The 142,483-nt window shown below is 40.3% G+C and overlaps 8 protein-coding genes and 1 pseudogene across 18 annotated transcripts; 3 read left to right on the top strand and 6 right to left on the bottom strand.

Moving 5' to 3' along the window:
• Positions 1-61,764: 61,764 nt before the first annotated feature.
• Positions 61,765-79,550, bottom strand: mylk4a (myosin light chain kinase family, member 4a). 4 transcript variants are annotated; one of them, XM_086270718.1, is made up of 15 exons: positions 79,235-79,550; positions 68,471-68,608; positions 68,146-68,242; positions 67,406-67,838; positions 66,742-67,064; positions 65,882-65,987; positions 65,282-65,375; positions 64,908-65,017; positions 64,571-64,712; positions 64,391-64,461; positions 64,154-64,282; positions 63,927-64,079; positions 63,746-63,824; positions 63,508-63,562; positions 61,765-63,173 (listed from the first exon to the last, which is right to left on the bottom strand). In XM_086270718.1, exons 1-14 carry the CDS (start codon positions 79,382-79,384, stop codon positions 63,509-63,511), a joined length of 2,079 nt encoding a protein of 692 aa, XP_086126844.1. In that variant the 5' UTR covers positions 79,385-79,550; the 3' UTR covers positions 61,765-63,173; position 63,508. The 4 variants fall into 4 exon arrangements, with proteins under 4 accessions (XP_086126844.1, XP_086126841.1, XP_086126842.1 ...); XM_086270715.1 differs by lacking the exon at positions 79,235-79,550 and adding an exon at positions 70,877-75,740; XM_086270716.1 differs by lacking the exon at positions 79,235-79,550 and adding an exon at positions 70,877-75,739 and having other exon boundaries at positions 66,742-67,061.
• Positions 79,551-81,212: 1,662 nt separating this feature from the next.
• Positions 81,213-88,636, top strand: wrnip1 (WRN helicase interacting protein 1). Its single transcript, XM_086270719.1, has 7 exons — positions 81,213-81,983; positions 83,364-83,558; positions 84,358-84,596; positions 85,090-85,307; positions 86,536-86,691; positions 87,646-87,725; positions 87,831-88,636. Exons 1-7 carry the CDS (start codon positions 81,339-81,341, stop codon positions 88,110-88,112), a joined length of 1,815 nt encoding a protein of 604 aa, XP_086126845.1. The 5' UTR covers positions 81,213-81,338; the 3' UTR covers positions 88,113-88,636.
• Positions 88,637-89,479: 843 nt separating this feature from the next.
• On the bottom strand, positions 89,480-90,283 carry LOC147308350 (chymotrypsin-like elastase family member 3B; annotated as a pseudogene).
• Positions 90,284-91,118: 835 nt separating this feature from the next.
• Positions 91,119-97,230, top strand: dhx30 (DEAH (Asp-Glu-Ala-His) box helicase 30). Its single transcript, XM_086273569.1, has 19 exons — positions 91,119-91,290; positions 91,486-91,622; positions 91,723-91,833; positions 91,921-92,175; positions 92,266-92,415; positions 92,495-92,647; positions 92,735-93,202; positions 93,786-94,169; positions 94,272-94,341; positions 94,442-94,546; positions 94,646-94,821; positions 94,895-95,101; positions 95,201-95,282; positions 95,359-95,552; positions 95,634-95,793; positions 95,899-96,056; positions 96,266-96,369; positions 96,452-96,591; positions 96,895-97,230. The coding sequence occupies exons 1-19, from the start codon at positions 91,119-91,121 to the stop codon at positions 97,140-97,142; spliced, it is 3,474 nt and encodes a 1,157-aa protein (XP_086129695.1). The 3' UTR covers positions 97,143-97,230.
• Positions 97,231-97,246: 16 nt separating this feature from the next.
• LOC147308348 (alanine aminotransferase 1) lies at positions 97,247-109,761 on the bottom strand. 3 transcript variants are annotated; one of them, XM_086273562.1, is made up of 11 exons: positions 107,143-107,291; positions 106,940-107,029; positions 106,750-106,858; positions 102,356-102,489; positions 100,441-100,684; positions 100,255-100,334; positions 100,025-100,161; positions 98,376-98,547; positions 98,107-98,262; positions 97,882-97,994; positions 97,247-97,687 (listed from the first exon to the last, which is right to left on the bottom strand). In XM_086273562.1, exons 1-11 carry the CDS (start codon positions 107,215-107,217, stop codon positions 97,597-97,599), a joined length of 1,401 nt encoding a protein of 466 aa, XP_086129688.1. In that variant the 5' UTR covers positions 107,218-107,291; the 3' UTR covers positions 97,247-97,596. The 3 variants fall into 3 exon arrangements, with proteins under 3 accessions (XP_086129688.1, XP_086129689.1, XP_086129687.1); XM_086273563.1 differs by lacking the exon at positions 107,143-107,291 and adding an exon at positions 109,522-109,761 and having other exon boundaries at positions 100,025-100,334; XM_086273561.1 differs by having other exon boundaries at positions 100,025-100,334.
• sharpin (SHANK-associated RH domain interacting protein) lies at positions 109,340-119,488 on the top strand. 4 transcript variants are annotated; one of them, XM_086273567.1, is made up of 9 exons: positions 109,340-109,805; positions 113,325-113,499; positions 115,783-115,875; positions 115,986-116,127; positions 116,231-116,321; positions 116,416-116,701; positions 117,790-117,884; positions 118,395-118,499; positions 118,594-119,488. In XM_086273567.1, exons 1-9 carry the CDS (start codon positions 109,542-109,544, stop codon positions 118,642-118,644), a joined length of 1,302 nt encoding a protein of 433 aa, XP_086129693.1. In that variant the 5' UTR covers positions 109,340-109,541; the 3' UTR covers positions 118,645-119,488. The 4 variants fall into 4 exon arrangements, with proteins under 4 accessions (XP_086129693.1, XP_086129692.1, XP_086129691.1 ...); XM_086273566.1 differs by having other exon boundaries at positions 118,392-118,499; XM_086273565.1 differs by having other exon boundaries at positions 117,784-117,884.
• A 959-nt stretch (positions 119,489-120,447) lies between these two features.
• Positions 120,448-125,091, bottom strand: gpaa1 (glycosylphosphatidylinositol anchor attachment 1). 3 transcript variants are annotated; one of them, XM_086273558.1, is made up of 13 exons: positions 125,005-125,091; positions 124,599-124,719; positions 124,331-124,510; positions 124,086-124,197; positions 123,823-123,970; positions 123,628-123,729; positions 123,338-123,534; positions 123,033-123,229; positions 122,773-122,926; positions 122,592-122,663; positions 122,304-122,500; positions 121,448-121,618; positions 120,448-121,359 (listed from the first exon to the last, which is right to left on the bottom strand). In XM_086273558.1, exons 2-13 carry the CDS (start codon positions 124,670-124,672, stop codon positions 121,116-121,118), a joined length of 1,848 nt encoding a protein of 615 aa, XP_086129684.1. In that variant the 5' UTR covers positions 124,673-124,719; positions 125,005-125,091; the 3' UTR covers positions 120,448-121,115. The 3 variants fall into 3 exon arrangements, with proteins under 3 accessions (XP_086129684.1, XP_086129686.1, XP_086129685.1); XM_086273560.1 differs by having other exon boundaries at positions 122,304-122,497; XM_086273559.1 differs by having other exon boundaries at positions 124,599-124,759; positions 125,005-125,060.
• A 708-nt stretch (positions 125,092-125,799) lies between these two features.
• exosc4 (exosome component 4) lies at positions 125,800-127,681 on the bottom strand. The gene is made up of 3 exons (XM_086272129.1): positions 127,429-127,681; positions 126,414-126,620; positions 125,800-126,314 (listed from the first exon to the last, which is right to left on the bottom strand). The coding sequence occupies exons 1-3, from the start codon at positions 127,597-127,599 to the stop codon at positions 125,955-125,957; spliced, it is 738 nt and encodes a 245-aa protein (XP_086128255.1). The 5' UTR covers positions 127,600-127,681; the 3' UTR covers positions 125,800-125,954.
• Positions 127,682-129,202: 1,521 nt separating this feature from the next.
• prkacbb (protein kinase, cAMP-dependent, catalytic, beta b) lies at positions 129,203-140,205 on the bottom strand. Its single transcript, XM_086271104.1, has 10 exons — positions 139,790-140,205; positions 135,708-135,769; positions 135,501-135,629; positions 135,120-135,218; positions 134,940-135,022; positions 134,699-134,825; positions 134,514-134,609; positions 132,807-132,929; positions 132,502-132,666; positions 129,203-129,461 (listed from the first exon to the last, which is right to left on the bottom strand). Exons 1-10 carry the CDS (start codon positions 139,833-139,835, stop codon positions 129,336-129,338), a joined length of 1,056 nt encoding a protein of 351 aa, XP_086127230.1. The 5' UTR covers positions 139,836-140,205; the 3' UTR covers positions 129,203-129,335.
• Between the last annotated feature and the right edge of the window lie 2,278 nt (positions 140,206-142,483).

Raw genomic sequence — 142,483 nt, 5'->3', positions numbered from 1 at the left:
CGCATACTATTATTGGTTTGGTTATTGTCGCATTTTTATAAGAAATATTTTGAACATTTCTCTTCATATTTATAGTCAGAAGACATTTATTTTAATGACATTTTTAATGTAAAGCAATTCCATGTTATTTCTACATATTTACATTTTATTAGCTCCTGTGTATATATACTGCTCTTTATTTTATTAAAACACATGCAGTAATATGTTAAAAATGCATTACAAGATCCATTAGAATACATCTGCAGTATTAATATATTCATGTATTCCTGTGTATTCAGTATTACCTCCACATAAATGTAATCCAGTAAAAACTAAAACCTCTTAGATCTTCAAAACATACATATAGTATGTTTTTTTTTAATATGGGGTAAGCATTAATATTTACATTTTGAGGTACACAAAAATACATAAATAACATTCCTTCAGATAGAGAAGAGAAAAATAGAGTTATCCTTGAATGCTTTTTATTTTAAGTCCTCTCAGCTGTGTGATAATATTTGTTTTATAGTGCATACTCATCAAAATGGTCTTGCTTTTGCTTATAAAACTGAATTTACTGCATGCATATGTGTGTATATACTGTGTATATCAATTTTGATGTGGGTACTTGAATTTGGGTGCACCTCAACAGTGAGCCCTGTTGGAATAAAGTTTATGCTATGCTTGGTCATTCTGATCATAGATATTACAGATATTGCTTTTCTTACACTGGAGTAGCCCACGCTTTCTTTAATATGAGCCACACATAAACATATTTAATCTCTCGTGATTCTCATGTAAATGTATGCTGGAAAAACACACATAAGATTACACATAAAATACTCATAAAATGTCATATTGAAGCGCTCTTTCTTTGAAAAGTGTAAGTCGAGCAATAATCAATCACTAATAATTGTTTGTGAACATACAACCAGGGTGGTTCAGATTATTTTAGTAGGTTGTTATTGAATGCAACTTACCTAAATGTAAATGTAAATAAAAAGTAGGGGATTCTACAAAAATCACATCATATAGTTATGAATTATTCAAGCACCAAATATATTTCCTTAATGGTCAGAAAATTAAATATGAATAAACAAACATACACACAGTGCTAATGGTGGGTCAAATCAAATCAGATTAGTAATATATTTTAAAAATTAGATGCACTATAGCAACAATGTTTCTTATAATGAATTCAAGACATACTTTCTAATGTAATCTGGGTAGTTGTTGTTTCTGTTTTTTATAATCCATTTATAATATATCACTGCACATCTTTATATACAGCTAATATAAGGCTAATGTAAGTGATTCCGTGATAAGTGAAATGTTTTGCTCTTTGCTGGCTGATGATGGTGTTAATTTGTTTGCCTCAGCTGGCGGCAATTATCATGGCCTTATGAACAAAGCAATTAACACATAAAAATACAACCTGCCTCAACAGTTGGCCTTTATGTTATGTTCTAGTTTTGCATCGCTTTCTCGAAGAACGTTCGGATTCATGTACAAACATAGAGCAAAAACTCATATTTTGCTAACCCAAAGCTCCTATAGTGTCCAGGTGCGGCAATAAAAACACAGGTGAGAAGAACTGGGGGAGCTCAGTAAATTCCTGTGTTATATTATGTTAAACCTCTTGAGTTGTGATTGAATGTGCCAGCCCCTTGCTGACCGCCTCCCATGGGCAAAAGTGGTAAACAGGCCCTGTGCAAAAACTGAGAGGATGAAGTAATTTCCTACTCATGTGGGCTATAAAATCTGGCAACTGTGTGGCACTATACCTCCCCAGCATTTCTGGAGACAATGATGTCATAGCTGTTACCTCAGCCCTACAGACTAAGTGCTGTAAAGTACTGGTGAGGCCACAAGCAGGTGACTCTTAGCATCAGTAGTGGCCCCAGCTGGGCTGTAATAATATCCTGATTTTTCATGAATACTGTCCCTCAAGACTTATATTTCACAAATTTGAGACAATTATGTGCTTAAAGTTAAAGTTGAGCAGTACTGAGACTCTTAATCATGGTGTCACACATTCTGTTTGTCTATTCATAGCTCATAAGAAACTTTAGTAAATGTTTAATGCGTGAATTAATATGCTCATATTAATCTGGATAAAACTGAATCTAACATTTTTGCTGGAAAATGTTTCCACCCGTACAGGAAAAAAATCACCAAAATGAGATTAGTCAAAATCAGTTTACAAATATGTCATCACCAGGCGTTTTTCTACATTCTCACATTTTATTCTACAAGCACTCACATTTTGCAACATATTTACCTTCATAAATTTAATCATCTTTATTTATTAATTAATTGTAACTTAAAAAAATATGGTAACAAATTGCCCGGTAACAATGAAAACACACAAGTTGTTCTAGCTAACTTTTATACATAAGAACATTTTTAATATTTCTGAAAAAAAAAAAATAATAACAATGTTATAGTTAATACTATTATTTTACTCTCTGTCTGTCTTTATGTTTGTGTAAGAAATTATCATGAACCCAAGAATTGAAGATTACCCAGCAAGAGGCTAAAAAGACCTATTTTAACATTTATGCACCTTATAACACCTTAAGAACGCTCCATATCAATTTTGCAGCATGTAAACAGAAAAATGTCAGTTATGTATAATCTATTAAAAATCAATCACGTTGCCCGGCAACCATTTAGTAGCAAGTTAAAAGTGGCTTTGGTTTGTTTTGTCTTTAGCCACCTATACCTACAAGCATCATATTATTTTAATGTCATATACAACAGCACAAAAAGGCCAAATAATTCTGTAATAGTAATAACAGTAGAAACAATAAAATTGCATATATACCTGTTAATTATATATAATTATATATATTATAATTATTGTCTTTATCTCATTATTATTCTCACTTTCTCATGCCTAGTGGTTCCGCTGACTATTTAAAGGGCTAGTTCACCCAAATTATCAAGTGACAGACAGTATCTATCAAGCTGCAGAAACATTTCTTTTACCTATCACTTCTAGTTCACCTAAATAGTGTAATTCATAAAATTTTGGCTGCAATGTTTTTGGGTTTTTTTTTTCATTTTCCATTTTTCCATTTTTTCTAATTATATTAGTGAATTACATTAGTAAACTTGCAAACAATCAAGATGATGCCTCAAGTTCTGATAAAATAAAATTGTTGATAAAAGTCTATTGAGTTAGAGAAACAAGTTGTGTATCAGTCAAACTGGAGTTTGATTACTTTAACCAATCTTCATTTCTATGTAGTGATGTTAGTAATGCTCTACTCTGTCATGCATGCACAGGCATGACATCTTTCCAAATCCCTTACTGAGCTGAGTTATCAGGTTGTGCCCGATCCAGAATGGTCTGTTACAGTCATTATTTACAATGGCTCCACTCTGCTTGAAGGGTGCAAAGTGCTTCTAATAAACGGTTTAGGGTTTCCTCATCTCCCCGCTGCTGCCAGCCCCTTTTCAAAAGACCATCACACTACTGACAGTAAATGGGAGAGCTGAACCCTTTCCAAAGCAAAAGCTGTGGAGTAGGTGATGGTGGTGGTGGTGGGGAGGCAAGTAAGTAACTGCCCTATGAAGCAGATGCATGTTAGTCAAATGAAACAGACAGATTGACATAGAGTATAAATAACATGCAAGCCATAGCATCCATAACTGAAACCAGAGAACTGCTAGGCCTTGTTGAAAGAGCTCTTATGTGGAGACAAGCCAGGCGATAATATTTCACAGGTAAAAAGATGTCCACCTCATGATAACACCTTCTAGCAGAGAGGATGAGAAGGGGTTGAGTGAGAGGTCCCAGACCCTTAAACATCCCCCACCTCGCCACTCACGGCTGAGAGGAGATACCACAGAAGTAGGGAGTCTGTTATTCCCATGGCTGCCTGGTTCATCAGCAGATTCTTACTTACGCCCAGAAATTCCTCAAAATGCTTAAACTGTGACCGTAATGTCACTTGAGGTCAGATTTAATTAGTAAGGTTATCACTGATGCAAATAAAGTCAAAGGGAGATTACTGACTTTTAAAGTGGAAATTTTATCTTCACCAGGCTCATCACTATACTGTAGCTTGACACGCCTCTTGTCACAGCACTGTTAGTGCTGCATTTAGCCAACAAAGAGTATGAAACTTAATCACTCCTCCAGGTTATCTCCTCAAAACATTAGCAGGTTATGGAATGAGAGAATTTAATATTTGATAGCACTGTCTTTTCCTGTCTTTTCTGGGCTTATTTTCCTACACAATGGCCAGTATTTCCATTTTTGTGATTCCCTAGACCAATGCCATGGTTTCTCTCTATGCACACTATAAATTAAAAAAAAATTAAAGCTTATCTAAAGCAATATATTCATCTTAAAAAATGGCTTGCTTGGATATTACAAATTAAATCCAATTTTAATGCTTTAGCTTTAATGCTTTAGCTTACTGCTAGTAGGTCAATATTTAAAAAAGATCAAATCCAGTCCAAACACAGAAAGAAGATAAATGCTAGCATTCCCCCAAAATCAAATTATGCCTCCGGGATGATAAACATTGTGCTTCTTGATATTTACAGGCAGAGTTAATGTTAAACTATGTGTTCAAGTTGTGCAAGTCTAAAAGTAATTGTGAGTATTTTTTACCTGCACTGTTTGTAAGATAAAAATGTTGTTTTCATTAGTATACCACATTTCTAATGTCACCCTGTTTCTAACTCAGTACAAGAAAAAAGAAATGTTTTCTTCTCTGTAAATGGATGTGAGGTTAGTAGTTTCTTAAAGCTGTAGATTTGTGATTTAGTGCTGTCTTAAACAAAGCAATGAAATTATCTGGTAGATCTGGTAGGGGAGGTAACATGTGGGGTGGAAAGTTTCAGCTTAAATGAGTGAGATTTCCAGCCGTCCTCCCTACTGCCCTCTGAGAAATGGAGAGGGACAAAGATGCCTATCTGGCACTAATCTTCTGCATCTCTCTGGTCAGTGAACTGTAGTCCACTGGCTTAGAAGAAATGAGTGAACACAGAAAGAAGACAACGAGGTAGGGAACGTGATAATAATGAGGTAATGGTTATTCATGGTCTCTCTTTCACTGCTATTATATTTTTATGTAGGTTTGAAAATTAAGCCAAATGAACATGTAGTGTAAAAACAGCAGGGATTAAGGTTATTCATCAGATAGTCGTACATGCTTTCCAAAAAGGAGAGGTTAAGATAAGAAAATAAAAACGTGGTATGATTTTGCTTAAAAGTGGATACAGACACTTTTGCAGGTGAAACATCTAACGCTATAGCAGATGCACGTTTTCTGTTAGAAAATTGGAGCAAAAAAAGTGCAACCTAAATCAATCACGATAAAGTTATTAGTGTTTACTCACCAAGATGACAGAGAAAGTCAAAGTAACTGAAACATTTCTCAAAAAAATCTGAAATTTGTAGAATCTTCTTCCCTAAAAAGAAACCGCAGAAGAAGTTTTTCAGGTATGAGCTGATCTGTGACAACTGGTTAAAAATGATAAAACAATAAAGACCAAAACAAAAATGATGTAGATTAACCAAAAGAGCGGTTCTTTTCCCATCACTTCCTGAATTCACTCCTTCACTGCACATGTAAAATTGCAAAATGGTCATTTTTGCATCCCTAAAGGTTGACACTGCTGTAGGATTGAGGCTACGGCCGTGTATATCTCACTATTTCACTTTAATTCTCTCACCGCTGTGCTGCTGTTTATATTCATGTATCTTTTGTTATTATTGTTGTTTTATTAAAAGCTGTCTAATCATTGCTAGGTATGTAAAACCATGGAAACAAGGTCATCTGACCGAGAAAACTCATACTTTAAAATAAATTATGCTTTGTGATATATTCAAGTGCTTTCATGCTGCATGTGGATTCTTCATAACGCTAAAAAGTTACTTATTTCTGGGTAATATTGTATGAAAATACAAAAAAAACAAAACCCAAGTGACTTGAAGTAAAATTCTTGCATGTTAATTAAATGTTAGCAAAACATCATTAGGAAAATACAAAGCTGCTTTTTAAATTTAGCGTGCGCTGATATTGTAAAAGAGGATGTGCTGAAATACTACTAAAAAGAAAAAACAAAATCACTCATCAACCTCTGTACAGATAATAAAGTACAGCGCTGTTCTTTCTATTTTACGCTTTACTGCCACCCCGTTTGCCGAGTTCACCTCTCCATCTTGCACCTCTCAGTCCTTAAAGGAATGTGTAAATATGACTGATAAAGGAGAAGGTGAGTTGAGCAAGCAGAGGAGGGAGAGCTTAAACTGCTCCTTGTAATAAGCAGAGCTGTAAAACTGTGTCAGAGAAATGTTGCCTCGTCGTTCTTCTTCTCTCCCCTCCCTTTATTCTTTATGGGTCTGTAACCGCATTTGTTACTCGTTTGATGGGCTGGGGGAGCCGTCCGGGCCCTGGAGTACAAGATATTATTCTTCACTCGCCCCCTCGCCCCTCAGCCCTCCCGAAATAACAGCCTTCAGCCTACTGTTTAAAGTCTCTCACCAGAGGGAGCGAGGGGGAGGAAAACAGGAGAAGTGAGAGGAGGGGTATGAGGAGAGGAGCAGAGAGAGGCTGAAAGATGTCTCCATAGCTCTCCTCTGAGGAGATCAAAGTGGACTATTCCTTCAACCCTGTGGCACCATAATGGTTTCGTGGAGTCAGAGTGAGAGCCCTCGCTGCTCAAGATGTTGTAACATGGATGATTAGTGACAGTGTAATACTTTGAACATTCTCTGTACAAAGGGAGAACCCAGCTGAGAAAGAGGCTTTAAACTTTTCTGGCTGGGGGAGGGGGTGGATATGGGGGTTCCTTGGCCACCGGAGAGCATTAAGGACTGAGATGTAAAAAGATATCACATTCATTTTTCCCCCCTTTTTTTTATATGCGTCATGGGAATAAAGGACAACAAATAGAATGTGGGAGGCAGCGTGCATGCCTGTCATACTTTCCCTTATTAGAAAAGGGAAGTCTGGGACATGTTTTTCAATGTCTCACTGACACATTTAAACAGAAAAGTGTAGTTATTTGATACACACACTTTATCCATTTAACATAATATTCAAGGGGATGTTGTTGATGGACATTCAGCCAGCTAATCTGTAATTTGAATAGTTTACTGAGAGTAAGTCTTCAGCGACAGTGTAGAGGTTTCTGGATGCCTAAATTGAGCTGCTTTTACACATATATAGATCATGTGCAAGGTTGGTTAAGGTAATGCGGGACTCTAGTGAAAGCTGCTTTGTAACAAAAAAGTGACAAATGTGTGGGAAAAATTATTTTCAAAAAGTCAGGTAATTAGATCCTCTTGTTTTGAGTGTCAGCTAGTCATAAAAAAGGGTAAAAAATAATACTGTTTAAGAAGAAGAAAGTTTGCATTCCAGCAAAACAAATAAATACTAAAGCTGAATAAATTGTTATATAGTGACAACAAATACAGTGGAAGACATGTTTACATGCAAAAAAAGATGCAATGCTTGCACACAGAAATTTGTAGGTTTTTCTGCTCCATATGAAAAGTTGGTACCTTAAAACTTAATGAATCTGATGTACAAGAACAGAGCAAAGCAACACCGAGAGCTCCTCAGTTAACCCGAATGTCAGTCAGACTGGTGCCTGCCTCGTGACTTTGTGCAGAGTCTTGTCAAAATCTCCAAATACCCAAGATGTGACTAAGAGAACATGCTTCTTTTTTTAATGATTACTCGCTGAGAGCCTTATATAGCAAAAACATCACAAGCTGCTCTTTTTAATTTATGAAGAAACAGTGTTGCTGTATATTGAACAGACAGTTCCAGAGAATTCAGTCATTTTTGGATTGTTTAAATACAGACCATCAAGCTCAGTTTGTTTTGTGAGCTCCAATTGTTTGATTTCTCTAAGTGGAAAAAGTTGGAAGCCAGTGGCCCAATTGTAAAAAACCACTTGATTGCGCTGTAATATCTGTGTAAGACTACAGCTCCATTTCCTCTGTCAGTTCAGAGACGTGGAAGTGATCGTTTGTCTTTATTCCCTCTGTACTTTCTGTGCATGCTTCACTCAACAAACCCCTTACTTTCTACACTCTATCACCTACTGACAGAATAACTCCAACACTACTTAAAGAAACTAAAGAAAGAAATTCAACAGATATTTGCATTCCGCATAATTGTGCAGCTACTCTTGTGGCAGGAAAAGTGATTGTTCTGGACAGGGGGTTGTAAAGAGGTCGCTTACTGTATGTATTCCCAAAACAAACTGCACTAGTTGTCCCATTCTCACGCCTTGCTCTGTATCTTTTGGTTCTGAGAGATGATTCCAGTTGTGCTCTTATCGTGCAAGAACACGTGGATCTTCATTAAAGCTGCTGTAGTTCATTATATTAAAAATGAATTGGGAGGCAAAAAGGGGGATTTGTAGTAATGAAACCACGCACAAGGGTGTCAACACAGATTTAAACCTTAAATAAATAAATATTAAAGACAACAAATTGTAATCTTAGGGGAGGGCTTAACCTTATATTGTTATCAGAAATCAGTATTTATGTATGCAGAAGTTTCAGTAAAAGTAAAGGTGAAAGTTTTTGGTGCATACTCACGCACCAAGAAAACAACACAATAATGAGAAAGACAATATAGCCTCGTGTATTACGTAATGCTGTGGGAAATCTCTCGATAACATAAAAATGCTCTGATGGGTCCCATACAAAAACACAACCAGTGTGTCGGCGCTGGAGACCGATACGGTCACTGCAATGCTTAACATACAGGCTATGTAATCCACTTATCTTAAGTGGGCTTTGCCTGCTTCACCTGCCCAGCTTTTAAGAAGAACAGGAAAGAGGGAGGAAAGGGATCGTTCACCTGGCCTCAGGCAGCCATGACAGAATGAACCACTGCGCTCTCAGATCTATTATCACATGCTGGATCGCTTGACAGGTGGAGGTGTTTTGGTGGTCGTTTTATGGTTGCAAAGTTCAAAGCCGGATGTTGTGATATAGTCTTTTGCATGTTCCACAGTCACGTGTAATGCCTTGCGTATGGTGTGTGTGTCTGTGTATACATGTGTAAGTGTGTGCATGTGCATGTTTAAAACCAATGTCTGTCTTTTTTTTAAGTCTGTGACCCTCCTCATTTAGTCTAAAAATACCACAAATATTCCTCTCATAAATAAACAGGTTTAAAAAAAGACAAAAAAATGAGCCTTTTATGGCTCAGAATAGTCGCGTCTGTTTCCGTGCGTCTTTCATGTTAGAGGAAGTGCAAAACAATCATATTGTTACATTGTTACATTTCCTTCTCTGGCTGTGAAAGCCTCACATTGATCTTTATGAGGTCGCAGACAGTCCTTTGGGCTCCTTGTGGGTTCTCTTAACGCCATATTTAGAAATAAGAATACCTCTTTATAATAGTTCATTAGAAAATCATAATAATAATACATCAGTAATCACAGTCACAGTTTCAAAAGCTATTTGTAATTCAAACTGAATAATCGAGGCACATTCAGATATTTTTCCTTCTTCTATTCAGAGTAACACTGAATTTCTAGACTAACTGCCTGATTAGAGCCTAAATTCTTGAGACTCTTGAGATAAAAATCATTTAAGAGAAAGTAAAAATACATTTATACTAATTCAGTGCACATTTTTAACAGAATTACAGAGCTTATTGAAACGGGATACTTTACATGTAAAAATGTTTAGGAGTCATTTTTAGGATGAAGTTTCTTTTTCAATCAGATGTTCAAATGATAATAATTGCAATAAATTATATAATAATGTTAATAATTTAGCTTTTGTTTGTTTGTTTGTTTGTTTGTTTGTTTGTTTTTTGTAAAGAATACATTTTGCAAAAGATCACTTCTATAGTTAAAAAATAATCATCTCAAACACACTTAAAATGCATAATAATGCAGCGCGAAAGAAACGAAACACGGAGAAAAGGCTGAAGTATGGAAAGTTACACAAGACCTGGACTGAAAATGTCTGCAATGGCTTGGGGCTGCATTTCACCCAGCGATGTTGAGAATCTTGTCAAATTGATGGACTTATGAATACTTAAAAGTACAGAACGAACCATCTGGAAAGCATGTGATTGGCAGCAGCTTCATTTTTCAGCATGACAATGATCCCAAACACCCTGACAATGCAGAAAAAGCATACCTGGATTTGATCACGTACAGCAGAACACTATTAGTCATGGACTGGTCTCCCCAGAGCTCAAACTTCAACATTATTAAAGCAGTGTGGGATGGTCTTGTCAGAGAGCAGAACAAAAGGCATCCAACATCCAAAGAGGAGCTTTGACTGTCCTTTAGGAAACTTGTGAAACTATTCCTGAAGACCAACTAGATCTAAACAACAGTTAATGTATTAATATAAGACCAGCATTGCGTCTCGTTTGGAGTTTATGTTGGTCTTACATTAATAGGATGATCAGAAATCAATACAAGTAAATGCTAATGTAATCTTTATGAGTTAAAAATACAGCCACACCATGCTTGGGTAATAGAAATCAAAGTTGGCTGCCTATAGCTGTTATTACAGCAACTTCTGAGAAAAGACCTTATTCAAACAGCCAACTTTTTCAGGGCAATCTATGGGAATTTATTGTTTGATAAAACCAATCATTTGTCTTTTCAGGACATAAAAGCTATAATGCACCTCAGCCACTCAGTCAGGTGACTAAAGACACACACGAGAAACCAAATAGAACATGTTTTCCTTTTTTTTATTGTCTCGTAAAAATCACTGGCCTTTAAATGGCCGTGTGGCAGGACTGTGTAAAAACATATCTGAAAACCAGAGGGAGGAAGACTGACAAGAGCGAAAGAGACAGACAAAATATGAGAGTGAGCTATTGAGAAAGAGCCATAATTCATCAGAGTCAAAATGTTAAGTCATGTACTTAAACATGGCAACAGAAGGTGAGTGATGTGCTGAGCTCAGATGGGGATAAGACAGAGGGCGGGGGGAATCCAAAATTATCTCTTAGCAGTCACCGGCTCACTCTCACTGTCAGGGTCAATCATCCTGGGGGAGAAAAACAGCATTCTTGTCCTGCAGCTGGGATTAATGAACTGACAAACTCTGTTAGAGGCACCTGCCAGGGGCAACCGTAGATAACGGCACAAGAGAAATGAAGGTTAAATAATTCCCATCAGTGCAATTAGCAACTGCCCTTTTTGCCTTGAACACATTATACGTCACAGAGATGATAAAGGCGCAAATGAAATTCCTCAGAACCATCTCACTAAATCCCAAATCTGAGATACCGTGAAGAGTCCCACCTTTTTGTCCTGTAATCCTGTGTGTGGTGTCTTCAGATGATTACCTTCAACCTCCTACCCCCACACTGTTGTAGAACCCAGCTGTTGCTGCTTCTGCTGGCCCATTTGGAGGTAATCAGGTACAGGCCAGAAGGCACACATCCTCTCCCTGATTAACACTTCTCAAATTCTAACACAGCTCTCAACCCCTCCTCTTTTTACATATTGAGTCACAGACCGAAGATCTGCGCACCTTCTGAGAGATGAATAACCCCGTTGTTGACATGTAAAGCAGCTCCACATCTTTGCGACCCAGCTGTAGACTCTCTTTTTACTTTGCTCCTTTGGAGAAAGAAAATAATGTGCCCTCCAAGCCGATCCCAGAACCCTATTACAACTGATGGGTTTCCATGCCATATTTGTTTATTTTACCAAGCCAGCGGTGGAAGTGTTCCCCTTTTTTGTAATCAGCTGAGTTTCTGAAAGGTTCCTGGCCTCAGGTTCTCTGTACCTGCACGGGAATCTGGACCATTCATACGCTCCATTACCCGGGCTGTCAGGCCCAACAAAGTCAAGGCACAACACACAGATTAAACTCCGACTGCCTGTTACAGGACATTTGGTGGAGACATTTTTTCTGGCAAGAATAGTTTCGTGAGATGGGGGTAGAAGTCCCTCGAAGGGAATGTTGTCCTGTCGAGTTTCCCCCTCTGATCTCAGAGTAAATGTGCCAAAATCTACAATGTTTCAAAATTCGAAGGTGCCGCGTAGACCTTGTGACATTAACGATGCTCTCTGAAGGAATGTGTGATCAAGTGTTTATCAGTTTGTTTGCATGCTGCGATCTGCACTTCTATTGTACAGATGGACATTTAAACAATAAGAATTGATTATTGCAAACCGATAAATGTTCAAGCTGTAGGTTTTAGCAAACTTTATAAATCCAGTTTTGCATCTGGTTTAAGAGTCTTTTAAAAAAAAATTAAGCTACTTTTGCCAAGAAAATTGAATTATATCATCAAATTTGGGTCTCTTGTTTGTGGGAATAAGCTATAAAATTGACATTATGTTACTTCAAGAGCATTAAAGCCAATAAACTGCAGGTTACTCTACTGGCTTCCTAATTTGAGATAGCAAAGAAAAGCAAGTTTGTTGATAAATTTGTATGTATGTATAAATATTTATGAAGTAAATGTTAAATAAATTTATTTTATTGATTTCTAATAGTAAAAGCTATTGTAAACATTATCCTATTAATGTTTTTAAAAAGTCATACATTTCAATATATGGCAGCGCCTTCTTATCAAAGCCTTGTATGTCTTGTGTGATATCTTTATTACTCACAGTCTGAGTCGGATGTGATTTATTTTTCGGGCCTGCGATGATCGCTCAGTGTTTCTGTATTAGTGCATGTTTGTGTTATTCGGATGCAGCCAACAGAAACTGGAGCTGGCTTTGTGGTTAAATAATCAGAGACTGCAGGGGTCTCTTCCCTCCTCGGCACAGGCTGTGAAGTTTACAACCTTTCCATCCTCCTTTTATTTATCAGTTATTTTCCTTTGATACATTGAACATGCCTGACCACATTTCCCTCCGGTGACACGCTTCTTTTCATTCAATCCCAAACATGGTCTTTTGTGGCATGGCACCCCACTGTCAAATCTACTTAGAAGTGTCTTTGAAGTTCCCCCCTCCTTTTTCTTTGCTTTAGTAACCCTGGATCAAGGGTGGTGACATTTTTTACTTCGTAGGTGTCTCACAAACGTACGGAGCAACTAATCTCCATGTGTCATTTTCATAGGTAGAGACCACAGACAATGAATACCTTGCCTTCCTAATTTGAATATTTGTTCTGACTGTGTGGGACACATGCAAACGGCCAAATTAAACAGTAATGAACAGCCTTTTCTGCAATCCTATCAGTGGTATTTGATTACAGAAGGATTGTTTGGCCGTGGGTCTATTTCTAGTTTGGCATGGCATGAAAAGGAAGAGACCTAAATTCATCCCGGGCTGATTGGCAGATGCATCTGTTTGGCACGGTTCATTCTGGACAAAGTGACAGTCACTCTATCTGTCTTTTGTGTCTAACTGTCTCTCAGATAAGGATTTTGTTTCATTGTTTATTTAGAGGGATTGATTTTTATTGATACGTATCGTGTAAAAAAAGTGTTTGTGTACACAAGGTTTAGGTGTACAGTAAACGTTATTTTCTAGGCAAAAAAACATGCTTTTTCAGTTTTAAACATCACCTGAACTACTCTTGTCTCTTTTCTCAAAGACAGCACCAGCCACTGGACACCAGGGGAGTTATTTCACAGGATGGTGACAGCATGCAGTAGAGGTTACTTACCAGCTCCAAAAGTGTAGCCACCTGGCAGAGATGAGCCCTCCTGAGAACATTTACAATCCCCACAGTCACAAGTACCAAAACAATCTGTCTCTCTTCCTCTCTCTCTCTGTCGCTCTCCTTCTAAACCACCACAATCACTTCAAGTCATTGCCTCAGCTTTTATGAAATAAAAAAAAAGTTAAGGGTAAAACTGACAGACTAGAGTAAGATTAACATTATTTATCTAATTCAGGATTAAATGTTCCAGTATCTTTCAAAGCTGGACGTTTCCTGTTCCTCTTCTCCCAGTTGTCCTCGGCATTCTTGCTGAAGCCGGAATTATGAGGAAAATCTGCATCATTTTCCGGCAGTTGGCGGAGTGGCTAGTGATCTAGTTTCACTACATTTGCATTCAATCTAAATTACGACTTAACACCAGCGTTAATGGTTTATTATCGTGTTAGAGAATTGTAGGGCTCATAATCTGGCAGAGCGTGGAGATGCAGTTTCACTGGACAAAACTAATTCAATCACATGAGTGCGATCTTCTTTCCAACGAACAATCTGACTTTTAAACAGTTTAGCGAGGCTCTCGTTTGCGTAGGGGTTCTATTATCATATGTTGATTTTATTGTTTGTTCCCAAATCTCCTTTTTCTTAACTTGCCCCTCGAGGGTTAAATATGAGTAATTAGAAGCGAACTTGAAAACAAGGAGTCTTTCTTTGTGTGAAGTGAGCCACAGAGACGCAGGGAACGAGAGGAGAGACTGATTTTTTTACACTTTCTGCACAATTTCCTCTCTATTTCCTCCCTGAAGACCCTTGTCTGCAGAATGTGCAGAGTATGCTTTCCGTGGACAGGCTATGAAACCTGCCAGAACAAAAAAAAAAATGAAAAAAGAAGAGAGAGAGAGAGTAACACTCCTCCCTCCCTCGTGTGCTGTGTTACAGAATGATGGAATTATTATACAAAAAACCTACTGCCTTATTTTTTTCACTTTTTTATCCCGGAGTTCCCGGAACAGTGAGCTACTATTATAACCAGAATACTTGGACCGCACACACCGGTTACCCGCTCTGACGTCGGGAGAGAAGAAAACACAAATGCTCTTTTTGCAAAGTGCATCTGACTTTACTTCTGTCCTGAATCATGCTTAATTGGTGTTCATGTGAGAAAGTCCATGGTAGACTGTGGCTGAGGTTCAGCGACGAGTAGTGTTAGAACACCGGGATTTCCCAGCCTGCACCTTCTCAAACATATGTCGGGACTTTAGCTAATGATAGTGACAAGGCTGTTATTAGACCACACACTGCAAAAACGCCCTTGTGAATTTAATGCTGTGCTACAGTAGCAAGAGTAACATTGAAATCCTCACTAACTCTGACGCTCATACAGGTAAAATTGACCATTTGTATTTGCTGAGTGATCGTGTTTTAGAATTTTGGTGTAACTCTCACTCATGACTTTTTTGTAATGTGCATTTTGCATATTTATTTATTTATATATATTATTTATCCTATCAAAAATAGGATACCAGTACATGCTAATGCTCTCTTTTTTAACCAACCCTTTAAGAACCAACACTTTTGACTGTTGTATCTTTTTCGGTGGTGTATGTTGATTTAGTGCAACATGCACAAAGTCCTTGCTATTACCATGTTCTACAATATGTTTACCCTTGCTGCAATCAGTCAACCAGTATTTATTTTCTGCAAAAAGTCCACATTTAACAGCCTTGCTCTTCTATCAGCGACACATCCATTTTGGTCGTTTTAGAAGGAAAACAAAAGTAAACATCAACAAACCACCTCGACAAGGGCACAAGTTTTCATTCTTTTTTTAGAGCCATGGTCAATGACAACTGTCAGACAACTTTTCACTCTAATAGGTGAGAATTGCTACGCTCGGTGAACATTTGTCAGCGAGTTAAAGCAAAGGTCAGAACAGCCACATGAAGGCACCTTCTACCGAGAGAACCTGTGAAGACGCCCATTGTGCACACTGGTGTTAGAGCAAAGGAAGTTGGAGAAAAAGAAGGAAGGATGCCCTCTTAAAAATCAGGAAATGAGACTCCAGGATGCCAACTGCTCACCCTGCAGTGTCTTTTTAACCTCCTATAGTAGCAGCACACCTAGTGTTAACACGGGTCCGACATAGTGATGAGGCACATTGGCAAGAAAAGGTGTTAAAGGTAATTAATGCTCTTAGTCAACAGTGTTGCAAGTTTCAGTTCCCAACATATGCTTCAGGTTATGACAGGTGTGTTTTTGTTTGTATCGTATTTGTTTCTCAGACAACATGACATAACCGTTGTTTTCCACCTACTCTGTCGTGAGTCATCAGCAACTGCTGTTGCTGGCTGTCAATAAAAGATCATTTTATAAGCTCCTAAATTACGCTTCACTGCAAACTGTGAGGCAGCGCGGCAATAACCTCCTCCCTCCAGTTTAGCGCGCACACACACACACACAGACATACACACTTAATGGCAAAAATCAGCTCTGGATATTTTAACAGTGGGAGGATGGAGGACCAAGGCCAAGGGCTGGGAAAGGGAGAGGAAGGAAAGGGGAGATGGGTAGATAGAGGGAGTCATTAAGATAGCTTGGGTGTCAGCGTAATCCGTCAAGCCTGATAAGGCCATGGCCTGCTGCCAAAGAGCAAGGTGTGGCAGTTTCCCTCACCAATCACTGTCACTGGTAGCATCCCTCATAACAAATTTGTTGTACTTACTTTTGGTATTAGTACCAAAACTGATTAAACAGAAATGAGGGAAAACATCTGGCATATGAGGGTTATTTAATGTTGTGTAGTAATAAAATCATTTCAATTGGCCTCTTTACACTTGTCCCCTAGATTAAATCTGTTTTTCCGGCAAAGCCACATTAAGCCACTGGTCCACGCTGATTTTGAGTTTTAATGCGTTTAAATGATTTAAACACACTTTAAATTGTCCTTTTGCCAAATCACTGCTTGTTTTGTCAACACAAACGCGGAATTTTTAAGTATAAGTATTTATGAAACTACCAAGAACACAGAATACAAAATTTCCGAGCAAGAATGTTTATTAAATATGTTATTTACAAAAGTGTTTTAAAGTAAATAAATAAATAATTACATTAAAAAAACTATTTCTTCCAGCAGGATAAAGTCAGAATTAAACTGCAATGCAGCGACATACACGCACAAGATAGTACATTCACAGTACAGTCATTTTAATTGACATTTTTTTCATTGCAAGTTTGCAGCAAATATGACTAAAACAGTGGTAAAACAATTATTTCAAAAGCGTTTTGACTGTATGCAGACATGACAAGATGCTTTGTGAAAGGAAAGATATGTAGATAAACTTTTTTAATGACAGATTAAGAGGGAGAGCTTTGAGTAAAACACAAAAATATACCAATAAATGTAATAACTAAGTACAAAAAAACTGTATAGATTGATTTGTTCATCAATGTCATGGCAGGGTTTTTTGTTTTTTTGCACTTCCCCACTTCTTGCAGTTCTTAGGTGATGACACAAAACCTGTGCAAAGAATGAACTTTGCCTTTGCATGTTAACTCTCCACCCATGACTGCAATTTATGGAAACCAACTACACCTGAAGCAAGATTTTCACTTGCACAATCGATCAGGTTCACACACACGCACACTCTCCCAAGCAGAAACAATTCAAACATACTTTTAAGTACTTTAAGCATCTAAAAAGACGTGGCTAAACCAGAGGAGTGATCGTGTGTGTTTTTCCTCTTTAAATGACCCAGAAAATGGTGTGCATCACTATAAGTGCTGTCTCCCCGAGGGCGATGATGGATGGCTTCATCAGCCCTGTTGTCTCCTGATTAAGTGGCTCTTACTAAACTCCAATTTGCCAGTTTGGTGCAGTAGCAAACCACACTGACTGACTGGACCCCTCCAGAGCATTTCACTTTCACACTTCATTCTCTCTCATCAGCTTGCTCCGCCCGTCGAGCGCTACCGTGACCAAGGTGCACTGCTTCTCGAGTGGCTTGCCTCGCAACAAGCCGTGCACAGTGAAAAGTCGCACAAATGTTCATTCATACATTCGGTCACTAAACATCATCAAAGAGAGTTTCTGTTTTCATTGGCACTGAGGCAAACACACCCAGTCCTGTTCTGCAATGAAAAGTTGCCTGTGCCTGAAATTCAAGGTGCCAAGGAAGTGTTTCAGTAACGGTGAGGTTCTCTCAAAAGTTTTTAATCAGCAGCGTGCAGGTGAACCTTGGGAATGTTTCAACATTTCAACACTTGTGACAGAAGCTTGCAAGATATTTGATATTATTTACTATGCACTGATGAAAGAGAGAACTATGCTGATCTACAAAAGGAGGTGAAGAGAGGAGGGAAGGGGGAGAACAGAGGTTTGAAAGATGACGCATAGGAGAAAGCTGAAGCCTCCTACTTGCACTTAAGGAGGTGTGAAGAGCTGTTCAGGTCCCTCTTGTTCTGGATTTGTCCCCCGAGCAATAAGAGGTAACGTGTGGGGACGAGCTTACCTTGTTGCACAAAGGATATCCTGTGTTTTTCACACAGACTCACACACTGACCCACACACTGAAATACAAAACCCCTTAAGCTTTTCCCTCTGTCAGAAGGCACACGTTTCTGAGCCCCAGCTTACAAATATTTGTTTGCTGACAGCCTGCTGGTTTTCTGAGCCACAGAGGAGAGAGAAGAGCTTTAACCCACATCTCTTTCCCTCAGGCTGATAAAGTGCTCTGATAAGCTGTGAGGTGCTGGTGAAAAGTGGCTAGCCCTCAGCCCCCAGGGTTACAATATAAAAGAGTGGCTTGTTTGGAGAGAAGCAGAACAGAAGAGATGATGAAGCCAGGGAGAGAAAAAAATGTAGAGAGGAAAAAAAAAAAGTCCAGAAGAAAAGAGCTGGATTAATGATGAAGTGGTCTGGGTGCAGCTAGTGTGTGTGTGTATGAGAGAGAGCTAGAGACTGAGTGTGTGTGTTTGCGTGTGCTGGTGAGAACTTACTTTTGCCACCAGCTGTGGGCAGTTGTGGGGGTGGTGGGTAGAAATGGGGGAGCCATGCCATGTGTTTATGTTGACTAATGAGCTAATTACCCAACCCCTAATCTACTTCAACTTGTGTCATTTCACAGGAATGCTGCAGCAGTCAAACGCTTGCAGATTATGGGTCATTTCCTGACAGTTAAAGGCAAACTACTACAGCAGTAATTCCTCCACACCCCAGGCATTAAACCACAAGTGCTACAGCCGCTCCATTTGCCTCTTTATGACTTTATTGTCGTGAAATTTGACTACAGGATTAGAAAGTGACAAAGTTGATTCAAGCAGGGGTTTTTTGTTTTTTGTTTTTTGAATATCATTTTTGCTCTAGAAGACTCAACTCTCGGTGAGCACTTTTCAAAAGCATCCCTTCCTTTTTTTATTGTTTTGTGGAAACCGGTTAAGGTCTGTGCACCATACGTTTATGTAGCATTGTGCCTAAATGTATCTGCGTGAATTTGTATTTAAGTTTAGTCTGTACTGTTTATTAAAAAATAATGAAAAACTTGTCACCTGTTGTAAAATGACCAAACATAGTCATTTTATAATTTATCAATCAGTAGATAAACATATATCTTCTTTTTTTTTTTTAAGTTAAATCTCATCTGAGAAATGCAAAAAGAAAGTATGGCTGTATGTTTGGCTAAGCTAAGCTAGCTAACTGCATGTCTTTGAGTTTTACGAGTTGACCTGACATCCTGGATAAAAATGATGATGCATGTGAAATGGCTACAAATGCTTGGACCACATGAGCACTGACTGATTTGATCATCAACACATATCTCTTGAAGAATTTCTTCCTTTCATCTAAGAATATAACGCATAACTAGAATTGCTGCGGCTCCATAATTTATTTATTTTTTAAAAGTCATATTTTTTAATGGAAGTGATGGACATTTTAGGATAAACAGGCAAAAGTTTTTCTGAGAATGAAGTCTAATTTCAAGTCAGCATGGGAGGTCTCCACCCGCTCCACCCCAGAGCAAGAGGTGTGAGTTTGGATTTGGTGAACTCTCCCCTGCTCTCCCACCCCCTGTTCATCATCCTCCCCTCCCCTGAGGTGTATGCTGGCTGCTCTACTCCCCCTCAACAGCCTCCCATCCATCACTCCTACAATTTCACTTTAATAGGTGGTCCTCTTCCTCCTTTCACACAGCCTTATGGGAAAATTCGGCCAAAGAGAACAGCAAAGACAGCAGGGGGTGAAAAGTATAGGATTAGATGCTGATGAAGATATTTACCAATAACTTTCTACGACACGTGAACTTCATTATTCATGCAAAAATAAATAGCTTTATGCGCTATTTATTTTGGACTAAAGCTATCATTTGTGTCATTAAATGCTCAATCACAAACAAGTCAACAAATGCAATAAATTTACCTTTGAATGCCATCTTTTACCATTAAGCCCTCTGGATTTGTGTGGTTTTCTGTTTCTGGGATAAGCTGCCTTATATTAGATACTATACTATAATAATTTTATACTATAGCCTTGCTTTGTTGTTGCTTCTCAGTTTGCTTTCCAACCATGAACCCAAAGCCTGAACACGTTTGCACCACAGCATACCGGACGAGCTGAAGCCGAGCTGCCGCAGTAGCCCCTCCATTCAAACAGAAGGCAGGTTTGGTTGATATTTAAATTGCCTCTGTTTATTTTTCTTCTGGTCCCGTGTGTGCATGTGAGCCCAGTATAAAGGACATGTCCTTTTGAAGGGGATAGCACCAGGAAAGTGAGGGGGAAGGAAACCTTGCTTTGGTGTTTTATATATCAGCGGAATGACTTCCCTCAAATAAAGACGTGTTCCATTCTGCCGGTGGGTCTGGAACAAGCTGCTCGTTTCCTGTCCTGAAAACTCTCAGTGTGCTCGAACAATGCTCCGGGCCAGAATAGAGGAGATGTCACGTCTCGAAGAGCCGGTGTGCTGCTTTTGTTTGACCGAAGGTTCAGCTTGAATCTCGTGTTTACAGTATTTGTGACATTTGAATGAACCGACACAATTGTGGCATTTGAATTAATATAAATGCTGAAACAATAGAGAAAGCGGCTTTTGAACTGTCATGTGGAACAAAAGGCAAACATAAACGTACCTGCCCCAGAGGGTTAAAAGTCTCTTTAAACTGGCTTTTCAGCCTAATATAGTAGCAGTGTTATAAATCTGATAATGGGGATTTTTTTTAAAAGGTCTCCTGCAAGTAATTTATCTCAGATTCATCAGATTCATCTAAACAGTTACATTTCTACCAAAAGGCTTGGTCGCGCCACGGACAAAGGCTTCTCTTTGCCTCCCGTCTGCCAGGAGCTTGCCATGCAGAGTTTCTCACTCGCGCAGCCCCCTCATCAAATTACAGCCCTGCTCCCTCCTGTCATGTTGGCAAACAAAGGTCTTGAAGCGCACTCCCAGTGTAATTGCCTCTAATCTCAGACATAATGTGGTCTTTCATGTCAACTGGTTGCAGAGAAAAGGGAGCTGTTGTTCTCTCTCAGGCGTTTTTTTTCTCTGCCCCTTGAGTTGCTCCACTTTCACTTTGAGAGAAGTCTTAAAGCTCTTTCACTTTGTTTTGTGGAATGAGAATTTTATTGTGATGTTGTGCAATTATTTTTTTTTTAAAGAAAAAGAAAAACAGCCTCAGATTCTACAGGCAAATGCTTGGTGCTGCAATTAAAATAAACACGATATGGACTCAAACCCAGAGAAATAGTTGAGCTCCACTTCTCCACCTTTGGCCTGAATTCTCTCTGTGGTGAGCATCAGGCAGCCTGCAGCTGGAAGTGTTTCTGTAGTTTGGCCAGGTGTCTCTTTGCGCTGCCCATGACAAGGCCTCAGCGGGGCCTGGGACTCGAGTCTAGGAGCAGGCTGAAGGCATTGAGAGAGCTGGCTGCCCCTCCGTGATCTAAAATCTCCCGCAGACCCACCTGACTGGTGGTCAGCTGTAACTGATACAACACGATAGCAGAGCTGGAGGGGGGAAGAGAGAAAATTAAGATGTGTGTGAGCATGTGGGGAAGAGGCAGGGAAATGTAGACATGTGGAGAAAAATGTGGGAAAAGAAAAGGAGAAAGGGGTTGATGGAAATTTTGGACAAATTCTTCGACTTAAAGAGGCCCATTGGTTGAAAATATGGAACACAGACTTTAATACGGTTTCCAGGGGCTTTGGCAAGCAAAGATGAACATATCAAGTAAAAAACACAGTATCTGATATCGGCGCTGTTCTCGATGGAGAGTGAGTGTGGGGTAAGAGGAGCTGCAGTGTTTCTAAAACCATTCAGCTGGGCTTTTTTAAGGGACCCAGCTGTGCGCCCTGGAGGTCCTGAGCTCTAACTGGGGAAAAATCAGCACAGTGAGGCCAGGCTGCCGCTTCAGAGCCTGGTTAGCCATGACCTGATGTTCCAGGAGGCTCGGCGAATTGATGGGCCCCAGGAGGGTTGTCACAAGGGCCAAAGAACAATCATCCATTCATCCCTGCAGCCACAGCGAGAGGGCAAACACTCTGCAGTCTCACAAAACTTGCAAAAAGGCTTCAAGTGCAAACTAGCAACACGTGATCGTTTTTGGTACTTGAAGTGGCACAGAAGTTTTGGTGAAAAATTAAATATTATAAATATTTTTAAATATTTTTATTGGGTATCATTTTGTTTCCACCGACATGGAAATTCTCAGGCAAGCAAACTTGGTTTTCAGTTTTGAAATTTTAAGAACTCCAAATACGCTTATATTATCCCATAAATACGGCTGGTATATTTTTGGATTATGTGGCTGAACTGGCTTGAGCCCATCACGCCTCATCTGTCACGACTACAAACTGCTGTTACATAAGACAGCTGAGCCGGTCCAGACATCAAGACCGGTCTTTATGTGGACAAAATGGGTGTGCTCACTGTGTCCCTTAGCCCAAATCCATTTACCATGTCTGCATCAGCCAACTTTTCTAATGCTTTAGTTGCTTCTTTTCAAAGTGTCTTTCACTCCCAAAGATGAGGGGCTCAGAGGTCAGCGGCGCATCGGTTACATTTTTCTGTGACTTATACCGGCCAGTTATTTATAGAGCAAGAACAAATATACAATGGAAGGCGAGTGGTGGGTAGGTTGGGTAGGAGGCAGGCTAAGCCCAGGAACATCTGTCCTTTCAAAGGCATCTCCTCCTTGGTATGCTCAGAATCCACTCCAGGGGTGTCGGCACTTCACTCTTAGTCAGAGAGCTGGCATGCTAGTCAAAACATAGATGAAAAGGAGGGGGAATGAACATCCTCATCCGAGCCTAATCTTCCATATCAAGAAGTGCAATGTATGTTTCCAAAGTCACCCAACTCTTAACAATACTAGGTTGGTCTTATGTAACAGACAACATTGTCCCCTTTTGTCAGTGCCGGGAAGAAACTTACAACAAAAGCAAAACACAAGGTGCAAAAAGAGAAACCACAGTGAGGGGTTGCAGGATGGGGATGGGTGGGTGAGTCTGAGGACTGTTTCACTATAAACATGACTTTACCAGTTACGTTTTCTGCTGACACCAGTATAATTTTCCTTTTAAGAGCTGCAGCCACGCAGCAGCCACACGGCCTTACAGTTCGACTGGTCAATGGATAAAATAGAACTCATCTTTATGATTAATTCCACAGTTTGGCTTTGTGCTGTTTTTCATGTCCCGTGATGTCTTCTCTGATGAGGGCAGGATGTATGTATGTGTTTACGTGTACGCACAGACTCTGTTTAGTCTGCCTGCGTCAGAGATACTTCACGACACACTCATAAATTCAACAGCGATGGCAGTCCCACCCCGACCTCCCACTCTCTATTTCTTTGTGACAAGCATGAAAACAAGCAAACACACACAAACATTAGAATACACGCAAATGGCATGACGATGTCAACACCTTTATTGACCACAGAGAAAGGTGACTTCTGGGGAACTGAAGAAATAATTCATATAACATTCCTGTTTGACACAAACATAACAATATACTTACAGGACGGTTTAGTCAAAGTGCAGCACAGTAAGAAAGATCATCCAAAAATGATTCAGCTCGTAATGTTTATATATTTCATCCTCAAACTTGTTTCAGTCCAAGCTTTTATAAATTCATACATGTTGACTAATAGTGTTTTTATATAGCAAATAGCAAATAATAAAATAAAACAAAGCAAAACTGGTTAAAAAAAAAGAATTTGTTGTGAGATTTCTTCTTTTTCTTCTCGTCTTCTTCTTCCTATGGCCCTGGTGTGTTTTACTTTCTCAGCCATGCTCTGCAGAACAAGTGAGGGCACTTTGAGGATGAATAGCAGACTAAATAAACTTGCTGAAAGCAGCAATGTCACATACTTGAACTGAAGGAGAGATGTAATATTCATGAATCTGTAAACCTCTATAATGTCTGCTCACGGAAAATTTCCAAACCTATTATGTAAATTCCATCACAAAATTAATAATTCATTCATTTTAAGTATTTAAGATTTGTGACAGAGTTATCGTTATTATCATAATCCTGAAAGTAAAGCCAACAAATATCTGTTCGAGGCCCTATTTTTCGGGGCTGCTTTGATGTTTTAAAACACGTGTAAATCTTTAACATAACAAAACATATTTTTCGGGTTTTTTTTTTTTTTTTTTTTTTTTTTTTTACTGTGAATAAAATGTAACCTGCCAGCTTTAAGGCAGATTGTGGATTGATCCAAATTTGAACATGTTTAATTTCACATGTAAATTAGCCATGACGTCTGTTAAATAGAAGTAGTGTAAAAATAGCTCACTCATTACTTTAAAATCGTCATAAAAACAAGTGATTCGCCTTTCCGCTCCGGTTATCCGACAATCCTTAAGTTTAAAAAGTTACTTTACAATCATAGCAGCTGAACCTCGACTCACCTCATTATGTTTTTAATCCACTGTAGGCTCTGAAGGCGGTCTACGCCACCTCTTCAGGTCGCGCTAAATTCCGTGACCTGATCCTGGTTTGTGCGTAACTGTCAGCGACGAGGGGAGAGGCATCAATTAGAGATCTAATACAGTCCCGATGGGGTGGACTGCGCCGCGCTGGATCTGCGCCATCTCTAAACATCAACACACACTCAACATTAAGGTCTGGCCTTAAGGGAATACATGCTTTTAGAAAAAAGCATATACTAGATAAACCCCACAGGCCTAATCTTTATTTTATTTTATTAAAATCCCTTAATTAGAGGGGGAAAATAGGACTTGTCTCTTTTACATAAAAAATGGGCTGTATTTATTTAAAATTGAACACGGAAATTGTTAACCTTTTAGCATACTTTTAAAGAGGAAATTTTTATTCTAAATCCTATTTATAGGGAAATCATATTTATATTTTTGTTTTAGTTCAGTTGTGTTTTGTTTGAAATTTGTCCATAATGTGTGTACTAAGCTGGGTTATATCTTGTAATAATTGAGAGTAAAATTTCAGTGCACTTTGAGTAGTCCAACATAACATCCATATTTGGCCTAGTTCGTTGTTTTCATTATTTTTCTTTTACATCATTGTAAAAGCCAAAACACAATCACACACTTCCACACTAAAATACTTTTATTCCTACTGTAAGATATTTATTTATATAACAAAATAAATGTTTGTAGGTTTTACGTTTATCTAAAATAAATAAATTGAAATAATGCCCCTCCTTTTTTTTCTTCTTTCTTTACAAAAATCAGAAATTATGTTAAATAACAACTTGTGAATATTAACAAATCATCTTGGCTCAATATATTACGCAAATGGAAAATTTAAACAGAGTTGTCAAATGCCTGTGTCAAAAAAAAAAAAAAAAAAATTCACCCTATAATTACATTTTAAGAATGGTGGAAGGGGCCTGCAGTGAACTTGGGCCTCACCAGAGACTCAGATGTACTCTCACACAGTTGCACTGCTGTAAATAATAAATGTCATATCCACGAGCACCAAAATCAGGGGTCAGGATCAGGGTGCGTGACTGCTCAGTCATGTTATTGAAAGCATGTATACTGAATGTGGGTTACTTTTTAAATTGCACAAAAAATATGGAGCATATTATCACTCTAGTATATCATCCAGTCGCCTATTGTTAAATTATAAAAAACTGCTTCTGAAGTGTAACACAATCAACAGAATCTGCCAGTTTTTCAGGATGGGGAAAGATCAGTAAGCAGCATGTTGTCACTTGTCTAGTAGCGTAGTGCCACACAATATCAGCAGACTGTAAACAATAGCAGCAGCATTCTTATAACAACCGCTGAGGTGACCTATGGAGTAAAATATTTTTGGCTGAGTGAAAACAACAGGTTTAATTAGAGAGAGAGTGAATGCGTTGAAACGCACAGAGACGTTTGCAGGATTTCCACTTGAACTGAAATGTGATATCCAACACATGCCATGGAACTTCTATTCTTCATCTGCCCATGCTTGTCTTTGATGCTGTTGCCAAAGCTGTCAGTGCAATAAACTTCTATGAACCTGTGGAGATATGCATTACTGAGATATTACACTTCAATTCATTTCAGTGACAAACAATTATTGTGAGTGGTTTTAAGATCAAAAGCAAAAACTTGTTTGACACTGAAATAACAGGGTCATACTAGCATCTAGTGCTCTTTGTAGGTATTATTTTTATTTTATTTTACCATTTATTTATTTATGGATCCACTTTTTTTTTTCTTTAATTTGCATTGAAAAAAATTAAAGCTGGAAGTTTAAATCATATTTTTACGCTTTTTTCTAAAGGTATTTGATTAAAAAGTGGTCAATATCTCTTTTCAAAGAGATTAACCATCAATTAAATCTCAACTGCTCAGACCTAAGAGACGTCTATGAGCTTTGTCCCGAGCTTTTGAGCTGTAGCTCGGTGATTTAGGTTGAACTTTGTAATCTTCAGGTCAACATCAACATTGTTTCAAGGTGGCACAGCGAAGCGGTGTTGATGACACATTTTGAAACATTGGATCTGAGCACTAATTGAGGTTATAACCTTAAAAAAACCCTTCTACTTGCCTTATCAAGTACTATTGTTTTGTCTATGAAGATGCCAAATGAAACAAAACAAGTAGACTGTCAACTATAGGAAAAACAGAAACAAACCTACTACTCATCCATATCCCACGCTTATGGTCTGAACTATGCAACGCACCAAATATTTAGAGTAATAGCTAGTTACTGTGCTATCACCAACACCCAGAGCTGTCAATCTGTACCCTGGAGCTAATTAAAAGGGCTGTGGCATTTTAATTGTTTGCATACACTTTGAAGGCAGACTGGAACAGTCAAGTGAAGGGCATGGCAAGCATGCCATGCCTCCTTAAATCACTCCCCTGTGCCAAAATGCTGACACCAGACCAAAAATGCTTTTAAAAAAAGGCCCTCTGTGTGGCCATAAAAGACATAGGGAGAAAGAATCATGATGAACATATTTTAAATATGTGATTTAATTAAATGGCAAATCATCAGCTTGTTCAGTTTTTTCATTAATGATATCACCTGTGTGCTAAAGCCCATTTGCCTTCCATGAAATGCCATTCAGACACTCCAAATGACATAAAACATGTTCAAGAAATGTCATTACTTACAGTGTTATCCAGGGCTTGCGTCCCATCACCAGCATGTGTGTGGCTTCATCTTCTGCTCACTACATTTCTTTGGCTTTGTCACTTCTGCCGTTGTTCCCTTGCTTTTCTACCTTCTGAATGTCCTGACACTAAGATGGAGCTGGCATGGAATAAAAGACACATTCTAATTGTGTTGCATGGGACCCCAGGGCATTAGCTGCTCTGGCCTCATGGCTCTCTGCTGCCACCTGTCTGTTCCTAAAAGATCACATGAAGAGCTTGCATGAAGACCTGCAGAATTTGCTGAGTAATGCAAAGAGATCACATTAAAGTCGTTTGCTGTTGTAATTTTTTTTATTGCAATCAAATGTCAAAATTTGACTTTGTCAGTATGATGAGGGGAAATTCAATTTCCTTTATTCTACACTTTTATGGGCCCCAAAACTGATACACGGCTTTGTTACTTTAAAAGTACTGTATGTTTTACCTTGAAAGATTTCTACAAATAATCACATGATCTCGCTCTATGTCTAAAGACCTCATGTGAAAAAATGGGAATGTTAAGTGACCGGACTTGCATGAAACATAAAAACAAAACAATTTCATTAACTCTAAAGAGCGGCAGAAAATGTATCTGTAAAAGAGCGTTTGCAGATTAAACCCCTGCTTTGTATGATGTGATAGCCCAACAGGAAGCCATTGAAACTCCAACATAAATAGTAATCAGGCCATGGGTAAACCAATCAGCAGCGCTGTTTCAAAATATGCACCAATCAATTAGCAAATGTATTTTCTTTCAAATGTGCAGACCAAATCAAAGCATTTCAGGAAACAAGTTACGGCTAATCTACGTTTTGTTTTTTGTATCTAAGGCTCTCGTTGCAGTTTGCACTCTCAACCTCCTAGATTTAAAATCTCAAAAATGTGTTTACATTGCAGAGATTTTAATCATTTGTTCAATCATATGTGTATAAAGAGGATTTGCAGTGAGTGCCTTTATATTTTTTGCAGTTACCACCAACTGTGCTCATTTTCTTCTCACACTTTCTCTGTTGGCAATGTCTTCTCATAAGCTCTGCAGACACTGAGCAGTTAATCAAAGGCTGATTATCTCTTGTTCATTACTGCTGTTTAAATTTAAAACGCTTTCGTTACCGAGTTTCTTTACAGGTTTTGGAAGCCAGCCTCTTGGCTTCATATGTACTCCAGTCCCACTCACACACAGCTGTCTTCCAGGCTCCATCACCTGCATCCAGCTGCAAACCACAAACAGATTGCAGTATTCCCCCGGAGGGAGATTTTGTGCAGTCGGGTCATCATCGGCACGAAAGATGAAGGGGCAATATATTAAGTAAAACCTCACTGCTCATCAACCAAGGACATTTTGCACAACACTAAGCCCCTGTGCCAGTAAGGACTGACACAGTAGTAGCTAACAATGTTGTCAGAGCATGTGACAACATTTCCCAGACCACTAAACATTGAAAACAGACCAACGAGGCAACATACTGCTTTGATTTACTTATTTGAAAAATAGCTTTGGAATGAATATCCTCGTCCAGTTGTTCCTATGTGGCTGCCATACAAGTAGGGGATAAAAGGAAACATGATTTCTTATTTTAAGCGCAGGAAATGAGACAATGACAGGAGACAAATTTATCACATATTGATGTGATTGCGTTCTGGATGGTGATTTTATTGTCTCTCAGTGGACACATCTTCTCGTAGTTATCCCATTCATAAAAAATCTCTCATGCTTGTGTTTTAATGTGTCATCTCACGTCTGCGTGACAACAGGACGGGATCAGATCAGCTTCCATGTCTTTCACTACATGCATTGTTTGGCTGAGTCTGTGTTGCCCTTTTACCACAGCTATTTTTATTTAGTAGGATAGCCATTTGACTTGTTTTAAGAAGAAACAGGCTCAGTCCTTTGTGGTGACAAATATCTGAAGTATAGCTTTAACTTACAGTAATAATCATTTGAACTAATGTGTAGCCAAGCCCCTACTCCGATTTCTCTGAAAACGGGCAGCAGCAGGAGAAAATCCTCGTGTGAATCACTGCAGAGTTCTAATTTAATCTCATACGAAATGTAAATACAGCTGCTGGATTCAAAATTATTTGACTACAATCGTCCCAAATTTTCTTTTAAAATTTATCAACTCAGCCAAAATCCATATTACACATAGCACACCTGCCCTATGTGCGAACAAATATTTTAATCAGCCGCATCTGGGAAATCTGCACCAAGCACTCATCAAGGCTAGCAGAGTTTTGCCTTGTCAAAACAGACTGATTGCCCTCCATTTGATTTTCCTAAACCCTGCAAACACCAATGTGGAACTTCTGTTGAGAGCGAGAGGAGGGCAGTTGAATAAACAGGATTACTTGCTATGGCAACACCTGCAAGCAGCACGTGCGAGCAGGAGAGGGAAAAGGATCCTGGTTAACTGCTGCAGATAATGACGCTGCTATATTTATATTTGTCTTTGGCAAGGGATCCTCAGCCATTCTACTCCAAACCACAGCCAGCGTTTTTTGGTTTTTTTTAGTCTGAACAGTGCCAGTACGTCTCTTAGCTCAGTGTTAGAGTGAAACACAACAGAGGAGTTTCAAAATACTCACACAGCCAGTGTTGAAGCTGAGTCTGCAGCGTGCCAGTGAATCAAAGCGTGGCAAACAAAGAGTGAACACACGTGAACACAGTAGAATGTCTTTAATTATGATAATGACGCGGTGATTAGTCCATACATTCATGTGATTACGATGTACCACCTTCCAACGTTGTGTATGCTCATTTGTATATTGGGGAAAGAAGCGTGCATTTTCCAGAATCCCAGCTAAAGAAAAGCTTAAAGACCAGGAGGGAGCTGCCAAATGTGTGGTTTCAGAAAGGGAGACCTGATGGACCACCAAATGCAGGAAGGGTATGCTATCGGATTTCCTCAGAGCCCAAACAAAAACACTGTTTTTAACGCAAATTGAGTTATTAATTGTGGAAGGAAATCATCGGCGCTTAAAGAAAACCACACAATACACAAACAAACATATTTATGGTGTAGAAACACATAGTGTGAAAGTGGTCACTGATGATGACGAGCCCACAGGCTCCATTTGTTGACAAATCTTTTGGGGCTTTCTGTGGCCTTTTAGCTCAGTGTTTCAGTTTTTACACAACAGTTGAACTGATTAATTTCACTCATTAACATTCCTTTCAATGGGAAGCTATGGTTGGAAAAAAAAGACCAGTGAAGTTATATTAACAAACTTAGTTAGTTCCCTGGAAAATACCCAAAGGATGATCCCAATTTATCCATCAGTCAGGACAGCAGATAATACCTACCCTCCCAGGTTCAAGGTCAAATTCAGGTGGAGCTCCCGTTTGACGCCATAGAACTAAAATCCCACTAAACAGGCCCCTTTTTCTAAATAACTCTGTGACCCAGAGGTCCCAGACAGTACGCCAGGCTGTGTTCTGGGCCCGTTTATCAAGGCTTTTCCGCTCCATCGGTGCAAGCATTGTGCCAAAAAAGATGGCCACTATCAAACAAGATGGAGAATATGAGGTGAGAAAGGGCAAAGTGATGTGAAAACAAAGAGAGTGGACAAGAGATAAGGTGTCAGACAAAGAGATAGCGAGAGCAGCAAAGTGAAAAATGTGTTATCACCATGCCTGTTCATCACAAGCTCAGGTCAGAGGGGCGTGAACCGCGAGTTGGCAGAGCTAAGAGCAGGGGCTAGTTGGAATATGTGTGGGGCCATAGGAAGTGCTGTGTGGAGAAGATAACAGAGTGCAAATGTGTATGGGTGTGTGTGCGTGTGTGTGATGGAGAGGAGGCATGGGAGGTGGAGTGGGGGAGTAGAGTGAGTAACAGTGTCCATAGCTCTGCCCCGCTTTCCTCTATTCACTGCCCGCATCCTGTCTGCGTGCTGCTCCTTAATGGCTTTTAATGAGCCACCGGTGAATCGTGCTCCTTCCTGCTTTCGCACATACCAGGCAAGAGCAAGCGAAGGGAAGAGAAAGAGTGAGAGAGAGTTGATCAGTCAACATCACAGGCTCCTGTGGTGGTCACTCGCTCCCCTCCACAAGTCTGCGAAACCATCCATTAAAGGACCATGGCGACTAAAATGATACACTAAGGTCATGATGAGAGGGTCCCACCCTGGGTGTACACAGTGCACTGTAAAAAAGGCAAGACGTTCAAAAGTATTTCACATATTTGTCTTTTTCAGTACTTTTAATAGATGCCTTGTTTCCAGAGAAAAGAAAGATGTGAGCCTGGTTGTTTGGATTTTGCAACCATTTCTTTCCAACCAATCAGACACGGTATATAAAAATAAGAAATCCATAGATAGAATTCCTCTATCGCTTTTGCTCAGTATCTGATAATCAGGAGAAAAAAATACACAAGAAAAATGTAGAAATATAAACATTCATAATTTCTTAATTAACATGCAATTTCAAGTCTGCTCTCAAGAGAACTTAACATTAAAAATTGCCGTTTTCTGCTATTAATTTATTATGTAGTATTGTCTTCAATTACTTATTTAGAATCTACTAATTAGGAATCCCTGATTTTCTAATATTACTAAGTTAAGTGTGCAGGTTGAACCTTTGCAATTTGTCACTCGTGTAGAAAGGTATGAAGCACTCTTTAACACCACCTTAAATGTCACGCTCTCATTTGCTCTCCTCTGTCTGCTTTCCCACTGGCGGGATTTCATAGCTCACAGTGTCTCGTCATTGTGATAGATGACAGGTGAGAGAGTTTCTCTGATCCCTCTGACACTCTGTAATCGAGTTAAGAACGCTGGATTAGAGGCTCCTTTTGAAAGGAACTGAGGTCAGCTCTCTATTCTGCTTGATGCATAGCTTCAGAGAGTAAGAAAAGTCCTGACATTAATTGCAGGAATGTGTGTGTGTGTGTGTGTGTGTGTGTGTGTGTGTGTGTGTGTGTGTGTGTGTGTGTGTGTGTGTGTGTGTGTGTGTGTGTGTGTGTGTGTGTGTGCGAGAGACAGGGAAAGGGGAGGGAAAGAGGCACACATAGTTCATGTAGAGGAAAATGTGTGGGGCCTAGAGGGTGCTCTGAGTACCGAGGCCCGCCCCCCTCGGTTACTGTTGCTATCGCTGTCAATCTTTCCATTTTTGCCTCAGCAAAAGAGTGGTTTGCAGTGGGAGATATACCACCTGAAATTACAAGTGGTTTTTGGATATGCAAGTTTAAAATTTCACACAAAATTACACAAAGGCTTCAATTTTGTGGCAGTTGTTACACGGGTAAAACTGATTCTACAGTTGTCTATCTTGGCACCAAAAATAGAAGATCTACACATTATGATCCTACAGGTAAATTTAAGCCTCTTCAGCAGCTGATATATGTTGTATTGCAGGTTAAAAATATTTTAAAAAGACTGTGTTATTAAGGTGATCTCAAAAAACTAAGTCGTTAACAGCACACATGATTTAAATGTGACACGCTCTGTCTTATCCGTATCATCCAAACAGACATGCATCAGCTTGAAATTAATTTAGGGTAGAGGAATAAGTCACAGCAAGCCAAATCTGGCTTCTAGGTCAGCAAACGTTGTGTATGCGTGGCCAGTAAAACTCAAGCCTTCTCAGTTTGCTGTGAATGGGAGCAACTGTCCAAAAAGTTCTCACCAAGAAAATTACAGAAAGCTCAGTGCTGATTTTCAGACTCTTGGGAAGAATTCAAAATGCACAACATGCAACTGAAAAAAAATAAAGATAAAAATAAACCTGGTCACGTTCTTGTTTGATCTCTGGGTGGTAGATGATCCTCAACATAACTTTTCATGTCTGTCAGAAGTTGATGTTCACCCAAGCTTAAGGCCCATTATACATTATACATGTGCACGTGCAAGTGGTCATTCAGAGTTGGACTCCAGGGAGCAATCTAATATTAGTAGCAGTCAGTGTTGGGGAGTAACGGAATACATGTACCGCCGTTACGTATTTAAAATACAAAATATGAGTAACTGTATTCCGTTACAGTTACCGTTTAAAAAGGTGGTATTCAGAATACAGTTACTTTGTTGAAATAAATGGATTACACTGCAGTACTTTCCTGTTTCATATTGTCGCGGGTCAGGACTGTTTCGGTTTGTTTGACAGCTACGTTCTTTTGTTCCAGGCGGCAGCGTTACGGTTGCCATGGTTACAGGGCGACGCTCTCTCTGCGACTGTGTGTTTCTTGGGTGAGAGAGCGCATTTTCGTTGTTGTTGTGCTAAGCTAACAGGCAGAATGCTACAAGAATGTAGCATCATGGGCAGTGTAGTCCGTGTTGCAGGGAGAATGGACTGCCATACACGTTATGGGTCTGTGAGCGCGAGGAGGGAGAAAAAGGGGAGTGGAAAGGTACGAGTTGTCATCGAGGAAAAACGGGAGCTGGAAGCATGTAAATATAATAACAACCACTGCAGCCAAGAAGAGTGCCTGACGAGCCCAGTTGTAAGTAAGCTATTAAGACTCGACTGTACACTGTGTTCGTGTTTTCCTCCGAAAACAATAAGTTCCGTTGGAGCAGTCTTTCAACGCCTCTCTGTCTCTCGCAAGAAAGTTGACCCACACAACAAAGTAAAGCTATTTTTCGGCTACGAGCCGACAGGGACCCCGCCGTATTAGTCAGAGGTCCCTTTACTACAGTTCGGAGTCGCGGACCTTCAGTAATAGTAATAAATCACACAGCAATAGTACATTCACGTTGTTGTAAAAAGCATGATAATATATTAAGTAATCCAAAGTATTCAGAATACGTTACTGTCATTGAGTAACGTAACGGAATACGTTACAGAATACATTTTGGGGCATGTATTCTGTATTCTGTAATGGAATACATTTTAAAAGTAACCTTCCCAACACTGGTAGCAGTACTGAAAAAGGCTGATAGGCCCACAAGAGCACTGAGCACTTTTTCAATTCCTTATGAAATGTTATTGCTATCAACACAATCGATCGTAGTTGGACAGAATACAACAGAGAATGAAAACGGATGGCTCGATGATGGATGCAGGATGAAAATGAAGGTCAAGGTTAACAACAAACATATGTGACAAACATAGTCCTTTCAGATTTGTGTTGCTGCATAACAAACCGAATAAACAGGGATGCCCTAATGTACTTTACTCTAGTAACAACAGAACAAATCTTCCATAAAGTCCAGCCCACGTCCTCACATTGTAAGACAGAAAGCAGTGTGAAATGTGGCGGGATGTTTACTGTTCAGCTTTCACCTCTGATTTGAAGGTGCGGGTGGCTCCACTCACTAATCTGAGGAAACTGGGGGTGAACCACCACCCAGCTGATAAAGATCCGAACATTAATGCATTTTAGTAAAATAAGAAACAGCTTTAATAAAACTTGAAAACAAATAAAGCAGACTTGCCAAGTAGTGTTGAGCACGGCCAACAGATGGTGGTTAGTTTAACATTAGTCATAATAGTCATGAAGCCGGTGATGATGACAATAATAGCTCAAGCAGCAGACTACAGTCGCAGGTGGGGATACAAGAAGGAGGAAACTCTGTGTGTGTGTGTGTGTGTGTGTGTGTGTGTGTGTGTGTGTGTGTGTGTGTGTGTGTGTGTGTGTGTGTGCAAACACCTGAGTGTCTTGGCAGCCCTCAGAGGAAGGGTCCCGGTCATCGGACATCCCTGCTGCAGGACCCACTCCCTGGAGTGGACCCCCTAATCAGTGGGAACAAAAGGGTGAGGGTGTGTAAAAGAACCAAAATAGCACAAAGAGTAGTGGAAGGATGGGGAATTTGATGCAATGCTTCAAACTGCATGCCTTGGTTATGGCCAAAGTTGACTCTAGTACAGTACACGTGCATAGGTGATATCTGCCACAAAACTATACAGGAAACCAATTTTTTAAGTGAGAAAGTGCAAATGAGAAAAATGATTCCTGCGTTTGATCGAGTGTGTGTGTAATACCCATCGTATTCAGAGGTCCCTCCTCTTAAATCATTACTTTTAAATGCAAGCTAAAGGTGTGAGGAATAGGTGAGTAGTAGTTAAGGTTGGGGCTTTGAGTGAGTCTCTGGGAAATGAATGTGAGTCAATGTAATCTCTACTGAGGGAATGGAAGCGTCACTCTGCATGTGTTTGTGTGTGTGTGTGTGTGTGTGTGTGTGTGTGTGTGTGTGTGTGTGTGTGTGTGTGTGTGTGAGAGAGAGAGAGAGAGAGAGAGAGAGAGAGAGAGAGAGAGTGAGGGAGAGAGAGCACATGACTTCCTCAGCTGTTCATTATGGAGTGACAGCCTGACAAACTGTGGCTCTAGTGGTTGCATCGACTTCCTGACCTCACAACCCATGGTGTTTTCCCCTAATTGACTCTACCTCTTAGACGGGGAAACAGGGAGAATTACATCACTTATCGCGACACAGATCTGGTGTGCTGACTACATTAAATATTGTAAAGATTGTATTGATTTGTGCTTAATAATGAGTGCACACAAATGCATAACTGCAGCAAAGACAGCAGAGAGCTTTTTTCCATGCTTAGTAACCCCCACGTTTCAGTGATACATGCAATCTTACTTAAAATTCCCTTTGTGCCGCCCTCTTTGTCTCCTGTGGCTCTTTTTCACGAGGAGTCCCTGTCCAATATGAAGAAAGGCCCATCAAAAGCAGGAGATGATAAACTGGACAATAAGCGGGGGCCACCAGGTCCCCCATCTCTGGGGGCCACAGATTAGGTCTCCTGCACTTCCTTTGGAAAACAGGCACCGGACCCAGAGGAAGCTCCTGTCAGCTGCGCTCCCTTAACTCCCTGGCCTCTCTCACTCTAACTCCTAGCTCCCTTTCTCCACCGCTGTCTGTCTCCCTCATTCTCTTTTTTCCTTTCTTGCTTTTATTCTTTCTGTCTCAGAGATAAAATGCAGGCCTTTCCATTCAATACTTGCCATCAAACGCCACTCGGATACTACAGAGCAAGCTTCGTCAGCCTACTGAGCAAGCTGACACTTGGCTGCTTTTTTTTTTACTTTCATACTGCCACGTTAAGTTGCAATATCTTATATGAATAGCATCCACAAATACATAGTCACCCGTGTGTGGGTGGAGCAGTAATTAAAGAGGTACAGAGATCTATGAATAGAAGCTCCTGCTGTGAATATCCTGCATTCTGCTGTCTGGTGGAGGTCAGGTGGTCACAGTAATGGAGTGTGGACACTCCCCTTAATGCAGAGCCAAATCACAGTTTAAGTCCTTAGACAGATACACCTCCACCCTTACACTGTCTCTGGGATGACCCAGAGAATTATGTTTGGATTAGGTGGATCTTTGGCCTTTAACATCTCAGGAGTATGTCTGGCCTTATCAAAGTAGCTGCTGCATACTTGAAATCATTCATTTGGTAGTTTTGTTGAAAGACAAAGAATAAGTAACCAAACAACTAATAAAAACTCAGAGCAATCAATACACACACACACTATATAAATATATATATATATATATATATATATATATATGTATGTGTGTGTGTGTGTGTGTGTGTGTGTGTGTGTGTGTGTGTGTGTGTGTGTGTGTGTGTGTGTGTGTGTGTGTATAACCTTAGAATATATCAGATATGCAACAGCAGTCTGAAGAAAGTGCTTGCAGATGGATTAACATCAACATTTCCCATCATAGTTTTTAGATCAATTTTTTGGTTTACCTTTAACTTTGAGTTTCAGTCCGCCTCGTTTTCTTGTGCAATGAGTAATTATTGACATGTTTAGTGTCACATGTGTGGCTATTATTCCATCCAGGATTGCGTTCTGGTCTTTGTAGACATGACAGGCACTTCAATACACTGCAGGACTGTGGATTCTATTTCCAGCAAGACGGCCACAGGCAATTTGGATCTCCTACTAGCCAAGTAGTGTGCTTGGTGTGGGCGCACATGGAAAGCCTAAGTAGGTAACTCTGTCAGGCTTTCATGCAGGCCCAGTGGCCAGTGAAGGTTGGCACATAGTGCCCTCCTCACCGCAAACACTGCCGCAGGTAATGTTTTCCTGAAGTCACGCCAGTCTTTTAAGAATTTCCATGCACTGAGGAAAAAGCCCCAGGCCTGACTTCTGAAATACAAGTAGTCTTTTCAGCCAAGACCAGCACTAATGTAGTCTGCCGTTACAGACAGCAAGCAGACTAAAGCGCCTCCTGTCTTGAAACCAAAGAGGTGAGAGGATTAGGGCTTGCCACAACATTTAACGACACTGAACCTTGTTTGATTCAATCAAGCGTGGTAAAAAACAGGCACAGGCAAATCTGACCTAAACCTCCTGTTTTTGACCCTGCCATCCAATGTGTGGTTGTGTTTGGGCTTCTGTAAGCATGCGTCTGTTTATGTGTGTGTGTGTGTGTCTGTGTGTGCCTGCTGAGGCTTCTGGCACCTCGCCACACCATGAGCAAGTTGAGAAGACAGATTTATCTTGAAGCAAATTTCATCATGTTATCCCCTGACAAATCTGACAAATTTACAGGAAAAGCCCATCATTTGTAATCAACACGCACTTTAGGTGTGATTAAAGGTGAGGCACGGTTCTTTTCAAAAAGGGAACCACTCAGAAAAAGTTTTTCTTCCTTTTTTTTTAACTCTCTGCTTAATCTATAAATGTCATCTCCACGATTTCTAAAACCATGTCAGTGGCATTCAGTGCCTGAATGACATGCTATCATTCCCACCATAGCCAAAAGCTAGACCTCAGCTAGACACCAACCAATTCCACTTGCTCCTTTGGAGCGTTGTTCAGTGATTTTACAGGGTCTAAAACTCAATCTGGTCATTCCAGAGATAGGAATGACATATGATAAATGGACCTTATCTGGAAGTTGTGGTGTTGGGAAGCTGACTCTGTTTCCCTCCGATTACATTAGCAGGCAGGAAAATGGGACACTGGGGAAAGACTGGAATTCCATAGAACGAGGGGCAGACACCCATTTTTACTTGTTTGCCGATTGATAAAGAGACCAGAAGGAGGCATCGGGAGTACTAGACACCTTCTGGGTGTATAATAAGTCTGTTTAATATGTCAGTATTATTTATCTGACAAACCACAGTCTAAAGTGTCACAAGTAAAGGCTAAATGGCAGTTCAAGTCCACGTTAACAATTCAACAATTAACAATTCAACTGATGTTCATCTGCAGGATGGTGGTGCACCATATGTGTTGTTATCTATCTGACCTTCCTGGAAAAACAAACTGTTTTAGGCCAAAATACTGGTGCCTGCACTGGTCCATACTGGGTGATTGATTGCTTGATACACCTGCACCACTTGACTACACTTGACTGGAGTGTTTCCTGTTCGCAAACCTTTTCAGGGAGACCAGAAGTGTCAGAAAGTGAATCTGCAGTATGATGCTCAGGAATAAAATAACCCAGTTATTTTTAACAGTTTGGTTCAAATGTTGATAACGCAGCACATTTTGACACTAATAGCAATATTTACCAGCAGATGCATATTACTTTAATTACTGTAGATACTAAAGAGAGCTGTTGTTATATTCTTAAAACATTTTATTCAGTAAAGTTTCATTATTTTGCTATCACTATGTTCAATTGGCTTTTTCTGTTTCAAAATATAAGTCTTGAAGATAAAGTATTTGCCCAAAACTAGATAAACTCCTTAGAAACTGTTTGGGGAACAACATCTGAGGTGTCCCCCCAAAGAATGATGAACAACTGTGCACGTTCCCTCAATATACAATATGTTTTTAGCTACTACTTGTAATATATCACAACCCAGTCTACTTTTATCAATAAAATGTAATGTCTCTACAAACTGGGAGTGTAGATCATTTCATTCCATGTAATTTAATCCATTATCTGTGTGTCAGAGCACCTTTGTAGACATGCCTGACGCCACAATAGCACAAAGAATAAATTGTGGAATTTTATATATATAAATGACACAGTCAGGTAGTGAATGTGGGCATCTTGACCACATGAAGTCTTCTTTTCTGCCTACCCAGATTTAAAAAGGTCCACAGTTTTCAGTGTAAAACTCGGTCAGCAAAAATATCAGATTTGTGTGTGGACACAATGTGTAAACATAGCACAAGTTTCACATTCTGTGTGGAAAAAGCCAAAGATAGTTATCTGGTGGAAATACTGTGGCTCTTTGTAAACCCACAGCTCAGATTAGTCAGGGTCCATGAGTTGCTAAGTATAATGCAAAGTTATCCCTTATCAGTCATATGTATACAGTATATGCACAAGCTTTTTACAAATGAGGCAGCGGAGCTGAATATTTCTTTTTAAACATTTTATAGCAGTGTTTTGCTTTTAAATATAGTTTCTCTGTTTTTCTTTTTAACATTTTATTACCAAGTGTCCTGCACTTTTTATATTTATGCCCATGAAGGAGTGACAGTTTCCAGGCTTTCCAGATTTTTTGAAACATAGATAACACAGAGATATAATAATATGATATTGAGGCTGAGCTCAAAAAAGGAAGAGAAAGAAACTGAGATAAGAAGTAGGCAGCAGCCCAGACGAACATGGCGTGGCCCTTCCTTACTGACATCCTGAGGAGGAAGCTATGTTGCTCCGGCCCCTCGGCTGCAATCCCAGAGAGACGAGCTCCTCCAACGGGTCATCGGAGTGAGCCAAATAATGCTTATTAACACTTTCCCTTCCGCTTTTCCTCCAGTTCCAACTCACTTTTGTTATTTATTTTTATATTGAACTCAATAGAGAGCAGCCTACCAAAAAGGCTTTCCGTCTGTCTAGATATCTTGGTATCTATACTATATCTATTCAGTTTTCCTGCCTTTTTTGCTCCCACCATTGTCTCTTTTCTACAGTCTGGCTCTTTTTCCACAATTTCAATCAACCTTTCCCCTTTCCCTTCCTTTCCACTCGCCACATCACTTATTCCCCACACCTGCTTGTCATGATTTTATGTGGATATCATATACCAAACAACTGCAGATATCCACCAGACATGCAGGAGAGCAAGCATAGGGAAAATCTTGCTCCCAGCTCCATAAATCACTATTCAGTCAATCAAGCTAATTGCTGCCCAAATGGCTTCTAACGAAGCTCTAATTGAATAAGGTGGCTGATGCAGTTCAGCAGCACAGTGAGTTGAACTGGAAAGAATATTTTGTAGTGTGTGTGTGTGTGTGTGTGTGTGTGTGTGTGTGTGTGTGTGTGTGTGTGTGTGTGTGTGTGTGTGTGTGTGTGTGTGTACCAGGCCTGCTGGCACCAGACACACAGTGGTAAACGGCTCAGTTTAGCATTACAGTGGTGACTCCCCACGGGCCTGTCCTCCACTGCAGCAGCAACCTGAGGAATTGCAGGCTCTTAAAGAAAAAAGGCTGGAAAATAAAGAGTGAGACCAGAAGAGAACCAGACTGTGCCAGTAAAATATGTACTCTGCAAACACACAAAAGCAAGCAATATACACATTAATCCAGCAAGTTGTTGTGCAGTTTAAGTCATAGTTTATAGATTTCATTTTATTACATAGACACACCAGGCAGAAAGTAAGTGTTTGTCCAATCCTGTGTTGGCAAAGCACATCTGACCATGTCTGACATGGGTGTGCAACTTCTGGGGTGGGCCTCGGGTTTTTGACACCAGGACTTTGACACAAATTGTTTTGGTCTTGAGACTTGTTAGGTTCTGCATCCACAGATGCTCAAGCACATTGGGTTCTGGAGGTTGGATCCAGATTCCTTGAGCCATTCAAAAGTCGGCTTTGCAGTGTGGCATTGCACATTGTCCTTCTGCGGGCTGTCAGGACATGCAGCTTTATTTTAGGAACCATTCATGGTCTTAACCATGTTTAGGTGGGTGTTAGGCGTCAAAGTAGGACTGCATGAATGCTTGGAGCCGGTGTAATATTGCATTTTAATGAGATAATCAGTGTTATTCACTTAACTTGTCGCTGTTGTGGCTGATGAGTGTATTTCTATCTTGTTTTGAAATGTGTTCCCAGCTATCAAGGATTGGAGTCCACAGACATGTTTTCAACAAGGTGTGGTCGTCCAAGCATACGCCAAAAAACAATGGGAGAGTCACTCTTTTTAAAAAAAAAAAAAAAAATACCATATTGGGTAAGTATGACTGCCATGGATTGTTATTCCCCTTTCATTTTTTTCTCACATCTATTCATCCTCTATCATGGTTATCGGTTCTCTGCATGCCTGTTCAGCACAGCAGGGTTTCCCCGGGAGAACAAACCCAAACTCAAGGGTATGGAGCAGTCACACAGTCACCCCTCTCCCTCCTCCTCTCTCCCACTCTGTCTCCCACTGTGTCCCTGCCCATAAGCCCCATCAGTCTGCCTTATGACTGCATTGCTGATAAGACCAGGGGCCCCCACAGTGCCCAGCTCCTGGTGCCAGCACTTTCCTCTCATACAAAGTCAGTCCCGCTGTGTCACAGATGTTATGGGTGATCAAAAGCAGCAGCCCTCCTTAGCAAAGACCAAATACTGTAAAACAATAGGGTTTTGCTGATATGGCAGCATGTAGCAACTTTCTCACCAGAAGAGATTTCAGTTTCATTTTATCCAATAGTTCCTTTGGTTTGTGACCAAGTGTAAGCACAATTAATTACATTCTCATGTGCCACAGCTATACTCCATGCTTAATGCTAAATGGCACTTGTTAGCATGATGCAATGCTAAACTATTATTGTTAACATGGCAAATATTATATTTGACTAAATGTGCAACAGCTGTTTTGTTCGCCAGTGTGGAGCAGAAACAAGATGCAAACAGACATTAGCATGGCACTGAAGAACTGTATCAGAGTATTTCTACTCATTGCCCAAAGGATCTGCTGTGAGAACATAACAAAACTTTCTTTAACCTGCCAGGTGTGCCCATACCCAATTCAGTCATCATCAGTGTTGGGGTCATTACTCAAAAAAAGAAACGTGTTATACATTACTCGTTACTTGTCTTAAAAGCAATATAGTATGTTACGTAATTATTTACCAGAGAAAGTAATTAGTTACACTACTCATTACATTACTTTGTCATTACTACATAAAATAACTTGCAACACACTGTCTCATAATTACCAGTTATACAATAGACCGTCAGCATCACAGCAAAACGTGTAATGCACACACCGGTCTAGGGTCTCGGGCTATAGTTCCACACACCAACACAAATCCATATCCAAAGAGGACACATACAATCTTTCTGTTAGGTTAAACACAAAGTCGAAAACACAAAGCATGAAACCAGCCCTCAGAGCAATCACCACAGTGATTCTACTGTAGAAACATGAATAAGTACAAACAGAGGCTTCTAGTCTGCTTGCACATCACTGCTTTTGTTATCTGTTGAGGATCAGGCTCAGGCTGCTGGGCTGGGTCAAGCTTAAAATCACTCTGGGTTCTTAGCTAGCTTAGCGTTAGCATGCTGTCTGTGCAGACGCTCGCAAAGAGCCAAAGTTCTGTTAGCAGTATAACTGTTTCTGACTTGGATGAAGTTTCTGTGCTCTAGTCCTTTTGGCAATAAAAACAAAAGTCATGTCCATATCTCCACTCCTGAAAAGTTCTAGACCGCTCCACCATTGTCCTCCTCCTGCACACAAGCTGTTGCAGAAGTGCCCAGGAAGAAAAAAGCATCCTTGTTCTATCTGCCCAGTGTGCAGATAACTAAAGAACTTCTTAAATGAAAGTAGCAACTGTAATGTAATTACTGAATTTACTACAGTAGCATGTTGCATTACTGAGTTACTGAAAAAAGTGATTACACCAACCAGTGGTCATGATCAACCTACCATGGATGTACAACTGCAGCAGTGCGAGAACAGCACATTCACAATGAGTGAGTGTGTATCTTGTGACTTTTATCAAGCACCAAACCCTTCTAGGCCTAACAGAGCAGGCCTATTTCCAACTGGGAACATGTGTGAAGCAGACAATCTCCTGTTATGCACTACATGCTAGGAAAGCTGTTTGGAACCAGCACTGTCTTGAGTTCATGTGCTAAAAGGTTATTGTCACCATGTTAACATGATTAAGTTTGCTTTTAGCTCAATTATGCAGCAGTTGCAGCAGTTCATCACTCAAATTCTTTTCCTTTCTCTATTTTGGATTTTTAATGAAGTTGCTTGACCTGAGACAGTGAGTAAAATCTATTTGTCTCCTTGCTGCCACAGGCCAACGCTTAAACAAGGAGGCACACGCCCTCCAGCTTCTCCAAAAGATACATACAACCCATAACTCATCCTCTCACTGATTCAGCCAATAATTCACTTAAGAGCACACCTATTGAAAGAGAACGTGTGTGTGTGTGTGTGTGTGTGTGTGTGTGTGTGTGTGTGTGTGTGTGTGTGTGTGTGTGTGTGTGTGTGTGTTTGCTGTCTGGCACAGCTGAGTGTAGTCCCTGATACTATTTGTCTGGACATATATAACAAGGCTCATCAATCTTCTTCAGGGACTGTTCGGAGTTTGGATTAAAAACACCTGGGTCTCGCCAGACTGACTCATGAGGTGGAAACATGCTCCTATACCCTGTCAGAAACCAAATAGTGGTCAGTTTAACACAGCCTCACACAGATGGGCACACATGGGCAGGGTGAGACTGGTGGTGTGGTGCTCTGGGAGATGTCTGACATATTATATCTTCTTCCAGAGCAACTAATGGAAAGAATAGACAGAGAAAGACAGCATGTGAACCTCTTTGTTAAAACTCATAATAAATCTCTGGGGGGGGGGGGAACTATATACCAGGAACAACCAAAACCTTTGCTCATTGATGATAAGTTGATGACTCAGTATGCATTCAGCCTCCTACTGGCTGAAAGTAGAAGAAAAACATCAAAACGCCCAGCAGTGAGAAGGATATTGGCTTGCTTTGTGGCCTGTTTGCCTTTCTTAGCTGTTCTTGGCACTCAGAGAGATTAAGTCAACTATGAAACAAGAAAGGTGAGACCTGAGGTGAGGTAGACTTTAAAGTGCACCCTTATTGAAAGACTGGTATAATCCACAAGAGGAAGGAAGAACAGGCAATCTGAGGGTGTTTCATAAATACATTCCTGTTCAAAGCTGAGGCAGTGCAGACAATAAATTTGTCTAAGTTGACATTCAAGTCTTTCCCTGAAAAGAAAAGATGATGGACAGTGTGTGTATCTGCATACGACTTTGAGTTCTTAGTCTGTGCGCATGCAATCATGGGTGTGTGGCTGACAGGGGTGCTATGACCCCGGTCAAGTCACTTGACTTCTCGGCACCTCAGCCTCCCCCAGCTGTAACAACACATCCCTGCTCTACCCGTACAGGCAGGCAGGCAGTGGGCCGGCAGTGTGTCAGGAGCCTGGCTTCAGCCCATCACATGGAGACTGACTGTTTGTGTGCATTGTAGGTGGAGGGGACCCTTCACCACAGCTCCACTCTGTGGAATTCTAATTATTCCTCTCCACCCTCACCCCCAACTGGCAACCATGCCCTGTGTAAACAAGCAGCTGGGGTCAGGGGCAAAGCAATCAGCACCACTGGGTAGCTCTTAATGGATTGCTGTGTTTGCTGACAGGTGGTTTGGTGGCACTTTGAAATCAATATGGACTCAGTAGAGGCAGGTTTTGGGATGTGTTGTAAGACCAATATGTATGTATGTTACGTGGCTCATGCTAATAACAATAACACTGTTATTGCTGTTATTGCAGGAGGTGCAGGTGGTGCAGTATTTAATAACAATATTAGACGTTAAAGTGTGATAAAAATCTTTGAATTTAATTCGCTATTTTCCACTGAGCCAAAATTTTCTCTAGTCTTGTTCTCTTATTCATCGTTATCCCTACATATGTGGATTTACATGGCTTACTTAGGTAACAGTGAATGACAAATGCATTTTCAAATGTAGGGACCACAAATTAATCAAATCTACATTTTGTGTTGATAATATGCTAATAGATGCATTTTCATCTGAATACATACCTGTAGCATTTTCCTATAAGTGAAGGTCAAAAATTTTATTGAAGTCTCTTGAGATGTAAAACGCGCAAGTGCTCGACCTATCATGGGACAAAGGGCAGTTAGCAAAGTGGAATCAAAAGCAGCCAACAGGATTCTAGAGGACAGTTAAGTTTATGGGGACCAGTGTCTGCGAGAGAGAGGAGACGTGAGTTGATCTAGGTGAATCCTCAGATAAGGCTTCCACAGGAATGTATTGTGTATGTACACTCCTGAAATGTATTGTACACAGTATTGCGTTAGATGTGAGTAAAATTGTATATTTAGGTAATCGGAGGAGGATTCTTAGGAGGCGGGCTTTGGCTTCATTTAGTCCTGACAAAAGAGTCATAGGACGGTGGGTCAGCAAGTGAGTTGATGTGCTCTTCAATCCAAAGAGGAACAATAGGAAACAGAGAAATGCAGACATTAAACAAGAAAGGTTTACAGGAATATGATGGAAAGTCCTGATCACCACAGTAACGTAGCAGATGATCAGGTGTAGAATGGACTTAAGAGCTGGTCCTTAAATACTGGCTGACAGTGAGAGTTGATGATCAGTTGGTGTGACGACCAAAGAGCGGAAACTCAGGGAAACCTTCACCTGCGCAGCCCAACCAAGACTTTGGAGACTTCTGTATTGGGTCTTCATAGAGACTATGAGTCAAACATATTTGTCCCTCGAGTTTTTCCATTTCTTTGTACATTCCCTCGCATCCATTCCAATTACTTTTGTGCACAACATCTGTGAGTTCACTTCAAACACTACGGTGTAAAAGTATCCAGAAATACACAGGAGGACTCCATGATAGTGAGCATGCCAGTCACAATAGTTGTGGGCTGTGTTGATGCTACGTGTTGTTACATCTCCAGGGAGGTGTAGCTCAGGTTACAGGGTAGGTTTAACACAGGAGCATAAATTTCCTCTAACACTTGCTGTTGACCTTCTATTATACTTATGGTAACATAATACCTTGTTGTCAACATTGTAAAGTACTATTTCACTTCAGGTGACTGCTGTCAGCTCCACACCTGTGTGCAAGGAGGAGAAAAGGAGAAATCAGTCTTACTGTAAATTTTAGCAATTTGCAGCCTAACGACTCTCACTTTGATCCAAAGTAAGACCAGTGAAAATAAATGAGATGTATCGCACCAGCAAATTGTTTATTCGTTCCCCTTATTCTTCTTGGGCTTGTTTTCATTTATTATTTCACTAATAAATATCAACAGTTTGGTAACTTCATAATTTTTTTATCATCAGTGCTTCGCTTCACCGCAAACATCTTGTGCAGCTGTAACTTGTGTATCTGTAGGTTCAGGCACAAAGGTGAATCACTGCATTGTGTTATATGTTTAGCTTTAAGTAATGTGATAAACGTTTTAGGCCCCTTTGTTGTTGAATCCCATGTAATCCTTTCCACTTGCACAAAAAATCTGGAGAGCAAAGAGCCTGAGTTTAAAAAAAAAATCCTGCTTTCATCCACCTGAGGTCATGGCAGTTTGTATATGTGTTCATATCATGCTTCACTTCAGGCTCACTACGGAAGGTAGCCGGAAGAGGATGTGGATATGGGTGGAGGGATAGAGTAGTCGAGCTACACACTGCAAAGGGTTGTTTGTGTGGACATTGATACGAATACCAGGAATGAGCATAGGGTGTATCTGACCCTGGGATACAAGTGCGGAGAGACGCGCTTTTAAAAGAAATAAACAAACAGGTGGTCTTGTTAACAGCTAAGATTTTTAACACCCTTTAACTATTTGTCTACCTCACTTGGATTTGAAATATTAAACTTCTATAATTATAACAATTATAATTACAGCTTACATTTATAAAATCCCCTATTGAAATGCACAAGGTGCTTAATGAGTAAAATCACAGCTTTAGGGAAAAACATGAAAATGTTTTCCATTTTCAAAGACACATAAGGAAGATTTTCTTTTTAAAATTGCAGCTCTCCTTACGCTGCTGTTAAAATTATAATGCATGGCTGTAAATGATGACGCGCATGATGCATGTTTAATTTCTGCCCATTGGTTTTTATGTGGATTAAAGGATGCTGGATGCCCTCGTAAGTGGCATTTAATTTAAAAAATAAATTAAAGTCTGCCACTTTACTAATCCTCTCTCAATCTCTAATATCATTACGTTGATAAATTCATCTTGGAGCGGGAAGAATGAATGGGCCTCTTGTGTTATTATTATTATTTCTGGCACGGAGCACCACACACACGCCTGTGTAGCACTGACTGAAGGTCTATGCCCAGATGGCAATGGTGCTACAACTTATTGTACAACAAACACAACTTTCAAGTCTCCAGCCAGCACTGGCCTCAATATGGGCTGGGACAAGGGCCAAACAATGCATTACCTCTCACCGCCTAACCTCCACCGCTTCCATTTCACATAGTTAGCCCTCCACTGAACAGGAGCATACCAATCCCCAGGTTGATTTACTGTCCGAGGGATGCTATGGGTTTCCCTGCTCCAGAGTAGCTGAGGAGCTGCTGTAGAACACAGCATGTAGACAAATAGCCTTTAACACAATGGCACAAATGAAGAATAAAAGGGAACATTCATACATTTAATTGGTTATCAAGTTTTGTATGGTTTCCACTGGATGACTAATGACTATTTGGAGTTGAAAGCCTTGGGGCCTTGAAAGCTTGGGTGTGTGGTTCTATACAGTCTGTGTTCTGACAGCTGGTAGAGGGGAAAAAAATAACTTGGCAGAAGTTTGCAATCCACAAAAAAAGTAGTCAATAACAGGAACTCAATCAAACTGCCCTGGTTTCCGGCAAGCTATGTACTCTGGACTGCCTGGTCTGACAGGGGCTGGCTTGCAGAAATACTGTTGGCAGCAGGTTGGCCCCCACCGCAGCACAGAGTGCACTCAGTTGGCTCTGTTGTGTGTGCCACACTCATTTGTACCTAATCTCAGTGAGGTTTTTGTGTTTTATGCCGTATACTGCAAAAGAAAGTCATTGTCAGAAACATATATGACTTGTCACAAGTCAATTTACTGTAACCTGATCTGAGTTATTCTGTTTGCAGGATAAACAACATGTGCTAGAAAAGGAACATTTGTGGAAACAGAAGTTTCACATAAATAGTGGTGTGAGTGTGTACAATACTGATCAGCAGAATGTCTCGAAACCATGGACGTCACGAGCTGATGCCTTTACCCCCTTGAGATGCGTTTACTGCAGCCATCTTTAATTGCTGCTGGTCTGTGGGTCTCTGCGTTTTATATTTAGGAATTGGAAAACATGTTGTGTTGGGTTGAGATCAGGTGACTGTCTTGGCAATTGAAGAATATCATATTTCTTTTCCGACTCTTGGGCTGCTTTTGCAATACGTGTTGGGTTATTATCCATTTGCACTGTGATACTCCACCCAATCAGTTTTGCAGCATTTGGCTGAATCTGAGCAGCGAGTATAGCCCTGCACATGTCAGAGTTTATCCTGCTACTTCTATCAGCATTCAAATCATCAATAAACACTAGTGACCCACTTCCTCTGGCAGCCTTTCATGCCCATGTCATTAGCATTCCCTCTACCGTGTTTAACCAATGACGCTCTAGCATCTTCTCATTGACTGGCATCTAAGATTCCAGAGATGATTTCCTTTTATACCACATCCCTGACATAATATGTCATCTGAAACAAAGCTACATATGTATACAGATATAAATACAGTCTTAAAGATTTGGTTTAAAACTTTCCATACAGTTAAGGTTAGATCCAGTGAGCATGAATCATCGTTTAGTTATGCTGCTGTAGGTCTAGGCTACTTGGGCTTACCATGATGTACTTAGCGTTTCTTATTCAGTCGCCTTTTTTTACTCACTGTGTTTATATGCCACTTTGCATTTAATCATTAGTTATTATTTGACTCTGGCTCTCTTCCACAGCATGTGGTTTGTCCTGTCTTCCTTCCCTCACCACCAACTGGTCGTGGCAGATGGCTGCCCTCCGTGAGCCTGGTTCTGCTGAGAGAAAAGGGCGATAATGTTGATGCTCACATTGTATGATTTTGTGGTACACGTTGAAAATAATGTCATAGCGAGTAAACCTCCAGAGTGACATGCAGCGTTAGCTTTCCACACTTGGATTCCACAGCACCTGTCATCACCGCTACCTTGTTTAGTCTAAGTGTCTCTGTCTATCAGCTCACCTAACACAGAAGAGGCAATGCTTTGAAAATCAGATCCAGAAGTGAGAAATAAAAGAGATGTTTACAGGAGAATTTTTAGCATTAGACAGATTTTTATTTTCGTAATAATGGCCAAAATCACAAAATCATGGCTTCAAGTGTAATCTGTCTTGAACTGGTAGGGAGCGAATAGGTACAAATACTGTGCTTAATTTGTACTTTATTGTCGTATTTATCTTTCTGACAACTTTTTACTTTCACTCCCTACATTTTTAAACAAATATCTGTGCTTTCTACTCGTTACATTTTCAAAACACCCTTGTTGCTTTAGGGTCAACGTTCACAGCGTTTATACTCGGAAGTTAAAGTGGGCCGGATGGACTGCAGGTGTCCGTATATTGTGTTTGCGGTACTTATTTATCTAGCCAGCACTACAGAAGAGGTGGAGGGAGTGATGTTTTTTAAGTGGTAGGTAATTTAAAATTCAACATTTCTATCAGACTGAAAACTGTTTGTGTGCAGTTTGTCGCATAGTGTGTTGCTAGCTAAAGGTCTAGCTGCTGTATTTAACAGGAAGAGAAAAGAGTGCGACATAACTAAAGTGAGAGATGGAGAAAGATGTAGGAACACAGACAGGACAGGAAAGGAAGAAGAGAGGTTTGATTTAAAGGTAAGGTCTGCTCATTGACACCTGATAAACTCCAAATTTAAAGCTAAATAAACTAACACAAACTAAGCTGCGCTAACTTTGTGTTATTCAAATGTTGCATGAAAATACTGGGTAGCTTTGTCCAGGATAAACAGGTTAGCTTGCATTAATGTGGTGAGTTCACAGTAAAGCACTGTGTTGGATTGGTGCACGGTGCCTGTGGTGCTCATGACCAGAGGAAGGTTACATCAAGTGTAGCAGAGATGAATTTGGGTTTAAGCTGATGATGCTTAGATTAATTCACTGAATTCCAACTTTACACTGTGTAGTGTAAATACACAAGACAGTACAAACAGTATAGTGCCAGTGTAGGATAGACGTCAGCCATTATAGCTTGTGAAACTACTTGAATTCAGTTGTGTAAATCCACAAAGAGCAGCATCTTAGCGTTTTCCGACCTGCTGAATCTCAGGTTATAGGTTATAGGTGTGGAGGCAAGTCACCCTCTATAACATAGCCAACAGAAAATAGTTGTTTTTTTATTCTCTTTCACTGCTTTTGTCCTACATAACAGATTCAAGTGCAGTCATTAGAATTAGAATATAAATTTGAACATTTTTTCTTTTCATGTACTAATATTATTTTATTGTTATATTCATATAACCAAAGGGTTGCTTTGTACAAAAATTGTTAGAAGAATTGTCCTTCAAGGAGCTACTTTGTGCTTTCTTACTTTTTCACTTTTACTTGAGTAAAAGTTAATTCAGTACCTATGGTATTTTTTAACCTAGGTATTTCTATTTCTACTTAAGTAAAGAAAGTCTGTACTTTTGACACCTTTGTTCAAAGCAGCTTACTGATGACCCATCAGGAATGAGTCACAGCCTATTTTGTATCTTTAATCAAGCTCCTGTAGTTATTTACGCCTGCTTATGAGATGTCATATAGGCGCCACCCTCTGGCGGGAAGCCTCATCTACACTTAAGAAAAAATTAACATTATCCAGCGTTATCAGTCCTCTTTAAAGTTTGTGTCTTCTCCTGTCCTGTTTGGCAAAAAAACAAAAAAAAACAAAAAAACATAATCATTGCCAGATCAGAAAACATTTGGGGTGGAGTTTTATCACATATGCCTCACACCACCACCTCCCGCATGTGCAGACCACCACAGTCTATCTGTACACTTTCTCACACTCTCTATTGCCCTACCCCATGTTTAGAGCCATGGCTTCAGACTAATTGAATAAGCAGCGACCCTGTGGACCGCCTCTCTGAGGGATTAGGATATGATCTCAAAAGAGCGCTCCTCTGAGGGCAAACATAGCCAATCTAGAGCCATTTCATGCTCTGGGCTCCAGCATATGAGAGGTCGGCATGGAGGCCCACACACACACCAGAGAAAAGTCATTCATGGGGTCTCAAATCAAACATGTTTTAAATTCTGGTCTTTCTCTTATGAAGCACAGATGTTCTTTATCTTTCTGTCAACCTCCCAAAATAATGGCAACTCTATTAAAAGTCAAAAACTACTCTGGCACTTAAATTCATCGCGTTCATATAGCACTAATTGTATTATAAAGAATTACAAAGGTAATATGTTTTGACACTTTTATTGATCAAGTGTTTGTGATGGCCTGCCTGAATTTCAGATGTCTGGATTTTTAAATCACTGCTGTCACACTTTTGCCTGCGTGCCATTCATCAAATTAACTGTATGAATCTTCTAATGACGCTTGCTTCAATTACAGTGATTAACGTTAGCTCTGTGGAGTGGTTCTCACACGTAACGTTGGCTACAAATCCTCCGATCCACCACTTTATTTTTGAGAAAATGCTGCAGTCTGCGAGCATTCACCTTGAGCAGCATTTCTGTGAGCTTAAGGGTTCAGAGGAAGCGAAGTCAAATAGTGTGGGTTTTATTACATGCCTCAGCAATCCAGGAAAGGGGAAGCACATGTCTCAGTGAAATATGATCAAATTTAGATTATCTGTGGATATTTTTGCCCCATTTTAACCTCTCACATAAAATGAATCATATAAAAGTCTACCCTAATTCTGTGTGCATTATTTGTTACATGGAGCGTCTTCTTTTCCCCGTGGGCAGCCAGTGTAGCAGTTTATTTCTACCTTTCTTTTTCCAGCTGCCTATTAGGATTGTGGCTTCCCTGTTGCCGGTGTATTTCTCCCCTATGGCAGAAAGAGAAGCATGCCATTGGTTCACCAGACCTGCCATTGCTGTCAAAATATGAGTGGGCAGTAAGCATATTAGATACCTATATTTCCTAGTAGAGCAGCCTCCATCGCTGCCTTCTCTTTTGGCACGTGGAAGAGAAAGACAAAACCCAGATGACTGGGTCCAAATCTATGAAAACATGAACTAAGTACACTGCTTTGGATGTGGATTCCGAAAGAAAATAATGAAAAAGCCACTGGTGGAAAAAAAAAAATGCTTCTCAAATGACAATTCCCCTGAGAAGACAGTTTGCTGTCATGGTTAGCTACAATCCCAAGTGCATTGTCGTGCTTTGTTTACCTGCTTGCTCTTTTTTTTCACGAGTTTGTTTCATGCATTTTGTGCTGTACTGAAAGAAAACGTGTGTTTATTTACTTTTTTTCCAAACGCAATAATTCTATTTTTTTTTTTTCAAACAGTGCCAGTTGCAAATGCTCACAGTGCTACTTCACCTCATCTTTCTTCATCAAGGGACTCAAATAGTCGGAAGCCATTTTTTGCTATTTAGTACTGGGTTTCACTTCCATAGTGAAGCCAGTTTGATTCCTTAAGTAGCAGAGGGAATGGTGCAAGAAAGATTTGTAATAAAAGCCTGCACAGGTAAATCAATTTTCAACCTGTCATCACCCACAAGGGTAATATTATTGGAAACAGGCGGTGTGTATAGCATGTGGATGCTGGCAACTGATTTCATGGTCCCTTATGACTTGGGCACTGTTGAATTCAACACTTCTTTGTGAATTATCATCAAATATTGATGTTTTTTTTCCTCATTTTTTAAAGTTCACTTTTTTGTGCATAGACCCAACTAGCAAAGAAAATCCCACCTTGTAGTAAATGTCTCAGAAATGTCACTCAGAATTTTATATTAATCTTAAATTAAGCATATATACACAAACTAAGACACTGTTATACCTGCCCTGTGCTAACAACAAGCTAAACAAAACAGGAATGTGTTAATGATAAATCATCAATAATGATAATAAAAGTTTAAGATCAGATTATAGTTTAGTTGTGTTAATAATCAAACAGTAATATTTAAATATATATTGTTGTTAATTTAATACTGTATTAAGCAAAAATAATTTCAAATCAATGTATAATCTCAAGTAAAATAAAAACTTTGTAATAGTTCAGTTCAAAACAGAGAGATTTGAAGGTGACTAAATAATAAACTCATTTTCTGGATTGATTATCTTAAAAAAAGGTTAAATATATTTATGTAACTATATATAGTTTGCTTTAAATTAAAAAAAAATCTAATTATTGAGTTTGTAAAAAAAATTTAAAATGTATATTTTTTTCCCGTCACAGGATTATTAATTCTGCAGTTATTTGAATACTCCCTCTGTCTGGCCAAAGCCTTATCCACTAAGCTGAATCTCAGGGCAGTCCACAGTTTGTGTGAGCTCTGAATCTGCAGGCTTTGCAGGCTTTCCTCTTCCCCGGGCAGGGCGGAGAGGCTGCTGACTCCACATTCTCATCCCTCTATCCCTTTTCCTCCATCCCTCCATCCCCCAGTGTCCTGTTTACTCTCTGTAGCCCTGTGGCCATACCACCTCGGAGACTCTCCAGACCACCAAGGCCCTGGCGGCCTCCTTGGATTGGTTGGTGACGGCCCTCACCATGGGAACTGCAGGGAGAGGTGCTGGAGTGGGTGGGGGAGTGGCACGGACAGTGGCTTAGTGGTGGGGATTTTTCATGCTGCGGACCAGGCCAGAGGGTGAAGATATGATTACATGTGGCCGGTCCTTGACATTCAAAATATATAGGTAGGATGTTGCATTGTGTGGCCAGGTGACCTTTTATAATGCTCCTCTGCTGCACTGGAGATTTTTTTTTATCTTTACACTGGCTAATGACTATTTCAAAACCATAAAAACCATTATGAAAAAGAAAGGGGATTTCAGATTATCGTTGGAGAAACTATAAAGATGTTAAAAGTTCCAGTTCGAATGTCTTCTCTCAGATTCTACCATTACATTCAGTCTCGGCTCTGGTTGGCAGGAGGTTTTCATACCATCCTTCTTAACTTTCCTCTATTGCCATGAAAGTAATAAGAGATGTTATTTTTGACACTCTGAGAAAACGGGAGGGAGTTATGCTGGCCTGCTAATGTCCTGGGATTCTTTCCAGAGCATTGGTCGCCCTCTGCTGGTCAGAGTCTACAATCTTGTCCTTGTCAGCAATAATGTGGTGTGTTTGCACAAAACCTACGGCCTACCACAAAAGCAGCCACAGCAAGCTCCATTATGACATTTATATTTGCATGGGTGGTCCCCTTTACATTGTTGAACTCAGTGACAGCAAGCTCTTACAAATCTAAAAAGACAGCTCGGGTCCAATTTTAGGCAGTAAAAAAACGGAGCTCCGCTTAGGTCAGTCCGTCAGCGACCCATTAAAGCAAACAGCACGGGCCAAACAGCATATTGAAGGTTTTCTCAAAACGTTCACTGGCAGGACATCGTATTCTCTTCAGGAAGGCCTGCCATGGTGGAATGATGAAGGAGTGAAGGAAATATGGGTTTCTAGTTTGGATGCGATATATATGAGGTGTTCAGGGCTAGACTCTGGAATAGAAAGAGATGAAAAAAGGAGGCTGGAAGAGGATACAGGTGTGTGTGTGTGTGTGTGTGTGTGTGTGTGTGTGTGTGTGTGTGTGTGTGTGTGTGTGTGTGTGTGTGTGTGTGTGTGTGTGTGTGTGTGACATCAAGGCATTCTGCATTAATTTTCTGCTGAGGTTTTGGAAAGCAGGTCCCAGCTCTGAGTTAAAAGTGTGTGTTTTCCCCACACTGGTGTGCTGACGTGAGCTCTGTGGGCCTACAAGTTTCTTGTGGCCCCCTGAGTTCTTTCAGAAAAGAGGGGGAGGGTCTGCTGAGACAGCACATATAGGTAAAGAGTGTGGCTTGCAGTGGTCAGTGATTAAGCAAAATTTTAGGAAATGAAAAACTTGTTTGCGAATTATTGTAAGCAGCTTCTTAACTGGACAGTGCATATGTGTCGTTTCGTGTTCCCTTTACAGTCTGAAAGGGAAGCTCTAGTTATTGATTCTAAAAACAATTATTTGTTTCCAGCTATATTCCTGAAAAATCTCACCAAACCTGAAGCAGTTCTGGAAAATGCACTGGGGGGGGGGGGGGGCTGACTCTAAAGTGTTTGTGTAGGGTCCTCAACATTTTGACAGCCACAGGATATGTGTGGGCCATTGTTAGTCACTCCAAGTGCTACCTCGGTGGTACAGCTTCCTCCTCTCCCACCAACTTCCATGCACCCACACACACTCAGACACACATTTACATGCCATTACACACAACTTTCCATATTACTATCACAAGTTGTTGTTTTTTACTTTTTGGTAAGTTTCAGATAAGGTTAAAGACTTTTCCTGCAGTTGCATTTCATTTACATTTACCCAACAGATACAAAGTGTTGATTCAGACAAGACTGAATAAATAACATAAGAGTAAAAGTACAAGAAATAAAAGCTAGGTTAGTGTTTCAATAAAAACCGTCACAAAATAATATAAAAAGGCATCGAACACGTCATTATTTCTTAAACTTTAGCTATATATGAATGATTTTTTGGGTGAATTTAACTGCTGGAAGAAAAGAGTGTCACCGTTGTCAGAAACATCCACCTGATAGTATTTTCCAGCTGCAATAAATCTCCAGCCTCTACCAGTAAGAGCATGAACATCATCCAAAACACCCCTGAATAGACACAGTAAATCTTTTTTCTGCTTGCGCTGCCTGCCACACAACACATAAAATGTCTCCCTCAAAATGGGCTCTTTGTGTGGTCAAGTGAATATAGCCCGAAGAATGAACCGCAGTGCTGTGATTCTTTTCCTGTTTCCCCCCGTCTAAAAGCAGACTGCCCTGAAAATGAAGGCAGGCACAAAAATGCCAAACCAAGAACAAACCAGGGAGGAATTTTTAGCTTAGGTCAGGTATCAGTGATCCCCCAGCAGTGACCGCCAATCTACGATCAACACCCAAATGGATGTTATTAAATGCAGTCAGCAGCGGTGGACAGTAATATGAGGATATCTGGCTGCTGTAGCTGTATAGTGTTTCTCAAAATATGCAGTATTGCAAATGTTGGATCCATCTTTTGCGCTGTACTAAATGTTTCAACAAGACACAAACTAAGCTGACACCCATTAAATCATTAAATCTTTTGCTTCACCTCAGAGTGACCCTTATCTCTCAGTTTCATTGTTGTGTCATCCATATAATTCTCCTGTCCCATCCTGAGCTTCATCGTGGGAAATATTTCATACTACAATAGGAGCGGCTGTACGGGTTGCCATTTGGTTGCCTCGTGCTGTGTTTTTGTTGGCCATGATGGCTGTTTTTGGGAGTCAGACGGAGAACAGGCTAAGGGTCTTTTCCCCTCTGTACGGTCCCTGCTGCAGAGAGTGCAGCTCATCGATCACTGTGCACTGGGAGGGAGGACAAACTCTGTGGGTGGGATGGGGGAACATAACAGAGACATGTACAATATGGATGTAAGAAGCTTACATACATCTAGTATGCTGTATCCTGTAACATATGAGAGCTCTACAAGTTTTATGTGTGCGCAGGCAAGTCACACACTCACACACACACAGTTCATTGGACTAGATGAAGAGGAATCCAATAAAACATGACAGGGGTATGTTGTGGGAAGGATAAGTAGAAGTTTGGGGGGGGTGAAAGGGTCAAGAAGGGAATCATTTGTGTCCCTGGAAAAATCCAAAGAGTTAAAACATGCGCACAAGCAGCGTGTTCAGACACCCACGCCTGCACACGAGCTCAAGTTAGCACACAAACCTCAGACACCAAGAACATGCGCCTTCGCCCTGCTTGAACAAGATGATCGGCTCCATTTAGTCACTTCAGCAAAAACTCCTCAGCAAGAGCTAAGGCATAAAAGCGCGAAACACATACATACAGAGGCCTGATAGATTGCGGCTCTTTCGGCCACAGAGGCCTCTCAGCGGGGCTGGCAGGATGAACAGAGACCCCATGCAGGCTGAGGGGTGAGTCGGAGGGATGAGTAAATACAAATCTGATGGAAAGGGACCGCCTAACCAGCAGTAGGGCCCAACCTGGAGATGACATGGAGCCAAGCTGATGACCCAACAGCGGGGAACCGCCAAGATCATTTAAGGTTTGAGCGTGACCATTTGATCGAAGCTGAAACCACTAAGTGAAAACACCGGACGCAGCAAGCTGCCATGTTTCTCCCTCGTCTGGAAATCAATCTGCCTGTGGGTGGGAGCTATTTTCATTCCAAGTCATGATGCACTCTCACTGAAAACAAAATTTTACTGTAAATATCTGTCAACCATATGGGACGTCAAGTTCCAAATAGTATCTGGAAAATTATTGTTAATATCAGACTAATTTGATTTTGGCATACTTTAGAACATCAACGTCCCTGATAATTTCTAGCTAAAGCTCTATTAACTGTAAGTGAACTTCTCATTGAAATTATAGCATTTTAGCTGCCTGTTAGAGATCCTGATCACTATTAGCAGCTCATTATCCAAAAGCATAGGCAACAAACCAGTTAAAATCAGGTTTCATTATTTTTGAGGGACATCGTCCATATTTTCTTGAATGTATTAATTATGTTTCTGCTAAGAGTGACCAAAGATGGCAATTAAAGAGCAACAGCAGATGATATAACACAGGATACTTCAGTGTCATTAGAGCTTTTAGAAAAGTCTCTAAAAGCATCTGGTCGTGCCAGATTTAAAGCAGTAGGTGTAAAACCACTGAGTGCACTGAACTAAAAACGAGTGTGTTTTATTGCTTGTGAGTTACACATTGCTTTTTTCTTTCAAACTTAGATCGTCTCGGTTTAACAGGAGAACAGTAGTTTGCAGGTGTGGCTGTTCAGGGTGAAAACTGTGAAGGAATAATTGGACATTGTGTTCTTATTGGTGTCAGACTTCAGCAGAGTAAAAAACAGATCACTCACCCAGCATGTTCCCACCGCTGGACGTGACGACACGTGTACTGCTATTAACTGAACATAAACATGGTCTGTTCCTCCCCTGCACAAATCAGAACCACCTGCCCTCGGGCCCTGAGAACTAGCTGGTCCTCTCTCCGGACCTCCTTTGAGAGAGCGAGAGAGAGAGCACCTCTTGTTTGGACAAACGTCAGAGCCGGTCCAGCGGCCTCCTACATGAAACGAATAGTGGAGAAAAGAGAATCTTAGCCTTCGTGTAGCCTCCTTCAACTCCAGGCTTCCTCTCCACCCCGTTGCACAGAGCCCAATATTTTTTAATTACATACAGGAAACTCCTGTTACAAAGGACACTTTCATAGTCAATCTAATGGCGGGCTGTGAGAAGTGCTGGGGTCACCTCTCCCTGTCTAATTGATTGTGTGTGGGTGGTATTGACTAACAAACTGGAGAGTGTGCAACCTAGAAATTCGGATCCACTTTCTCAAAGCCAAGAAGGCACCAGGTGCTTGAATGCAACATGCTTCTTAAAGACACCAACAGCAAAACTACATGTACAGCTATTGTCTTCACTTTTACAAGCACCTGATCTAGCAGAGAAAGCTGCCTCTGTAGCACCTTCTGTCTTATTTCCTTGTTCGTGTATCCTGGATTAAAATACTTGTCAGTCTTAACAATATTTTATATTGCCAGACAAAGAGTTAGACATGTCAATAAGCTTTTTCAATTCTCAGATTTTTTGCTCTGGTGGTCTCTAACTGACAGGAACTGAGGCGCTATTTGTTATCTTTAGGTCCAATAAGTACATCTGGTTTTGGTTTGGCTCCTCAAGATCGCCCCTGGAGATGTGGATGGAGGGGACTTAGGGGTGAGGTGGGGTAGTGGAGGGGCAGTTCTTGGAGCCTTTTTTCTTCTCCTAAATTGAATTTCTCACCATTCCAACCTGGGCCTTGGACCAGGGATAGAGCGAGAGCTTGCATTTGGCTTCCAGCCCTCAGGCTCCTGAAAAGCTATTCAAAAAAAGAGAAAAGGTAGGGAAAAATCCTTGGCCCAAATCAGTATCACCTGTTTTGCCAAATGACTCGCATGTTCAGAGTAATGGTTATTAAGCGACTCAGATTCTCTCTGCCTGTGTTTGCAATAGAGGAATGTATGAACTCTCTCTGAACCGTTCCTGACATGAAACTTTTAGTGGGATGAAATGATGTGTGAAAGTAAACAAATAGTAGACTAAACAAGACTGTCAGCCTCAGATTGGAAACTATTTGAAATGTATTTTTAGGACGCTTTATGTAAAAGTTTTTTTGATTTTCATTTTGATTTTTCCCCTCAAAATTGGTTATAAATCAGTTGCCAATATTCTAGTTCGGTTCAAGCATCTGTAATATTTATACAATACTGTCAATTGCACGTGTTCAGTAGCCCACAGGAAAACAGCTGTTGTTGGAAGAAAGATTATTATAATAACCCACTAAGGTGGCCTATGTAAGGAAGTGTGTGTTACAGTTTTTTATAATTATTGACTTTAATTATTATATAATTATCATTTCAGATTCAGGGGAGTTTAATGATATAATCAATTTTTTTTTCATTTATGTTCTGAACATTTATAATTGAAAATAAATTAGTCAATTCAGCTTAAAGGAGACATTTGTGCTTCTTGGTTTATGTCTATTAAGTTTTTAAAAATCTGAAAAAGCAGAAAAAAGGCATCCAAACTGTTTTTCTCCCAGGTTGTTTAACTTTACTGTAAAATTGAGTGTCTGTGGGGTTGCCTTTAAAGCCAGCTTCAAATAGCCATTTAATGAAGTTCAGAAGTGACACTTGGTCACTCCAGACATTAGGATTGCAGTCCAATAGAATGCATAAAGAAATGTGTTCACTGAAAACAAAGCATACAAATACACTGCAGTGGTTTGTCATTTTTCATTTACAGAAATGCTCATAAACTTACTTCCTTAGACTCCATGTGCGACAATATGCTGCTTTATACATTATTTGTGCAGTTCAAAGTCAACCAAATCTTTACATTTAAGAGTATTTAATTGAATAAAAAGTGGATTTAATGGTTCTCTTTAACAAGTTTTATTTATGATTCTTATTGTTCTCTTTTGCAGAGTGCATATATTCAAGTTTTTGTCTTAAAGTTTAATTTATTTTAAGAACAAGAACAACAATAAGAACAATGATGAACATTTACCATCCTTAATATATATTATTGCCACATATTTACCTTATATACTCACTTTTCCAATATATATTGGAATAAAAAGCTTGAAAATTATTTGTTTTTCTTAGTGTTTGTTTTTGAAGTGCACTTATTCATGATAAAAAAAAAATTACATGTTTGGGTATGCTAACAAGCATAGTTTTGCATAAATGCATTTATTGATTGACTGATTTTGGTACAAATGGAGGTATGGGACATTATAGGGTCCCATATTGTAAAATGTTTATCTGCCAGTATTTACCATGTTTTTGACATATATTAGATATTCAGTCCAGCAGATTTTCATGAAGAAACCTGTCAAATAAAAAGCCATTTTAATATGCAAGAAATTTGCATAGGCCTGTTAATTCTGAGAGTCTGGTTTTATGGACAAAGCCAAACTGGAACTAAAGGATCAGGCTGTGGTGTAGAAAGGGCAGTTAAAGAACATCCTGAAATACCCGTTCTTAATGAAGAACAATAAGATTCACAAACTGAAGATAAATCATAGAATTTTCCAGCAAGATATCAAGAGTCGAACAAATATGAAAAATCTTCTTTTCCTATGGTTGTGCCTCATTCTTAAAAATCATCAAACCTTCCATTACAACTACAGAACATTTCATTATAGCTATCATGTTTTCTTTGTATTCAGTTTCGATATGAGATGATTTTTAGTTATTTTCCATGTTCAACTGCACTTTTCACATCATGTTCATTTCCTAAGAAGAAATTCAACCAAAATAATTCAAGCTTCAGCAGATTCCAGGTTTTACAGATGGAAGAAAACCCGTAACTGTCTAATGCATGCTACGCAAAGCAGAATTGCTATATAAATCAAAATAGTTTATTTTCTCAACTCTTACGATTCTGTAGCATAACAATTTCACACTGTAATTGTACTCAAATACTGGGTTCCTAAGGCTTTGGGGGCAGTTTGCATTTCTGGTATTTCTCTGCAACTGAATACATGTTTTCCTGTTGTACTCTCCCATAAAGTCTTTACTTATCCCTGATTAAACCCCTGGGTTCTGTACAATAAGTGCGTATAATGCTTGCTTTGTGGGAAAGTTCTACTTTTCCTCACTGTCATTCTCCTTTTTTAAGACTCTTAGCCTGTTTTTTGTTGTCGGTACAATCCCTGATACCCTGAATCCCATTACTGCAACAGCATCGTCACCCCACACACTCAGTTTATTTTCTCAAGTGACTGTATTGCACAAACTGACCCCTTCAGATTCTCCTGATTTTGCTCCTGGAATCTGCTCTACTTTCATTCTGAGTGAAAGTGTGTGCTCCTGTGTTTCACTTATTATGTTTATTACATAAACTGAGCCAAGGTTTAAAAAAAAATAACTCTGCCAAAAATAGAATATTGCAAAGTTTATAAACACACAAAGAAAGCTATAAAGGTCTCTGTAATATTATCTTACTAAATGGATTTAGTTTTTGACAACATGCAGTATACTTAAAATTCAAAAGAAGAAAGGACAACAAACGCTTGAAGATACAATTTCAGTTTAATGAGTGTGTGCACACTTCAAAAATACATGCTAAATATGTTAGCAATCAGTGAGAACGACTTATTTTACCAGAACTACAATAATCTGGCATTTAACACGAAGGTAGATGAAAACGTAGCTCTAACTAGAGAGGCAGCAACAGGTAGACGGTGTGTCACTCTCAGTTAGTGAACCTTCACAGAAGGCGTTTCAAATAAACACTTGTTTTCTTTATTAGCAATTTTAGTGCGATGAATATGCAGAAAGAGAGGCTCTGAAGCACAAGGTACAGTTAAAAAAAACTAATGTAAATTATAACTACGTACCAAGTTCAAACTTTAGCTGCAAAGACATGCAAAAAAAAATGTATATACTTTGCTAATAAGACATATACTGTGTTGTCATGGTGTTTATTTTAAGGTGACATGTGTTGCCGACTAGTCTGTCCAGTGGAACCTCAGCAGCATTGTGTGATATTAGGTCATAAAGCGCACATACTACAGCTTGTTAAGCCAAACACACAAATTTCATTGTCTCCAATAAGCACAATGCACATCCAACAGATTCTAATTTGAATTATTAGCACCTATTTACAGCTTACCGTGTTTATAACCAAGAGGGCAGCGCACATAATTACATTTATATTACAACTGTTGCTGTAGCCTTCAAGCAGTAGCAGCTGAGGTATATTTCTAAATGCATAAAGTTGTTGTTCTCAAAAGGACAAAAAAAATCAGCAAGGAAAGGCAGTACAGTGTTTTTGGTTAGAGATAAATAAGGATGAGTCCAAGCGAGAATTTTATAGTGAAATAAAAGAGAAGAAAATGCGAATTTTTGTGCTTTCCACAAGCAAACACTATCATACAATATGTGTAATAGCAATTTGTAATAATAATAATAATAATAAGTATTAATATGTTTCTATTAAAACTACATCAGATTATGACTTCAGCACCATTTTGAAATGCCAAATAAAAGAATATTGCAAACCACCAGTTGAACATGTATACTTCCCCTGTCACAGTTTCAACAATAACTGAACAGTAGTAGCTTCACAATGATAGCACAGTAATCACACGTCACATAGTAATTCTACTGGATTTTTTAGTGTTATGTGATGGTCTGTTTTTTTTTTATTTACCCTGTTTTTTTGTGACATCATCACCAGTATTAAACACACAGAACTAGCTACTGTTATACCTAAACTGAGCTATTTTCCTTTATATATTTCATCAGGGTGTTGCTTACAATAACACAACACAGTGGATCACATGTCAGGAAGAGGTTTGCGGTGTAGACAGATTTTCAGTCAGTGTCATGAGTACACTGACTAAAATCTAGGTAATTTACAGGGACAGAAGGGTTGGTCCAAGTGGCCACAGGTGGAGCGTCACCTCAGTGTAGCACCCTGGAAAGAAACATTGCGATGGTTTACTGTGAGAGAACCACATCTGTATCGCAGCATCCATTCTGCTACTCCAAACAAAATTTGAGACATGCTTCCCTCTTGTGGATGATTTGAAAGCATAACTCTGACACTGAATTTTTAAGATGTCGTCCCACAGCCCAAAAAAAACACGTCGGTTCAGTTAACTCATGATTCTAAATTGGGCGTGCATGTGAGGGTGTGTTTCTCTGTGTTTGCCCTGATACACTGGCATCCTGCCCAGGGTGAGTATAAGGAGGTGTGTGCATATAAGAAGGGAACAGATTTAAATATAGAGCAATACTTTCAGACCCACCTCAGCTTTCAGTATTGGGCACACATGATGATCTCCGTGATCTGCACATAGTTTTCTGTGAAACAGACAAAAAACAATAATCACCAGTACAACGGTAAGACAGGAATAAATATCCACAACAAATGTAAAGCACAATAAGATGCATTCAAATAATTTTCTTTACTAGGTTCACATATTTTACAAATTTAAGTACTTTTCCAGCATAAAAAGCCTTTACCCTCACAAACGCATGCTTTACCTTTGTGTGAAGACGATGATGAAGAGCAGGGTCGGCAAGCCAAGGATGCCTCAGAGCCTCACATGCCCCCATCCTCCAACTAATGGGAAACACAAAATCACAATATTTGTTTTTACACACTTCATGTATTATTAGCTTTCGTAAGATCAGAGGTCAGTGTATGTGTACAAAATCCAAATACCTTTTATTTACAATCAGGAGTCTGGAGATGAAGTCTTTGGCTTCTTCTGATGTATCTACAAACTCTTGTTCCTCAAAGTTCCACTGACAGGCCAAGATGTTATTCAGAGTCTCATTGTCATCATCGCCGAGGAAGGGACACAGACCGCTCAGACTAGCAGGGAAAAGGGAACGGATGATCAGCAAAGGTTTGTGGATGTGCATGCATGCTTCTGTGTGTTTACTTACAGCATATATGTAATTACACCAAGGCTCCACATGTCTGTGTTGAATGACACAAAGTCATAGTTGATGACTTCAGGAGCGAGAAACTCTGGAGTCCCAAAATTCACTCGGAGTTTCTCCCTTGGTTTATATCTAAGTTTGAAATATGATTGAAATTCACAAAAATGACATGTTGCATGTTGTACGACCACAGCAGTTCATCCAAGTGGGAATAAAACAGAAGTAAATACCAGTACTTACATCCTGGCAAGACCAAAGTCAATGATCTTGACCTTATTTGTGATTCTGCTCACACACAGGATGTTTTCTGGCTGAAATTCAGCAACAACAAAGTATTACCATTTGACTTTTTGAATGGGATAATCCTGTTATGCAATATATCTACAAAGTAATCACTGCAAACATGTGTGACTTTGTTACCTTCAAGTCGAGATGCAGGATGGACATTTTGTGCATGTGTTGCAGGCCATCGCAGATCTGCCTGATGAACAGCACAGCATCCAACTCCATCAAAGTGTGGTTTTCATCAATAATCCTGTCAAACAGCTCGCCTCCGGCAACGCTGAAGGCAAAGACGAGCACATGAAAAGCATTAAAAGAAATTTAAAAAAGAAAAAAAAAAGGCAGGTTAGATAAAATATGTAAGCAAAGTAAGCTGCATATGAAACCAAATTAGAAAAAAGGTAAATAATAAGCTATAAGTAAACCAAAATCCCTTCTGAAATAAATAAACATGTTTTTTAATAAAGGAACGTACTATTCAAGTACAAGGATGATGTCATTTCTTGACTCATAGGCCGCATACAGCTTGATCAGGTTGGCATGGTCGAGATTATTCATGACTTGGATCTCATTCTTCACGACCTCCTACCAAAGAGACAGAAACACAGACACACGGATGCGATGAGAGGTGTCAGCTGTTCTCTGCTAGGACAGACAATGCTTCTTCTCTTCTAGGTCAAATACTTGTCACCTCGGTGACAAGTATTTCCCTCTATCTCTGTTCCAAGAGCGATCTTGTTTTGTACTAGCGAGTGTTTAAAATTCGAAACCAGGACTCTGCTTTTTATATCATGTGATGTAGCTGTCACTGTACTTTGTAGTCGTGACAGTACATGAGAGGTGTCATACCCTTTCTTTCTGACTCCTGGCTTTGATGACTTTCGCTGCCAAAGTGAGACCGGATGAATTCTCCACACATTTGTGCACCTGGCCGAAACGACCCCTTTGAGGAGAGAAAGCAAAGACAAAAGTCAGATTTCTGTAGCTGGAGAGAAACGTGTCAGTTCCATTATCACATCAAGTCAGACGATCCAGCAGTTGGGAATGATGGTGCTGTGATAGATGTATTTTCCCACGACGAATCAAAAACTGATCTTCCTTCATACGGGGATGTTTCTGGAGAGTCTTGTGCTTAATCTGTTATTTCATTAAATGTGAGCCAAGCTGTGTCTCCACTTTGAAGACTTGGATTAACACTTTGTGATTAGCTACCAGCTGGCACCGGGGATACAGTTTCACATGCCAGTCGGTTCTAAAGTAAAAATAACTGCCGTGACTCTGAAGTTATGAAACATCAGAAAGGCGGGGGTTGGGGGGACTTTACGCGGTTACATTTTACGGGTAATTAAAACCTGTTCTTACCATCTTTGATCTGTGATAGATCAACTTGTCGATATCTTTTACTTATTTTGCATTTCATGGAGATTTGAGGAGAAGTACAGCACTCACCCGCCCAGGATCTCCTGCCAGCTGATGGTATAGAAGTTTGTAATCAGGTTGGGCTTGGCTGACACAATGCGGTGATTAAAAGGAGCCACTGGAGGTGGAGCGGTGTCTAAAGTCGGATGGGGGCACAAGAAAAAAGATGTAATCTGTTTTAATAAGTTGAGGAATGTGAGAACATACAAGCTTCACTGATAATTAGCTACAGTGAGCCTTTGGAGAGTGTAGATAGCTGTCATAATCAAGTTAGCACATTGTGTACTAAAGTGCTATGATAATCAACAGCTACAGAGTTGCCGCTTTAATATAACAGGTTACCATTTCACTTCATTTTGTAGTATTCCATTTGTAATTATTTTTCTTTTTTTATCCTCCCTCCCCTCACCAAGAACCAGTCATACCAGATGGTCTGGCTGTACCTGCGGTTTCTTCCTGTTAAATGGGAGTTTGTCCTTCCCACTGTCGCCAAGTGCTTGCTCAGAAGTTCTTTTGATAACTGGGGTTTTATCTCTGTTATTGCAGTCTTTACCTTACAGTGTAAAGCAACTTGAGGTGACTGTGATTTGGCACTATATAAATAAACTGAACTGAATTGAATGAAGTCTGCGACTAACTATGCTCAGAGTCCCAATAAAAAGAGTGGGAACGCATATAAATGTATGTACTGATATATAAAGCTATATAAAGACTCTTTACAGATATTTGAGCAGTTCCAGTCAAGCCATTACAAAGACTTCTACTATACAGTGTACTATAAATGATACATACAGAATTTGTTGCTACCTTGAAAAAGCAAACACATTTTCAGTTTAAAAAATGTATAATGCTACAAAGATAAGTATATAATAATTTACTGGTGCTCTCACCGATAAAGTACTGCTCAGGACCATCGTCATCCTCCTTTCCTGCATCATCTTTTTCTCTCTCCTTCTCCACCTGTTGTTTCAGGTTCAGCTGGAGTTCAATTCCATCTGCCTTGAAGACACCCCAACCCTCTGACTCAGCCTTCTTCTCGTCCTTATTTTTGTTTTCTTCCTCCTCTTCCACCTTCTTTTCCAGCAGCTGGCTCTTTGGGTGTTCCTCTACAATAAAGTGTTCCTGGGTGACAAAGGACTTGGTGCTGCTGACCTGTGATATGGTGTCCTGTTCAGCCTCAGGAGATGGTGCTGCATCTTTGTGGTCATCTCTACTGAATGAAAGTCGATGTATTAGTATGTTTTTTGCATTTTTAAAAAAAAAATTTGTTATGTTTTTGTGCATAAATTTGACCAAAAAATAGAAAAAACACAAACAAACAAAAATAATGTAATAACATATCTAACACTGTTATGAATTGTTATTGAATTAATGAAATGTTTTAGATCTTAAATATATACTATACAGTCGCAATGTGACACCATACAGGACGTTCATGAAATATCATGTTTTGTTCAGCAATTTTTAACAGACACTAAAATGTTTAGTATTATAATTGTAATAATAATAAATTATTACAGATTGTTTTAGTCCTTAAATGTAATAATGGACTACCTGATTGGAGTTGCTTCCTTCTTCTTGTCAGGGGAGGTAGAAAGACCTGAGTCTTCTTCAGCTGCAGAAACACCTTTTTCCTCTTTGTCCTCTTGGACTTCAAGCTTTTCTTCTTCTTTTTGCTTCCCTAGATTCTCCACACTAGGCTTGAGCTCCTTCTCTGTAACATCCTCAGGCACCTTCTCTCCACTTTCCTCCTCACTAACTGCCTCAACATCCTCATTTTTCTCAGCAATATCCACTTGGGAGTCTTCTTGCAGGTAGTCCACCAAGCTGCTGGCAGAGGCATCGGGTTCTTGATCTTTAAGGGGCACTCCAGCTTCTAGATCCCGAAAACCAAGGGTGATCTGCTGACCTGATTTCTCAGCGTTCTCCCTGTTGAGTTTCTGAACCTCCTCAAGGAGCAAAATCTGCTTCTTCAGTGAGATATGTTCTACAAGAATACCAAAGAGAAGTTAGATTTAGTCTCTTAGGATCTGGTTAATATTCATCACTTTAAGAAGAATTAACATTTTCACTCTGAAAAATTCCACTCCGATCTTTAAACGTAGTTTCTATCCCAATTAAACGCTAGCAAGCAACAGCTACGTGTAATAACACTGTAATACAGCCACATGTTCCACTCATAGAAGGTATTTTAGAGTATTTATTTACATTTTGCTGCTGCTGTGTCTCAGATTATTTTGACTTGCAAAGAGACACTGGAGTTTGTAGAAGTAACAGTGTGTTGATCTCAGCACCTGCTGTATCTGGAGGCTTCATCTTCTTTTGTGCTTTCAGACCCTTAGGGCTCAAACGGGGTGTATCTGTCCCATCTTTGCCTTTGTGGTCTTTCAACTGTGAAATGCAAAACAGAAACTGTCAAACCAGAGACCCAGACGAGTACATTAATATGAAATGAATGCATGATCAAAGCTTTATTAGAAAATAAACAAAGCAGTTGTGTCGCCCTGGTACTATTTCTTGTCCCAGAGCGATTATAAAATACAAATGGTCTTCTTTTTTTTCGTATCTCTGGAGTGGCGATGCAAATATTTCACATGTTCTCTAAGCACATAAACGTACAAAGTTTCCACATTTGCGAGAGGTGAGGAAATGCTTTGGTCCGTGAAGCTTTATCTTGGGAGAAGACTGCAGAGTACTGGGCTCGCATGCAGGCGTTATCTCTTGTTTCCCTTTTTTCCCTTTATTAGAGGTAGTTTTCTAGTAAAAAGACAAGAAGACAATGCTTAGAAGGGTTACATGAATGCACACAGAATTGGTGGCATTTTGGTAAGTTAGATTCACACGTTAATGCACAGGATGAATCAAAAATCAAAGACATGTTGGATTTAGTGTCACATGTAAAACGCAACAAGAAGTTAATAAAACGTTGAGTAATTTGATGACAGGTGAATGAAGGATAAAATACGAAGCATTTTCTCTGTTCTCAGCACACAAATTAGCACAGTTAGTGCACATCTTTATTGCACTGGTAGAATTGCATGCCTTTGATTATTTGTGGCAGACTTGGATAGACAGGAGCAGGGCAGTGAATTTATAGCTTATCACTGGTCACACTCAGCGATGGAATGCAATGTCGACCCTGAATGGAAAATATTGCAAGTGACTGCAGGCTGTAGTTCAAATTTCTCAGCTAAGGAAACTCACTAAACACTCTCTGATCACCTTAGCATGGAAAAAAGCCTGTCTTGAACATCAGGTGTCTCACATTTGTTTTCTGTATGCTGTTGGGACATAAACAGCAGGGGAGCTATTTCAAGTGCAGCGTCTCCCCAGTGACCACGGTGATTGGAGGGTGAGGAAGTGAATGCAGATGCCGCAGTAGCCCGAATTACTTTCAAGTATGTCACACCTGTGGAGGTGGAGGAAGACGGAGCAGCCACCTGGCAAGTGCTCTGACGACAACAGAAATTCCCTGAAACGTGAGTCACGGTGAAAACATCACATTGGTATTTGGTCATTAATCATCAGGGTATAATTAAGCCATAAAATGTGACACAAACTTTTAACGGGCTTGATATCGTTGAGTCTGATTTTAACGTAACCAAGTATGGGCATATAAAACCTAAGAGTGCACCACTGCACAATGTGCACTGTTACGTAGGTATTTTTTCCAAGTATGTGATATCGTTATCATGTTACGTCAGAGCCATTTAAGTGAGTTTGCGATTTGCTTGTACGTCATACATCAAGAGAGATACAAGCTGTGTGGCGAACTGATAGGAGTGTGGTGTAAGATGTCAAGCAGCACTCAGTGACCTTTAGTGAGGTTTAACTGGATGTGAGTGGATCCTAAGTTTTCAGTTGGTGAATTGTTTTTCCTTTAAAAAAAAGTCATATAAAAATGCATATTAGATTTTTTCTTTTTCTTCAATAAGTTCAACATTTTGAATCTTGGTAGACTTGGGGGCATTGCCTCAATGGGACTGTATTACTTCCATGAACTTGTAGCAGACTTCTGAAACACTATCTGCAGTTTAAAATAAAGACAATTACTGGAAGCTGTAATTCAAAAATACCTTGGCAGCATTGTAACAAGAACTCTCACCTAAGTTTTACATTTTATGTGCTGCAAGAAGTTTAGAAGATTGCAAGGAATCACAATGACAAAGACTTCAGACAATGACTGTTCATCAACAAAGCAATAATGGCAAAGATATGACTTGGATAGTAACACTAATAGGTCTGCACAAGAGAGCCGCAGAAATGAAATGGAAATGAAAGAAATGGACTGCATGACAGAAAAGGAAAGAAAACTCTACAGTTTGTTAACACCTGGTAAGCTGAAGGGATGCAAGACTATTTGGACCACAAACACTGTAGCCCGCATCCAAAGACAGCATTTCTAAACCAGGCCACTCGTATTTCACCGCAGACCTTGCACTGGCCCTCTCGTGCCCTGCTGGAGGTCCCCCCGCACGCTTCATGCGAAGGAGACCCTCAAGTTACACTCGGAGATCCAACATCAACACGTGTGAGTTAAACTGGGAGTTTATATATGGAATAAGTGACATACTGTCCAGTAGCTTACCCAACACTATAAAACTAGTCTTCTTGCTTACTTTACCTTTAATCAGCAGTTGGCAAGTTTGTACACGCCAAAACTCAGACACTACACCAGTCCATTATATGTGGAATTTCACACACAAGCCAAGTCGCATTTGCTGCTATGATCATTTTCATATGTCCTGCCAAGAACAACAAGATCCCAGTGAGATCTTAAAAATCAAAGTCAGCATGGAAAATACAAGACTTGATGCTCATGGTGATGCATGGGCTATGATGCCTGGGCCACCTTTATATACATCAAAACAAATGCTTGTGAATCTAAATTGGATCAGTAATAAAGGTTGTCCCCTTTTTCTCCAAAACCTCATTCATGACCAAACATCTTACAGTCCTTTTGCAGTATAGAGCAGGTGCACACTTCAGCCTATATGTGCAGTGTCTTACTTCAGCTTGTCTCACCTTGTCAGGCTTTTTCGATACAGTATCTGAAGATGATTTCCTCTTTATAGCTTGCTTCCCTTTACTGTCTTTTGACCTCGAGCCCTTCTTAGCCGTCGGGCCTTTGAGCATCAGCTCCATTATCTTCGAATGTTTCACCGTCTCCCCGATGAAGCTGATCACCTGTTGCATGCTTAGGACCAATTTTTCCATTCCTTCCAGCTTCTGAGCCTGCTGCTCGGACCGCTGGTTCACCACCGACATGATGGAGCTCATCTCCTGGCAAATCTGCCCCACCTCTCGTCCCATGACTTGGGTCTGATTCATTACCCTGGGCGGGAGATGGATCTCCTCCTTGTCGACCTTCAAATTCTCCATATCCTTCTCAATGTCGTCAATGTCGTGAGACATCCCATCTAGTCGGCTGAGGACTTTTTCCTGAATATTGATGAGCTTGTCCATCTTGCTGCTCAGTGTCTCTATGCGATTTTGGATGATATCAAAGCCTGCGTTCTCGCCATCACCCACTGCATTTATTACCAGGGAACTCATGGTTTCCAGTGATGTAAAATTCACGTTAAGACACCAACTTGAGACAAGAATAGGACCAAGAATGCCCTCAAAAATACTTCTGCAAAAATCTTAGCCAGCTCTACAGAAAATGAAATAAAATTCAGAAAAAATATTCTACATCGAAAACTGCCAGGTGACAGATCAAATAAACTATAAAGCTCAATTTGTGTTTATCTCAGTTACTACTGAGTCAGACTTCTGTTCCTCCCAAACCTTATCCCTGAGCGGCTGCTCCTCTCTTCTAGAATTGGTATCTAGAATGGAGTGAGCAGGTGTCCCTAAATGTAAACGGCCAGCCTACGTCAGCAGGGTTTAAGTGATTGGGGTGGGAGCTTGGCAATGCTTGGGACATATGAGACGTTTGAGAGTCTTTAAGTGTTAAGCCCACCACCGTCACTCGCTTGCTGGCTGTCAAAACGTTCACTGTACACATTTCTGCTTCTAAGGACAATGCTCATTAATTTGCACAATTTATCCTATTTAACTGACGGAGGTATTAACTTGTTCCAAGAGACGGATACATGTGGTTCACATTTTTGAATCAACTGCACTAAAAAAAGACAGAGAGCTGAATGTGAAGTCCATGTGTGGCTTTTTAGGCAACGCAAGAGTACGTTTGAGATCATTTCAAAAGAGAAAATGTTCCGTTCGAGTGTTTATTTGTTGTATTAAAATGTTTGTGACATCAAGGGAAGGACTGGGCTGTAAGATATTTGGCACTGATGTATGTGACTGTGCGTGTACTGTTGTGAATGAGAACCATGTTGCAATGCAGATTCCCTCCTTATCTTTTGAATGCCTAAACACTCGCAGTGTCAGGGCAACCTGAAGAGGTCTGTGTTTCTTGGTTGGGTGGAGATAGATTAAAATGTTTATCCCTGACCTGAAATAAGAGATGGGTAACATGGGCGAGTTATATGATGCTTACTCACTGACAGAAACATCCACCGATAACCATCCTTAAGACAGCAAAGGATCCATTTTAACTGAGCTGCTGTAATATGACCGCAATCCAGGTTCACTATATATCAAAATAGGCATGATGTATTCTACCAACAAATCAGAGAAAAAAATATAAACACAAATGCAGCCTCGCTGTCGGTCGGGTTTTTGTTTCGTTTTGTTTTTTGCCTTTCTGAGTTCATTCTGTACCCATAAGTACACGGATGCCAAAATGAAGGAAGGATCCAGCTTTGCTCAAGCTACCATGAAATTATTTTGACAACAGAGGCACAGAGCACAAATTGAGCCACGGTGACCTTAGCCAAACTCGTTGTGACTCGAGCCAAAGTCTGACCTCACTGGTGCAAAGGACCAGGGAAGGTTCTGAACTCTGCAAAGGAAAGTGCAAGCAAGTGAAGTGGGACAAAAAGAGTTTACCTGTCGGCTTATGTTTCATGACAAGTCACCACACCGGGTTGAACATTTGTCTAATTTTTTTTTTTTTTTTTTTTTTTGGTGTAGATACGCTATGTTGAACAAAGCCTTCACAAATCCTTCTACACCAGTGAGACCAGAGAGTGAACCGAACCACTGCTTCCCCTTGTATTTGTATTGTCTCGTGTCTCGCTAAAGCAAGACAGCTGCAGCGGGAAGACCAAGTAACTGTGACAGGGCAGAAACAGATGGAATGAAATGGACCATCAGTCACTCAGGGTAAGACACCAGTGCTCACACCTGTCTTTGAATGCCAGCAGATGACAGACAGCATGGGAATTAACAGCATGTTGTGTCAATTTAATGAGCTCGGACACTTTGCTTTCTTACAGTGTACATGTGCATGTAACAAACACAAATATTAAAGACAAGACAGAGCAAATGATTCTGCAACATGGTGTTGTTGTCATATCAGTGGACATTAAACGCAACCTTGCAACATCCTGGCACAATCTCGGTAGATCTGTCAGTGGTCAGCGGTGGGAGGTTACGAAACCCAGCAGGAGATATAAAGAGACATTAGACTTATGACATAAAGCAAATGTCAAGTTTATATCACTTACACTTTATAGTGAAACTAATACCAAAGAAAGTAACAGCATCACGGCCAGGGCTCAAAGTCGTCTCTCACCATCTCTGCCAAGAGCGAGTATGTGTACACACAATGTGGAAGCTGTGAAATCTTTGCCCGGTCTGCTGCTGCGTGGTTAAAAGTTGTTACGTTAATGTGACAGCAAAATCACTGGGATGTTTAGCGGCATTGTGTAATGCATAAATGATGAATGCTTTATAAATTATTCAAAATAATTCTTTGTTATATTTACGGGTGCGTATCCCAGTTGAACTTGTAGTTCTCGAGTGACTTCTAGAGTGGAAAACATGTGAAGGTAAATTGATATACAGCACAGGGGACAACACCTTTAAATAGTAGAACTTAGAACTTTTGAGATCACCGTGTACCCTTTGTATCCCCAAAGGCATACGTAATAAAAGCACTAAGAAGAATCAATCTAGTTTATGCCACAATCACTTGGTTGCAACTGATGAAGCTGATTTATCACTCAGTGAATAAGTTCTTTGCCGTGTTGCAAAAAAAACCCCAGAAAACAGATGATGTTTTTGAATGTCTTATTTCTTCTACAACCATTCAAAAGCCCAAATATATTTATTTTCCCTGGTAAATTGCAGAAAAATCCTCTGCGAATTCATAATTATGAACTAACTGTGCATAGATTTTTGTCACTGACCTCATTTTTTTAAGCTTCAATAAATTGTCACATTATTTTGGTTATTTATTATACATTCAAGGGACATGCTTTTGGAAAATGAATGCTTAGAGGCATTTTTCTGCACAAATAATTGCTGAAAGACTTACATGTTGCTTCAAATTTCCGATGAAACTATGTACCCCTCATTGTCCTCACCTGTATGCATACATCCATCTACACATACTGTGTACATGCAGCATAGTATGTTTTTTTTTTTGTTTGTCTGTTTATTCATTTAAGCTTCTGTTGACAGCAGTGGAAGAATATAAAAAATGAAAAGAAGATACAAAAATGTAAAAAAGTTTACCTAAATGCCCTACAAATGTGTTTGTTTGCTTGCTTGCTTGCTTGTTTAGACAGCATTTTTTAAAGGGTCAGTGTGTGAATATTGTGGCATGACCCTCTGCATTAGGTTATTTGTTTGGCACTGAGACAAGATTAAAAATGGGCTGCCCTTACAGAGAACACAATGTCCTGGGAAGCTCTGGGGATGTGTGCTATGGCCACCATCCAGTCACCTCTCCGACTCCGCTCACACACCGCTCTGTCTGCCAGCTCTGGCTATACTTTCTCTTGGAAACTTGTGGGCTTAAATGTGACTGGCAACCATGAAACTCAACTCCTCATGCTAATGTCTAAGAAGCCTCTTCTTTTCTCCCGCTGTCATCTCAGATTTTGTCTTGGCATGCAAACACGTTTTGCTGCTGCACTTTGACAGACTTTCTGGTTCTGTTTATATAATGTCATGAAACCACACTACACAGCGTCCTGATGATTCAATATAGTGAGACGCACACACTCCAACTTCACCCTCACCCTCTCGTTGCATACAAATATGTCTGTCTTGTTAAATGCAATTGTCACGAGGACGCATTGTGTGCACATTTCTGTATGCAAACTGAAATATGTACATATTTTGAAAGCAGCTTTTGGATCCTCCATCCAATGACCATTTAAGAAAATACAGTCATTTTTTGGGTGCTTTCACTGGTTTAATTTTTCAAATAGAAGGTGTTGTGATTTCCCATTATATTGTTAGTCATATACCACAAGGAGTGCTTCAAATAAAACCAACAAAGTGCCAGAAAACTTTCATACACGACCACCTGAGGGTCACTCCAAAAAGGAAGCTAATCCTGATAGACTCCTGTGTTATAATTTCCAACATCAGGGTAGAAATAAACATACTTACAGCTTGGTACAAAAAATATTTTCCCTTTTATAGCATATTGTCCATGCCAATGACAACTGTACAGTGGTTCCATTTCTTCCTAATTCTACAAGCTGCAAATTCTACAAGCTGGATACATTTTTTTTACATCATCTTGTAATTTTCTTATATTGTGGTGACTTCTGCCTTATAGTGCATCACATAAAGTTACAGAGATTATAAAAAATGACTGACTGAATGCTGCTTCAATGTTCCTCCACATAACATATAATCAGACAATATACATCTACAACTGTATGCAAGTCTATAAACACAATACACCCTCAAAATTTCTGTGTCTCTTGAAAATAATTTATTTTTTATCTTTAAACATTGCTTTAATTCCACATTTAAACTGCTTCCATATTTCACACAAAAACTTCTTATGGTTCAATATTGTGCATCTTTAGATTTAACGTATGCCTTAAATTGTACCCATCCAATTTAAATTGCTTAAACAAAAATTCATAGGCAACGACCCATACAAAGAGAACAGTAAAATTACCTGCATACTGTCACAGTTGTTTGTTGTTGTTTTTTAATCTAAGCACTGCTCAGAATAATTTCATTCATTTGCTTCTACATAGCACAATAATCCTTATTGTAATCCTAATTCACTCCCATTAACATCAAGTGCAGTCCCACTGAGGAATATATTCCCTAAGGCACTATTATTACCAGTATGGAAATGTAAGGAGCGTTTTACACAAGAGATATCAACGTTAGTGACAGACTGCAAAGAAAGCTTGGTCAAATATGTGCCACTCTCCTAGAGTAAATGTCAGTGTGTGTCTCCTAAATGCCAAGGAATGGAAACAAGAGAGGGTGAGAAGTCTTCAGCTTGTCTCTATGGTATACTGCCACAGTATTAAAGATAACTAGAGGATGCGTGTATTTATAAGCAGCGGTGTATATAGGCAGTGTATATATTTACTCTCAGTCAGATTTCCCTCAGTATACATGAGCTTTCTTCAAAATAAAATGCCATGTAAGAGTTCTGATGGAAACAAAAACACATAGGAGACAAAGTGAACTGAACTGTTGAGCTGCAAACAACAAAAGACAAAACTGTTGAGTTGCAGAAAACATTTTTTGCTCTGATGTCAGCCCCTGAATGTACTACACTAAATCAAGGCTGCCAAAAATCACTAAGTCGCTAGATGGCAGCAAAGCCAGAATCTCCTGTCTGTTTCATCATTCAGCAGAGACACTACATTATTGTGTCTGTCATGCTCTGCCACTAGAGTACACTGTACCTTTACAGGTGATTCTCTAATGTGCTCCCACAAACGCCACCAGCTACAGTCCTAAATCAGTCCCAACAAACTGAATGTTGTGCAAAGAACTTTCCAACTTCTAATAAGCATAAGAGGAAGCCAAAGATTGTGCTGACATTCCCTTGTGGCAGTAACTGTTAAAACACAAGAAGAACAAAGCAAGTACTAAACTACACAAATAATCTAGCTCAACTATAAATTCTGCATTTACAAAGTTATTAATCTTCATCTGCTATTGACACTGACAGCGGGTTTTTAGTTAAACTACTTACTTGTGATGTACTGTGGCATTGTATGTAACAGGATTTAGGCCAATTGGGTACATAAGTTTGTCTTGTTGTAATGAATTACAGGCAAATATAGTTTACATCTGTGGCACTTGTGTTGTCTGAAGTGTCATACAGACTTGCTGAGGCCAGACTTTCCATGAAACCTAAGGGTACAATAGAGCACAACATCATTTTCCTGTGTAGTATACAACTTGAACTGGACTTCACCTGTAGAATAAAAACTTTTATTATGCATCAGGTAATATTTATGTATTTTGATCCCAGCAGTGAATCTTTAGTCTATTCCAAGGAACTGAAGAAGACTAAGAGCAGAAGAGAGGTGATTATGTTCAAGTAAGGGGATATCTGCAGAAAACAGCGGTTCTTTTGACATAGTAAACTAAGTAAGTAAAGTTTATTTATACTTTATAGAGCTTTTCATAGACATAAAAGTCTCAATGCACTGTACAATAAAAAAAACAAAAAAAACCACACTTAATACCAATAGATACATGCAGCAAGACATAGCTGTAGGGTTAAAACACTGTATATCACTATCCAAGAATATTGATTTTAACACATACAGTGGTGTAATGTCCTTTCATTTAAATAATAATACTAATAATACTACTAACTTAAAAATCACCACTAGAAACATGAACACTCAAAAAGTGCAAACCTCCACCAAGGCAGCTCATTTTCTTTATGGTACATATATTTCATTTGTTCTTTTTAAACATACTTTGGAAATTGTACGTTTTTATTTCCGTAAAAAGAAGTGCAAAGTGCCGGCTTTTATTATTCACCCTGTGGAAACCCATTTTAATGTACTTGACATTATTTTGATTATAGTTATTGTTTATTTGTCTAACTGATTAGGCAGCTCATTCTCTTGCTCTTGACATACTTTCGTCAAAGATATAACACGTTTTGGGGCAAAATTGAAAAAAAAAACAGACAGATATGACAGGTCAAATGTGACATGATATTTGGATGCAAACTATAATGTAATATTTAGAATCCCCATAAATCACTCTAATATTGCCAATATAAACATTTTTTTTAAAAGATAAAAGACATATTATGAAAGCTTGACCTAATTAAAGTTTACTTAAAGAAAACATCAGTGGTCCAAAGCAACATGACATTAAGAATCCTCATAAATCCTTCCCTATATGCCTATATGCTGTCGATATAAACAATGGAAGTAAGAAACACAATTTTAAATAGCTCTGTATAGCATTATTATCACTTTGACCTTCAGATCAATTTATTAACCTTGAAGGAGAGGTCAGATGTAACATGATATCTTAAATCTTTATATGGTACTTTTTATATGTTAATGATACATACCACACATGTAGGACTCGTAGTTTATACGTTATAAGGGTTTTTTGGTCAATTTATGACTCATAAATCGTGAAGTTGACCTTGATGACTTTGGTGGATGTGCGCCAAATTTTCATAGGTTGTTAACATGCCCCCACTCGGCGACTCTTTAAAGTTTTAGCAGAATTCATTGAAAATTTCTCGAGCCATCGTGTTTACAGACAGAATGACACTCGTGCACGCACGCAAAACTGACAAAGCATAACTTCCTTAGTGGAGGGAATAATTCTATTCTGCAAGAAAAATACAGTCCTGATGTGACAGTAAACACTGTTCTGCCCTTCTTGAAGGACATAGCAATGTGGACGGTGATTACCAGGTAAGAGCTGGTATTAGATGTTGCTTTAAACGCTGCTGCTGTCACCTCTTCTTAACACAGAGTTTTTGGTAGGATTGATACTATTTGTTGTAGGCCCTTTTTAATGATTGCCAGCAAGCAAAAACACAATTAGTGTTTCAGAGTAAAAGAAAACATAACTCACAGTGCAACAGTATTGTTATATGTGTACGTAATAGGGCCATTAACATTCACTTATTAATACCTCAATAAATCAAAGATGTCTTCTTCTAATTAGATTTTAAAACAACATGGCATAGCATCTTACACAGATCCAAAAAAAATGCAATTAAACAAATATGTTTTAGTATTCTGTGCTGTCTCATTAGGACTTATAACAACAAAATGATCCCCATGATGAAAAGACTGGATCTGAATATAATGTTTTTGTTTGCAAAGGTAGAAAGTTTTCTTTGTCCCATCTGCTAGCTCATCAAAGCATTAAGACAATCAAACTCTTCACAGAACAACTGCTGACTATTCAAATGCTTACATTGAAACCCATACAATGAAAAAATGTAAAATACTGATAACCATTGTTTAAAAACACAAAGATATTTTAGCTTTTTACGATTAACGTGTAAATATTGTCCCACATATCAGAAGGTTTTGTATGTACCTGAATGGTGAACGCTCTTTGCTGCCTCCTGTAGTAGAATAAATCATACAGGCTGTGCCAGAGGTAGGAAAGAATCAGACACATGCTGTTGACTAGCCAGATATCCCAGAATGTGACAAAGTTGTCCATGGCTTTCACTTTACCCTTCATCCTTCCCTTTCCGCCTCGCTTTGCCTATATTTAACTACAAACGGCCTTTGAAAGCTCAAGGAGGAGTCTCTCAAGTGAAGCTGATGAGCGTATACTTTCTCAGGATAAGAGCTGGCAGGACATTAATGCTACTTTACCTCCCGCAGCCTCTTTTAATTCAGCCAAGGGTCCTACTTCAATCAGCACTTGCAGCTAAAGGAAGGGCAGTGTGTCCTCATGACAAAAGAGTGACAGGTGCCAGCAAAGGGTGTCTGGGAGATAAGCTCTCTCTCACGCTGTCCAGTCACTCCAGCTGTATTAGGAATCGACCTTTTTTAAATTTTCTATATCACTTTTGTCCCATTGATCTCCACTTTAAAACTGAGAATCACAGAATGAAGAAAAACTAAATTAAATCAGCACAGCATTGACTCTGAAGAGTGAGAGAATTGTTATGGGTTTCCAGCTCGCTGTCAACACAGACCCAGTGTAAACCAATAGCCTGTGCTATGCAATTCCCACTGCAAATGTCACAAAGACTATTACATGAAGGATTAGACTCAATGATTCCAGCTGTATCAGTTTCATATATAATAATTATTAAATGACACTACAAATGAACTTCTAATCAGTACTTCATGGTGGCTCTGAAGAGCTTTAAGCTCAGCACCATATCTTCAGTATATTGTGCAATAAAGACGTGTGTGAAAGGTGTGTGAATATATATAACCACAATCCCAAGAATGTATTATCTGGCTAAGAGTGGTCAGTCACAGCTACACAGCTATGTGTAGCATGTCTGGAAACCTCCTCTGACTTGACCAGTCATTCTGCCAAACACAACACAGAGCTCACTTTTGGCTTCTGGGTGGAGGCATGTCTAAGATTGCTTCTTACAGACAAGACAGAGAAGTGTTGAGGCACATTAGTTATTGGTTTGTTTTTTGGTTTTTTTTTTTTTTTAATATTATTACTATTATTAATATTGTGTTTTATTTTTAATATTTGATCAACTGGAATTCCTCAATTTACTGAGGTCAGATTTAAGTTTCTTTTTCCCCCAATGTATTTCAAATGTTTTGTAAAATTATAACAAGTGTTGCTGATTATGTTATTTCTGGATACTGATAGACATTGATCCTGAATATGAGATCTTAGAAGTTTATCATTTAAACTTATGAACTGTGAATTTTCGCAGTGGTGTATTTTTACTGATACAGTTCAATAAACATTTTCTCCATTATAGATATAAACAATTAGATAAAGATGAAGAACAGTTAAATGGGTCATTTAAAAGACATTTAACTGGAAATAAAGAAAGCACATTCAGAATTTACAATAGAGAAATTATTAGAGAATTATTTGAATAGCGAAAACTTGCTGAAAACTTAAAATGCTTGTTCCCACAGTCTTGCAAAACCACAGCCACAACTTGCATGCCTGGGGGCATACAGGTCCTCCCGACTTTTCAGAGGAATTCACACTTTCAAACAAACAGCTCCACAAGACTATATGATTAACTTCACCGAGGTTCTTTTACTTTGACATAAAGCTACTTACAAACATCCTGGCACAGATACCTTTCACCCTGAACTCTTACAAAACAATTAAAAAATAATTAGAAATAAAGAGGGATAGAGAAGCTAAAAAAAACTGTGTGGTTCACCTTTTAAGTCCCAATTTTATTTTATTTTATTTTTTTTATAATTAGGTTCTGACTTTTTTTTTTTAAACCTATCGACACAATGTGCTTTCCTGGTGACGGACTGTCTAATCGGCACGTAAACGCACACAGGAACGTAATCCGAAAACTCGTCTAGAAAGGCAAAATGTTCATTAAAAATGTTTTTAAATCTACACACCACACCACAGCTGGTTAAAAAGAAAAAATTAATCATTAAAAATGAAAACGTCAAAAGGTCAACGCCTTGTTTTGGTCACGTGATCAAAGGTCCAACGTTTAGCGGGAACCAACATGGCGAACGAGAAGACAGCTGCAGCACCAGACTCGGTGCAATGTCCCGTTTGTTTTAAAGACTTCACGTCCGCCACAATCAACGGACATCTGGATATATGTCTGCTGAAAGGCGTTACCGACAGCAGCCCGTCCACAGCAGACGAGAGCGGACCTCCCGTAAAGAAATCCCGCACTGGTCCCGAGGCTATCATCAAACCTGCAGCCAGCTCCTCCTCCTCCGTGGCCAGCGCGCAGTCACCGGGGATGTTTTCGCTGTTTCAGAGCAACAGGGGGAAACCTCCGGTCCAGACTGAACGGAACGGTTTGTTTGTCGGTAAACAAAGTCCTGGCAGTGCTGCCAGCAAGGGGGTGAAACGTTTACTGAACGAGGAGGCGGATCTTGGAGCGGCAGGTACAGAGACTTTGAGGAGTCAGCAGCCCGCGCCTGCATCCAGCGGGCAGGGCTTGAAAACGGCGAAACGTCTGTCACCGCGGACGTTGCTTGCAGTAGACAAACCTCTGGCGGAGGTGCTGAGACCAGAAACACTGGAGGAATACTTTGGGCAAAATAAAGTTGTAGGAGAGCAAAGTCTCTTCCGGCCACTTCTTGACTCCCAGGAAATACCGTCGCTGATCCTCTGGGGACCCCCGGGATGCGGAAAGGTGTGGAGGTGACCCAGTATGATGCTGCATCTCTCCCCAGCTTTGCTTAGTATTTTCCTGCTGTTTGATATGTGATGGTTAAAACACCTTATTGCCACTGATTCAGCTCCCCTCACTTTATTTGTGGGGGACAAATTAAAGGAAAAACCTGTATCCTTCACCCCTAAGATGATAACCGGGCGGTATTATTGGGTCAATTCCAAAGGTCACTATAAATCAATGCAAAGTATTTCGGCATGATCACGTTTTATGTCTTATTGTAAAGGAGGCGATGAGTTTCAAAATTAAGTGAATCACGTGCTGTGCTGTTTTGTCCTTGTCCTATGCCACGCTCTCCAAACACCAACCGAGATGACTAAAGTCAGACGTGTCGCATCATTCATTAAAGTTTTCCTTTAATTTGTCATTAATGATATGCAGATGATGACAATAAGTCATCATCTGCTCTCGGCAACTAGTACTCAGAATTGAAGATGCTTGAACCGACTGAGTTCTAATTTCTAAAAAAAAAAAGAAAATCAGGGATATTGAACAAAAACTTGTACTTTAAAAAATGTCATTATATAAAATTATCAAATGTTAATGTACAGTATAACCATATAAATATTTAACACTCTACCTCATCCATATAGTGCTTTAAAGGTGTTTTTTTAAATATAACTTATAAAGTTTCATCTATTCAGTGATTCTTAAAGCTCTACTCTGATTGTTCACACAAAAAATATTTTAATTTAAGAAGCTTTTATCAGTTTTCTTTTAGTAATATGGCAATTTTCTGTTGAATTAATAATCCACAAATTGCTGAAATTATTGTGGGTAAGAGAAAAAAAATTATTGTGATTAATTATTCGAGTGCAAATTTCTTATATTCTAATAATTACAGTCTCAGTTTTGGCATGAAACTTGGGGCTTGTCCATTTTGCACCTTTTTTCTTGTATGTTTTTAAATAATTATTGTCTAGATTAATGCTGAATATCCAATACAGTGGATTTAAGTGAATTTTCAGCTGTGGTACTCTTTGTTGTATTCAAGTAGAACTGTCGTGTTGAAAGAGTGAATGATGGCATCTGTGGCTGCTCTGTTGGTGGTACAGCTTGTTAATGACTCCTTAGGCATGTTGAGCTGCCAGCGTGGCTCATTGAGCAGTCACTAGCCATTCCCAGACTTTGTCGGCATGCTTTTCTGACACTTTATCTCTTCTTTGACCCTCCTGTCGACTGCTTTGCCGCAGTCAGGTTTCCTCATTGAATAGACGAGTCACAAAATCAGCTCATTTAACTTGATTACACATCACAGAAACTTCTCGATGAAAGCTGCATTACATGTTCTGCCTGTGAGTTTACGTTAAATTACTCTCCATGTGGCTCGCTGTATTTCAGACCACTCTAGCCCACATCATTGCCAGCACCAGTAAGAAGAAGGGGACGGCTCGCTTTGTAACTCTGTCCGCCACCAGTACATCCACCAATGAGGTCAGAGAAGTGATAAAGCAAGCGCAAAACGAGCTCCGACTGTGCAAGAGGAAGACCATCCTGTTCATCGATGAAATTCACCGCTTCAATAAATCCCAACAGGTGAGGAGGTATTTTAGAGCAGAAAGTTGTACTCTGCTTGTTGCAAACTTTTTTTTATGTTCTTCCCCCTGCTAATAAGATTGTATATCAGCACGAGTGTATATGTATATATAAACAGCTTACGGGACCATCTTTATCCCTTCAAAAACAGCACGAGTTCTCCAGCTCATGTCTTTGATCTATTGGAAACATACATTTTTGGGGTTTCGACTGATAATAATAAGTAGAAACGATTTATTTACATTTTGTCTCCTAATTCATTGGTAACTAAATGGTTCATGTTTATGTTTTACAGAAATCTTAAATGGTTCTATCAATCAATATAATCCATTGTCCTTTATTTGCAGTAGTTTATTCAGAGGTCTGCTTCACTACTGGTACCAAATATTGCCAAAAGTATTCACTTGTCTGCCTTCAGATGCATATGAACTTGAGTAGCATCCTATTCTTAATCTATAGGGTTTAACATGATAACGACTCAGCCTTGCAGCTTTCACAAATGTTTGTAGAAGCAGTCTGCATGCCTATGTGCTTGAATTTATAGACTTGTGGCCATGGAAGGGATTAGAACACATGAATTCAATGCTTTGGATGGGTGACATCCAATTACTACTTTTGGCACTATACTGTATTTATTCTGAAAACTGAAGCTTTAAATTCTAGCATCCTGTGAAATCCTGTATTATGTGTAACAGTAATATAACAGCCATGTCTAATAGAAACAAGGATTGGTCCAGATCCTTATTGAATGCCCAGTAAAATTAGTCTCACTTGAATCTGTATGTGTTTGCGTCTGTAGGACACCTTCCTTCCACATGTGGAGTGTGGCACAGTCACTTTGATTGGAGCGACCACTGAGAATCCATCCTTCCAGGTGAATGCTGCCCTACTGAGCAGGTGCAAGGTGCTGGTTCTGGAGAAGCTGTCTGTGGAGGCGATGGGCTCGATCCTGAACAGAGCTGTGGCCACACTTGGGATCAGAATCCAGGGACAAGATTCGACAAACCCCAAATATGAAGACCAAACAGATGGACACAGGTAGGTTCCCACAAGCTTCTCGACTGTAGTGTCACACGTGACCAAAAACCTCACTATCTTTGTAATCCTCACATAGTGGGTATCGGAAGATGGAGCCACAGCAATAGTCTCAGCTTTGGTTTTGTTTGATAGTTTGACAGATGAGGTTCAGCACGAGCTATAATCACCTGTTAGCTGCCAGCCGATGATTGCATATAATCTACTATCTGTTTAAGGTAGATTACACAAATCCATCGTTTTAGTTAATTATTTTTTTATGGGGGAAAATAAAAAACAACATTTTGACAAAACTGATGAAATCATTTTGCTGCCAGTCAGAGTGACTTATATCAAGATGTTTTTGAGATGAGTGCTGGTTAAAACGGAAGAGCATAAGACTGAGAATATTCATGATGAAAGGCATTTAAGCATTTATCTGTTTTTTATTTTTTCAATTTTATTCCATATTAAACAGTAGAGGCACTGATACAGTGTATATTTTTAATGTTTTTAGACCAAAGATTTACATTCAGCAAAAAGCCCTGGACACCATGGCCTACCTTTGTGATGGCGACGCAAGAGTCGGACTCAATAGTCTCCAGCTGGCTGTTCAGGCTCAGATGTCCAAAACAAACCTCTTAGCACCCGACGATTCTCCTCAAGAGATACTAGTGACAGAAGAGCATGTCAAAGAAGGTCTCCAAAGGTCCCACATTCTCTATGATAAAGCTGGTAAGCGCAGATGTACTCACATTGTCATTTTAGCATCGACGCTCCTTTCTTTTAAGTTCCTTTTATCAAAGCTGGTCTTTTGGGTGTCACTATGTGCAACTAGGCCTGAATAAATATTCCAGCTCATAACACTGTGACCCATGCTTGCATCATCCTCACCCTCTGTTTTCAATTGTATTTCCAGTACTCTTACATGGAATCCTGTTTATGTGGAAAATGTTTTTGCAGGTGGGACCAAGAGGCAGAAATTACCGGCCTCTTGCCTCTAATTTCTTATTGAAACTGTTAATTTTTTACGTCTGTTTTGCTGGAAAACGTCACCAGAGGTCCTGGGATAACGGTTGTTTCAATAAAAGAAGAGGCTTTGTCTTTAAGGATGTGGGCAGCACTAGGCAGCACAAATCGCTCCATACTTTACAAATCCACATTTTTTAAATTCCTCTCGGCAGCGTCATTTATAGCACTCGTCATGAGTACTTTCATGCTTTGAGCTTAACAGCTCTATCATATTACGCCCCAGTGTCTTTGATCACCGTTATATAACAGGGACAAACCTTATTTCTTGCGTTTCTTCGCCCCTGCTAGGTATTTAAGTGTGCTGTGTGTTTCTTGTGAGTGCAGTGCAGGTATTTTAGCTGAGCGTCAGAGCAGCGTGTGCTATTCGTTCATACCAGATTCATAAAACGAAGCGCTTTGAGACTTTTTTTTTTTTTTTTTATTGCATTCATAGCTAACTGATATTTTAATGTTTTTGCTCATTACAATAACTTATAAGGCCCGCGTTTACCTATAATCAGTGCTTTTTTTTTAGTCTGCTGTAGTTTTAGCTGTTCTTATCACCTTTGCTCATCATGCACAGAACTCCTCAGACTCATTAGTCCTCCACACTGTCCTGTTACACAACACGCAGCTGTCCCAAAAGATGGAGATTTACTGTTCCCTGCTTCACTGGGAGATGAAGCCATCATTCAGCTTGACTAATGACTTTAATGGAGACGGTATTCATCTATTTTTGCCTGATCAGTCTTTGTTTTTTTAGATAAGGTCGTTTTTTTCAGTATGTAATGTCCTTCAATCTCTTGGTTTGAAAATTGCTGATGGAATGCCACCTGAAGAAAAATCTTCTTATCTGTTTGAAACATTTCGTGTGTGTGTGTGTGTGTGTGTGTGTGTGTGTGTGTGTGTGTGTGTGTGTGTGTGTGTGTGTGTGTGTGTGTGTTACTTAAAGGTGAAGAGCATTACAACTGCATATCAGCGTTACATAAGTCTATGAGAGGCTCCCATGAGAATGCGTCTCTATACTGGCTGGGCCGTATGCTTGAGGGTGGCGAGGATCCGCTCTACGTGGCTCGCAGATTGGTCCGCTTTGCCAGTGAAGATGTGGGTAGGTGTATTTAATTATTGCATTATCTCACCTCTACATTTATATATATATATATTTATATATTTTAGAATTTTCCAGCTGCAATCATCCGGTGTGTATTGACCTTTTTTTTTTTTTCCCCCTGGCACAAAGGGTTAATAAATAGCAAGAAAATCAAAATACACACAGAAAAAAAAAGATACGGGCACTGCTATCAGCCCAATAATTTTTTTAAACATTATCAGTTCATCCCTAAGTTAAAGGCTTCTTACACTTTTTTCCAGTTTTTCTTCTCTACAATCCTAACCACATTTGGCTTTATTATGTCAGTAGAGCTATTTATACTTTTTTATTGTACAATTTTAAGACAAAATAAGGCCATTTTGAATTTGGTGGCAACAATATGTCTCAGAAAAGTTGGGACATGGCAACAAAAGGCTGGAAAAGTAAGAGGTACTACAAAGAAACAGCTGGAGGAACATGTTGCAACTAATTAGTGTAATTGGCAATATTACAGCAACAAGATTAGATATAAAAAAGCATCTTAGAGAAGCAGAGAGTTTCTCAGAAGTAAAGCGCAGAGGTTCAGCAATCTGCCAAAAACTGCATCTACAAATTGTTAAAAAAATGAACTAATTTTCCTCAATGTAACAAAGACTTTAAATATCTCATCATCTATAGTACATAACATTATCAAAAGATTGATGATTAAAGAAATCTCTGTGCATAATGGAGAAGGCTGAAAATCAACATCAGATTCCCGTGATGCTGCATTAAAACCGGGCACGCCGTTGTCATGGAAACCACAGCACGAGCTCAGGAACACTTCTATAAATCGCTGTCTGCGAAAATAGTTCAGAAACTACTGACTGGACTGAAATGCCAGAGAGAGAGAGGAAGCTTGACAAAGTAGTCATAATGTTTTTTTAAAAAGTGCTTCTTATTCTGCAGCGTTGCATCCTTCTTGTCTTTCAGGTATGGCAGATCCCGCCGCTCTTACTCAGGCCGTTTCTGCCTTCCAAGCCTGTCATTTCATTGGGATGCCTGAATGTGAGGTAAGCTCAGTGGACCAATCAGTGACTGGAAGTCTCCTGTCTTGTCAACCCTAAAGTTGTCTTCACCTCAGTTTTCTTCCTTTTGTTTCATCTGCTGATCAACAGGTGATCCTCGCTCAGTGTGTGGTCTATCTGGCACGAGCACTCAAGTCTGTTTCGATCTACAAGGCCTATGATAATGTGAAGACCTGTTTGAGAAGCCACAAAGGTCCCCTGCCTCCCGTCCCCTTGCACCTCCGCAATGCCCCAACCAGGCTTATGAAACAGCTGGGATACTCGAAAGGCTACAAATACAACCCAGCCTTCAGCGACCCCGTAGAGCAGGAGTACTTACCTGAGGAGCTGCAAGGAATCAACTTCTTCACCTGGAAGCCCTCAGACTCATGAGTACTTTTGTAAAAACAAAAAACACAAAAGTAAACACAGCAAATTTATTTTCTCCACATAAGTTATATCCACTCAGCTCTGCTTCACTGCATATTATTCTGTAGTTGTCCAGCTACCCTGCTGTACTGACACACTGAACCACAGTTTGAAAACCACTGCTGTCATGTTCTTTAAAACTGAGGCTGCTACAAGGACCAGTTAAGGCTTATTATATAAGCTGTGTATTTACGCTGGCAGTTAAGATTTTTTGTTTGTGTCACAAACTTGTTAATTACAAAGGTTAGAAAAAAATAATAAAAAACTGCACTCATTCTATAAACGGTCATTTCTCATGTTATAGTTTTTACATTTGCTTTGTAGTTATACAAATAGATCAATGACACAGTAACTAAATACACCCAACTCACCTTTGTATTTTCATAATGCTAATTCAGACTTTTTAAAACTGTCCATGTTTGGATTTATCTTTGTAAAACATGTATATATTGTTTAAAATGAATAAATGCATTTCCTTATCTGTTCAATCCTGCATGTTTCTTATAATGTGTAGATGCTTAAAGGAAATGCAAGTCAGACATAATACAAACATTTTATTATACACTTTAATGTTCAGTTTCTTCACATGTTATGAAGTCTAAATCAGTTTTGGGCCGTTGTCTGCAAAGAAACATCACCAGAGTTTGTACCTGTCTCGGAGAGAATTTTCTTTACAGGGCAGTGAAACAGATTCCTGTCATCGACTTCCTGATTTGTTCTTTTTCACATATGAAATATGAATATGAAATATTCCAGATAAAACAAAATTTAATGTCAGATAAAGATAACCCAGGTAAATACAGAATGCCGTTTTTAAATAATTTAAGGGAATAAAGCTATACAACCCTACCTGGCCCTGTGTGAAAAGGTAAATGGCCCACTTAAATTATGAATTAACTTAGAAAACAGAGTTCAATTTCACTAACCACACACTGACCTGATTACTGCCAGGCCTGTTGAATCAAAAAGATTACTTTAACAGAACCTGTATAACAAAGTGAAGTATGCTTAAAGATCATGCCACGATCTAAAGAAACTCGAGAACAAATGAGAAACTGTTAAGTTTCCAGATTGATACAAGTGGATGACATCTATCTGTCTGTAAAGGTTACGTCACATCTAAGGCTTTGGGACTCCAGAGAGTAGACAGCCTACCAAAATTACTCCCAAGAATACATCAGCACCTCATCCAGATCACAAATGAACGCAGGACAACATCTAAAAAACAGCAGGCTTCACTTGCCTCAGTTAAGGTCAGAGTTCATGATTCAATAATAAGAAAGAGGCCAGGCAAAAATGGCATCCATGGGGGAGTTCAAAGGTTAAAACCACTACTGGCCTCCAGAGTCACCCTGAACCGTAACACATACACTGAACAGTTTATTTTGCAAAAATATAACAAAGTTCTGTTGTTGTTTTTCACATGGCATGCTGACTTGCTTTCACCTCCTGCACAGACCATTGTTGTCTTTACTGAACCACCCCACCAGTCACTTTAACTGCAGACGCTGTGATCCACCACCTGCTGTGGTGTAGCAGGGGGCTAAAGATCACAACACCAATCAAATCGAATGCATAATAACTGAGTATTTAGAATTTAACAAAGATGTGCCACACTTGACAATAGCAGTGGGTCTTACTGTAGAGACGACCCCACCCTGTGATGTAGCAGGGCTGGTTGTGGGTGAGAGTAGCATCAGGCAAGCCAGCTGAACCTCATCCCTGATAGTGGTTCTCTTCTCCAGTTTTAGTAGGGCAATGTCATTCCTGTGAACAAGGATGAGGAAAAAAATAGACTGTGTCATTGTTTTCCTACAAGTTAAAGAGTAGAAAGCAACACCATATCCACACGACACACAGTTCCATTTGGGGTGTATGAATTTTTCAATGATAATGAACTATTCAGGTCCCTCCTCTTTGTTCATGTCATGCTCAGCAAGAACCACCCTGTATGTGTAGAAACTGGAATTGAAACGAAAAAGGCTTTCAGTTCATCTTCATGACACTTTTTTTAGTATTCAAAATGGCTGCTTATATGTGATCTGGCCACGAAAACACCAAGAACAAATTCGCTCTTCTGTGATGCAGTGTGCTGCTGTCAAGACCCAGTTAGGTGCAATTATTGTCCCTCCACAAGTGGGTTAGAAGGACTGCAAAGAAACCTGAAAGTAAAGGAAAACTTTGATTGATTTGGATCAGAAATCACAATTTTGTAGGAAGGGTCTGAGCTTTACTTCTACGAAGGCTCAGATCCTTCAGTGTTAGCAGCAAGATGCTCTATATGTTTTATCAGTCTGCTGTTGCAAGAACCGTCTTCTTTGCTGTAGCATGCTGGAGTCCAGGCATCAAGGCAAAGGACACAAACAGACTGTACAAACTCATCTGGAAGGCAGAGTCTGTTTTTGGCATGAAGCTCGCCACCCTGGAGGAGGTGAACAGTGACAGAATGCTGGCAAGACTGCTGGCAATCATGGACAATGACTCCCACCCCTCCATAACACACTGGACAATCTGAAGAGCAGTTTCAGTAATGGGTTCCTTCAACTTTGCTATCTGAGGGAACGTTACAGGAGGTTGTTCCTTCCTGTTGCTATCAGACTCTTTAATTTATCCCCGTGGGTCACTTTTGTGCACCACAACATATATTTTCACACATACTTGTCCTATTATATTTATATGTATATTTATATTTATACCTATATCTCTATATTTATCTATATGTCTTAATGTTTATTTATTAATATCGCCGTTTCTACACTCATTTTGTATGAGTGCTTGATGTTTGTTGTATATCTGCTGCTATGACAACTCAATTTCCCTCTGGGATTAATAAAGTTTTTCTGATTCTTATTCTGATCTGCTCATGTTTTTACGAGGCGCTCTAAAAGATGCAGTTATACTCCCTGCCACAAGAGGGCGTTTCATGAAAACAGCTTGTAGAGGAGCCGAAGAAGAAACTTTAATTTAAAGATGGCGCTACCCGGTGTTTTACTCGTGCGTTTGAGAGCGCTATGCAACATTGGCAAATGCGTTCACAGTGGCTGTAAAACGGCGTCTGACTTGAGTAAAGAAATGCGGTGGTATGGGACCAAATCTCCAAGCTTTCAGATGAATGCGACATCTTATTTCCAGAGTAAACGAGGTGAGTGAAGATGCCGGTTAGCTAACGGGTGACAGCTCGCCAGCAGCGGCGCTAAAAACTCAAGGGCACGTCATTTAAAAGGTTATGGTTTGTGCTTGTATTTCGCAGTCTTGCTTCTTTTATCTCATATTTGGACTCCCATGTATCCACTGCCGACAGTCACCTTTTACAATTTTTATTATATTTACTATTTAGTCGATAGCAGACGCCACCTCCTGAAGGAGTTTCCAGATCCTAAAAGCCTCCTGCACAACACCATCTCACGGTCACTGGGAGTCAGCGACCTCTCTCAGCTCATCCAGTACAGTTGCATGGAACATGCTGGTGTTAAGGTCAGCGCTAAAGTCAGAGCGAGACAGCATTATTGCTTTCACTGTACATGTGACAAAATCCGTTGATGGTGTTAAGCTTTGTGTTGTGGCTCCTCTGTAGAAGGCCACTGTCACGCTGCAGTGGCCCTGCAAGATAGAAGAGGAGGGTTACGGCTCAAAGAAGAGCGAGGCAGAGCAATTTGCAGCAGCTGCCGCTTGTCAGAAGCTCAGAGTAAGCTGAAAACCAGCATGTGAGTTTGCAGTATATGATATGTCTCTTTCTCCCCTCTCACCGTTCTTTGATTGTGTTTGTTTACAGGAAATGGGTGTGATAGGGCCAAACAACCAGCTCCCCAGGAGGAGAGCTGGCCGAGGGAGAGGAGGGCTGCATACACCTCTTCATGATAATGAGGATAATTCCTGGACAGGTGATATCTACAGAGGCAGAGCAAATGACCGGGCACCTGCTAAAGAGGATGACTCCAATGTGTCAGAAGCTCTTTCCTTGTTTCCACAACCTAAATCTCTGTTGAATAGGGTTATCCAGGTGGCCACATCGTCCAACAATATCTGGGTTTGTAGTTCACTTTGTTTTGGGCGGTAACAATCTATCCTCTTTAAACTCAATGTGCATTGTAAGCTACCATGTGACTTATTACTGCAGGAGCTACTGCAGTTCAGAACAACAGGAGGGAAGCTAAAGACGTGTGAACTGACTCTGCTCTGGCCCGAGGAGATGACATTCACAGCCAAAGCAGGCAGCCGGGCGGCAGCAGAGGCGAGAGCTGCTGCACTTGCCTGCATGAAGCTAAAGGTGAGTATTTGTCGAGAACTACTGTATCTTAACAAGTCAAGATTGTACTTAATATATGCATCTCACCTGCTGGTTACAGGAATTGGAGCTGCTGGATAAGGACAACAACCCACTGACACATGCCAAGTATCATCGAGAAAAGGTGAGGGAGGCTGGAGAGAGGGAGAGGCGCCCACTTCCATTGGAGATTCCAAAATATCTGGAGCAAAGCGTGAGAGAGTACCTCACCCAGGTGAGTCTTGGTACAAGGAGGATTAGTGGTGTTTGACTGAGTTTTGACAAAAATGTAAGTTTCTGAGTTTGCGCATTTTTCTAACAGTACCCAGTGACAACAGAGGTACAGAAACTATGGGAAGAGGAAGAGGCAAAAGAACAGCAGACAATAAACCGGAATGATGAGGAAGAGGAGGATTTTATAACAGATGCCATCACAGGCAGGCCGTACAGGCCTCTTTCTGAATCTGAGGCTCAGCAGCTCAGCATCCACCTGCAGGAGAGATGGAACAGAGCGAACCCCGAACTGAGCCTCGAGCTCCCGGTCGACGCCCACCGTCAGCGTGTGATCTCAGCTGTGCAGGCCTCCAGGGTAGTTGTGATTGCTGGAGAAACAGGATGTGGCAAGACAACTCGGGTCCCTCGTTTTCTGCTGGAGGATCGCGTGAGAGGGGGCAGCGGGGCTGAGTGCAACATCTTGGTAACCCAGCCTCGCCGGATCAGTGCTGTGTCGGTGGCCCACCGTGTTGCTCAGGAGATGGGTCCAGCTCTGAAACAGTCTGTAGGATATCAGGTTAGGACAGCTGCATAGATTATACAATATCTTAGTTGAACACAAAACGATTTGTTTTGATTTCTCTAATAAGAGAAATGTATTTGCACAACTTCAAAACTTCGTCTTGTGCTTTTAAAACTTTTTATTCAGTAAACGTATTTGAAATTCCTCTCGGCAAAGCTGTTTTAGGGCTCACACAACAAAGTGCTCTAACTTTAATTTCAGTCATCACCGGGACATAAAATTATGTCATAGGTGTTTTTGTTATTTTTGATTTTATGAAGCTATCTAGATTACAGTAAAATGTTTGATCTGCCTGCACCTCTCTCTAGAAAACTTGAGCGTTGCAGCTCATGCAATGACTACAGATTTATATTAAAGTTCTAATTTTTGAGGGCCTTCCTCATATCTATTGTTTTTAACTATTTTCTGACATAAAGAGTAAAAAGTAGAATAAAATAAACTGGCAGTTTTCTCATTCTACCACATTGGTTTTGTAACTGAACCCTTGAATTGTGGCTGGTAGCATCGCAAGGATATGAAGGGTTGAGTAATCTTTTCCATAGTAATGCATAATATTTGTATTATCTTTCTCCTGTAGGTGAGACTCGAGAGCCGACTCCCAGAGCACAGTGGAGGAGCGTTGCTCTTCCTCACAGTGGGTGTCCTGCTGAGGAAGCTGCAGTCAAACCCAACCCTGAAGGGAATCAGCCACGTGGTGGTTGACGAGGTCCACGAGAGAGACATAAACACAGACCTGCTGCTGGCTCTGCTGCGCACAAGCCTGAATGAGAACCCTGACCTGAGGGTCGTTCTCATGAGTGCCACTGGGGACAACCAGAGGCTGGCACAGTACTTTGGCGGCTGCCCGATCGTAAAGGTGCCAGGGTTCATGCACCCAGTACGAGACAAGTACCTGGAAGATGTACTAAAAGAGATGGGGCGTCGGTCTCAGGTCCCAGAAAGGGCGAAGACGGACAAAGAGGTGGAACTCACATCTGCCACATTTTTGTTTTTCACACATTTTCTTTTTCTTTTTCTTTTTTTTCCAAACTGATGAGTTGCTCTGCGTCTTCTTCTTGTTTAGAACGATGCCACACCGGATCTCGATTTAGTCGCTGATGTCATCGAACACATTGACAGATGTGGAGAACCAGGTGCCTATTTTACCAAGCTGTTAATTCACTTTAAATAATAGTGTTTGAAATTTTGGGCAGAGTCATATTTTACAACAACTCCTCTCCCCTCGTTCTACAGGTGCAGTGCTGTGTTTCCTCCCGGGATGGCAGGACATAAAGGCTGTTCAAGAGAAGCTCGAGGAAAAACCGCGCTTCTCCTCTGGCTCCCAGATGATCCTGCCCTGTAAGTAAGGCGATGGATTTCCAGAGGCCAAAAAGGAGGCCTCTGGAAAAAGGTTCCCCACCTATAACCAGTTTATAATTGGTTCTGCTTTTCTTTTAGTGCACTCAAGTTTATCAGTGGCTGACCAGCAGGCTGTGTTCCAGCGCCCCCAAGTGGGACAAAGAAAGATTGTCCTGGCCACAAACATTGCTGAGACCTCAGTTACAATAGATGACATTGTTCACGTGGTGGATGCAGGAACTCACAAAGAACAGAATTATGACCCAAGGACTAAGGTTAGTATTGACATTTGATTTTATTCCAGGAAAATGTCAGCAAAAGTAATCTCATTTATTTATTTCGCCCCAGGTGTCCTGTCTGGATACAGTTTGGATTTCCCGTTCAAATGTTACACAAAGAAAAGGGAGAGCAGGCCGGTGTCAGCCGGGACAGTCCTACCACCTTTTCTCAAGAAAACAGCTGGAATCCATGCCTCCCTTTCCCATCCCTGAGATCCTGCGCATCCCACTTGAGAGTTTAGTAGTGCAGGCTAAAATCCACAGTCCAAACTCAAAGGTACAGGAATAATTTTTTCCCTGTTCTTTCTTGTATCTGTATTTACATTTTTCTTCTATTTTATATTTATTAATGGCTTATCATTTTTGGTGCTTGTAGGCTGTAGATTTCTTATCCCAAGTATTGGACAGCCCAGAGCCAGAGTCTGTGAGAGACGCTGTCCGTAATCTACAAGATATAGGTAAGCGCGTCTTTACTCGTCTTTGCTCGTCTTTACTTGTCTTTACTCGTCATTTTGATGCACTTTTGTTTTGCAGGAGTCCTGGACAGGACCGAAACACTGACTCCATTAGGGGATCGTGTCGCCTGCATGTCATGTGACCCACGGCTGGGCAAAATATTAGTCCTGAGTAGCATGTTTAGATGTGTTATGCCTATGTTGTCTGTAGCTGCCTGTCTCACTAGAGACCCTTTCCACAACAGCTTGCAGAACAGAGCACTAGTCAACAAGGTGAGATGTCTTCACCATAATAAATTTTGCCATATTTTTGTTTGCTAAGCTGTTACTGAGTCGTCTGCTTTGTTTGTTCAGGCCAAAGAGGCTCTGAGTGGCTCAAGCTACAGTGACTATCTGGTGGTCAGTAGAGCTGTTCTGGGCTGGAGGAAAGTTCAGCAGGACGGCAACCGAGAGGACAGGGATGACTTTCTGGAGAGACACACCCTGTCCAAGGCCAGCCTTCGTTTTATAAACGGTCAGTCTTTTACACCCTGTCTCAGTCCACTTTTGGAAGTTAAAAATCCCTGCCCTCTTGTTTTTTGCTAAATTCAAATATTTCTGTCATCTGATCCTATTGCAGGTCTTATATCTCAGTTCAGTGATAATCTGCATGACGCCGGGCTGGTTTCTCATCCCAGTGACTGCCAGCGTTACACCTCTCTCTACAATGAGCACAGCAACCAGGATGAGCTGCTTAAAGCTGTGCTGCTGGCTGGGCTGTATCCCAACCTCATTCAGGTACATGGCAGCTACCCAGACTGACTTTCATTGCCTATATCCTGCTATAATCCCCCCCAGGGACTCATAATTAACTCATAACAGTGATGTAACGGTTCTATAAATCTACTTGAGCTTTTCTAGGTTAAAGCTGTATAGGTGTTTGTGTTGAATCTGACATTGCATTGCATTTAAATTAGACCTGGTTTGTTTTGTTCTTTTGTTTTTAGGTGAAGAAAGGTGTTGTGACTAAAGGAGGACGCTTTCGTCCCAACAGCATTTCTTTGCGAACACTCAGTGGGCCAGTGCTGCTTCACCGCTCCTCAGTGAACCGGTCAGAGCATGCCCTAAATATTGAGTTGCATCACAAACAGACTTGATGTGCATGTAAAGTTTGTTTTCATTTTATATTGTAGTGGGAAAGAAGACCTCCCTAGTCGGTGGTTGACATTCTTCAGTGCCATCAAGTCCAACGGGAATGTTTTCATCAGAGACTCTTCTACAGTCCATCCACTCGCTCTGTTGCTGCTTACAGACTGCGATATCACAGAGATGGGTAAGATGTTTTCTGCTTTCCCTAAAGAATGCATTTGTAGCACAGGTTGGAGGATGGTAATCTGACTGAAGTCCGTTGTTTGTGCACGTCTCTGATCAGCTGAAAATCTTGTTGGTTTAGATGTGTTCAAGTGCTGACTAATGCTTTTGGACTGTTATGGAGTGCTACAGTAAAAATGAAATTATTTCAACTGTGCAAGTCTGTCTACATGTTTGTAGTTTGCATTTTAGACAAGCACCAAAAATGAAATCATCCCTCTGCATTAGCAGACTTGAATACTACTCTTCTTTTTCTTGTGACCAGTGCATGGCGACAAAATAGAAGTATCATTTTCTGGACGATCTCTGGTGCGCTGTGAGCTGCAGGTTGAGACGTGGGAGCTGCTCTGGGAGCTACGCACTTCCATTCAGACCATGCTGCACCGAAACCTCAACAGCCCCAGTAACACAAACGCTTCTCAAGATGGAAAGCTCATCTCTTTACTAGTACAGCTGCTGAACAATACAGATTCAAACCCTCTTGTTCACAGCAGTGACAGTGAGGTGGATTGATAAGACTGAGGGTTTTCTACATGTCTGCTGGCTCAGACAGATTAAGTGGCTAATGATTTGCTGTTTTGACATCACTTTTTTTCTTTCCCCCCCCCCCCCCCCCCCCCCCCCTATTTTAGTGCTGGATTCCATTGTGAAAGCACGGAATTTATCAGGAACTCTTTAAAGAACACACTACTATTTTTTTTTTTTTTTTTTTAAATTTAATTTTTAATGATTGCTGATGTAAGGCCTCATTTGAATTTGGAACTTGTAATAGACGGTTAGTTGCTTTCTGAAAAGCTGAAGCTGTATCTTACTCTAATGGGTAGTGACAAAAGATGGCTGACCAAAGATTGTATGCAATAAATGTCATATTTATTAAAATCAACATCGCTGTTTCAAAAATTGGTTTGATTTTCTATATAGAGTTATGGGATTACAGAAAAAAGAAACTCCAATGGGAACTTTGTCTTTAAGAAAAATCCTTCATAAATGTCATGTGGAAGCTGCTCAGGCGTCTCAGTAATTCCTCCATGACGTCCTGAGGGACCGCGATGCAAAATCTGCAGAGACAAAAAAAAAAAAAAAAAAAAAGACTTTGAGACTTGGACCATGAAATGAATCCATCTGCAGTCTAAACACACTTCTTTTAACAATAGAAATTATTTTTTGTTTTATACCAAAAATAAAATTGCTTTATATAATATCTATAATTTCCTAATGATGTACTTTGAAGAGTGCCCGACTTGTGTTGTACCTGATGTGGTAGGTGCCCTCCTTTTGTCCGTACTCCCAACCAGGACCGGTAAACACTCCACCTTCTTCTAGCAGTCTCGTACAGTAGAATGTGTCTGGCTGCAGTCCTAATTCCTGAAATATCCAAGGAAAACAACAAACACATTTCAGGAAAATGAACCAGGAGAAAGTTCAAAGGGCTTCAACACAGATTATGTAATACATCCTCTTGCATTTCTGCTGTAACCTTGGCTTTCTGAATAGCTTTTGGTGTGAGGTGCAGTCTGGGGAACGCAAACAATCCTCCTTCAATGGGTGGGCAGCTGAATCCCGGTAGGCTGTTGACAACCTCGTGGACTTTCTTCACGCTATGAACCAGCACAGTCCTGATCTGCTCAATTTCCTGCAGAAGACATCAGCTTGTAGAAAATGGCAAATTCTTTATCAAAAACAGCTACAGCGCTACATGTAGTTGGTCATCCTCAGCTAAACAAGAGTACAGTTCTCAGGTCCAACCTGTTTATAGAGCAGGTACGAGGGGTCTCCTGGCTTTGGAGGGTCCGTCATCAGATCCAGGGCAATCTGACCTAAAACTGGTGAACAATCTTTGGAGAACAGTGTGTGGATGTATTTCATGACAGCAGGATCCAGATTTACCAGCTCGACATATCCAGCACGGAGACCACACCTAATGAAAGAGACTTGCATGTAGAAACAACAAAAATGTAGCTGTTCTGGAGCTTCTCATGATCACTCTCAGTGGATGACCAGTTTATCACTGAATTTCATTGTTTTGTTTTTTTCATTTCACACTATTCCTACCAACCCTCTGCACGCCCTTCTTTACGACATCCTATGAAGATTTCTTCTTTACTTCTTGCCTGCCAGCTCAAGGGGACTGGTACATCAAAGCTCAGGTTGAGCAGGTTGGAGACATAGTTTGAGACCGAGATGGTTTGGACATGTGCAGAGGAAGGATAGTGGATATACTGGACACACAACCTTCCTTTTCACTCTTGCCATGAAATGCATCCCTATCCTCTCCACCCTGCTTGCACTCTTAAAAATATCACTGCTACACCTGTGATACTTTTAAGTTCCGCATTTTAGCTTGTATAAGAAGTGTTTAAACTTACAATGAGACTCTGGTCAATGATCTCTTTGTTCATACCAGTCTAAAGAAAATGTCCAAAGCTATTTTAGCACACTTGGCACTAATTTGCATGAATTTCAAAAAGACATTTCTACAATTAACACCGAAAATATATGTTAAACACAAAAGTGTAATTGTCACGATGCAAGTTGTGCAATGCAATCAACTTTGGAAGATTTTACCTGACAGCCATAAAAGACTGACAGACAACATGGGCACCCAAGTTTGTGAATGTGATAACTCGAGAACAAACTGATGTAGGAGTTTTAAATTACATCATAGGTGTATCTACTAGAAGGCTGAGAGGTGCCACTAACTGCCGCCAGTATCAGGGTAACCATTGCACTGGTTAGCATATTAACTTGGCTGCAAGGAGGTTCAGGGGTCAAACCTGCTGACCAGCTGGAGTCTCTCTCTGTGCATATGTGGGATTTGTCCAGGTTATCTGGCAACCTTTCAGAGTCCAAAGATTGCATGTTAGGTTAATTGGTGACTTTAAGTGTGAATGTGTTTATAAATGACTGTCTCTCTGTGCTGGTCCAATAACAGCCTGCCAGCCTGACTAGGGTGTATCTCACGCAGTGATGCTAAGGTACCCAAAAATCTCCTCAGAACTTGTTTTTTTTTTTCACTAGTATATCCAGTGTTCAGATTTCTCTTCTGAAAAAAGCATAAACTGTAGAGAGTAGCTTATGTCACATTTGTGTTTTTCAAGATAAGATTTCTTAAAATTCAACAATACAGAGAAATAATATTTGTAATGCAGTTAACAAACTTGAGAAGTTTGGTGTATAAGTTTTTAAAAATCCTGATCATCTTTGTAGTTGTGCAAATAATGCACAATAGCACTTATAAGTATCAGTGAGCAAACTAACGTCTTCATCTTTTTGATCTTGTAGTGAGATTGCTTATTTGACTGCTTTATTTCTTTAAATTTCAGTTTAATTTTTGCCTCAAGCTTTGTGAGAATCATCCATTACAAACCAGATACATATCTGGACTGAACACATACTCTCCCAAGAAGCCTTTGGACACTGAGTGAAAGGACGCCAGCTCCACTGTGCCTGAGAAAGGAGGCCCCATCTCGCTCACAGCCCTTTTGTAGGAGACAAACTCACAGTTTTCCCCATAAACACAGTCCTGATAGAGCTGCAATGCAACATGTAAACATCCATAAGTTCCTTTATACAGATGCATTTGGTTTTTAAAATATGCTTGCATGGATGATAATAGCTTCTCCACCTCATCAACCAGAAGAAAGAGCCTCTTTTCCCAAGCAAACCGGATCACCTCTAGCACTGATTTTTGACTCTGAACATAACCTACAGGCAGTGTGGCATAAAAACAAGTAAGGGTATAATATTCATCCTGTAACACAAAGAACAAACACTTACAGTAGATGATCCCCACACTGGCTGGAATAAATACCTGCTGGATTTCCGGGGTTGATGACGTACAGAGCCACAGGATTACAGACTCCCTTTGCAGATTCGTGCGCTCGCTGCAGCTCTTCCACCTGCAGCGCCCATCCCTGCTCCTCACTCAGGTAATAAGGGACGGCGACTGCACCCAACTGCGTTATGGACAACACGGTTTTGTTGTGGCATGGCACTGGAATCAACACACCTGTTCTTGGTGAAGCCTCACGGTTCACTAAGACACTGAGAATGTTCTAGAAAGCACAGAAAAGAGAGATTGTGATGATCCATTAGAAAGCACATACACATGGCCTTATGGCCTCTGACAGTGAACTCATCTCTGTGCTTGTCCTGGTAGACCTTAGTGCAGCGTTCAATACTGTTGACCATAATATCCTATTAGAGCGATTAGAACATGCTGTAGGTATTACAGGTACTGCACTGCAGTGGTTTGTATCATATCTATCTAATAGACTCCAATTTGTGCATGTAAATGGAGAGTCCTCTTCACACACTGAGGTTAATTATGGAGTTCCACAGGGTTCAGTGCTAGGACCAATTCTGTTTACATTATACACGCTTCCCTTAGGCAGTATCATTAGAAGACATAGCATACATTTTCACTGCTATGCAGATGACACCCAGCTCTATCTGTCCATGAAGCCAGATAACACACACCAATTAGTTAAACTGCAGGAATGTCTTAAAGACATAAAGACCTGGATGGCCGCTAACTTTCTGCTTCTTAATTCAGATAAAACTGAGGTTATTGTACTCGGCCCTGAAAAGCTTAGAAATATGGTATCTAACCAGATTCTTACTCTGGATGGCATTACCTTGGCCTCCAGTAACGCTGTGAGGAACCTTGGAGTCATTTTTGACCAGGATATGTCCTTCAACGCACATATTAAACAAATATGTAAGACTGCGTTCTTCCATTTGCGCAACATCTCTAAAATTAGAAATATCCTGTCTCAGAGTGACGCTGAAAAACTAGTTCATGCATTTAGTACTTCCAGGCTGGACTACTGTAATTCATTATTATCAGGATGTCCAAAAAACTCACTGAAAAGCCTTCAGCTAATCCAAAATGCTGCAGCAAGAGTCCTGACAGGGACTAGAAAGAGAGAGCATATTTCTCTTGTTTTGGCTTCCCTTCATTGGCTTCCTGTTAAATCCAGAATTGAATTCAAAATCCTGCTCCTCACATACAGTAATCAGGCCCCATCTTATCTTAATGACCTTGTAGTACCATATCACCCTATTAGAGCACTTTGCTCTCACTCTGCAGGCCTACTTGCTGTTCCTAGAGTATTTAAAAGTAGAATGGGAGGGAGAGCCTTCAGTTTTCAGGCCCCTCTTCTGTGGAACCAGCTTCCAGTTTGGATTCGGGAGACAGACACTATCTCTACTTTTAAGATTAGGCTTAAAACTTTCCTTTTTGCTAAAGCATATAGTTAGGGCTGGACCAGGTGACCCTGAATCCTCCCTTAGTTATGCTGCAATAGACGTAGGCTGCTGGGAGATTCCCATGATGCATTGAGTTTTTCCTTTCCATTCACCTTTCTCGCTCACTATGTATTAACAGACCTCTCTGCATTGAATCATATCTGTTATTAACCTCTGTCTCTCTTCCACAACATGTCTTTTATCCTGTCTTCCTTCTCTCACCCCAACCGGTCGCAGCAGATGGCCGCCCCTCCCTGAGCCTGGTTCTGCCGGAGGTTTCTTCCTGTTAAAAGGGAGTTTTTCCTTCCCACTGTTGCCAAAGTGCTTGCTCATAGGGGGTCATATGATTGTTGGGTTTTTCTCTGTATCTATGAAGCGCCTTGAGGCAACTTATGTTGTGATTTGGCGCTATATAAATAAAATTGAATTGAATTGAATTGAACATGTATGCAGGATGTCGGTAATCATGGAGTTACCGAGATTGACCACTGTGAGCCAGGGCTGATGTAAATGTTCTCGGGGTGAGATGGAATTCCTCCGTCTCGTCTCTTTATGAATTCAGAGATGCTGTGGATGATTTCTGGTATGCCAGGTGCAGCAGAATATGAACCTGAAGAGATTGAAAACAGACTTTAACTCACATAAAACACACCAACAACTTGATCCTGCAAAACAAAGCAGACTTTCGGTATTATTATTTCTGCCTAGATTTGAATTCATAAAATGGCTTTTTTAAACCATTTTATAAGACATATACATTTCATTGTATTTATAATGTTTGTCTATATGAGCCTATAGTTCATTAAACACTATATTTGAATAATTTTTCTTTTTTATTATTGCTTCCTGCTTCTCGTATAGAGACTTTTATGTATATAATAAGCATAGATGCCAGAGTCTCGTCTCTTTATGAATTCAGAGATGCTGTGGATGATTTCTGGTATCCCAGGTGCAGCAGAATATGAACCTGAAGAGATTGAAAACAGACTTTAACTCACATACATTGGGGGCGATCGTGGCTCAAGAGTTGGCAGTTTGTCTTGTAATCGGAAGGTTGCCGGTTCGAGCCCCAGCTTGGACAGTCTCGGTTGTTGTGTCCTCAGTGTTGGGGAGTAACGGAATACATGTACCGCCGTTACGTATTTAAAATACAAAATATGAGTAACTATATTCCGTTACCGTTTAAAAAGGTGGTATTTAGAATACAGTTACTTTGTTGAAATAAATGGATTACACAGCGGTACTTCCCTATTTCATATTGTGGCGGGTCAGGACTGTTTGGGTTTTGTTTGACAGCTATGTTCTGTTGTTCCAGGCGGCAGCGTTACGGTTGCCATGGTTACAGGGTGACGCTCTCTCTGCTGTTTCCTGGGTGAGAGAGCGCCTTTTTGTTGTTGTGCTAAGCTAATAGGCAGAATGCTACAGGTACAGGGAGTGGAGAATTATTAGGCAAATGAGTATTTTGTCCACATCTTCCTCTTCATGCATGTTGTCTTACTCCAAGCTGTATAGGCTCGAAAGCCTACTACCAATTAAGCATATTAGGTGATGTGCATCTCTGTAATGAGAAGGGGTGTGGTCTAATGACATCAACACCCTATATCAGGTGTGCATAATTATTAGGCAACGTCCTTTCCTTTGGCAAAATGGGTCAAAAGAAGGACTTGACAGGCTCAGAAAAGTCAAAAATAGTGAGATATCTTGCAGAGGGATGCAGCAGTCTCAAAATTGCAAAGCTTCTGAAGCGTGATCATCGAACAATCAAGCGTTTCATTCAAAATAGTCAACAGGGTCGCAAGAAGCGTGTGGAAAAACCAAGGCGCAAAATAACTGCCCATGAACAGAGAAAAGTCAAGCGTGCAGCTGCCAAGATGCCACTTGCCACCAGTTTGGCCATATTTCAGAGCTGCAACATTACTGAAGTGCCCAAAAGCACAAGGTGTGCAATACTCAGAGACATGGCCAAGGTAAGAAAGGCTGAAAGACGACCACCACTGAACAAGACACACAAGCTGAAACGTTAAGACTGGGCCAAGAAATATCTCAAGACTGGTTTTTCTAAGGTTTTATGGACTGATGAAATGAGAGTGAGTCTTGATGGGCCAGATGGATGGGCCCGTGGCTGGATTGGTAAAGGGCAGAGAGCTCCAGTCCGACTCAGACGCCAGCAAGGTGGAGGTGGAGTACTGGTTTGGGCTGGTATCATCAAAGATGAGCTTGTGGGGCCTTTTCGGGTTGAGGATGGAGTCAAGCTCAACTCCCAGTCCTACTGCCAGTTTCTGGAAGACACCTTCTTCAAGCAGTGGTACAGGAAGAAGTCTGCATCCTTCAAGAAAAACATGATTTTCATGCAGGACAATGCTCCATCACACACGTCCAAGTACTCCACAGCGTGGCTGGCAAGAAAGGGTATAAAAGAAGAAAAACTAATGACATGGCCTCCTTGTTCACCTGATCTGAACCCCATTGAGAACCTGTGGTCCATCATCAAATGTGAGATTTACAAGGAGGGAAAACAGTACACCTCTCTGAACAGTGTCTGGGAGGCTGTGGTTGCTGCTGCACGCAATGTTGATGGTGAACAGATCAAAACACTGACAGAATCCATGGATGGCAGGCTTTTGAGTGTCCTTGCAAAGAAAGGTGGCTATATTGGTCGCTGATTTGTTTTTGTTTTGTTTTCGAATGTCAGAAATGTATATTTGTGAATGTGGAGATGTTATATTGGTTTCACTGGTAAAAATAAATAATTGAAATTGGTATATATTTGTTTTTTGTTAAGTTGCCTAATAATTATGCACAGTAATAGTCACCTGCACACACAGATATCCCCCTAAAATAGCTAAAACTAAAAACAAACTAAAAACTACTTCCAAAAACATTCAGCTTTGATATTAATGAGTTTTTTGGGTTCATTGAGAACATGGTTGTTGTTCAATAATAACATTATTCCTCAAAAATACCACTTTCCTAATAATTCTGCACTCCCTGTATAGCTCTAAAGAATGTAGCATCATGGGCAGTGTAGTCCGTGCTGCAGGGAGAATGGACTGCCATACACGTTATGTGTCTGTGAGCGAGGGAGGGAGAAAAAGGAAAAGTACGAGTTGTCATTGAGGAAAAACGGGAGTTGGAAGCATGTAAATATAATAACAACCACTGCAGCCAAGAAGAGTGCCTGACGAGCCCAGTTGTAAGTAAGCTATTAAGACTCGACTGTACACCGTGTTCGTGTTTTCCTCCAAAAACAACAAGTTCCGTTGGAGCAGCCTTTCAACGCCTCTCTCTGTCTCTCGCAAGCAAAGTTGACCCAGACAACAAAGTAAAGCTATTTTTCGGCTACGAGCCCGACACAAACCTGACGTATTAGCCAGAGGTCTCTTTACTACGGTTCAGAGCCGCGAACCTTCAGTAACAGTAATAAATCACAGCAATAGTACATTCACGTAGTTGTAAACAGCATGATAATATATTAAGTAATCCAAAGTATTCAGAATACGTTACTCTCATTGAGTAACGTAACGGAATACGTTACAGAATACATTTTGGGGCATGTAATCTGTAATCTGTAATGGAATACATTTTAAAAGTAACCTTCCCAACACTGTGTGTCCTTGGGCAAGACACTTCACCTACCGCCTACTGGTGTTGGCCAGAGGGGCCGATGTGCGATATGGCAGCCTCGCTTCTGTCAGTCTGCCCCAGGGCAGCTGTGGCTACAACTGTAGCTGCCTCCACCAGTGTATGAATGTGAGAGTGAATGAATAGTGGAATTGTAAAGCGCTTTGAGGGTCTCGAAAAGCGCTATATAAATGCAATCCATTATTATTATTATTATTATAAAACACACCTACAACTTGATCTGGCAAAACAAAGCAGACTTTTTGTATTTGTATTTCTGCCTAGATTTGAATTCATAAAATGGCTTTTTAAAAATGTTTTATAAGACATATACATTTCATTGTATTTATAATGTTTGTCTATATGAGCCTATAGTTTATTAAACACTTCTATTATTACATATGCTTCCTGTATAGAGACTTTTATGTATATGATAAACATGGAAGCCAGAGTATGACAGTATTTCTGCGCAGTTTATTTGTAATCTGTGGAGACCTGTTACTGTTGTTTTAAGTGAATCACTGAAAGTAAGATATTCTCACCCAACTTTATGAATTAAAAAACTTTTTTAAAAGAATTCTTGCAAACCTCATTTTTTATACATAAACAGCTATCTTATTTTATTTTAGATTTGAATTGAATTTAGATTTTTTTTTCTATTGCACACAGTGGGCGAAACGCATTTCAGTGCTGTGTATGTCCTGTACATTGCAGAACTGACAATAAAGTTTGATTTGACTTGTTTGATTGTAGTAACCCTAAGAACCTTAAAGGTATTCTCCAGTTCCATTTTTACCAGTTGAAGCTCTCTAGATCTGTATCTGTAGATAGTTTTGATGCCATCTGCCCTGTTTTGGGGTTTTTAGTCTTTTGCTATTTCTGCCACCACACGGTTACTGCAGATAAAGCCTTTTGGCAGGGGCATGGTCTCTGGCCTGCTGCAGCGGAGAAAACGTCACAGTGAGCTCATGGGGCGGTGCTGAGGCGGGGAGAATAGGTGCGCAGGTGCATCAATTGACTGTGTGTCTGCTTTTTGTCAGGGAAAGCTAGCTGGGAAGGTGTGGCAGCGAGATGGGGTGCCTGTGTCCGGAGCCAAGGGCCGAAACCACAGTAGTAGTTGTCACACAATCTTTATTGTGTGACAACTACTACTGTGGTAGGTGGAGTTTATGCGCTCCACCTTGGGGGTCCTGCACTACAAGCATTTTCATTTTTTTCCACGTCATTAGACCGCATACGTTGCCCTCACCTACACTCTCTCCAACACATCTCCCCAGCTCCTCCTGGGCCCTCTGTCTTACATCAAGTGGCAGATTGCTGCTGTTGATAAGCGGCGGGTAAACACACGCTGCAAGAACCTGTGAAAAAGCGCAACACGGGCAATCCTTACTCAAAGGAAACGTAATGAGTTTACACAGTGTGTAAAGGTCCAAGTTTACCTGTCTGACAAATGTCAGAGGTTTCATTCCTGCCTTGTGTAAATCACCCTGGAAGACATCGATCACTTCTTTGTAGGGTCTTCTTACTCCCTGTAGAAGAGGAATTGAAAGCAAAGGTTAAAGATATTACAACAAAGACAGCATGACTAACTCTGGTTTATGCTTCCTTTATTACAACTCTGTGTAAACATAGTTTTTCTTGCCTGTCTGAGCTCGTTCTTGATCTGGTTTGCTCGTTTTGCCAGGGCTCCATACTCTAACTGCTTCATGTTCCACATGTTTGGATGGATGTCCTGCTACGCAGATATTACTGTAACCTTCTTTACTTTGTTCAGACCAACAGAAGTGTGGAGGAGGTGAGCTGAGTCTTTTCTTCCTTCACGGCTTGATGTGAGAAGAATCATTTACCAAAGGACTTGTTTTTTAGTCAGATGTGCACAGAATTAGGCAATATGTGCCTTATTAACAGACCCTGTGCTGGAAGGACAGACTTCTTGAATTGACTCCAGTGCACAATTCGATGCTTTACTTCTGCATTGTGTATAAACTTTTGGTCATGACCATGCATGACAGAGCCCATTAAAGTATCTTCTCTTAGTGCCTCTGTGTGCGATCTGTCAGTCTTATTTAGAGAGAAGTTTTAAACAAATAATTATGATTTGTTTTTATTTATTTATTTATGTATTTATTTAGATCTCCATAAATAGGAATAAACAACTTATGTGCCATGTGGTATGTGCCACTGAACAGCTTTCATTATGGCACAAAGGTTAGAAGGAGGTTAATACTTTCCTTAGAAGAAAATGTCTAAGAAAGACTCTCCCTCTCTGCTGTTCAAGGTTATCAGTGCTTGTACGTTCATCTACGTTTGCAGTACCACGCAGAAGTTTTGATCCACCCTCATTTCTTTATATTTTGCTCACAAAATGAAAAAATAAGTGCATCAATTTATTGAAATGTGAAAATATACATGGAAATACAGAATACAAGGTAAAATTGAGCTTTTATAGTTCAAATGTGCTTGAAAGTCGATATTGTGTTTGACCACCTTTATTCTTCAGCACAGTCTGACATCTCTTAGCCAAGCTTTCTGATCATTTCTTTAAGTAGTCTTAAGGAATAGTTCTTCCTTCTTGAAGAACATCCAAAGCTCTTGTTTGAATGTTGGCTTCCTTTTTGTTCTGTTCTAAGTCAAGATGATCCCACACTGCTTCAATAAATGTTGAGGTCCGGGCTCTTGGCAGGCTGATCCATGACTGTCAGTGCTCCATTGTGTGGTATGCTTTTACTGCATTGGCAGTGTATTTGGGATCACTGCCATGCTGAAAAACGAAACCCTTGGAAATCAGATGTTTTAGAAATAGTGTTTCATGGATGATCAAAATCTGGTGGTACTGTTCTGCATTAATAATTCTATCAATTTTGACATGATTCCCACTGGCTGACCCCAGACAAAACCCAAAACATCCTCCACTGTGTTTTACAGATGGCTGTAGACACTCACTGTTGTACATCTTCACTGATTTTCTCTGTATACGTTGATAATTTGAACTACACGTTTCAGTTTGGATTCATTACTCCATCAGATCAGTTCATGTGAAATGTGGCATACCTCAGCCACAAAGAGGAGAAAACATCTTTCCCTTCATTAACAATGGCTTCTTGACAGCCACTCCTCCACTGAGACCATATCCGATGAGGTTTCAGTGAACAGCATGAATTTAGCTGAAGGCCCAGATGCATGTCTCAGGTCCTGTATTAGGTCTTTGCTGGATTGTTTCCTATTTTTATAAGGGCATAACTTTCAGATTCTGTTCAACTGTTTTAGATAGTTTTTAGGCCCGACACTCTTTTTTTCCTCCATTTGTCCAGTTTCCTAAATTGTTTTTAGGCACACAGTTTCGAGATATGTCAGGTTTTTGACTAACTGCTCTTTGGGAATCACCTTACTGGTACAAAAGTATTTCACTCTCTCTTTTTTTTTGTCTATCAAACCATGTTATGTTTGGTATTTTTCATAGATCCAACCAAAGAAACTGGAACAAGTTATATGTTTTGCACTAGGTTCAACCCTTTGTTATGCTGCTACAACAATGTGAATTTCCCAACTCTGGGATTAATAAGGGGTTAGTAAAGGGTGTTAACATCCATGTCTTACCATCCATAAAGCTTAAATAACTTATAGCCTACTGGGATGACTGTTTCTTTCATTTTCTTTTTCTGAACAGTGCATATAAATAACATGAAGCAAAGGCAAGTATGATTAATATTAGAGATATAATTCTTTATTAGAGATGATTAGAGATTAATATTTTTAATTTTTAATCCGAGTGTGTGTTTTAAATCTTTCTTATATTGCGCTGTTTTAAAATTGGAGTCGCTGTTTCTTTACGGAGAAGATTTACAGTCGTACTCTTCAGCTTCCTGTTTTGTTTTTCTGTCGCTCGGCTTCGGGTAGACATGGAAGAATTTGCGAGGCGCGGAGACAGCCAGAGCCTCCCCGTGATAAAACGCGCTCTCTTTAAACACCGGTGGACCTGTTAAACCCCGCAGAAGACACGGGCAGCAGTACCGAGCCTCACCCGTCCGTGGTGTCCGCGACATGGCTCTCAGCTCGGGCGGCTGGGCTCCGCCAGCCCCGATTCCTGCCTCGTCCCCACAGGCTGCATGCGGCGGCCCTGCACCTACCGCCTGCTGCAGTACAGTCTTAATGTCCGTCCGTGTTTCGGTGTGCCATTCCGGGATCCGACCGCTGTACCTCCCCGGAGCGGGCAGCGAGGCTCTGCGCCTGCAGCTCAGCATGGACCCGAGCCGGGCCGGAGAGTTCCGACTGGCTTTACGCGATACGAGCGGAAACCGCAGTGTGGTAAGCGTAGACACACACACACATCTGTATGTTTAGAACAAATGCTTTTGTTATCAACCTAAACGTGTGTGTGTGTGTGTGTGTGTGTGTGTGTGTGTGTGTGTGTGTGTGTGTGTGTGTGTGCACAAACGCCTTTTTTAAGTGACATTTATATTCTTAACTAACAAAAGGCCTTTACGCGCAGTTTTACGGATCTCATAGCACGACATGTGCACCTTGGTGGATTCAATTTGAGGCACGACAAATCTCAGAACAACAGAAACTCTTTCCTCCAGTTTACACCAGGATCCACTGTGACAATCAAGCGCCTGATAGCAGAGCCTTCAGACTCCCTCCCCGGTGTCGTGCTTATTACCAAACAGTATGTTTTTAAAAGGGGGGTCTTAAAAAGCCTCACATTGTTGTTTTAACGGAGAAGTAGTGTAGTTACTAAAACTTTTAGTTTCGTTTTCATTTTCGGCCCTTCCACGACATAACAGCATCACGGGGGAAGTCCTTTATAGTGGTAAACTCTCCAAATCTTAATGGCAAAATGGCAGGTGGGAATTTCCACGATCCTCTTGTCATCTGAACAAACATGCAGATTTCAGCCTTGTACTGGCAAGTCATTTCTCATTATGTGTGTTGTAGGAAGTCTGTATTTATTCACTGGTATTCTACACCAAATGATTCAAACAGTGGCTTAAGCAGAAGAAGAAGCTTTAGTCATTCTGTTAGCCCTCCTGTGATTGGAGAGTTGGTAATGACAGATAAAAATAACAGCATGGCTTATCAGGAAAACCACACTGAGCACAGAGGTTCATTTACCTTAGCGCTTTACCACTGTTTCCATTTAGATTGTTGACTGTGGCTCTAACAAAAAGACAGCAGGCAGAGTTGAAGATATATTTGATTTTCATTGGAAGTGACCAGGAATTAGAAATGAGTACAACAGAAGGACAGCTCAGGTTGAGCGGTTTGGAGACAACGTTAGAAAGGCAAGGCTGAGTTGGTTAGAACATGTGCAGAGGAGGGAAAGTGGATATATTGGAAAAGGGATGGTGAAGATGGCGGTGGGAAACATCAGGCACCCCAGGATATGATAGTTATTTAACATTTTATAATATGAAGAACTGTGTCACTAACAGATTATACTTTTGAACAAGAGAAACAGTGTAAGGGTTAAACACAGAATTATGATTCATTTGTGAGTTTGCAGGTAGTTAATTATGCACAATACTGATCAGAACATAATCAGAAAATATAAAAGTGTTTGAGTTTGGCTAAAATGATGAATAAGAATAAAGGTAAGAAAAGAAAATAATCATTTTAGAGACAGGCGTAAGTCAGGCCTGGATCGCAGTCGGTCCAAGTCAGACTGCGACTGTTTGCACAAAATTTGTATCCTATCAGGTGAACTCTGGGCAACCATTTAATCACAACAAGTTACCATCCGTCACAAAATGTGAAAAACAAAAAACAGTACAGTCTCCAGGCAACCACCAGTTTTTTGAAATACATGGAAGGATGTTGCTATCCTGTTTTCACTGAGCTTTTAGCTTTGTCGAGCTAAGAGTGTCCACTGTTGGATGGTTCTTTGGTTGACCCGATTAAAAAGTAAGAGCCAGGAGGATTGCTGTGGTTTATACAATCGAACAACCTCTGGCTAAGAGGATGGCACAATGCAGAGCCCACAACTACCTCTTCAGGCCAGGACTCTGCAGTCTATTTACTCCTGTAGGCCAGTGGACACTTTCAGTGATGTGGATGTACACATATTGGACAGGGATGAGCATTGGGGAGTCTAGGAGGCCACGCTCAAGAAGAACATAGAGGAGATTGATGGATGTATGGTGGATGACGGATGTGACAGAAGAAGATGGTAGGGATAGGGTGAGATAGAGGCGGGTGATGCGCTGTGGTGGCCCTTAAATGGAGCAGCAGAAAGAAGAAATGAATGTTTACAGGCTGTATAAAACACCAAATGTAAGCGTAGTACTTTCAACTTCTAATGTCGGATTAGTTCTCGCATCTTTAGTGCTTCTCATTCGTGAAGTGTCTCCATACTCTTTCCCATGGTTCTTGTGTGGTTTGTGGCGTTTGAACCTGTTGTGTTTGGCATAATTTGCTGTGTTTGTGTGTGTGTGTGTCTATGTGTGTCAGCCCTTCGTTTAGGAGCAAGCTCCTCGATTTGTCTCGGATGGTCCTGCTGCTGTTCAGAGCTACCTATGCAAGCCTGCACACCGTCATCCAAATAATTAAAAAGTATTGCCGCAAAATGTAACGTGTGACACCATGAAATAAATCATGGAGCCTAATATGAAACTGTAGATCTATGATATGATATTTAGACACATTTTTCGGACAGTTTTTGCCCATGCAGCAAAGGGCCACCATTCAGACTCGAGCATGACATACGGTCATTTTTCAAATTTACTGCTTGTTTTTATGTTTTATTGTCTCTCTTTCAGTAACAGCAACTTGTTCAGTTTAAATAAAGCTTTGATCTTAAATACTAAATACTTAAAAACCGACCAATTCTAAGCAGTCTGTGAGACTAAACGTGTATTTTTGCACAATTAATCTGGCAAAGCAAGCCATTTAAAGCTGTTTGGCTTCACATAATTGTGCTTTTTTTTTTTACTACTTTTTGACGATCAAAGGATCAATTCGCAGATTGTGGCATGCAAAAGACATTCAATACAAACACAAGTTTAATCTTCTCAATACTGGCAATAAAATAAACAAAAAAGGCACACATGCTTAAGCTCACCTCACTTTGCACAGTGTCTGACTGGCCAGATCATAACTTAACTCCCAGATCTGCCCTTTGTTTGTCACATTCACTGTGTGTCATCTTCCTGAACTCTGACAGGCTCTGAATTTGCTTTTGCATCTCCACTCTGACAGATTTCCCCCTCGACTACCGAAACACGTCTTGATTCAACTTCTTTTAGCTCGTCTGTCTCAGCTCAAAGACTTGACAGCCACCCCGCGTTATCGTATCAGACAATGTACATGCATTCCTTCCGGCAGAAGGCAAATCCATCTTCCCGGCTTTTGTCTGTGCCCTGAAGATCCCACTGCCACAGTGAATGTTCCAAGACGGATTGTGTGTAAAAGAAATCTCTGCTGCCAAATTCACTCACTGATGACACGTCTTTCTCTGTCAAAGTGAGGATTTCACATGCTTCATTTTTCCATGTATCAGGGGATTGTTTCCTTTCTATTAAACTGTGATAGTCCTCCAAAGAGAACTGCAGTTTGGATTTGTTGCATCTACTGTTTGTTTTTTTTCCTCCCTCAGCTCTTGTTCAGTGCAAAGGAGGGTCTTCCTTTTTAATATGCTAAACATTCGTTAGCTTTTCAGGTTTGAGGTGTTTTTTGACATATTAAACAATTAGTCATGTGGATGCAAACGAAAGTGATTTGACTTGTTGGTGTTGGAACTGAGTTTTTGGCTCTAGGATTCATTTGTCACACTTCAGCTAACGTATGGGGAAGAAATTTTCTTACATCACTTTGTGTTTTTACCTGCAGTTTATCGCAGAGTTTGACCTGCGCTCTGTGCAGTATGAGGTCAAGTCCTCTCGCTGCCATGAGATGCGTCTTGTTGCTCCGCCTCACGACTGCATCCGCTTCAACTTCCGCTGCGACCGAGAGGCCGAGGAGTGGGCCACCGTGATGATGTCTTCACTAAGAGAGGCACACAGAGGTCAGTTTGACAATTTTGTTTCTTTATTTCCGATAAAATGAAAAATGGTTTATATCAGTCAAATATAAATGTAACACTCATTAAACAACATTGTACATCCTTTCCAAAAATCCATTTTAGTAAACATTAGGACTAAAGACTCAGTAACTGAAACCAGGCCTTTTGTTGGTTGTTGTTCTGAGATTTTAAGGTCCAGGTCACTAAGATCACCCTTCTCCCCTGTTGTGATACTCTGTTCAGCAGGGCATCTCTACCATGTCTACATACCAAAATGTGCCGAGGTCCCGTCCTGTGATTCGTGTTAACAAGCAGTTGAAAAAGGTGTAGCTAACAAAGCAGCCAGTGAGCATACAGTCACTTGACTCCTTCAACTTCAGCAGGTCGTCTTGACCATGCCTAAAAACATGGAGCTGTGGATTTTAAACCACAGCTGCTGCACAATTCTACTAAAGCAAATCCAGCAAACAGCAACCTATTTTAGTCGATTTTAGTTGCACAGTTTCTGCCATGTTTGCTGTAACTAATTAGATATTTGTTAACGAGTGGTTTGAGAGGACGTAAAGTGTATTTCACAATTCTGTTCCCTGTGACGCATTTTTTTCCGCTGTGTTGCTTCAATTTGAAAACTCAGTTCAACTTTCACCCAAATATCTGCTGAGTAAAGGATCCTCTTCTGCGTTTTGACTGGCAACGGTCCATTTTGAATCAGCTTTGATGAACTGCAAATCTCTTGAAAGCACAAAGCATCAGCGTCCTTACTTTGTGCATACACAGCAAAACCGTTTCTTACTGGTTCTTTTTTACAATGACGCAAAACTTTTTGTCTTAATCTGTGTTGCACTCAGTTTTTGCTGTAACAGTTCAACAAACAAAATGCTTTCAAGCCTCCACCCAAAGGGAGAGAGTATGTAATCGGTCTGTTTCCTAACAGTCTAGCATCCTGAGTTTTCAAGATATCGTTTTCAAATTTCCTGTGATGGTAGATGCCAGAATCAGGTCAAGTTAAAGGTCATACCAAATGTGGAAATCAGTACAAACTTTAAATTAACCACAATTTTTCATGGATCATCTTCAAATTTTGCAACAACATAGTAGGCCTTGGGGGACATGAGTACCTAGGTTGGTTAAGCATTTGACCTTGACCTTCAAATGACCGTGAAAATAAATCCAAGAACACATATGGAGTAATATGTCATATGAAAGGGCATGGAGACCCTGCGACGTCACAATGACGCCGTAAAGCTTTGCAAAAGTCACACAGAGCATGAATAAATGTTTTTTCAGCTTACAGAAGCCAAAGATTTCAGTCAGTTGGGTTCCAATCATGTGGGTGAAGATGATAAAATACACTATTCGAGTATTTAATGCTTCAAGGTCATAGGTCAAAGGTTAGGGTCACACCAATTAAGAAAAAAACTGTAAAGCAATATATTGGTCATTGGGGGACATAAGCTTTTTTTTTCTTCTTTAAAACATTTTTTCAATATAAGATTATATAACTTCACAATGACTCAAAAAGATTAATAAACTACACTTGCTACCCATATTTACAATGCTGACGTCAGCATGTTGTAATAAAAACATCATAAAACATTAAAGTGTCAGTGTAGCCCGCTGAGAGCTCTTGTTTGTAAAGAATTGATTTAATGTTGATAATCCATCAAAGAAATAAAACCTGAGGCGCCCTCTGGTGGCGGCATGCTGATGAACAATCTATTTTTTTTCTCTACCCGTTTTGCCTGTCTCTCTCTCCCCTCATACTTTTGTTTATTACATTTTTCTTTTCATAAAAACGTGAAAATAGGGTTTACCTCAGGTTAAAGGGGATGAATAAAACCATTTGTTAAACCGTTAAAAAGACTCTTTATAAACAAACTGAGTAAATAAGGGCAAATTACTGACCCTTGTTATACTGTAAACGTATTGCACCTAAAAAAAATTTGTGTCTGCGAAACGTAACTCACGCTGTGAGAAGTCAAAGAAAAAGCACTTTAGATGTTTTCTATCTGAGGTTAATGGTAAAAGCTGGAATCAAATCAAAGCAGCGTTACACATGTTAGTTGGAGGAGATAAAGTATCGTTTGGTTTGGGTCAACTGTTATAGGGCGTTAGTCTTTGTATGCTTTTGCTTTGTTGCTTAGTGATAAACGTGCGCAGACGTAGGACCTTTATCAACCCGGTGCAGCAAGTGTAAACACTGATATCGGCTGAACTTGGTATGTGTTGACTTCAAGGCGTTGTAAAGCACTTCAGTGACAAACTTCTCCATCTCTCCTCTGACAGTTGCAAATGTGGATACATACGAATCAGACAGCAAACAGAACAACACGGCAGTGGCGAAGGAGCAGTGGAGCTCAGCCTCGCTCCCGCTGAGCGGTGAGCATCCATGTTTGTCGCCATGGTTTTTTTTTTCTCTCTCTCTCTCTCTCTTTACTCACAGTGTAGTTTAATAATGTCACGTTTAATTGCTGTGCTGTGCTTTTCAGAGGAGCTGTGTTTGGAGCTCACCAGGGCAATCGAAGCCGGCGACACGCAAGCTGCTTCACAGCACGCGTCCGCGCTGGCTCGACAGAAAGCGGCGCTGACGATACAGCTGTCGGAAAAAAACTACGCAGATGGGGAAATCAGGTGAGGAGGTGGAGAAACGTTTGGCTGCGCAGGGCTATTCAAGGTCATTATTATGACCGCTGTGTCTTCCAGGGTTTACCCGTGTGCCATGTCTGTGTTGCAGTTTATCTGTGGTGGTGGAGGATGTCTCCTCGTCCTGTTGCGTCACAGTGAAAGTGTTTCCCTACATGACTGTGGCTGCACTCAAGCAACAGGTCAGAAACCTGCTGGTTACAACAGCTGGAAATGTAGCTGATCTTAAATTTGCACTCACTGACTTCCTCCTCCTTTCTTCTTCTTCTTCTTCAGGTATTTCTCGAGTACGGTTTCCATCCTCGCGTCCAGCGCTGGGTGATCGGTCAGTGTTTGTGCACCGAGCCGAGGTCATTAGCTTCCTACGGGGTGCAGAAGGATGGCGATACAGCGTACCTATACTTGATCTCTGCCCGGCAAGCCCGGATTACCCGCCAGCTGTTCCAGCAGGACCTGGAGAGTGCCCTACTCACCACACCTCTCCCCCCAGGCAACGGGCCCACCTCCCAGGACTGGAGGGGTTACAACACCCTCCCTTCAAGGCTTCCCCACAACAACCAGGGTGAGTTCAAGGTACATTGCGATGATGATGTTTCGGTTGCATCTGCAGTGCACTGCTGCGGTCCTGCTAATTAACAACAACACTTGTTAGCAGAGTCAGTCGCAGCCACCTTAACCATCCTCAGTACTTTAGAGCTTTTTGTCACTGATGTGCTGAGATAATACTGATATAAACTGAACCTTTCCTGCTGCTGAATCAGGGGGATGTTGGAAGTTATTGCATAATTAGTTTCATTTCATTAGGTAAAGAAACCCTTCATGGAGGAAGCGTTGCCGCCGAGCAGCCAGCACTCTGTGACCGAACACCGGAGCAATGTTTGCTGACTCGATCATCTTTTAGATTTACTGCGTCTCAAACTCGTGGTCAACGAAGCATAAAGTCTAGTAGAAAGTCACCTGTGTACACATTAAAGTCTCATGATTTCCAGATTAGTTCCTGACTGCAGAAGATTTGCACCCAGTCTTTAACTGTCCACGTTTTTAACTGCCAGCCTGTCTTATCGTCTTTCGTTGGTGTCCGAAACACCAACATAGACCTTCGTTTCAAGAAGGATGAACACCTGTCCACACACATGGCATCGACCAAATCGAGTGCTTCTGAGCACCAAGATACAGAGTCCCATTTGTAAAACCGATGGTGCCCTGGGAGGAGCAGATAGAGGAGCATGACAGGAGGAAAGGGGAAATAGATATGATGGTACTACGCTGAAATCCAAGCCAGACTGCGTAACGGCTAAATTCCTGAAAAGCATGATGACCGCTGATACTGATGAGCATAAAGTGCTATTAGATTAATTATTCTAATTACTCGCTGTCTTTTGGGGGAAGCTATGTGGAGAAAATACAAGAATCCGGACAATCCCTACGGTTTGAGAGTCATCAAACCTGAATTAACACTGCAGGAAAACAATTCCTAATGTAGGAATTATACATGTTCTGTCAGGAATTTGTGAGTGGGGCTGCTAAATAACCTTAAGATATTATTCAAAAATTACAATTCTTTATTTTGGGATTTTTGTAGGCGTGTGAAAGTCTTTCAAGCTGGATGTAGATGCAGCCAGTTTAACATTGTGTTGTCCGCAGGTACAGGTGGAGGGAGCGACAGACCAGGTGACATCAAAGATGTTCTCGACATTGAGAAGCTGCAGCTGAATGATCATACCAGCAAAGCGAGTAAAACACAGGTATGTGTTTAGTATATGATGCTTCTAACATTGCAGGGACACAGGAATGCCAAACTTGATTAACTCCCCTGCACCCTAATAACAAGGACATGTTTTGGCTCTAGTACGCTGTATAAACTGACCCAGTCATTTTGTCCTGGAAGCCAGCCTACAATATGAAAGAAACTGCTCTGTTCAGAAAAGAGAAACAAGGGTTACCCCTAGTAGGCATCCCAGGAGGGAAGAGTTAAAGGATAGATTATGCTTGGAGTGAATTAAACCTTAAAGTAAACCTGTTTGTAATGCAGTCATAGGTCAGTGTTGGTGGGCTCTGGGCTCTTAATCCCCACAGACAAGAGTTAATGCAAAATCTACCTAATTTTTCAAACCATAGTTCCCAGCAAGAAAAGTAATGGTGTATTTGTTAATTACGAATAATGAACACCTTGACAGCACAGACATTATAGATAAGCAGTATTATTACTTTTGATAGAGCTCTAAATGAACTCCACATGTTTGTGAACTCAGCAGACAGAGTGGGCGTGTCCCTCGTGCACTTTCATCAACAAGCCATCTCGTCCCGGCTGCGAGATCTGCGCTACAGCCAGACCTGACACACAGAGCTTTATCCAGCAGGTACTATAACAGATACCTAGGAATCAATATTTGTTTTACTCTCCTGGACCTTCTCCCCCTGCTGACAGTGATCTTTTTTTCATCTCACACAAAGGAGAAAGGAAGGCGAGAGGATCGGGGAGAGTCTGGTTTAAGCAGCAGCTGACTGCCCTTCATCACTGTCCTGTTTTCAATTCTCACTCACTCGCACGCACACATACATACACACAGAGTGAGAAGACTAATTCTGCCACTTACATGTTGACAAAATACTTACACGAAGCCTGTCAAGTGCACTGAGAGTCCTCTGACAGCTGGCTGGCTGCTGAAGACGGGGCCGTTTGAAGCGCTGTAGCATGACGCAGAGCTGCACCCTTCGCTGCTCAGACGATGAACTGCTGACGCGAAGCTTTGACAGTTTATATGGACATGACCTGACCATGACATACATCTGCATCGAGCCAGATCTCCTTGCTATTTATTTTCCTGTGTGCGTGCGTGGGTGTTAGTGAGTGTGTGTGTGTGTGTGTGCGTGCGTGTGTGTGTGGAGCAAGCAACACAGACAGCCTAATATTTATTTTAGGTGGGAAGAGAAGGGAGGTAAATTTGATTGGAGCTGAATTTGTGGAAATGTCAAACTCCGGTGTCTGCCAACTGTGAAGTGATAAGAAAGGTTGAAGCCTTGTGCAATACCCTATTCTGTCTGTTAATATGACATCTGTTGGTGCCAAAAGAATATTAAAAGTGTTTTTAAAATAAAAAAAGAAGCAGCAGTGGCTGTAAAGAGAAGGATTTGTGATGCATTTACAGGGTTGTTGAGTGCTTTTATTTTTGTATAACATTGTATTACTTGTATTATTTTTACCAGAGGAGCATTGAGTAATTGTACATTTAGCAGCTGATCTAATTTGTTTCTTTGAGATGTGACAGCAAAAGAATGATCTGTTTTCAGTACATAATACTGTAAAAGTTCACATTATCTGAATAAACAAGATGGAATTAAAATAAATGCTGTTTCTTCTGTTCTTGTGAGATCTACAAATGTCACGTTATTAGGCACAGCCTGCTAGTAAGAGGTTGGACCTCTGTTTGCCTTCAGAATTAACTTAATTCTTCATGGCGCAGATTCGACAAGGTGCTGGAAACATCCATCAGAATGGCATGACGGCATCGTACAGATGCTGCACATCTGTCAGCTGCACATACACATACATGATGTTAATCTCCTGTTCCACATCATCCCAAAGGTGCTTTGTTGCCTTGAGATCTGTGATTGTGGAGGCCATGCGAGTAGAGTGAACTCATTGTCATATCAAGAAACCAGTTTGAGATGATTTGAGTTTTCTGACATGGTACGTTATCCTGCAGCCATCAGACGATGGGTCCACTGTGGTCATAAAGGCATGAACACGGTCAGCATCAATACTCAAGAAGGCTGCAGTGTGAATCATAGCCTCAGCTTCCTGCTCCTAGGTGAACAGAATCTGGTGCGATCTTCTGCTGCTGTAGCCCATCGGCTTTAAGGCTCAAGATGCTCTTCAGCATACTTTGCTGTAATGTGGTTATTTCTGGGTCTTATCTTGAAGCAGTGTGGTCTTCTTCTCCAACCTCTAGCATCAAACAGGCATGTTTAACCAGAGAACTGCAGCTCACTGGGTATTTTGTCTTTGACCGTTCTCTGTAAACCCTCCAGATGTTTGTACAGGGCCTTTGTGGAAGTCCTTTTAATCTGTGGCAACAGGTCTGAAATCTTTCTGTAGGAAAAGTGTCATTTCACTCTTTTTTTGTGTTTTTCTACACTAAAAAAAACTATTTTTCATCCATGTTTATTATATTACAGATTAATGTTAAATAATTCTGTGACACGGTAAATGATATCAAATTCGTGAACACCCCTGTCCTAATGGAACGTTTTTATGTATTTGCCGCAGTAAATAAGATGTACGTATGTGCAGTGATAATACAGGAAGGTGTCAAAATGTATTTTATTTTTGGCAGCCATAAATATGAAATAAACACAAACCAAAATTTCAACAAGTATAAAAATATTAGATGTAGTGATGGCTTGTTCCAATGCAGACAAACATTTTAAAAAGAGGCAGACGGCCAAAGTGGTTTCTACCATTATATCACTGTTTTATATGTTGGTACCGAGTCAATGTTTAGCATCCTGTATGATTAATAAAAAAACTGTATTGTTCTTTATGTATCCCCCCAAAAAACCTTTAGAAGAAATCCCCAAAAAAGTCTTTAATCAAAATCTCCTTTTACACAAATCAACCCAACGGTGACTTTTATAGTTATTGGGAAACTCATCCCCTTCATGCAGCTATACTGTGTAATTCTAAGACTGATGTTAAGTAGAAATCAGTTCATTTTGCTCACTTTCAAATAGTTTTTGGTGACTCAGAAATGCCTCTGATGTTTAAAGTCTGAAATATTTTGAGTAAACGTAATAACCAAATGTCCAAACATGGAGTTGGAGTTGCTGCGTCTTCTCCAAGGCAACTACAGTACATTGTTTTTTCCTCTCCAGTGGATTCAACTGGTAATTCTTCACATTCACCCAGCAATGACAGTCCTGAGTACATTTCGGAGGGCGGTCGCACTCACGAGACCCTTCAGTGGACCTGTGGGCTACTTCCAGAAGAGGATGTTCCAGAAAAGCAGCCAGCATGGATAAACCAGCAATGCTATGAGTGGGTAGACTAAAGATCCGTACAGGGAGTGGTCCAGGATCCCCTGTGAAATGACTGATAGATACAGCAACCAGCCATCTTGGAAGCTGACAGGCATGTCTTGCAGCTCTTGAAAGAAAAAGACTGAAAACAGGAGCGTGCAAGCTGGGCTGAGGATGACCAAGATGAACGCTGACAAAACCCTGGAGAGAGAAAAAGAGCAGAACACGGTTTTAGTTCTGTATAGTGATAGAGGGCTATGAAGGCCAAAGTGTCTGTGCAGGTGTTTACTTTGGAACGTGGGGTGTGACAAAGGCAGCTAAGGGCACCAGAGTGAGAGCCAGAATGAAGCCTAAGGAGAAGTTGATGAGGGCAGTGCAGCCCAGCAGCACAGCCAGGTACAGCACCGCGACGAGCTTCAGCACTCTCCAGCCCTGCTCCGTGCCCTCCCCCGACAGCAGTCTGCAACAAACAACACAACAGCTCACTTAATCTCCTGCGTCAAGTTAGCCATTGTCTGATAATCAACTAAAAGTTATGTTTTGACATGTTTACAATTTAACTTTATGTACTGAACTTTGAGGGGTAATCCACACAGGAAGCTCACTTTAGTTGATCGACTCATTCGGGCCCCACAGATTTTACGTTGCCGTCCCCTTTTTAACTTAAAGTTACCAAGTGCTACTGACTTTCTGTGGTTTCTGGTCACTTTGAAATCACTTCCTATGTGGATGTCTCTTAAGTGTGTGCACTGATGCATACATAACTCAGTGTGAGAACCCTGAATGATTTGAATTTGTGCTCACACTGAAAACTCAGTTTCATAGTTTGTACATTAATGTTTTGCCCTCCTCGAGTCACTCTACTCTGACATCAGGAACTGTCGCTCACTGGATATTTTTCTCTCTTTTTCTGATCATTCTCTGTAAACCCTAGAGATTGTTGTGTGGGCAGTTTGTGAAATACTCAGACAAACCACTTCTTACTATCATCTGATTGATTGATTAAATATTTGGGTTAACAAGCAGTAGGACAGGTGTATTTAATAAAATGTACAAGGAAATAAACAAGGAAAATCAATTTACACACACACACACACACACACACACACACACACACACACACACACACACACACAATGTAGTACCTGTGTGTGTTATGCGGCAACGCCAGGCCTGCTGTGTAAATAGCAATTGCTGTCAGAACCACAGCCTCGGTCTCAGACACAGGGAAATGTTCGACAGCAGTCTCCTGAAAACGGATCGGCAGCGCGTACAGAGCAACTCCTGTCAGGTGGCTGATCACCAGAGGAGTCAACACCGACAGCACTCCTGGACTGGACTGCTGGAAGGAAGCAGATTTTTATTAAAGTGTTGCTTAACCAGCAAAATTCAGGTTCAGTTTTGATGAGTTTGTCTTAGCACGTGTGTCTAACCTGATCAATGTCAGCAACTCCATCCTCTGTTGTCGATGGTGGAGTATTGAGTTGAACCCACAAGTCTAATGCCTGTATTACAGTCAAGGAAAAAAACTGAAGGTTGAATTTGTTCCCACCCTGCTCTCAGCTGTTATTAGGTTTCTTTTATACATTTCATTTCATTTTTATTTCAGGATACACGAAGCAGCAGAATAACGGCGAGCAGGCCGAAGGCTGGCATGTAGTATCCAATAGAGACAAAGTGAGAGAGTGACGGCATGAGGTAGAAGAAGTAGGACTGGTGCAGGCGCTCCAGGAGGTTATTCAGCTTACGATACATTCCTTCCAGCAGCCTGCAGGACATTCATTTAGACAAAAAAAAGATCATAAAAGTGTCAAATTACAAGCAGAACATAAAAGCCTTAAATATAAACAAAATCAGTATACACCATCTCTGACCTGCCGATGGTAGTGGCGTCAGTCTTGTACTGCCGGAAGCTGTTGACACCCTTGATGGTTGCAGCTTCGATGTGGTAGCGCAGAAACAGGCCGTGGTCTCCCCAGGGCCGCCCACTGGCCTGCTTCATCACCATCAGCATCATAGTCTGCACAGCGTGGTTGTACCCTGACACGCTATCCCAATCGTTCCTTTGCAGCTGTAAACACATCCACAAAGAAAAGCTACATAACGACTCTCCAACACATAATCTTAGCACTCTGCTAACCATGCACAGAGCAGAGTGCGTCTGTTTATAAGCATTTACCTTGCCCTGGATGGTGCAAAGAACTCCTATCTTCTGACAAAAGGCATAGAAGAGGTTTGCTAAGTCCAGGTTGGGTAACTGGCCATTGAGGCCTTCCAGTACCAGGTCCAAACTGGTGATGACATCACTGCTAAGCTCCAGGGACAGTGCTGCCTGAATTGATCCGCCACGGCCTTGTAATGGAGACCACGACATACCTGGATGAACCATTTCAGCAGTAAAGTTAACTTAGTTGTACATCTCTTTCCTTTATTTTACTGTACTGTAACTAGATACACGTGTTTGATCACCTGTAGTGTTGGTGTGATGGTAGCCCTCCAACCAGGCCTGCATACCAATCAAATCATGCTCATTGACAAGGAAGATGATGTCCTTTGCCCAGTAAATCTGATCTATTAAACAAACAACATTCATTAAACCAAGAAAAGCAACTGCAGCATCATTCAAATTGTGGAGGAGGAGAGGGGAATGAGTGTTGTACTCACTTCTGAAGTACTGAGCCAAGCCGAGAAGCAGTCCCACAGCCTGGTTGTTGTTATCACCTGGGCTGCAGGGAGCACTCAGCACCAAGGCTTCAGTTCGTGGAGCTCTAGGAGCTCGAAGGATACCATATACATTTGTGCCTTTTACAATCTGCCAAGAAGAGGAGACAGCACCAAAAACAAAGTCATGAAATATTCATAAAGATTATGCAAACACCAGTCTGTCTCTTGCTGAGAACAAAATCAGTTTTCCACGATAAACGTACATATCGCTCTTTGTTTTCATCAGGGAAGGGTAGTGTGCGAGAGAAGCTCTGAGTAAACACTTCCAGTCCTCGATCCTGCATATTCTTCACAAGCCAGTCCACTGGCATCCCACTGCAGAGAAGCAAATAGTCAAACAAGATTACACTAAAAACGATCAGACTTCTACCTAGACTTGAGTTTGAAAAAACAACAAAAAACTAGGAACAAACTGCATAAAGACCCACAAGCTTATAGTAAACCTTACCCAACTTTCTTCTTATGGGCTGCAAACTCCCTCCCTGTGGCCAGCGCTCTCTCCCCAGCTGGAAAGCGCTCCTCCACCATGGTAGAGCCCATGGCATTCTCTGACATGTATGTCCGCAGAGTGAACGGCTCAAAGGCCAAACCCATGAACCAAGCCACACCGGCAAAGTAGCAGACCACACTAAAACAAGACAGAAGTAATATTAATAGAGAGAGAGAGAGAGAGCTAAACGAAAGTAGGCAGACGGTTCGCACTGACTAAAGCTCACCAGATTGGGGCATTGAGGCGAGTCAGCATGCTGATCAAAGCCCGTCTTCTGTTTGGGTCAGATAGCAGCCCCATATTATCAGCTGTAACGTTACTCCAAAGCCTGGGTTTACTGGCGGATCCTGAAGGAAACACACTAACAATCCGTCAGGATAGCTGCCGCTGAGGAATAAACATCGATATGAAGACATTTATGACCATTCGACGCTGCGGTAATCACGCCTTTATATCGAGCTAAGAAATAGCTTCCTGGGATCCATTGTCAGAGCATCTACTGACAGCTGAGGTTAGCCAGGACGATTTCGCTAAATGGTAAATGTTTAAACCCGCTATACCCTGCAAACGCGTTTTTAAGATGTTTAACAATAACTTTGTATTATTTTGCAGAATGTATATGAAAAACCCACCTGTGTCCACTGGTCACATCCACCTTCAGAGGTGGGGCTTTATCGCAGAAGCCGCTGCTGGACGTTTTCGATTTCCTTGTTCCTGCGGGAACATTACTGCGGCGCACCGACTTCCGCTCAACCAAGTTAAAAATAAAAGAAAGTAAAACAAAATAAAACGACACAAAGAAATATTGAAAATACTCGATGAATAACCTGTTCCATCGTTATTTTAAGGTACATGTTTAAAACTTCCCATAAAATTTTTCTTAAATGCCTAAAGCTCGTAGTTTTCATTTAGCGTGTGAGTTTACGCGTTTATTTAGTTTTAAACATCTAAACTTAGTTTTTTTTAAATTATTATTTATTGCTATAAAATGTAGAACATCGATGTGGTAGCTTGTGGTAGCTTGCCAGTGGAAATATATATATATATATATATATATATATATATATATATATATATATATATATATATATATATATATATATATATCATCTCAAAATGTGTGAGCTCAGAAGTAAGACAAAATTTCAAGAACTTAGTAACTTAAACTTTTGAGAAAAGGTTAAAATCGCAAAAAAAAAAAATGGAGTTGGACAAACAAGCTTCCATCGTAGACAGTAGGGAGCAGGTGGGGAAGATAACCGGGAGTGATGGAGGTGTGTCCTGGAGAGAAGGTCAGTAGAAACAAGAGAGGATACGTGTTTTAATGGCAGGTGGAGAGGTGAAGCTGCAGGAGCAGATGTCATATAAGTAGACAAGTTTGAATACCTCCCTCATAAATAAACAACCAATAAGGAAACGATGCATGACTAACATATTTATTATTACATTTATCACATTCATACAAAAGTATTCAGTGACTGATATAAATGAATTAAAGGTTAATATCATTTGTAAATATTTAAAGTCCAATAACACTTTCAAGCTGCACTTGGAATCCACATGTTCCCGCTGCCGTCCCACGTCACTCTCCGGTGAGCACCGAGGCTTCTTGAAGATGCTGCCTCACCACCTCATCCAGCACTTTGCTCACACCTTTACAAGCAGTCATTGCAGCCTCAATCAGAGTCTCGAGGTGATCCTGATGCAATCTGGCATCCATCTGCAGCAGAGCGATCTGTCCACCTCGGGGCAGAAGCGCTAAAGCCAATGAGCTCACGCCTCCATTTTCCTCCGCGTAGCACAGGTCAGCAAGGGGGGTCTCATCCACAAACCCCACAGTGCAGGCACACACATAGTCCCGCATGGGGATGCCAGCGTCAATCACTGCCAATGTGGCAGCATTCACGCACACGCTGTAATTCCCTCCGTCTGACTGCAGAATCTGTTGAAAGACGATGGAAACGTGCTTGTGAACAATTACAAAAAAATCTATTTCTGCAATAATACCTCTCACCAGATGAAGCGTCAGTCCAACACGAACCTTGACATAGATATCAATTTGAGATCGAGGGTACAGCTGGGTCATCACAGCAGCCTCAAACGTCTGCTTCAGGTGGAGGCTCATCTCAGTGGATTTGCGGTCTCCGTGTGGTCGTCTCTTCCTCTCCGCTGTGCTGAACGTGGCCATGCTATACTGGCAGTTGATAACTGCTCGATCATGAAGAGTCCGACTTCGAGAACCTCGCATCTGGAGGAAAACGACAGGTAAGAACTGATGTACAGCTTGGACTGGACGTTACTGTGCTTACACACTGGAACAATGTTAACTGCACCCAACATAAATAAATGCTGCAATATACACCAACTGGATACATTTTTTGGTGCACTTGTTCGACGGCTTGTTAACACAAATGGAATATAAACGTATCATTTGCACAGAGTCAACCTGATTATTGTTGCTGACTGTGTTCATCCCTTTATGATCACATCTTGGGATGTTTGCTTCCAGCAGGATAGCACCCCACGTCACACACCTCAAACAGGTTTCTTTAATATTCTCAAATGACCTCTACAATTACCATGTCTCATTCCAAAGGAGCACCTTTAGGATGTGGCGTAACAGGAGATTAATATTATGGATGTGCAACCAACAAATCAACAGCCACTGTGTGATGCTATTATCTCAATATGGACTAAAAAACTCAAGTGGAAAAGTGTTGTTGAATTCATACCATTAAACAAGGTATGAATTCAACAACAAGTGTAGAGAATGTATATGCTATCATAACTTTGATTTCAATTCATACTTCATGCTGTTGAGCCTTATATAAAACTTACTACACATCCCGTCTGCTTTGAGCAATAATTTAATAATGATACCACACTGTGCAAGTACTGCTACAAGCAAAGGGTCTCGCTGAAAATGCCCCTTTCTCAGGTATTTACACTATATTATATCAAAATGTGGCGACTTTATGTTACTGGTGTGATGACCATAATCAAATGCATTTTATTGTTTATCCCCACTAACCCTCTCCTCCATCCGCGGCACTTACTTCGTGGGGACCGTACACCACGGCCAGAGCTTTGGTGTTCCCCTGCTCTAAATACGCAGAGCCGTCGGCCTGAGTGAACACACCCATACGGGCCTGAAGCTTCCGCAGCTCGGTGGCTTTCCTTCCATCTAAACGGTATCCTTGATCAGACAGCAGTTCCAGGCCCGCCATGTTTCCGTAAACTTCGAATGAACGGCAACGCAGCGTCCCACGTGTCTCCTGCTACACTACATTACCCATACGCCGAGTACCTAATAGAAATACGGCAACAGCATAGGTCCAAACCGAACGACAACTTCCGGAAAAGAAAACCAGGCAGAACGGAAACCATGAGAAGCACAGTTAGTATCCACAGTAAACCGTTTTCATTGTGTTTAATACTCTGGTTTCACGTCACTGGTGGCTATGGTCATCTTTTATATACACTGCTGTGGTCCAAGTTGTTCATACCAAGATGCCAAATCAGGAATCCGTGCTCATTGTGACGATTGTGATACAAACTTGCTCAAAACGTCTAAAATAAAATATCTTCTCTTGAGGCCTCTGGACTTTTGTTACTACCCAGATCACACAGTAGGATCCGCAATCCACAATGGAAGAAAGGGTGCAAGAAAATTCCAACACTTTTAAAAATAAAATTTATTAGCATCTCTAATGTGTATAAATAAAAACATATATGAAACAATGCATATACGTATGATGTAATGAGCTTAACAATAACAGGGTTACATGTGATACAAAGGAGCAGTCTTCATTTTAGCCAGTGTATTGTGAGGAAAACTGAAATCAAGCTTTCAAATATGCATACCTATAAGTTGCAAATCTACATTCTTTGACAAGAATGAAATAAAGAATCTCTTTGGGGCGATAACAGGGAGAATATGGTAAATATCCTTTTTATGCATTCCTGTTCAAAGATTTTAAAACATCTTTCATTGAGTACATTATACTTCTTTTTTTTTTTAAGGTTCACTAAATGTTGAGGCGCGGAGATGCAACACTATTCACACTGACCCTCTCAGCTTTACATAAAAGTTAAAATCCTAAAAGGATTTCTCTTTACTCCCTTTTACCAAGGTCACGTTGTTCCACAGACTTGTAATGAGGGTCTTTATAAGCAGGCCCGATGGGAACAATATGACTATAATGTTTGACACAGCGACAAAATATTGGAACATATCAAACTTTACATGTAACTAGCGGACCCAAGCAGATCAAACAAACAAGTGGATTTTACATTTTTACTAATGTAACAAGGTTTGTCATTTTCTGCATGGCTTGCTGTGCCTGGGTCACGATACAAAGGAGACAGTGAACATGGGGGTGAGGGGGGCTCATCTAAGGATTTGGCTCTCTAAGGCTTAAAGCAAAGAATGGAAAGGACCTCTCTTCTTGTGTCACTTAGCGTTTTCCCATTTGGTCATCCTTTAATCAGTCAAAGTTGTCAAATGTCTGGACAGATTTGCACCTAAGACAAAATCTAAATGTGATGCACACTCTTAATTTACATTGCTGACAACTGGACGGGAATCCCTACAACCCAAAACATGTGTATCATTATTGGCCACTGTCAGTTTTTCCTCATAAATTGAAAAATATCACATTTTTATAGGGGATAACAACATCCAAGACTAACTGCTTCAAAGTAAAAAAAAAATGGATAAGTACAAAAAAAAAAAAACAAAAAAAAACAAAAGAAAGAAAAAGTGATGTGTCTGCTTTAATATGCAGGTGTACGTGACGGTGACAGGTTATCGGCACCCAAGGATCATGGCGACCTCATTCAGCCTTGTGGAATGAAGGGACTATGTAGTAGATCTGAAAAAGATGGTCTCTGCTCCATCCCAAGTCTTCAGAAGAGTGCAAAGATCCCCTTATTTTCCCTGATATATCCATGTTCTCACGTCCTAAAACTCTGCGAACTCCTTTGCGCATTTTTCCGTTAAAGAAACACGGATTTCCTCCTCCTCGTAGTCGTCGAAGTTGCTGGTGTCCCCCGGGCCTCTACACTTTGGTATGAATGGAGCTTCAACCTGCAGAAGAACAGAAGGACTTGTTTTACTGGGTGAGATTATATTATATTTATGCCTACACTGGCTTGTCAGTAGAGCAGGCAAGACTGTATTGTATTACAGTGAATGTAGACAGCATCTGTTGTCCTGGCAAACCCCGAATGCTGTCAACTTAAATGATGTGCCTGTCAGATAGCTAGTGTCTGAAGCCTCTCCCTTTACAATGGAGGCAGTTTTTAATAACTTAACAAAAACTGTCAACTCTGCAGTTTGTGTAACAATTCACCAGATGTGCAGATACGAGAGCACACACATCTAAATTTCCCTCTAAAGTCTGCTTTTCATTCCTAAAACTACTTTATTCACGTCCTATGAGTACAACAAAGCACAAAAGCATGAATCCTTTGATTAGACATCTTAATCCCATCTTAAAAATCATCTTCAAAGCATCTGATCTGAAGAGCTTCCACACCACAGATATAGACACTTGTGCCTTCATACATAATCAGACACACACTGTACAAACCAGCTGATGCATAGCAAAGAGTTAACCCTTTAAAGCCCTAACCAAGAAATCATTCAGAGAATTTGTTCATTGAATCTTCTGACAATTTTTGCAATTTATCGTTTAAAAGTGTGTTGTCCAATTTATTTAGGTTTTATGGGAGAAGAAAAACCCAAAAGAGCAGAATCAAAGATGATGAAAAACTGTATGTATCAAATATGTTACAGGTTAATGGGTACCTCTGGTATCGCTTGTACTTTCATCTTTGTCCCCTCTAATTTAACAGGATTTTGTATAGCTACATTTTAACTAGGGCTGCACAATGACTCAAATTTTAATCTCAATCATTTGAGAATTTGACTTCCCATAACTGTTCAGCATCACATTTCCTGAAAGCACTTGACTGGGGTGACATACTCCAGGTAACAGCCATCGAAACAAAATTTAAATGTCTGGCGCAGCACGACGTGGAGCTTGTCCCTAGAAGCGGATCATCATTCATAGTTTGGAAATACTTTGGATGTAGGGCAAGCAACGTCAGCCAAGTCATATTATGTCTGTGCCACAAAGCAGCACAAGTACCTTATTGAAAACACATCACAAACTGCAGGATAATTAATGCATGAAGGCTAAGGAAAAACAATGCAATGGCTGCTAACAAGAATTTTCCAACATCAACTCAGACGTTTGTAAAAATAAGCCAATGCAACGCCTTCGTATGCGTATCCGTCTGTCTCACAAAGACACGCTGAAATCAAAAAAGTAGCCACATTAATTTAACCAAAGATATGAGAGTTTAAAAAAAACAGGGTGAGTAATGTAGGCTTCTGGAAAATGATCGACAAAAGAGCCGTTATCCCCAACGGAATTATTTTTCCAAAGTGGTAATACCTGCCCTGTATGCAAAACGTTGCAGGGGAAATGGCAAATGATCTCACAGCTGTCGGGCACTTTGTACTCCAAGCTTAGGTCACTTAGGTCACTGAAATATTTGTCTGCAAAGATGTTTTAATTAACAGGAATTTTAGAAAATTTTTAGAAAAGCTAAAAGTCGCTGACTCAACTATGCATTAAGTTCTACTTTAATTTTTATAAATATTTATTTTTCTTCTAAATGATGCACTGAATTTAGTCATTCAGTATGTTTTATTTGTTTGTTTACATCTGGCTTGTGGACAACAGTTAAAAATTAGCCATCTGGCAAACATTGTATATTTGACCTCTTCGGACAAAGCATTATCCTTGATAAAATTAATATAATTTATATGATCTATATTTAACTTTCTTTTAACTTGCTCTTTGTACTGTGTTTGTACATTAATTTTACCCATTATTTAACAGAAGTCATATGATTGCAGCTTATTCAAATACATAATACACATAACTGAGACTAAAGACAAACTGTGATTGGATGATTTTCTCAAACAGCAGAGTTGCATCTGTAATGCTTCAATACATCACTTACTGAACACTACTTTCAAAGATGCACTCAGTACAACACAACGTGTATATCTTAAATACAAAAACTGTGGCATTTTTTCCAGAGTTGCCCGTTCAACTCCCTCTGCTCTGGATTTACTACATGTCAGAGAATAACCTTACACGCAGAAGCATGTGACATTAGCCAGGATCCAGAAACAAATGTTATACAATTAATCTGATCATTTCGTCGTAGTCAGATGTCTACTTTTTTTCCATAATTATTCCATCCTGAAAATACATATTAAAACAAAATGATCAAAGAGAAGAAAGGACCTCTGCAAATATAACAAAATATGCTTATATGAGCTGGACTAGAATATTCAAATAGGATATTTGTTCACTGGGACTTTATAAAATCTCAGCATGGGTGCCCGCCAACTTACAGTGAGACTACACAGTGATTGGCCCAAGATATTACATTCTAACACTGTCATACAGCAATATACTAAAGGCAACTGTCCACAAAGAAAAGGTTCCAACTTCACTGTAAATACAAAACGGCTTCTCTTCCTTTTTGCAGCTCTTTATCTTACTTTTACTTCATAAAACCCCAGGAAGCAATTCTGCTCATGAGGAACTACTCTGGAGTTTTACTGGACTAACTTGAACAGAGAACGCTGCTTATTTTCATCTTATAGCAAATCACAGGTAGAGTGCAAAAACAAAGTTAATAAAAAAAAAAACCATAATGATTCCATATTAAGCTAAACTAAAGGAAGTCTATAAGATTTAAGCCCAAGCTAAATAACTAATTAGATTTATCCAAACAGTCCATTATCACTGTCACGCCTGCAAACTGGCATGTGGCACCATGTGCAGTAAAGCTGGGTGATTTCCAAGTGAAAAAACCCCACACCTTTACTGGCCAGTTAAAAAATAAAATAAATATATTAAGTAAATACTGTGCATGCAACAGTAACGACAATCAGAAAGGACCGTGTAGTAAAACTGATTGAAGAGTATTTAGAAACTTTCTAGAAAATAAATAAATAAGTATGGGTGTAAATCGATATGTAATTAACTCTACGAGCTAATTCTGTATGGTGTCACTTTAATGTGTGTTTGGTATCTTGCCTTTCTCTCATAAATTGCGATCCAGTCTGTTGTGGCGAACCATTTGTGTCCTTTGATGTCATTGACTCCATTCTTCAAGTTGCCGTAGCGTTTGGTCAGATCCACCTGCAGCAGGTTTCTCAACAGGTCCTTTAAATCGGAGCTGAAGTGAGACGGGAACCGAACCTGAAAAGGCCACAAGTGTTAGGATTTCATTTCTAGTAGTTAATCGTTAATCGTGCACATTTAATTTAACTTAGCTATCATGCATGACCGTTGCTCCTCATGCCATCATGTTTGCATTTCCAAAAGAAGCAGCTTCTTACCTTTCCAGACACAATCTTCTCATAGATCTGAATAGGCTGATCTGCAAAGAAAGGAGGGTAGCCAGCTGCCATTTCATAGATGAGGACTCCAAGGGCCCACCAATCCACAGCTTTGTTATAGCCCTAAAATGAACATAACACATGTTAATGTAACAGAAACACACAAGAAGAAAAACACTTCTAGTATATAAGTGGAGAAAAAGTAGGCTGTTTTTAAGACATTTAAGACTTTCTCATTATAATTTATCACTTGAGAAAACTTCCAAATGGCTCCCGCAGCTGCACTTGGATAATAACACTGAGGAGCTTTGGTTAGTTGCATTGTAAGAATCTGCACGTCACCACTAATTTTACTCTGACCTGCAGTTAGAAAACTGGAACTTTGTATATAGAAATAAGACATTTGTATAGCAAGCACAGACAATTCTGTTCCCTCTCTAGATAAATTCCTGCAACAGTTCTTTTCTTTTAATGATGATTTTATTTTTTGGTCATAGAAACTTTTGTAAAATATGACTCATCTACAGACCAGTGTTTAGGCTTTACAAGCATCCATTAGCAGAAATGAAACTGTACTCATAAACGCAATTAACGCAAATGTTTAATCACCCAATCATACTGCACATCTCAATTCATTTATGCACGGTCAGGACAACCTACTGAAGTTCAAACTGAGCATCAGAATGGGAAAGAAGGGTGTTTTAAGTGACTTAGACCTTAATATAGTTGTTGGTGCCAGGCAGGCTGGTCTGAGGATTTGAGAAACTGATCTGCTGGGATTATCCCACACAACCAACTCTAGGGTTTACAGAGAATGGTTTGACAAAGGGAAACTATGCAGAAAGCAGCAGTTCTCTGTGTAAAAATGTCTTGTTGATGCCAAAGGCCAGAAGAGAATGAGAGGTCAACAGCAACTGCATTCAAAACTCACTGAACCTTGAAGCAGATTGGCTATAACAGCAGAAGAGGACACCTGGTGCCACTCCTGTCAGCTAAGAACAAGAAACTGAGGCTATAAATCACACCGGTTCACCAAAACTCAATAATAGCAGATGGAAAAATGTTGCCTGGTCTGATGAGTCTCGATTTCTGCTCCAAAGTTTGGTCAGGTTTTAGTGAAAACAACATGAAAGCATATATCCGGCTGCTGGTGGTGGTGTAATGATGTGGGGGATATTTCTTTGGCACACTTTGAGCCCGAGTACCAATTGAGCATCATTTAAACATCACAGAGTATTGTTGCTGACCATGTCCATCCCTTTATGAGAACAGAATCTATATAAAATGAAGAATTCAGTCAGTTCTGAAGCCAAATGGAGATCTGTACCTAAAGTTGCCCGGGAGTTTTTATTACTGTATCACCTATAACTAAAAGTTTTGTGTTGTTAGAATGTGCCCTTCTTATTTACACAGGCAGTAGGTCCACTTCCATTGAGCTGCAGCGGACACTTAAAGCTCACCTACATGTCTAGAAAGGAACCAGTGATGAGGTTGCTTGCAGTCCTACAGACAAGCTGTTTAAAAGATAAGCTGTAAACCTTTTCTTCCTATGTAGTCACACAATTCTTGATGTTATTTTGCTTCAACATTTCTGTGTGGCATCGCTGATTTTCAATATTAATCAAATAATGACTAAAGTAAGAAAAAATGCTTTGATGCAGTGCAGAAAAGTAATGAAAAAATAAAGTTACAAAATGATGTCCATACTTTGCTGAGTATGATTTCCGGAGCCAGGTACTCCGGTGTCCCACACAACGTCCATGTCCTGCCTTTTACCCGCTTAGCAAATCCAAAATCTGTCACCTGGAAGTCAGTCGCACATTGTTTATTCAGCAAGTGTGGACACACAGAAAACACAGCAGAATTGTGTATTGATCTGCGTTCTGGCTCACCTGAATGTAGCCGTGGTGGTCAATGAGAAGATTCTCGGGTTTCAGATCTCTGTATATGAGATCTAGTGAATGGAGGTATTCAAATGTCAGCACTATCTGGGCGGCATAAAACCGCGCATGTGGTTCACTGGAACGGAAGAAGAGATAATTCTGTTTAGAGTCGTAAACAAACACGCGCGAGTAATATCAGAAAATCTATATGACGAATCAAAACCGCAGGAGACTGCAGACGAAAACTAACCTGAACCTTCCAATTCGTCTTAGGTGTGAGAACATCTCACCACCTGGAACATACTCCATTACCATGTACAAATTGGAGTTGTCCTAAAACAAGAGGGGAGGGGCCAAAAAACACACTTTAATTTTACTGAGACTCAAATAAAGGAATTTTAATTATATAATGCCAAAAATCATACTGTACCTTAAATGCGTACTCAAGTTTGACGAGAAAGGGGAAGCTCACTGCCTGTAATATCCTCTTCTCATTTAATGTGTGTTCTATTTGCTTGAGTTTCACCACCTGACAGATAAAGAGATAAGATGACCTTGCCGGGCAAATCTCACTAACATTAGCAACAGACACGGCTGAACACTGAAAGCAAAGGCAGCTTTTAGTTATAATTTATTTTACTTGTGTCCCCCAGTAACCCTTTTAATACAACAAGAACAGGTTATAATGTCATTTTTTTAAGAAGATTAGCAGCCATTTGTTGGATGTGTTTAGCGCCACCTCACTTTCATCGTCATGCGTGGTTCCCGCTTATGTCAACACTACTGTCTGTTTGACAGTGTTGCCACTGACCTTCTGCTTGTCCAGTATTTTCATGGCGAAGTATTGCTCTGTTCCTTTGTGCTTCACCAGCATGACTCTACCGAACGAGCCGGTACCCAGCGTCTTTAATCTGTCAAAGTCATCTAGGCACGTCGTGCTCTGTTGAAACAACATTATGTTAGCCTGCTTCGTGTGCCAAGTCTTTAAATAGCGAGTTCAACTTTTCGAGATTCTGACCTGTGGTGGGCATTCCCATTTCCGTAAGAAATCTTCTTTGGCTTTGGCTAGAAACTCTTTAACTAAAAGATAAAGAGCACAGACAGGCGGTCAGCACACACTTCTTTATGCCAAAAGAGCTTGGCTTATGAGTACAAAAGTTATATTTGGCAAAAAGAACGAAGGGCATTGTTATAGAAGGGAAAGGAACAAATGAGGAGAACAATACGGGCAATCAACTCTCATCTGGATATGAATTAAAACATATATTAAAAGTATCACATACTTTAGTTTAAAGAGGGGGACAAAATACAAACACAAGACAGCAACATCCACAACAAGCAGACTAGTGATGCATTCCAAGACACTCAGAATGTTCTCTGTTATTTTGTAGCCTTACTAAAAACGGTAAGAGGACCACAGCACTCAGAAATGAGAGGGAAAAGTGTATCTGAGCATCTTGTGCATCACTTACAAGGAGTTTGTGGGAAGGCTACCAAACAAAGCATAAAATGGTAAGCATAAACAAACCAATGTATGGGACACACAGCAGATATCCAGATTGAGAGAATGCAGATAACAAAAAACACTGAATTATTTTCAAAGCAGGACAAAGTAAAAAGCAAGCACGTTTAGCAGGTTTTCACAATAAGACCAATTCTGTTTGCCATTCTGGTCATCTTTGGAGGAATTTAGCATACCAAAGGTCTCTATTGATCACCAAGGTTTTTCAGGAACAATCACCCACACGGATGACGTGATAGAAAAGAGAAGACAGAGAGAAATATAGAGTTCATGTACATAAAAACAAGTATAACACGTCAACAAACATGGAGCATGTGTAGTGAATAGAAGCAACAGGAATGAAAACAGAGCTGAGAGTCACGTGAGGAATCGAAGAAGAGACTGACTGCCTACTATGGTGTTTTAAAAAAAAAGCTGTATCAGAAATTCAGCCATGCGTGCTAGATCAGCCTGAAAAGATCATCTATAGCAAAGATAAAAACATTACAAATCTAATCTGAACTACAAACTTTTTTTTATTTAAAGCATCTTCTTTCTTTTTTCACTCCCACTGAAAAAAAGAACAGCTATGGTACAGTAACAAGTGGCTACCTCAATGTCGGAATTGAAGGTTTTTAGCAATAACTTTTTGTTGATAAACTCTATGGACACCAAGACATTTGGGTGTTTTTGTCTTTAACATGAGTATAGTGATTTTGTCAAATGAGGTTCTGGTTTCTAAGAATCAGACACGTGCAATCTGAGTCACTTCCAGCACCCTTTCAAAACAACAGCAGTTCCTTAGTTCCCAAACTCTTCCATTGGGCTGTGAAAACAAAGAGGTGATACAATACAGCAGTAAACATCCTCCTTCACCAACTTTTTAAAGCGTGCTGTTGGTATCAAGTTCAACACAAGCATTTTTATGAGGGAAAATAATACAGTTTTTCAGTTTCCATTGGATATATTGACTGGCAGGTCATAGCATACAGATTTTATTTGCATTTAACAGTGCCCTGTATATCATCCATTACACATTTTCACAGCAGATGCTGTTGCAGATGCAACATCACTTATCCTGCTGAACCACTGCGCAATATTTTTGTACTATTGAGTGATTATTGTTATCGTTTTGTGTTTTTTGTTACCATTTATATGCATTTTTATACTTTTAACTAAAACATCTGTAGAGCTGCAAAACCAAATTTCGTTTCACTGCATATTCTGTTGTTGCCAACTTGTATCATCTATTCTCTTAATTACTTTTCTTAGCTCTAGTATGACCTTTTATAAACTTTAATCTGTTAAAAATAAGAAAATAATGCCCCAAACTGCAGAGGTCAAAAAGTTAAAGACATATTTTTACCCTTGCTTAAATAACCCATCACAAACTAAACATAAATTCCAATTCCAAGGTCTGCAAATACATTAGAAGAAAATATCCAGCTTGTTAGAGAAATAAATGAAGCATCTAAAAATTATATCAAAAACTTGAGGAATATACTGTCTCAAGTCTAATTCAGTGCGGGGGTTAGAAAAAACAAACTGTGAGGTTTAGGCTTGTTCAGTTTAAATCTTCAATACTCTTTGCAATGCTGCGTGTCTATAGAGTAAAGTTAGCACAGTCGACAAGCCCTTTCTGAGATCAATGCCAAACTCCACACAAGCAAGACATGGTTGAGTTATGTTGGCTTATCCAGTTACACTACAGTACACGCGCACTGTGATATAAAACAGGTGTCATGATGGCAAGTGTTTAATCTCTCCGTCCAAGTGTGACCGTGTCAGTGCTCTTCCAACCGGTCCAGCTTGTTGCATCAATGTACAGTAAACACAGGTAACGTGCAGCTCTGTGGGTAACCAGGTCGTCTTATCAGGGCGGCTACACTCCAGACAAATCTGCCCCTCGGAGCACAGTGTCAGCTTAAATGGGTTTAACAGTTAGCTATGGCCCAGGATCTAGGGATCATAGTTGCATTCAGCGGAAATGCTTGGCAGTATAGATAATATAGCTGATCTGATCATCTCCATCTGCCTGAGTACGTCTGCTTGGAACTGTGCACAGGGCCTGTCTGGTGTCTCTCTACAGGTCAATAAATCTCAGCAATCACTGCATCATAAAGTGGCATTACCTTAAACAAACTCAGTGTACAACTCAACACAGATGGTTCTCTGCTTTGTGTTGTTTTTTTTAAGAGTAAGAAAATGCACTGGGCGTGTTTTTGTTTGTAGCCAAATACAGGAGGATTTCTTTTTATTATTTAAGAGCAAGGGGATGCTCAATGATGACCAGCTGCACACATAAAAGCATATGAGCACAAAGTAACACTGGCCTAGTCTGAGCTACGTCAAACCTTTCAAAGCTTGTAATACCCCTTATCCTCTGACGAAGGTCTGATGACAAGCTGCTCCAGTCAATGACACTGAGTGTGAGAAGTGAGCCCTGATGGACCTTTACCACAGTAAGATTAGCAAAGGGACTCTAAACAAATGAGTGACACGATTAAAGTGTGCTTTCTGGGGAGCGTGCGGCCCTAATGCTGGGAAGACGGCAGCAGGTCCAGGCTTTATGAATGGAAAGAGGGCATTTGTCATTTCTCCACCATATTTGGTCATGCTGCTGTTTATGCAGCCCAGAATAAAATGTGGCAGTGAAGAGCCCGGGGCAGGAACAATCCTACGCTGCCTTCAGATAAAATTTACTGTCTATTTATTTAACAATTACCCAAGAGCCTGCGGTTTATTGCCGCAGATTTAAGACCATCTGTGAAAACTTTCTGTCTTCGTACAACTAGCTGCTGTTGTTATTGTTGAGAAGAAGCCTGCAGTCAAATATGCAGCAAGAGCCAAAGAATTATAAAGCTCGAGATGACACAACAAAAGAGGTGGCGAGGTGATGCTAAGGCTCAGGATTTTTACTCATTAAGCAGGGATTTTGACATGAGACAAATACAAGTCGCTGATGAGTGTGTCAGTGTATGAAGGCCCTAGAAAGCTACAACCATCAAGAGGCAATGAAGTGACAGGGGCCTTCTGAGGGCTAATCCCCCCACCACTACCACCACCACCACTTAAAGCTAAAGTTAGCAGGCTAGCTGCTCTTCCAGGCTCTCTTGTGCTCCAGTTTGCATGCAAATCGCCTTTTTAACATTTGAAATTACCATAGAGAGCCATTAATAGACACGCACTGTTTTCCTGGCTACTTAACAGGCTTTAATAGTCTCCTAACACTGCCAGAGCTCCCCTTCCCCACCCCCCTGAATGCCAAAAAACCACAACAATCCGGGGGTCTTCTTGGCGCTATAGCTACCTTCAGTAGCCCCCCTACTTTAAAAAAATGGATATATATACGCAGAACCACAAAAACAATACTTCATGCTCATTTTTCTATCTAAACGCAGAGTGCTTTCAGCGTCGGTGCAATGTGGGAATGTGCGGGGGGCGATGACGGACGGACGGCCCTCCCTTGCTTTACTCTGGCTGGTAGTTTAAACAGTTTTTAGTTATAACAGGCTAGCTGGCTGCTTCGTGGCATCTTGTTGAGATGACTAAACGCAACACAATAACACTTCTGAGTTCAAACGACAGCTCGCACTCACCGCTCTCTAGCTCGTTGCCCTTCTTGGCGGTGGCAGCGTTCCCCATGGTGTGGAAGACACGGCGGTCGCTCCGACTGAGAAGAGATGGCGGCGGCTAGCTAACCTTCCAGCTTATGTTTTCGAGGTCTTCAAAAGAGGCTAGCCCGAAATCGATGCAAGTGTTTACTCGGTTTAAAAGGCGAGGAAAGCAACGTCCAGTAGCCGCCCCCTTTCCTTCCAGCTGCCCCCTCGCTCTCCCTCTGTCTCTCCCGCTCCTTCTTCCCTGCGAAAGATGTTCCGCTCCCGCTAGTTCACTGATGTCTGCACGGCTGTCATGAAGCTAGCGGTCACTCCTGTTTCTGACTAAGCTGCTCCCGAGAACCGTCACCAGCACTCAGCTGCGTTCACGGAGCGCTCAGGGGCTTGGATTGGCCACAGATGGCTCTGAGCAGATGCCAAACCAGGCATGCTTCCGCGTTTTTGGAGCATCGCGGCGATTGTATTTCGCAGATGTGGGATACCGTTAGAGTGCTCTTTTGTCTGACTTTAGAGGAATGAGTCTTTATTTCATTTGTGTGTTCAGAGCCAAACGCTATTAGTGTTCCCTTACACCATGTCAGCTGCACATCTGCTTTGACAAGTTCATTGCACAGCTTCAAATGTTTATTTGTATGCCTGTGTGATTTATACATGACAAGTACGCGATAGACAGATATAGTATCACAAATATAGTAGTAATAACTCATATATTATCATTATTAGATTTAACTGAAAAGGAAAGGGAAAATTATGTTAAAACCATGTTGTTTTTCTATCAAAAATAACCAAGGTTTTTATAGTTAACTGAAAGTAGACAAAAAACTAAAACTAGATTTGTTTTTATTTAACTGAAAAAATAATAAAAACTACAAATGTAAAAAAAAAAGTGCAAAGTAAATTTCAAAAAAGTAAGTAAAGTAAGTTAAACAAAAAAAAGTCAGTGAAACGATTTTGTGAACTTGGAAAACAAAACAAAAAAATATATATATATGAAATATCCTGAATTTTGGTATTTGTTCAGTCTACGGCCTTTGTCTATAGACTGAAAGTCAACTGCTTTTAAAAAGTTCTGTTTGTGATTTTTATAAATCTTGTCTCTGGCATTTGTCATACATAAAATAACAAAAATTAAAAATAAATAAATAAATGATATAAAATACTCTGAAAACAGATAAAATAAAATAAAATATGCAGAACGTTTCGTTTACATTTTTACAGATTTGGTTGTATTTATTTACTAGTCAAGTACATAGAGGACTGTTTGTAATCTACTTTAAATTTTATATTTCTATCTATCTGTAAAACATTTCAGACTAGATTTCAGGTTTAAAAACTTTCTTAGAGTAAAGTATGTTTTTCTATCAAACTAAGATTTGGTACATAAAGGAGTTTTAAAGCGATTTAAAAACCTTAATTTAGACACCCCAAGCTGTCTTCATAAATTTTTGTATTATAAAATCTAGTTTAAACCTTCCTCAAAATTCCCATATTAGGACAGGGTATTTATTTTATAAATAAAATAATAATACCATAAATACCGCAAGAAATAGAGTAAAACATAACACAAAACAAAAATACAAGACTAAAAACATAGTATTAATGTTTCTAATAAAAATATTGAAATTATTTGTCTGCCAATCTATCATCACAGCTTTTTCTGAACTGCAAACAGTAAATAATCAATAATAAGTTATTTTGTAAGTACAAATTTAATAAGCATACCTGTAGTTACAACCACTGCAGCTGCCTCATTCTTTTCTGACAAGATGTGGCTCGCTTTGCTCCATTCAGCTACATGTGCCTCGCAGGTAATACCATGTGGTGGATGGTATAAGACCTCCTTGATCTTCTTGCTTCTTTTCCCTCTGTAACATCTGTGTCAGGGTTTTGTTCTTTGCCTGCAGATCTGAAGGGAGGCAAGTGCATTGTGCTTTTGCGAGGCACAGTGCAGCTTGGCTTTAGGGTGACAAATGAAAAAAATTCCTGCATTTCTTTTTTGTTTTATTCCGTTTTAATTTTTAGTATTGGTAACTTCTGGTAACTACTGAATCTTCCTGTGGTAACGTGAGTCTCATATGGACTTTCTAATATAGGAAAAATGCCAAGGGTGGAATTGTGGTACTACAGGAAGAAGTCTGGAGCGGCAGAGAAGTATGTGAGGGTGATGTAGGAGGTGAGGACAGCGTAACAGAGGTGAGATGTGTGGTGTGGTCGGTTTAGGGCAGCTGTGGCTCAGGTGGTAGGCAGGTCATCTACCAATCAGAAGGTCTGCGGATTAGTAACTGTGAACAAGATACAGAATCCCGAGTTGTCCTTGATGTACCCACTGGACTGTGAGTGGGTGAATTTTAGATAAAAGTCTTTATGTGTGTGATGTTGCTGTGGTTGGGGTGAAAAATAGGTTCAAGGTGGGGGTTGGAATACATCAGGTGGTCAACCATACATCGCAACAGATAGTTCACAAGAGAGGAGAAAAAGAGTGTGAATGCTGGGTGGAGATGAGTGTCTGGGGTGATTTGTGACAGAAAGATAGCAGCAGAAGTGAAAGGGAAGATAGTAGAGAGACCAGCGATGATGAATGGTTTGTAGACAGTGGTACTGACAAAAAGACAAGAGGCTGAGCTGGAGATCTTCATTGACTAGAATGGACAAAATCAGAAATGAGTACATCTGTGG

This window comes from Aulonocara sp. 'chitande type north' Nkhata Bay, linkage group LG18, assembly GCF_057382095.1.
Source record: "Aulonocara sp. 'chitande type north' Nkhata Bay isolate Kocher_YH1m ecotype deep benthic linkage group LG18, A_spYH_male_GT1.1, whole genome shotgun sequence".
NCBI classification, from domain to species: domain Eukaryota; kingdom Metazoa; phylum Chordata; class Actinopteri; order Cichliformes; family Cichlidae; genus Aulonocara; species Aulonocara sp. 'chitande type north' Nkhata Bay.
This window is presented reverse-complemented; position numbering and strand designations above follow the sequence as displayed.

Coding starts and splice junctions, on each gene's coding strand:
- mylk4a (XM_086270715.1), bottom strand. CDS start 71,407: ATGAGTTCCCTGGTAATAAATGCAGTGGGTGATGGCGAGAACGCAGGC. Junction 68,609..70,876: donor TATCGAAAAAGCCTGACAAG/GTGAGACAAGCT, acceptor TCTTTTTACTAG/AAAACTACCTCTAATAAAGG. Junction 64,462..64,570: donor TCCTGCATCTCGACTTGAAG/GTAACAAAGTCA, acceptor GCTGAATTTCAG/CCAGAAAACATCCTGTGTGT.
- wrnip1 (XM_086270719.1), top strand. CDS start 81,339: ATGGCGAACGAGAAGACAGCTGCAGCACCAGACTCGGTGCAATGTCCC. Junction 84,597..85,089: donor GACCAAACAGATGGACACAG/GTAGGTTCCCAC, acceptor TAATGTTTTTAG/ACCAAAGATTTACATTCAGC. Junction 86,692..87,645: donor CTTTGCCAGTGAAGATGTGG/GTAGGTGTATTT, acceptor CTTGTCTTTCAG/GTATGGCAGATCCCGCCGCT.
- dhx30 (XM_086273569.1), top strand. CDS start 91,119: ATGGCGCTACCCGGTGTTTTACTCGTGCGTTTGAGAGCGCTATGCAAC. Junction 91,291..91,485: donor TTATTTCCAGAGTAAACGAG/GTGAGTGAAGAT, acceptor TTTACTATTTAG/TCGATAGCAGACGCCACCTC. Junction 94,170..94,271: donor GGGCGAAGACGGACAAAGAG/GTGGAACTCACA, acceptor CTTCTTGTTTAG/AACGATGCCACACCGGATCT.
- LOC147308348 (XM_086273561.1), bottom strand. CDS start 107,217: ATGTGGAACATGAAGCAGTTAGAGTATGGAGCCCTGGCAAAACGAGCA. Junction 102,490..106,749: donor ATGTGTTGGAGAGAGTGTAG/GTGAGGGCAACG, acceptor CAATCTCTTCAG/GTTCATATTCTGCTGCACCT. Junction 97,688..97,881: donor GAGGGCACCTACCACATCAG/GTACAACACAAG, acceptor TTGTCTCTGCAG/ATTTTGCATCGCGGTCCCTC.
- sharpin (XM_086273564.1), top strand. CDS start 109,542: ATGGCTCTCAGCTCGGGCGGCTGGGCTCCGCCAGCCCCGATTCCTGCC. Junction 116,128..116,230: donor TACGCAGATGGGGAAATCAG/GTGAGGAGGTGG, acceptor TCTGTGTTGCAG/TTTATCTGTGGTGGTGGAGG. Junction 118,500..118,593: donor CACAGAGCTTTATCCAGCAG/GTACTATAACAG, acceptor TCTCACACAAAG/GAGAAAGGAAGGCGAGAGGA.
- gpaa1 (XM_086273558.1), bottom strand. CDS start 124,672: ATGGGGCTGCTATCTGACCCAAACAGAAGACGGGCTTTGATCAGCATG. Junction 123,971..124,085: donor ATGAAAACAAAGAGCGATAT/GTACGTTTATCG, acceptor TCTTCTTGGCAG/ATTGTAAAAGGCACAAATGT. Junction 122,927..123,032: donor GACGCCACTACCATCGGCAG/GTCAGAGATGGT, acceptor AATGTCCTGCAG/GCTGCTGGAAGGAATGTATC.
- exosc4 (XM_086272129.1), bottom strand. CDS start 127,599: ATGGCGGGCCTGGAACTGCTGTCTGATCAAGGATACCGTTTAGATGGA. Junction 126,621..127,428: donor TGGTGTACGGTCCCCACGAA/GTAAGTGCCGCG, acceptor GTTTTCCTCCAG/ATGCGAGGTTCTCGAAGTCG. Junction 126,315..126,413: donor AAATTGATATCTATGTCAAG/GTTCGTGTTGGA, acceptor GTCTTTCAACAG/ATTCTGCAGTCAGACGGAGG.
- prkacbb (XM_086271104.1), bottom strand. CDS start 139,835: ATGGGGAACGCTGCCACCGCCAAGAAGGGCAACGAGCTAGAGAGCG. Junction 135,023..135,119: donor AACTTGAGTACGCATTTAAG/GTACAGTATGAT, acceptor CTCTTGTTTTAG/GACAACTCCAATTTGTACAT. Junction 132,930..134,513: donor CGGAAATCATACTCAGCAAA/GTATGGACATCA, acceptor TGTTCATTTTAG/GGCTATAACAAAGCTGTGGA.